This window comes from Electrona antarctica (assembly GCF_951216825.1).
Source record: "Electrona antarctica genome assembly, chromosome: 4".
NCBI classification, from domain to species: Eukaryota; Metazoa; Chordata; class Actinopteri; order Myctophiformes; family Myctophidae; genus Electrona; species Electrona antarctica.
The window spans coordinates 48,208,764-48,352,942 of record NC_136809.1 but is presented as its reverse complement, the minus strand read 5'-3'; the positions used below and the strand labels follow the sequence as shown (position 1 = coordinate 48,352,942).

General features: G+C 41.9%; 8 protein-coding genes and 1 long non-coding RNA gene across 11 annotated transcripts; 6 read left to right on the top strand and 3 right to left on the bottom strand.

Moving 5' to 3' along the window:
• Nucleotides 1-15,835: 15,835 nt before the first annotated feature.
• On the bottom strand, nt 15,836-38,448 carry LOC306921885 (ATP-sensitive inward rectifier potassium channel 12-like). Its single transcript, XM_079499191.1, has 3 exons — nt 38,334-38,448; nt 20,181-20,377; nt 15,836-18,349 (listed from the first exon to the last, which is right to left on the bottom strand). Exons 2-3 carry the CDS (start codon nt 20,273-20,275, stop codon nt 16,699-16,701), a joined length of 1,746 nt encoding a protein of 581 aa, XP_079355317.1. The 5' UTR covers nt 20,276-20,377; nt 38,334-38,448; the 3' UTR covers nt 15,836-16,698.
• A 13,492-nt stretch (nt 38,449-51,940) lies between these two features.
• LOC306921892 lies at nt 51,941-53,020 on the top strand. The gene is made up of 3 exons (XR_013789852.1): nt 51,941-52,080; nt 52,702-52,852; nt 52,955-53,020. It is a non-coding gene; the product is annotated as an uncharacterized lncRNA (long non-coding RNA).
• A 2,392-nt stretch (nt 53,021-55,412) lies between these two features.
• On the top strand, nt 55,413-63,563 carry LOC306921884 (TRIO and F-actin-binding protein-like). Its single transcript, XM_079499190.1, has 11 exons — nt 55,413-55,493; nt 55,596-55,661; nt 55,986-56,075; nt 57,711-57,805; nt 59,167-59,812; nt 60,292-60,526; nt 61,375-61,468; nt 61,665-61,827; nt 61,921-62,034; nt 63,086-63,172; nt 63,350-63,563. The coding sequence occupies exons 1-11, from the start codon at nt 55,467-55,469 to the stop codon at nt 63,494-63,496; spliced, it is 1,764 nt and encodes a 587-aa protein (XP_079355316.1). The 5' UTR covers nt 55,413-55,466; the 3' UTR covers nt 63,497-63,563.
• Nucleotides 63,564-63,694: 131 nt separating this feature from the next.
• On the bottom strand, nt 63,695-66,287 carry smdt1b (single-pass membrane protein with aspartate-rich tail 1b). Its single transcript, XM_079499196.1, has 3 exons — nt 66,070-66,287; nt 64,159-64,302; nt 63,695-63,942 (listed from the first exon to the last, which is right to left on the bottom strand). Exons 1-2 carry the CDS (start codon nt 66,226-66,228, stop codon nt 64,165-64,167), a joined length of 297 nt encoding a protein of 98 aa, XP_079355322.1. The 5' UTR covers nt 66,229-66,287; the 3' UTR covers nt 63,695-63,942; nt 64,159-64,164.
• Nucleotides 66,288-68,036: 1,749 nt separating this feature from the next.
• Nucleotides 68,037-78,872, top strand: LOC306921886 (putative RNA-binding protein Luc7-like 1). Its single transcript, XM_079499192.1, has 10 exons — nt 68,037-68,653; nt 69,215-69,309; nt 70,844-70,942; nt 71,136-71,246; nt 73,795-73,938; nt 74,333-74,509; nt 74,854-75,053; nt 75,150-75,179; nt 76,865-77,047; nt 77,505-78,872. Exons 1-10 carry the CDS (start codon nt 68,593-68,595, stop codon nt 77,749-77,751), a joined length of 1,347 nt encoding a protein of 448 aa, XP_079355318.1. The 5' UTR covers nt 68,037-68,592; the 3' UTR covers nt 77,752-78,872.
• An 827-nt stretch (nt 78,873-79,699) lies between these two features.
• pane1 (proliferation associated nuclear element) lies at nt 79,700-87,095 on the top strand. Of its 3 annotated transcripts, none has more exons than XR_013789849.1 (7): nt 79,700-79,913; nt 81,302-81,381; nt 83,207-83,308; nt 84,570-84,649; nt 84,826-84,911; nt 85,576-86,058; nt 86,233-87,095. XR_013789849.1 is itself a non-coding variant. In XM_079499194.1 (6 exons), the coding sequence occupies exons 1-6, from the start codon at nt 79,857-79,859 to the stop codon at nt 85,717-85,719; spliced, it is 549 nt and encodes a 182-aa protein (XP_079355320.1). In that variant the 5' UTR covers nt 79,700-79,856; the 3' UTR covers nt 85,720-87,095. The 3 variants fall into 3 exon arrangements, 1 of the variants encoding a protein (XP_079355320.1); XR_013789850.1 differs by having other exon boundaries at nt 85,576-86,112; nt 86,184-87,095; XM_079499194.1 differs by having other exon boundaries at nt 85,576-87,095.
• A 776-nt stretch (nt 87,096-87,871) lies between these two features.
• On the bottom strand, nt 87,872-89,374 carry mb (myoglobin). Its single transcript, XM_079499195.1, has 3 exons — nt 89,271-89,374; nt 88,907-89,126; nt 87,872-88,126 (listed from the first exon to the last, which is right to left on the bottom strand). The coding sequence occupies exons 1-3, from the start codon at nt 89,351-89,353 to the stop codon at nt 87,986-87,988; spliced, it is 444 nt and encodes a 147-aa protein (XP_079355321.1). The 5' UTR covers nt 89,354-89,374; the 3' UTR covers nt 87,872-87,985.
• Nucleotides 89,375-98,273: 8,899 nt separating this feature from the next.
• Nucleotides 98,274-113,526, top strand: serhl (serine hydrolase like). The gene is made up of 24 exons (XM_079498463.1): nt 98,274-98,509; nt 100,022-100,165; nt 100,926-101,039; nt 101,388-101,429; nt 102,073-102,092; nt 102,215-102,289; nt 102,587-102,693; nt 102,811-102,890; nt 103,054-103,088; nt 103,264-103,340; nt 103,463-103,550; nt 104,140-104,271; nt 105,735-105,852; nt 108,799-108,936; nt 109,098-109,211; nt 109,948-109,989; nt 110,190-110,209; nt 110,316-110,390; nt 110,980-111,089; nt 111,176-111,255; nt 111,604-111,638; nt 111,739-111,815; nt 112,251-112,338; nt 112,772-113,526. The coding sequence occupies exons 1-24, from the start codon at nt 98,449-98,451 to the stop codon at nt 112,883-112,885; spliced, it is 1,986 nt and encodes a 661-aa protein (XP_079354589.1). The 5' UTR covers nt 98,274-98,448; the 3' UTR covers nt 112,886-113,526.
• A 7,674-nt stretch (nt 113,527-121,200) lies between these two features.
• Nucleotides 121,201-133,281, top strand: septin3 (septin 3). Its single transcript, XM_079499193.1, has 10 exons — nt 121,201-121,231; nt 123,259-123,594; nt 123,915-124,043; nt 127,303-127,384; nt 128,227-128,364; nt 131,207-131,324; nt 131,444-131,539; nt 132,292-132,388; nt 132,546-132,597; nt 133,151-133,281. Exons 2-10 carry the CDS (start codon nt 123,261-123,263, stop codon nt 133,278-133,280), a joined length of 1,176 nt encoding a protein of 391 aa, XP_079355319.1. The 5' UTR covers nt 121,201-121,231; nt 123,259-123,260; the 3' UTR covers nt 133,281.
• The last annotated feature ends 10,898 nt before the right edge of the window (nt 133,282-144,179 follow it).

Sequence of the window (144,179 nt, the reverse complement as noted above, 5' to 3'; positions counted from 1 at the left end):
GTATTTGTATGTATATTGTTTGTTTGGTTGTATGTTTTGTCTTTTCTTTTTTATGTATGTTTGTTTAAAATTCAATAAAAAGTAGTAAGATTTAGAACCAGAATCAGAATCAAAATCACAATCAGCTGTTGTAGCAACTCATAATGTAATAACTGCTCATAATGTAACAAGGGCTCATATTGCAGAATAAAGAAGTGAGTGAAATTAGTTTTTGTGCATATTGAGCTTTATAGGTCTGCCTTTGTGCCAACGTACAATGAAAATGAAATAGGGCTTAAGCGGATAATCAGACTGATCGATTTAGTCTATTATAAAACAACGCTTAGATCTTTCTTGCATCAGTTCATTGAAAATATATTAAAAAACATGCTTCTTGATTAATACAAAAAAAAAGTAATCAATAGAATACTAATTGATAAGAAGATAATCGTTAGTTGCACCCTATTCAAAATGTATTTTATGAGTGGATGTGTCTTACAACCTGTGATTTATTGAGATGTCACCCACATCAGGCATGAAATGAGTGATTCTGCTATCTGACCTTTGTCTTCTCCTGTCGACTATTTTCGCCCAGTGAATTAGTGCAGCTGCGCAACACTTAAATGGGTCCCCCTTTTTTTTCTTTTTCTTGTACGAGTGTCTGTGACCAGCCATGAATCCTCTCTTTGTGTTCCGTCTACAGAATTCCCCCCCACCGCTTCGTCGTTTCTTGCCTTCTTCGTCTTTTTATTTTTTATGTATATTTTGGACAGGGGAGGGGGCTGAGCTGAGGTTGGGTTGGCTGAGGTTGCGATGGTGGTGGTGGTACTGGTGAAGTAGTGGTGGTGGAGGAGGAGGGGGTAACTAGTTGGACCACATTCCTGTGCAGCTGTGGAGGCTGGTGGAGGGTGGGAGGCAGGAGCAAGAGGGTGATGGAGGGTATAGCAGGATCATCATTGCATTGCAGGGCATCATGAATGGCCTATTGTCTGGGCTCCGCTGCTGTCCACGTCTCCCTGCGTGCGTGCGCTGGCCACGGCCACTAGCCCTCAGTCATAGCATGGGAGACAGGGTTAAGGAGGACGAGAGGGCGAGGGAAAGAAAGACGAGGAGACATAGGGAGAAACATACGAGTGACTCTATATAGCATTTCAGGAAGAATATATAGGAGAAGGCTCATTTGGAGGGGAATGAGGAAACAGGAGATTTGATTGATTGATTGAAGAATTTATTAACAGTTTGCAGAATTACAGTACATTTCAAGCACAAACTCAATACAAAGGCTGTTAACTGTGAGTGGACGACCCAATTAAGCATTACACTTGTTTCCAACAGGGTCCACCATGTTCAAATCATCAAAACATTTAGAGACGTACAAATAGACACTTCTATAGACAGAACAGGAATTCATCAAAAAAGAATTCATCAAAAAGGAGGTAAAAAGGGAAAAGAAATATATACAGTGAGGGGAAAAAAGGGGGGGGCGGGGGGGGGGATTCAGATTTTACGGGGGCCAGTTTCGAATTGCAGCCATCCGTAGGTGCCCTTTGAGAGCGGTTTTGAAGGAGTCAAGGGATTCGCATGTCTTAATGACAGTTGGTAGGGCGTTCCACATTTTGGTGGCATAGGAGCGAAAAGAATTTAGTCCCTTGTTTGTGCCGAATCTGGGTTGTACATGGTTCGTTGCACTCCCTCTGGTGTTGTGGGTGTGGACTTCGTTAACATTAAGGAAGTATCTAGACAAGTACATGGGTATCTTGGTGGTGTATCGAATCTTGTGGACCAGACCCATTGCAAGATGCTGTACTCTGTCGTCGACCCTAAGCCATTCCAGCCTGTCGAAGTGGGCAGGGGTGAGGTGGGTTCGGGGGGCTAGATCAAGTAGGAGCCTGACCAGTTTGTTTTGGGAAGTCTGGAGCCTGGTTTTAAGGGCCTTTGAGGTGCTGTGGTACCAGGAGGTGCATGCATAGTCAAAGAAACCCTGTACAAGGGCTCCTGTTAAGGTCTTCAAGGTGTTTTTGTTGACCAGTGAGGAGATCCTGTAGAGGAATCTTGTTCTATGGTTGACTTTTTTGATTACGTTGGTGGCCATTTTATCACCGGAAAGATTAGCCTCCAGGATGGAACCTAGGTAGGTAATTTCATCTTTACGTGTGATAACATTGTCACCCACTCTAACCAAGAAGCCATTTGCCTTGCTGAGATTACTAATAGAGCCAAAGAGAATGGATTCAGTTTTTCCCAGGTGTAAAGATAGTTTGTTATCAGCGAGCCAGGTGCAGATTCTACCGAGTTCAGAGCTGAGGGCATTTTCAACCTGCAGTTTGTCCCTGTCCGAGACCAGCAGTGCTGAGTCATCTGCGAACAGGAACAAGTTGCAGTCACAGGCTGAAGTCATGTCGTTTACATATATTAGGAACAGTAGAGGCCCTAGTATGCTTCCTTGTGGAACGCCACAGCTCACTGGGAGGGGGGGGGACAGTGTTCCGTTCACTTCCACCATCTGTTCTCTCCCCTCCAGGTAGGATTGCATCCAGCTCACTGATGTGCTATCGAAACCAATTGCTTTTAGCTTGTTAACCAGTATGGAGTGGTTCACGGTGTCAAAAGCCTTTTGGAGGTCCAGCATGACCATGCCGCAGTATTTGCCAGCGTCCACCTCTTGTTTGATGTGGTCGCTCAAATAGAGGAGGCATGTGTCAGTGGAGTGGGATGTTCTGAAGCCAGATTGGAACTCGTACAATAATTTATTAGTGGCAAGATACTTTTCAACCTGTTCATAGACTATTTTTTCCATCACTTTCGAGATGGAACTAAGAATAGAAATAGGGCGGTAGTTGCCGGGGTCTAATTTACTCCCTTTCTTGTGCAAGGGGGTTACTTTGGCCAGTTTGAAATCTTGGGGGACCTGTCCCTGTTTGATGGAGAGGTTTACTATGTGGGTGATGATTGGAGCTATAGAGATGGCTGAGTCTCTGAGAAATTTGGAGGGAATGTTGTCATGGCCTGTGGCCTTGTGGGGTTGGAGGGCACTCAGTTTCTTAGTTACCTCATCAGTTGTTACCATAACTAGTTTAAAATCGTCTTTACAAACACCTAGGTTTTTGTAGAAGGTTGTAATGTGCTCTACACCAAAGAGCCCAGAGTGGGAGGGCAGTTTGTTAACCAGAGTTGTTGATATGTTTGTAAAGAAGATATTCAAGTAGTTGGCCACATCAAGGTTGTCAGTGATGAGAGTGTTGTCAGATTTGATGTTTATGTTCGAAAATCTGGTTTTTAGTTTCTGACCATAGCTTAGTTGATTGTTTAGTAGCTTCCAGAGCTCATGAGGATTGTTTTTGTTTTCCTCAGCTTTATCATTAATGAAGTTACTTTTAGCTGATTTGGTCATGGCAGTTACATTGTTTCGTAGTTTGATTCGTTGTGTATTTAGGTTGTTCAAACGAGCTTGGCGAACACTGTCGAAGCGCTTGGCTAGCTTTGACTTGCATTTTAGAACTTCAGAGCATTTTTTGTCTCTGGCTTTCATTGCAGCCAGTATGTCCGGATTCATCCATGGTTCCGAGCGGGTTTTGCCCCTGGTGGTTCTCAAAGGAGCCATGTTGTTCAGTACTGATGTAAATTTGGTTTTGAAGCCAAGCCAAGCTTCTTCGACATGTGTGCTATTAAGCTCATCGGACCAATCCAGACTCTCCAATACTTGGTTAAAGACCTCACTAGAGTAGGTTTTGAGGTCCCTTGATATGACTGTTTTGTGGCAGCCGGTCTTAAGTTTTTGTATTTTGCGGGTACAGAATATCATAAAATGATCACTAAGCCCACATACAATAACCCCTTTCTTGGAGATTCTGGATTTGTCCGAGGACAGAATGAGATCAATGACAGTTTGAGTAGAATCACACACTCTAGTGGGTTGGGTAATTAGCTGACTGACACTATGTAGATCACAGAACTTACTGAATGACTTAAACACAGGTGCTTCCTTTCGTTGCATGTCTGTATTGTAGTCGCCAATCAGGATTTTCTCTACACATTCCTCCTCAGCTAAGCACCCCTCAAGTATATCATAGAACCCATGTTGGTCAGGCGGTCTGTAGACGGTGCCCACTAATACTGATTTAGCTTTTTTGAAAATTAATTCAACCCACACAGAGAGAGAGAGGGAGGGATAGGGAGAGAGACACGGAGAGAGGGAGACAAAGGGAGAAAGAGAAAGAGGGAGAGAGGAAACTAATGGAGTTGTGCATCTGACTCAAATACCAATCAATGTTAAATATCAGGGTATGATGCTGACGATGATGATGATGATGATGATGATGATGGTGGTATGACGAAGAAGATGACGATGGCAAAGAAGGACAATAGTGGCATTTAAATTATGACTCTGTGACTGACTGTTTCACCCCTTTGTCATATGTGCCAGCTCACGGGGTCAGTCATGGCAATGTCATGTTGTCACAAGTCTTGGACGTTAATGGTTGATTCTACTGGCCAGACTCACAAGACCCGTTTCGTGCAATGCACTAAATGATGGCATGCAGCAAAAGAACAATGCAAATCAACTGTTGGAAAGGCCCTAAGGCGATGTTGTATATATCGCTTCAAGATCAGTCTATAACTCTCTATTGGTCACGGATCGTAGTAGCTACTACTGAGACACCAGTTTCACAACATTACTTGCCAGCAGAGCTGTTTCAGTTAGAAGCAGCCATGGCTTTGTTTTGGACTTGCCGATTAGGCCGATATATATAAAGATATATATAGAAGATTTGACTCTGTTTCATAGTTTTATTAATATGAAACTGACAGAGTATCTCCCTTCGTTTCTATGTTTTGATTTACACTGCTGTTGTTTTGAGCAAGTATTTTCTGTTATATATACACACGTATCCAGTCATGTAATGTTGTAAAACTAATTGAATGTGTCACTGTTTATTGTGGATAAGAGAAACTGCTTGAATATGTATTTTTATTGCATTTTACGACTGCATATTTTGCCTTTTTCTAAATGGCTAAACCATGTAATAGGCTAGAATAATTTACTAAAATACACCAAACATGAGAGAACAATATTAACCAAACACAGATCTGGTTTCTGCAGTTTCACAACTGAATCGTTCTGAATCAAAGGCACGCACGCACGCACGCACACGCACACACACACACACACACACACACACACACACACACACACACACACACACACACACACACACACACACACACACACACACACACACACACACACACACACACACACACACACACACACACACACAGGTGCCTTCATTAAGATGTGTGATGAGTGGTTTAGAAATGGGGGATAATAATGCTGTCAGATCTGCTCTCCACCTGCATGACCTTTGACCCCCATAGCACTGAAATCGCAATCTTGGTTGAACAGTATAGTTATAATCTGTGTTTTACTTCTTTGGAGTAACACGTGTGTTATGAATTGAGTATATTTCAGGTGAATTCTCAATCAGTGAAAAGTAGTAGTCAAAACATGACTACAAGACAATAAATACCTCATTAAATACATTTCCTGTTGTAGAGGGACGCTGGCCCCTCCTATGCCCAGCTTTGTGTGAAAAGTGTGAAAAACACAAACATTTTTTTGTCTTCAATGTTTGTGTTTTCACAATGTTGGTGTTTACACAAACACTCAATTGTGATTGGCCGACGTGATTGGGTGGGAGATGTCCCATTGGTTGAGAATGAGATGATGTATGATGACGTATGATGATAAGAGTGCCCCTCACTTCACATGGGTGTGATTTTAACAGACAATTTGACCCAAAACATTATTATAATTTATTTTTGTGCATAGGCCTCAGTAAAAACCCTTCATCTCTACAAAGTAGAGTGGTAGCCAACACATATAGGCTAATTGACACATAATTCACTCCAGTTCATAATTTCTTGTTTGGAATAATGTGAATAGAAACTGTACCAGCAATTACCGATTGACTGTACCACTAATTAATCTAGCTATACCACAAAACTGGACTCCTGTAATATTATAATGTTATATAAATGTTCAAAATGAAAATAAAGCTGTGGCTCATTTAAAAAGAAGTAGTATACTTAAATAGCTATAGGTGAGTCTTTGTAAAGAGATAAAATAACACTTTGACAAAGTATAGATCCTCTATCTGGAACAAGACTCTTCTATTACAGTTCACCCGCTCACTCTGGCCGCTGTTAACTTTTCCCAGGAGGGAAGATTTTCACTTTTGATGTGGATGTGTTATTTGTCTCGTGTTACTCAATTACCTGAATCTTATGTGATCTCTGATCTTACAAATAAAGCAATGCTGGTGTGGTGTTAAGGAAAACGTCTTGATTTCAAATTTGTATCAAATGATGAGTATCTGTCCAGAGAGAGAGAGAGAGAGAGAGAGAGAGAGAGAGAGAGAGAGAGACAGAGAGAGAGAGAGAGAGAGAGAGGCAGCAGCAACTGACTTGCAATCATGAGTTTTCCTCAGAACATTCAATTAGTCTGTGTGAGCGGGAGAGAAGGCCTGAGGGCTCCGTGGGCAAGATGCCCGCATGAAAGAGTCTGTTGTTGGCTGAGCAGAGATAAAAGGGAATGAAACAGAAAGATAGTTGGGGGATTTTCAGCCAGAGAGAGAGAGAGGAAAGACAGAGAGAGAGAGAGAGAGAGAGAGAGAGAGAGAGAGAGAGAGAGAGAGAGAGAGAGAGAGAGAGAGAGAGAGAGAGACATACAGACATATAGACAGACAGAGACAGAGAGAAAGAGAGAGAGAGAGAGAGAATATGGAGATTTATTGGATTCTTCATCTCCATTTTTCTTCCTCTTCTCTCGAACACAAGCATGCATGCAGATATGAGCAGCCTCTTGATACATTTGTGTGGAAAGAATTATGCATTACGTAGGTTCTTCACTCGCCATAACAAGCCACATACTAAAACACAATACAAGTGAAGTAAACTTTATTTATAAAGCACATTTAAAAATGAACCAAGGTTGACCAAAGTGCTGCACAGCATTATAGAAAGAGCGACGTCAGACATGCTTCGAAGAGAGGTGGACAGGTGACAGATCCTAACCAGTGTTGATTTTGACAGCAAATGTTGATATAGTTTAGTCGTAGTCTTTTGATTAAATGTAATTCAGTTAGTCATATTTTAGTAATCTGAAAATGTTTTAGTATTAGTCTAGTTTTAGTCGACTAAATATCAAAAGATTGAAGTCGACTAAATCTACAGTTGATTTTGTTGACAAAAATGCATTTTGGTGGGCCTTGATGGCGTCGTAATGCCTGATTTTACACTAAGTTGTATGCTGAAAATAGCAGATCTACAAGCTCACAATATGCAGCGCTGCGTTATGAGCTTGTGGATATGCTATTTTCAGAGCACAACCAAACTTAAAATGACTTGTCTTTTAGTTCTACTGGATCTCTTCGCCATTATAGTCCTTCCCTATCATTTTAGTCTAGTTTGTATTTGTTGATGAAATTGTCAATATATTTAGTCTTAGTTTTACTCTAGTCACCATAACTTAGTTTTTATTAAGTTCTCGTCAGACAAAAAAGGTAGTCGACGAACACTTTTCGTCGACGAAACACAAATCCTAACAGGTTGACAGACAGACACTCTTGTCTGTAGGCAGGCCTAACGGAGACCTAACAAAGTAAAATCCTCAACGTTAACTCCATTTATAACTCAGAGAGTGTACAAATGTGACCAAATCCGGTCACATTATTTTGTACACCCTCTCTGACTTATATGGACTTCACTGTGAGCAGACAAACAGAGGGACCAACGGTCAGACTGTTGACCAGAAGATGCTTGTTGTTATGTTGTCCTCATGTGTGGTGGTTCCCATCCCAGTTAGAGCCGGTCCTACACTGCAGCGCTGCTGTGAACAATGCTCCTCTGTCCTGCCAAGGGAGCTGCTGCTGCTTCTTCACAGTTCACACACAGCCTCGCAAGACGACGCAGCAACAGAATCAAAAGATTCCCCCAAACCACAGCACTTAGTGCCTAAATACTGTCCCCTGCCGTGAGGGCACAGTTTCCACCGCTGGCTTCTGCGTACGTATATAGCCCCGGGGAACGAACCGCCACCAAGGCCGGAGAGGTCAAGGACCTACACGCACTCACACACGCACGCATGTGCGCAAGCATACACGCACGCACGCACGCACGCACGCACGCACGCACGCACGCACGCAGAAATAGGTGCATATACACACTCACCGTCTGCCTACAAGGCAAGATCATACCATTGCCTTTATAGTCCTTACAAGGGTCACAAAGGTCACACAGCTGCTCCTTTTTATGGACACCGACGACAGAGAGTGTGACGATCTGCCTAATTAACCCACATAAAGGGTAATTAACTGGCACAAGGGGGACAGGAGGAGAAGAAAGGGGTGATGGTGATGGAAACATGGGGAGAGTGGATGAAGGGGAAATGGCTCATTAGACACAAGATGAGAGGACATTTAACAATATTAAACCAAGAGGTGATTAGATTATATTATATGAGAGGGAGATGATAGGGAAATCTGAGATGGGAGTTTCCCTTAATTTATTCACCTACTTGGTATAAGTGCAACATTTCTAAGCAGAGCAGACGTTGCTACCTGTTATAGTTGCTACCTGGTTTGGCTGCAAATCAGAAAGTTAAGCTCAGAATTAATGCAAAGCTCAGTGCAGGTAAATAGGTGCATGGTGGCACTTCTTGACATCATTGATTGCATTCACCCATGTGGTGGAAAAAGTACTCACATGTTTTACTTAAGTAAAAGTATCAATACTACAATGTAGAAATACTCTGTTACAAGTAAAAGTCAGGAATTCAAAACTTTGTTCAGTAAAAGTATACAGGCTACAAAAGTTGGTATCAAAATGTACTTAAAGTACCAAAAGTAGAAAGTACAATATTGTGCAGTATGTTCCATTTCACAAGTTTTCAAATATATACACATCTTTTGAAAATAGCAAATAAGCTCACAATGTGCTATATTTGGCCAAAATGTATTATAGGGCTGAAGTGGTTAATGTATGGTTTTTTTAGTAGTAAATAACTACTAGTAATAACTAAATAAATAATAATAATCGTAGTGGAAGTACAATCTTTTATTTGCCTCTGAGATGTAATGGAGTAGAACATTTTAAGTATTGAAATTTTGAAATACTCCAGTAAAGTAAAAATTCTGCAAAATTGTAGCCTATACTTGCGTAAAAGTACTTACCGGTATGGTCCTTCCCACACTAATTGACTTGTGGAATTGTGCATGAAAATGTCAAATTCTCTGCCTATATACAGTCCTTACTGTTAAATATTGTGAAACAATATGAGCCAATGAGCCATAGATTAAGTAGGCCTACATTGAGACTTTTACACTATACCTTAAAGTTGTAACAGAGAGTTGAGAAATTATTCTGCATATATCTACCTGAATACACACTTCCTTATAAGATTCAATAAATTGTTCACTGGGAAAGTTTACATTATGTCATTGTACTCATCATTATTGCCAGCTGAATCAAAAGAATTCAAAATGCACATCAAGACATTGTGTGTCTAATCACATGAGTGGGGGAGAGTAGAGCACTCAATAATGGTGTAAATATAGTTTTTTTTCCCACTCACAATGTGATAATTTGGCTTCAGAAGACTTGGACTGACTTGGATGAGTTGGAGAGTTTTTAAGGTGATGTTTTTAGGGAACTTTAAGGAACTGGTTAGTGATTTTGAGAATCAACCTCCCTGTGTTTGTAGAAGCTTCACCTGTGTTTAATCAACCTCCCTGTGTTTGTAGAAGCTTCACCTGTGTTTAATCAACCTCCCTGTGTTTGTAGAAGCTTCACCTGTGTTTAATCAACCTCCCTGTGTTTGTAGAAGCTTCACCTGTGTTTAATCAACCTCCCTGTGTTTGTAGAAGCTTCACCTGTGTTTAATCAACCTCCCTGTGTTTGTAGAAGCTTCACCTGTGTTTAATCAACCTCCCTGTGTTTGTAGAAGCTTCACCTGTGTTTAATCAACCTCCCTGTGTTTGTAGAAGCTTCACCTGTGTTTAATCAACCTCCCTGTGTTTGTAGAAGCTTCACCTGTGTTTAATCAACCTCCCTGTGTTTGTAGAAGCTTCACCTGTGTTTAATCAACCTCCCTGTGTTTGTAGAAGCTTCACCTGTGTTCCAGTGGCATGATGAGGAGTATAGATACTGACAGAACATTCATTTTTACTATTAACTGCATGGAACATAATAGTAGGCTACTGATAAACATTGTATTTAACTTAAGTGTCAAATTATTATTATTATTATTATTGTCCATCATCATTATCAGTTGCTATACTGTGATCTGTGTGTTGTCACATGCTTACAAATAGACACACATGGCACACAAAGCATGGTGCTATTTCTCTCTCTCTCTCTCTCTGTGTGTCTCATTCTCTCTCTCTCTGTGTCTCATTCTCTCTGTCTCTCTCTGAATCGACAGAGTGCTCTGTTAATTTAGTTCAATTCAATTAAAAGGGGCTTTATTGGCATGAGAAAACATATGTTTACATTGCCAAAGGGAGTAAAGAAACGTGTAAACAGAGCTGTGTTACATTACATCCAAACCACAAGAATTATGCATTTGCTGTCAGAAATGCTATGACAAATAGCATTTAAAGGTATAGTTGCTCTGTTTGTATGCACAGTATTTCTACCAAGATCACTGGTGCAAACAGTGCAGGAATACTACAGTCTACAGACTCTACAACACTGTGTACAGTATAAACCTAAAACCTGTATATGTTTATATTTACAAACAGTAGGCTATTTACATGGTCGGTTAGCTTCATGTCTATAGAAAAGTTATATAAAGTAAAAATCCCTGGGATAAAAATGATTTTATCCCAGCATAGCCTGCCCTACATTATGCAGATACAGAGCTCCATATTCTTTGCATTCAACAATGTGGTACTATGGCCAGCCACTTGAGGGAGCCCACACAACAACAACGACAATGTTGGTCATCTTGCCTTGCAATGGACTCCAGCGCCCCCTAACGCTTTTCCTGGTAAGTACCGGAGCGCGGTCCCTCTCTGTCTCTCTACAGCAGGGGTGGGCAACACTATAGTTCCACACTCACTCCAGAGGGCCACTATAGTTCCACACTCTCTCCAGAGGGCCACCGGCCACTATAGTTCCACACTCACTCCAGAGGGCCACTATAGTTCCACACTCACTCCAGAGGGCCACTATAGTTCCACACTCTCTCCAGAGGGCCACTATAGTTCCACGCTCTCTCCAGAGGGCCACTATAGTTCCACACTCACTCCAGAGGGCCACATTGCATACTGTTGTATCAAAAATAGCAGATCCTTACAAGCTCAAAACGCCATGAGACGTGTTTTGAGCTAGTAGATCTGCTATTTTTGCTATATTTGAATTGAAATCCTGATTATTATTTTTTTGCAATTTTGAATTGTAATCATGAAAATGTTTATTAAATGCATTTAGTTATAGGTTACTTTACTTATGTTAACTTGATGAACTTAAATGCAAATACATTGGACATGGGTCGCCCATGTATTGCCAAGCCCATGTATGCTCTCTCTACACTACAGTACAGTCCAGAGTCCATTTATGTTACGCCCCCAGGGTTAGGAGAAGCAACATAAAATGCAAAAGGACAAAAGGAATAGGCTATATATTTATATATTTATTACGGCCAAAGGAATATATACAAAAATATACAATATAAACAAACCTAATTTAACTAACAAAACCCAAACTACAAACCTAAGCTGAACACAAATCAAATAACACAAATAAATAAGCAAGACTAAAGTTGGTCATGCATGGCACAAAGCAGTCTTTCTCACGGCTTCCAGAGGCAGGTTACAAAATATATCTCTTCAAGGCTTTCAAAGACAGACGTATTGGTTTCACAGATGACAGTGAAGTAGGAGTTGACCTTTTTATTAAAAATAAAAATTAAAAAAATAAAAAGTCCATTACTGCATCAAAAGTAATCAGCAAACTACTGTATAAAATGGATAAATTGGTCATATTGTCAAATAATATAAGAAAGTGTTACGGCCCCTATAGGGGAACTGAGGTGCAACATGAAGACGAGTGAACCTCCCAATGAAACACCCGCAAAAAGCTGCTTCAGTCATAGGATGGGTTTTTGAGGGGCACCAGCCCCTCCTATATGCCCATATAGCCCCTCCTATGCCCAGTTTTTCGTGTTTGTGTACTGTAAACACAAACATTAAAGACAAAAGTGAGGACATAAAAGTGAAAACGCAAATTGTGATTGGACGGAGTGACATTTGTGATGATTTGATTGGTTGAGCACGGAATGTGATGTATGACGATAAGAGCGCCCCTCACTTCACACGGGTGTGATTTTTATAATTATTTTCATCATTGGGTTATGTATTAATGAAATAATAAACTAAAGAACAGAACCCTAACCAAATGAATATTCCAAAATACAATCCTTAACCTAACCTTAGCCAATCATCAGCACATTTACATTATGCAAATAAACCCCCACCCTGACCAAAACCATGGCTTTTAAATCATCCCAGAACTTAAGTTTTTACAATGCAGAGAAGAACATACATGGGTGTGGTGCATGTCTGCTGGGCTGGCAGTCCACAATGGGAGTGACGAGAGGATCGAGCCCATTCGTCGACACTGAGGAGAACTGGCCTTTTATCCTCCTCCACGCCAGCCTGGGACCAATCACCTCTTGGTCACCACCTACTCTGTCAATCATTCACTCAATCACTCACTCAATCATACCTGTGCCACTCCCTTAGCTCACACACCTGTCAGCTGTCACGTATCACTCTCAGCAGATCACCTCACACTAGCTCACACCAGGGAAAAGAAGAGAATGGTACGCAGAATCCTGCTCTCAGTCTCAATATGCCATATACACAGACCCCAGGGACTGAATTGTGAAAATAGCAAGCTAAATGTAATGCCTGTGGAAAAAGTTTTTTTTTTAGTAAAGTAAAAGTATCAATAATGCAATGGAGAAATACTCTGTTACAAGTAAAAGTTCGGAATTCAATGTTTACTTGAGTGAAAGTACAAGAGGGTATGCGCATGCTTAACGTGAATGGCACATCGAGTGGCAAAGAAACATGCAAAGTGAGTTTAACATTGTTTAACGTTGTTTAATGCAATCAGATAGGACCTTTCTGTTTGGATGAATGGGTTGTCAAGGCCAGAAAGTCGTTTTTTTGCCACTCAGTAGGCATTCCTGCATAACTTTTGATGATGATGGGTCACGCGCATACCCTCTATTGGTATCAAAATAACAAAAGTACTAAAAGTAGAAAGTACTCATTACACTGCAGCAGACTGTCCCATTTCACAAGTTTTCAAATGTATAAAATGTATAAATATCTTTTTCAAATGGCCTGAATGTACACTATATAGGGCTGAAGTAGGCCTAACTAATGACCAGTTTACCACACAAGGTCGCATGTCTTGAGTCTACAGGGTTTGATGAGGTCAGATCAACATATGGAATGTCAGAACAGGTCAGCTCCACATATGGAGATCTAAGGGTGGCAGCGGGCAGTAATCTATCTATCTATAAATGTACCAAGTCTCTGTCTGTCTGTCTGTCTGTCTGTCTGTCTGTCTGTACGTCTGTCTGTACGTCTGTCTGTGTGTAATCCACGTAACTCGAGAACCGTTAGCCCCACCGACTTCAAATTCGACACACGCGTTCCACACCACCGCAGGGGGTGCAGTGCCCGGTGTCGAGTCGGTCTGACCCACGGTTGTCCAGAACCGCCCCCAAAAGGCCTCTGCTCGGGCTCTGGACCGGGTCCCCGTGCAAAAGCCTGGCAGGGGCCCAGGGTCCATATATGGAGCTGGCCTGTTCTGACATCAACAACGCTCCATATTTGGGCATGGCTGACAGAGAACTCCATATATAGGAATACAGGGACACAGAGAGACACATACAGAAATCTGACATCATTCTGACGCCGGGCATAAAAGGACACAGACATAATATCTGGGTGGGGCATTCATTTCCAACTTGCATCATTCCAAGTAGGTCAGTGCCCAACGGGCACCACCGTAGAGGCCCCATGAGGCACCTCTCTAGTAACTAATAATAATAATAACTAGAACTGCACTCTGTCGAGTGCCTACTTGCTTGTTGCACAAAAGTAGGCCATAAATGGCCTACTATTGCGCAAGCAGAGCGTACAAGTGCTGTAGACCGCTATAAACTTTCAAATCTTAGTCTCACATATTGAATTATTAGATTTACCTATTTGCTACGTACCTTGCTTCTGAAGGAAAAAAAGTAGTATTTTTAAGTATGGTAAAATCATCGTTACGTCACCGTCAACTATACCCTGGCATTGGTACATATATTCATCACGTCATACTGTATGCTCATATGTCCATATATGTGTACATGTCTATATATGTAGTTTTCTGAGTGGTTGGTGGTATAATGTGATCGGCTGGGTGGTTTGATGCGTATGTACTTGACACTGAAACGTATCATCATTACGTCACCATCGTCAACCAATTATACCCTGGCATTGGTACATAATCTTCATCACGATTCACGGAAAACATACCTGCACGGTCAGCTTCCGTATGTCCGTATGACATCATATCACGTGCATTCTAAGGGACATTGGTACATATCTTCATCACGTCATGGGACATATGCTTCGTAGCATGACAAAAACACACCTGCGCGGTCAGCTTGGGGCCAGCATATGACGTCATAACATGTGCTGGCCCCAAACACGCGCATCGTAGCACCTGACTGAAAACATGACTTGCACGCTCTGCTTGCGCAAGTAATAATAATAATAATAATAATAATAATAATTATTATTATTATTATAATAATAATAATAATTATTATTATTATTATTATAATAATAATCAAAATCTACAAAGTAACTATAGTAAAGTTTTCAAATAATTCTGGTGGAGTAAAATATTTGCCTCTGAGATGAGATATAGTGGAGTAGATGTAAAACAAAGTGCTGAAAATTGCAAATACTCCAGTCAAGTAAAAAAAACAACAACTCAAAATTGTATAGCCAAGTACAGTATTTGAGTAAATGTGGTCTACTTAGTTACTTTACACCACTGCTCACAGTCCTGTCTGTCCTTCCTCCGCGTCAGCTGTCCTTGTCCACATGCTATACATGTCCAACAGGCCTACATCTTGTCTATTTCTATCTGTCCTTCAGTCTCTGGCACACACACACACGCACGCACGCACGTACGCACACACACACACACACACACACACACACACACACACACACACACACACACACATACACACGCACGCACGCACGCGCTCACGCAGAGCCAAAACCAGAAATAATCTTGGCTGTGACATTAAAAGTGTTGTGCTGTGACACTGTTTTTTTAATTCTGGCTAATACTACCCCAGTTTGGGCTCCCTCGATCTCTCTGGCTGGCTGCTGAGGACTGACTCATGATGAACGAGACAGGTGGGTTAAGGATTATAGATTTTTGTCCTTGTTACAAGGATATTTAGAGGAACTTCCCTGCTGCTTCGAAACGGAGATCGAGCCAGCCAATACGACAGCATTTTTCACCGGAGTCGAGTGATCAAAACAGGTGGCCGTCAACACAGGTACTGGGTTGACCTCTGACTGACACAGAGCCAGTGCTCTAAAGGGAAGTGAACGTGACTCGACGTCGTGAGTCAAGCAGAACAGCAGACGCTGTTATTTGTTTCATTGGGTGCTTTTTATTGATACAAAATTGATTCAAAACCTTGTTTCTCCATAATTACAACATTTTGTGGCTTTCTTTTTCGGCGTAAATTAATGCCCTACTGTGTCACACTACAGTGTCACAGAAAAGTAGCAAGAATAGCCGATTATTTCCATCTGACAGTGACTTTAAGATAAAATTCGGAATAAAGTGCTTGTCCTTCATTTACATATATACAGTACATGGTAGTTAGATTCACTGTTTAAGTGCTATATAGGATTCAGAGAGACGTTGTTGCTGTTTTCAACCCTTCATCCAGTATTTATTATGAATATTTTGGAAAGATCTAATTTATCAAACAAAGCAGTGACCACACTCAAACAGTAAGACATGAGCGGCCATGCATAGGTTTTTAAGTACAGAAGAAATCACATATTTATTTTTACACTGAGAAAAGAAATGATGTACATATTGGCAGAGAGAGCACACATTCACATTCACTTTATGGACATTGTCATTCATCATTATTTGCCTTTTATATGATTTACTTACAATTTGGTCTAATAATCATAAAAGAAAACAAAAGCTTATCATATTTACAAGATGAGAATGGGAATCAGAAACTGACCCCTTTCCCAACAACCGTATAATTCCATAGACCTATATACACACAAAGCCATGCTGAGTACAAGTATAATCAGTGTGACTTCAAAGAAGTCCCAATGCAGTCACACCCTGGAGTGTTGTATGTACTATACTGATTCATGTTGTAATTAAACATAGACAATACTTAGTAACAAATTATTATTATTATTTAAAAAATAAAACATTTTTGTTTCTCTTTCTGTGAACGTGCAATCTACATTCCTCAGTTTTATTTAGTAGACTATACATCAAAGAGCTTTGGTGGATACCCACAGACAGGCTGAAAACACAAATCAAAAGGGCACATATTTTATTCCAGTCTTTAAAACTATTAATTGACGAGCTTCAAACTCCCGATTCCTTGCTAACATACGAAGGCGGAGCCAGTCTGTCATAGGTGATTTGGCTCTCTATGTCCAGCACGCACAGCACTTCCACTGTCTGCTCCGCCACAAAGAGGTGCGTCTCGCCTCTCTCCTCTCTCTCTCGATCGCCCTTTGCGCCCAGGTTCCCCGCCACATCGTCCTTTGCCACCTTGGTCTCCCCCGCCTCCTCCTCCTCCTCGTCCTCCTCCCCGCAGCACAAGGCCACCTCGTTCTCGTAGCAGAATGCGCTGGGAGAGTGCGGGGCCAGGAGGTTGCGCGTCCTCCGCGGGCCGAACGGTGACGGCGACCGCGAGAAGGTGGCGGTGGAGGACGAGCACTGGCTCCCCCGGCCGGCCATGTGACTCAGCTCCCTGGCGCTGCAGTGCGGCGTGGACTGCACCTCGTACGTCTTGTGGAAGCGGGAGTAGTCCACGTGGTAGCGGTCGCCCTTCTCGAAGATCAGGGGCTCAAAGCGGTGGCCCCACAGGACCTCCCTGGCCAGGTAGGAGGTGCGTGCCTGCGTGGTCATGGCCGTGGCCTCCACCATGCCCTCCAGGATCACGATGATCTCGAAGTCCTCCTTCTGCAGGTCGGCGCGGCTCAGTCCGTACAGAGGGCTGCTCTCGTTGATCTCGTGGACGACCACCAGCGGCATCACCAGGAACAGCCGGTCCAGCCCGTCGTCGTAGCCCACGTCGATGTCCCTCTGCTCCAGCGGGAGGAACTCGCCCTCTCGGGTCACGTGCGGCCGGAGGAACTGCGCGCGCACGTGGGCCTCCACGATGTGGCTCTTGCGCATGTTCCCCAGCCGCCACATGAGGCACAGCTTGCCGTCGCGCAGCGCGATCACGGCGTGGTGCGAGAACAGCAGCGTCTGCGCCCGCTTCTTGGGCCGCACCATCTTGGCCATGATGGTGCCGATCATGAAGGAGTCAATGATGCAGCCCACGATGGACTGCACCACCACGGTCACCACGGCGACCGGGCATTCCTCCGTCACACAGCGGAAGCCGTATCCGATGGTGGTCTGGGTCTCTATGGAGAAGAGGAACGCTCCCAGCAAGCCCTGGACGTGAAGGATGCACGGGCGCCAGTCTGCTCCTCTTCCCTCCGGGGCGCCCACGGGCTCCTCGCCGCGAGAGGGGCCAAGGAGGTCAAAGTCCCCGTGGGCCAGGGCCACGCCCCAGAACACCAGCCCGAACAGCAGCCACGACAGGAGGAACGCGGCGGTGAAGAGCATCAGCATGTAGCGCCAGCGGATGTCCACGCAGGTGGTGAATATGTCGGCCAGGTAGCGCCGCGGCTTGTCCTCCATGTTGTTGAACTCCACGTTGCACTGGCCGTTCTTCCTCACGAAGCGGCTGCGAAGGCGACTCGGCCCCAGGTCCAGGCCCGAGTGGCACGACGGGGACGAGCGGCGGGTGTGAATGACAGGTTCATTGTTCACTCTCAGGGATAATACGCCTGCTCCTTCCTCGGTGCCGTGACGCTCTCCTTCTCCACGTCCCCCTCCTCCGTCTCCACCTGCCCGGAGCCCCGTCAGCGAGTGCTGCATCAGAGGACCGTGGCCGTTGTGAAGGCCCAGGGTGGAGATCTTTATGGCATCTTCATCTGTAGATACAATGCTGTATCTGGTAAAAAAAAAAGGAAAAAAAAGAATGAATGAATAAATTAAACAGGTGAGAAAAGGTGTAAGCCTTACACCTTTTCTGTTTAATTTATTCAGGTGAGAAAAGGATCTCCTTACACTGTAAGGAGATCCTTCACATCCAGTAAGTAATGTTAACCTTTTTTTTTAAACTTAGTAACAGTACATATTCCTTACAACTGCAACAAAATAATTTTTACTTCATCACACGGCAGTGATGTGTGGCAAAGATAGCCGATCTACAAGCTCTGCTATTTAAAAAAGAAAAGAAAAAAGAAAAGAAAACATAATACAATGACATGCCGAAATAGGGACACCTGTGGGGACTCCTCACTAGGTGCGTTTCCATAAAGCCGTTTTTATGCGCATTAAGGCTCTTGCGCAAAATCTCCTGGATGGAAACACATCAATATGCGAATAAGTCTCCATTTTTCGCAAAAACTCTTTTTCGCTTGGAGGTTGCGGATTTAGGCTTTTTCGAAAAAAGGGAAATGCGCAAATAGTGTATGGAAACACTTGCGGAAAAGGTTTTTAATTAGAAAGCATTGAACTCGCATTATATCGCTTTTGAACAGTTGGAAAATAAAATAAAAAACGATGGGGAGGCCGTGGAGTGAACGGTGCATGGGATGGTGGATAGAGAGAGGGAGAGGATAAGGTCCCAATTTACTACAACCCGACCCGTCCGATTAATAATTGTGTAGTGTGTTCAAAGATCCCTTATGAAGTCTGAATCCTCCCGAGTTGATCGGGGCGATCCGATCATTTTGATATCTGGATCGCTACTGTATGGATGCAAGACACACACACACACACACACACACACACACACACACACACGTGGACTACGAGTAGCGTAGTAGACTAAACTTTTATATATAGCTGCCGGGTCCCTGCAGGCTATTCGATTTCGATCCATGCATACGCTTCATCTATTCTTATATATTTATATTCATTGCATAAGATAAGCAACCTAAACGTGTAGGCTATAGTCTATATAGCCGATGAAACAAGTTATCCACAACTGTTGTGCAGCTGCAGCTGCAATCCATTTACAGTATAAACGACCAGTATGCTCCAATCGAGTCCCGCGACATATAGGCTACATGTGCCCCGAATATATTAAGACAAGTATTACACAACAAATCGTTCTTTGACTGTAAAGAAAGCCCATCAAATCCCTAAATCAATGGTGTGAACATGGATTAGGACTATACTTTACATGAGCCTCACTTTACTGGCAAAACAGTGCCAACTACTGCATATTTAATGAACTTATGTCATATGCGCATTTTATCAGTTTAATGGAAAGTTGGAAACACCGACAATTCGCTTTTCTTTATGAACATACGCTTCCTTTTTTCGCAAAGGCTTAATGGAACCGCACCTACTGACAGGTGAGTCAGTAGGACACAACAGTGACAACACAGACATGTATGTGACTGGGGAGGACATAATGGGATATATGCACACACACTGTTATCCATTCTGGTCAAAGTCAGAGTCAGAGTGATGTTATTGTGCATGTTGGCTCACTGGAAACACTCTGCTGCACCAGTGGGTCTCAAAGTGTCCTTGAGTGGGTTACAAATAGCCCCGTACGGGTGTGTAACTCTGAGAGTGTACAAATGGAACCAAATGTACTTGTGGTGCATTTGGTTCCAATTGTACACTCCCAGGCCAGAGTTATTAAGTTTGAGAACCACTGCACACTACATGGAAAGTAGGAAGAGTTATTCTGTGTGCATATAGAGCCAATTGGCATAACTACTAAATTGGGGGTAAAAAGTAACGCTTTTGACTCTCATCTGTACCTGCTGAGTTGCACTGATTCCATGGTGCTGCTGCTGATTATCAGGCTGTGTCTGCAAGGGCAGTAATGCAGGTTGGGGCGGGCAGTTCCAACCATTAAAATAGAGGAGGCAAGCGATGAGGCAGTATGTGCTCAGGTCTGTCTTACAGGAGGTACCAGCGCTGGGCCCTGATGATGATGATGATGATGATGCATCTTCTGAGAATAAAACAACAAAGTTATACTGGGTTGCATACTTAGTTTAGACTAGTCATTGTCATTGGTTAGACATGGGTTAAGGTTAGGTTTAGGTGTGCTGCCCTGTGGGAGGTTAAAAATTTCCCTGTTCAAAAGTTATTCCTTATGAAGATCATATAAGATTGAAACGTTGACCAGCGGCAATAAAAAACAAGTGGAGCTGAGAACCAGTGTGCAGACTATATTCATTTTGACTGTTGATATATTTTTTTCTCCAGCACCTAGGATTAAAGATTGGATGTGTGCATGTGCACTTTCTGCTTTTTGTTCAAATGTATTCTCAACGAGGCAAATACAGGGTTAGTACTGTGTTCCGTTCTCCGGCGACTGGGGAGGGGGAATTACTTTTACTATTTCATCCAGCTGATGGCTACTCAGATGGCTCTGATGATGAGTGCATGGTGGAAACCATTAGAGGTCAAGTGTCTTGCTCGGGGAAAACGGGGAACACGTGTACTGGGCAAACCGAGGGTTGAACTGGCGAACCTCCCCATTCCTAGACTGCCTCTTACTCAACCCGCTCTATGCTACAGGTCACCACCCCGTAAACGAGGCTAATTGCTGGACGTGACGTGTGCCACAAAACCATTACCACGTATTGGAAATCCCGATGATGTCCATATCCTGTGCATGAGGCCGCCACGACATTTATTGCGTAATGAAAGCCTATTGATTGGGTCCCCGCACCGCACTAGCAGTTAGCCCGCAGGGACCCTGCATGCCGTGGGACTGGAAAAACCACCAGACGGGGCATTGGAGGGGGAAAAGGTCAAAATGAAGAGATAAATGACGTGGTAATGTACAATCAATCTGCTGTTTGGCCGTCGGACCACAGTAAGCTGGGGGAGACAGGAGGACGGAAAAGCAATGTAAAGCATCAGGTTGCATAACAGGCGTCTGCAGGGGCTCACGCAAGACAGCAGTGCATTGCAGTTTAGGTTTCACGGTTGTGGGCGGAAATGGATTATACCTTCACTGACGTAGGGGAGTCAACATGTCAGACACTTTGGGAAACACTGGTCTAGACTATAGACACTATAGAGAGAAATACCAGTGGATCTAGTATAGAACCCTGGGGGACCCCGAGTAAATAGGGTTTAAGTGGTTTAACCCATTTTGACCTGAGATCAGATTCTAAAAATGTCTTCTACATCCTGACAGTTTTCTGAAAAAGCTATGTTTCTATGTCCGTCGTTCTTCGATTTTTCAAAAATAGCTAAAGCATGACATAATGCTAACACCAAAAGGGGTTCCCGCCCAAAATGGGTTAAAGATAGTTTTAATGTCCAGTGTTGGAAAGTAACTAAGTACATTAACTTATGTGCTGTAATTAAGTACAATTTTAATGTATTTGTACTTTAGTTGAGTATTTCCATTTTCCAATATTTTTACTTCTATACTCCACTACATCTTAAATCCAAATAATGTAGCCTATACCTTTACTCCACTACATTTATTTGAAAACCTATACTAGTTATTTTGTATATTTTGGATTATTATTACAAAACATGAACCACTTCAGCCCTAGGCCTCACTCACACCTTTCGATCTAGCATACAACATTGATGCATGCTTGTTGTATGAATGTTGTGAGTGTCATGGCCGCCCCAAGTCACATGGTTTGTAGTCCACATTTTGGACTACAAGCTGTTGTATGGCTTTCGGCTGTGTTTCGACTGCCCCCCTCCCCCTCATACAACACAAATGTTGTGTCAGACCATGTGACTCCCATTGGAAATGCATTGGGGCAAGATGTGTCACACCCTTTGTATACAACAAGCATACATCAATCTGTTGCGACCGTGTGAGTGAGGCCTTATTTGGCCATTTTGAAAATGGTAAATAGTACTTTGTATTTTTGGTACTTAAATTGGTACATTTTGATACCAATACTTTTGTACTTTTAGTACATTTTGAATTCCAGACTAAGGCCTGACTCACACCTTCGCAACAGACTGATGTATGGCTGATGCATGAGATGTATAGCTGATGCAAGCTCGCAATGCATTTCCAATGGGAGTCACATGGTTTGACACAACATTTGTGACTCCCATTGGAAATGCATTGCGAGCTTACATCAGCTATACATCTCATACAACAAGCATACATCAATCTGTTGCGAAGGTGTGAGTCAGGCCTTACTTGTAACAGAATGTTTCTACATTGCAGTATTGATACTTTTACTTAAGTAAAACATGCAAGTACTTTTCCCACCACATTCATTTGGGATCACGTGGCACACACTGCTGATATCCTTTGTGTGGCGCTTCCATACTCCTTCCATACACATCCAGGACAGATGTTGTAACTTGGCATATAAATAAATGACGAGATTACAATGCATAACCAATCAAATAGTCGCAAGATGACAGGATTATGTAAGCTTGGTAACATTCGCAGCTTGGCAAATGACATCTACTCTATGTGACATCATCAACCTATATCTTATAGGGCGCTTAAAGGACCATGTCGGTGTGACTGTGACTCATGGTATTACTTTAGCATTACTGCAGACTTTGTCAGACAAGTCTTTGTAGACAGAGGATCAAAGCGCTTCGACTACTGATGACTGGTGACATCTAAATGTATGTGAATGGGCTAAAACTGTGTGGAAAAGATTAGAATAATTTAAAAATAATAATCACATAACAGCATCACAGAACTGATGCACTAAATGCAGACTTTATCTTCCTGAATCTTTGGGTGTCCCACGATTCGATTCGATTCCGATTCTTGGGGTCACAATTCGATTCAAAAAATTTTTCTTTTCGATTCAACGATTCTCAATCCAAATCTTTGGAAATTATGAATCGATTTTGCATCGTTCATAACGGAATCGCGATTTTAATTCGAATCGATTTTTTTGACACCCTGGCTATTTTCAGCGAAGACAGGTGTAGAGGGGGAAATAGGAGCGGATCAAATTATTATAGAGCCCTGTCAACCAAGAACAGTAGGGTTTAAATGACTGACGTCAGTAGAAAAAAATAAGCTGCACATTTAGATTAATAAACAAAATACTTTTAACTCGGACTGAATTAGCTCTAAGGCCTCACTTAGACCTTTGCAGCATTGCTGCATGCTTGTTGTATGAATGCTGTGAGTGTCATGGCCGCCCCAATGCATTTCCAATGGAAGTCACATGGTTTGAGGACTACATTTTGGACTACAAGCTGTTGTATGGCTTTCGGCTGTGTTTCGGCTGTGTTTCGACTGCGCCCCTCCCCCTCATACAACACAAGTGTTGTGTCAGACCATGTGACTCCCATTGGAAATGCATTGGGGCAAGCTGTGTCACACCCTTTGTATACAGCAAGCATACAGCAATCTGTTGTAAAGGTCTGAGTGAGGCCTAAGAATGTATTTTCAGTGTGTGGCATGAATCTCTCTGTATACTGGTAGGTCGTCAAGGCCCAATACATGATTGCAGTGACTGTAGAATCACTGCTATTCTCATTGTTATGTCGCTGCCGATTTTCTCTTCGCAGATGAAGGCATGAGACCGAGGCTCGATGTCACCACATTTGGAGTGACGCCGCTCTGCACTCTGTACTGTATTTAGCTGAAATACAAGGCTCACTCCCACTCGTATGCCAGCCTCGCCCCGGGCGTTTCTTTCTCCTTTGAAAACAAAACGCCTGCAGTCTCCGAGGCTAAGGTTACTGTCTGTTAGCTCAGAAGACGTGTTTTTGGCCATAACTGAAGAATTCATGTGCTAATTATATGATAAATATAAAAATGATTAAATTAATGTTATGTTATGTATGTCAAAGGTCAAGGTCCGCGGGCTAATTAGTGTCGATTTGGGGGTCCTTGACAGTGGTTTGGGAACCACTGTTGTTGTGAGTATTATTTTAAAACAAATGGCAGAAACTCCATTCCCTGCAGACATGATACTCCCTGTGGGAGAGCTGTGGTAATTAATGGTTAAAGGTAGTCATTTGTGTCTCCATAGGAACCTCTCTCCCCTTTCTTCAGATCTCTGTGTTGTTGACTGACTGAGTGGTCAGAGGTTTGTTATGTGATATACTAGGGCTGCATGGGCACTTAAGCTAAAATATATATCAAAGCCCATATTTAGAACCAATAAACCACTTCATCTCACTCTTGTAGGTTTGATTAATCCAGAAGCAGGGGTCTTTCTTTCTTTCTTTCTTTCTTTCTTTCTTTTACCTGTTTTAAAAATTAAGTGTATTAGTCTGATTAACCACTACACCTTTATTATACTCACTACCGGTATATATATACCGGTAGACATAAAGACAGTACACACATGTGTGTGTGCGCGCACGTGTGTGCATGACAGTACAGACTGTACTGTACAGCACACACAGACAGACTGTACAGCACACACATGCAAATGCATGCAGCTACAAGGATGCACCTGCACACGTACACTGCACACACGCACGTACACTGCACACACGCACGCACACACGCACACACACACACACACACACACGCACACACACACACACACACACACACACACACACACACACACACACACACACACACACACACACACACACACACACACACACACACACACACACACACACACACACACACACACACACACACACACACAGTCACACACACACACACACACACACACACACACACACACACACACACACACACACACACACACTCCAGTTCGAATACGGCACATTTATGGTTTATTTAGCCACTCTTGCTTTGCTATTCTTTATTTGGCACAACCTATTTGTTTGTTACTCCACACTCTGTCCAAAGTAAGAGGAAGTGCAGATAACTAATCGGGTTAGAGAACGTCACTGTCAGTTTGACGTATACGTTTTATTCAACAGCATCAGAGGAGCCAAATCAATGTACTGTACAGTGTACACCACGGTATAATAATCCCATTGAATGGGAATTGTTATGAATCTGTGTTTGTGTCTGCCGAGGATTGTAGAGGCCTATGTCAAAACATGAGATTACAATTTCCTTAATCTCACAATACAAACAACAACATGAAAGCTACACAGTAAAATCATCAGTGTAGTTCAACTCTGAGTGCAACCGAATAGACCCGAAAGGGTTCATTTGTACACCCTCGGTTACAGTTGGATTGGATGAATTAACACTGAGGATTTTACTGTGGATGGCCGTCAATGTGCGATCCCACGGTTTAAGACCTTATATTATAAGACCTTATTTAATCTGTGATCTGATCTGATGATCGTGAAGATGAGAGACATGGAGCAAAAGAAAGGAGGGGGTAGATATACAGTACGTAGGCAGGATTGAAAGAAGGATGGAGTTACAAGTGGAATGAATTATGGCAGAAAGAAAGAAATCAGGAAAGAAATGACAGAGGAGGAGAGTTAGAAGAAAGCGCATGTGGATGAAACGATTATGGCACCACGCGATGACACTGCAATATATGCATATGTCATTAAGAAGTATATGGAGATGTCTTGGACACTAAAATCCTAAAGAATCTGGATTCCGGACGCAGATAAATAACCTGATTTATTCACACTGTTTTATTACTGTTCCATAAGTGCCTGGAGTTTGTATTGTAAACAGAATTCCTTTTTTGTTACTTAAACCCTACGTAAACCCCACACTCTATTAGACTGCACCTCACCCCCTAGCACTCTCTCCTTGTATCCCTGCTTATACATAGATACTAGATGCTTGCTTACATTGCAGATGCTGTATATCGTGGTCACATGTTTTTGTTACATAATACTTGTTTTTATTGACCACAAATGTTAAAATTGTTATGTAGATGTTTACCTGGTGTCCTAGTTTATTTGAGGCACTATTCATTGTTCTCTCTGTACTCTACTTATGTGACTACCTTATTGCTTATTGACTAGTGTTGTTCATTCTTATTCTGCTTATTCCTAATATTTTTAGTAACATTTGTTCAAATAAAAGACTAAAAATGCTTGTAAAAAATATTCATTATACCAGTAATAGACACAGATATAATAGCAGACATGTGGTGATGGGTCGATTTACAGTACCCAAGCCAAGAAGTGATGCAATGAAGGACAGTCATGTACAGTGCAATGACTTTCTGGAACTCTCCACCAGTATGCATCACAGACATTTAAGGTAATATAAAGGGCATTTTAAGAAAAGACTGAAGCACTTTCTTATAAATATAGAGAAATAATTCTAATTCTGTTTATTTAACTATACCATGTAATATCACTATAAGGTGAATGCACTAACCATGCTTTTATATACAAGTATATTGTCTTATTTTCTTTTGTGATATCTGTAAACTTGTTTTTGATTTTTGTATGTAAATTATTCCGTGAGGACTCCAGGAAGAATAGCGGTTGCCAGGTGTAACAACTAAACTAAACTAAACTAAACTAAACTAAACTAAACTAAACTAAACTAAACTAAACTAAACTAAACTAAACTAAACTAAACTAAAACTAAAACTGAACTGAACTCAATTCTGATCTCGCACTTTGGATACAATTGTGTCTGCTATACTGTCAAACGTCTACATTGTAAATTGTACTACAGTACTTGGTCACCAGGACCAGAGTAAGGGTTCGTGTGGCATTGCGTTCTTTTGGTGGTTCCTGTGCAGATCGAATGGGACAATAGGCCATCATCTGTGGATGAATCAGCCCACGTATAGGCTATAAGGTTCATGCTGTTGGGCATTATCTCTGCTTCCTTCATGATATACGCATCCACAAGAAGAGACTAAATTAAAGTTAACATTTTGTGCAGGAACAGGCAACCTGTACACTTGCCAAAAATAACTGGTTTGCGAATCAGGCTTAAGGTGATGAAATAGGTGATTAGTCTATTATGGGCAGTCATGGTACACAGCTGGAAGATGATTGAGTACTGCGAAACATCTGCACATTTTACTAAACCTCCCTGCAGACATGCGATACCTGTAAGAAGTATTTAGCCTACTGCGTTGCCAGTATAAGAAAATATATTTTCAAAACATTTCATCGTGGAATTTGGAGTACAATTTTCTGAAATGGTAAAACACAAGGTTGGCCTCAAAATAGAGCTCAAAATGTATTTGACCAATGCATGAAAATGAATGAACATTCTGCTTTATTCTAATTATATATCTACTACCGAGGCACCTCGCTCACATGGGCTGGAGTTAACTGGAGTCTCTGACATATCAGCCTGAAGGATATATCCTATTTGCTTTCCATTATTTCGGTCTCTTAATTATTTCCCACCCTCACAGTGTTTACAGCTGAGTTGCTTGGGGTTGTTATTCTGGTAGAGCAGACCACCCACAGACATGGAGCATGGTGACATAATGGTGTCAACATCTAAAGGTGGTGCGTTTGCCGAGAGGAGATACTGTATAGCTGCATCACTGGCATGGATGGAAACAAACCAATCATGTTGAGAAAATACATAAATTAAGATCTTCATCATAGAGGTGTTGGGTAAAAATTAACACTGAAATAACTTTCAAAAGAAACTGTGATATGGAATAAGTACTTATAGATTGCTTACTTAAATACCACTAAATAGAAAGTAGTATAATAAGTAAAAGTCCTTTATTCATAATTGCACACAAGTGAAATGCAAATTTCACAATCATATTGTTGGATTTTAATTAGCCTAAGCCTAGTAATGCCTTAATGTGTTCATCACTTTATTGTTGCAGCTGGTAAAAGTGGGGCTGATTGAACTGCATGTGCTGCTGGGTATAGATTCACCTATAATCAGTTAAAGGACCACTTCACCACTTTTCAACCTACCTTCATATAATTGGTCCCCACTAAAGTTCATTATAAAATGCCATAATTTGTTCTACTCGGTCTGCCTCATGGGAGGGCTGTGGGCAGTTCAGAAACCCGTCCACCTGCAGTGACATCATCGATGGGGAATCCAAGCAAATAGAAACGGCAGGCTTTCTATTCCTGAAAAGTTGCAATGTGATAATGGAAGCCATCCTTCTCATGATAATAAAAATCTAAATATATATTTTTTTAAAAAGCCTAACGATGATGTCACTGGTGGACGGATTTATGAACTGCCCACAGTCCTCCTATGAGACACAGAGTCAGTAGAATAAAATTGTGATATTTTATCATGAACATTAGTGAGCACCAATTATATAAAGATAAGTTGACAAGTGGTGAAGTGGCCCTTTAAAGTAGGAACATTTGCCTCTGAGATGTTGACTATAGAAGTAAAAAGTAACCTATCAAAAATGGAACTATACTCAAGTAAAGTGAAAGTATAGCTGCCCCATACCTTGAGTACAGCACTTGAGTATACTGTAGCCTAAATGCGTATGCTTATTAGTTTCAGCACATGCATAAGGAATAACACAAAATAACCAAAGTATATTGGCTAAAGATTTAACTCACTTACCTTTTGTTTAGAGGCTATACTTGAAAAATAAAGCTGACATCATCCTAAAAACATATATATCTGAATCCTTGTTTGTGAGCTTTCCTGGTAATCTGTTTACAAGGCAAAAATGTTTTTACAAATAGCACTTTCACAAATAGTGATAGCTGTCCGTTCTTCATGTCTTTTTGCACCATAATATAGTCCTTAATCGTGGATCACACTTCTCCATTCAGCTACATGCAGGAACTTCACTCGCCCTCAGACACCATCGCACCGTGTGCGCATCTCTCCGTGTCCCTGACAGTGTGTGGGTGAGAGAGAGCGAGAGCGAGAGAGAGAGAGAGAGAGAGGGCGGGAGGGAGGGAGGAAGGGAACGGATGAGGCCGCTTGTCACTCTGGTTATGATTCTATTTATATGCTATTGTGTCCCCAAGGGAGTGTAGGTGTGCAGCATGTAATTTGGAATATGTATTCCATTGCCATTCCTGATGTGAGGCCAGTTATGTTGTCGTGTCACGCCTGCATAATGGTCCATCAGTCCATCACGCCTCGTGACATCACACCTCGTGACATCACGTCTCCATATATGGCCGATCTCCATAAGATCACGACACTGACCTCATCGCCTCGTGACATCACGCCTCGTGACATCACGTCTCCATATAAGGCCTTCTCCATATATGAAGATCACGACACTGACCTCATCAACCGTGGAGGAGAATGGATCATCACCTAGATCTGCATATATGGAGCCGGCCAGCAACTCTATACATCTGCATGACCTCAAACCTCAGATCCATATGGAGCTGACCTGTTCTGACATTCCATATGTTGATCCTTCCCCATCCGTCCTTCCTCGTCGATGTCTCCCTTTTGACTCACACCTGTCCATTCAACAGGCCTGAAAAGTATGGCCCGGCCATACCTGGGCGCTCATCCAACCCTGTACACTCAAGACACTGCCCACGCTGCCACCCGTATATCTCCATATATGGAGTTGACCTGTTCTGACATTCCATATGTCGATCTGACCTCATCAAACCCTGTACACTCAAGACACGCTCCATATATGGCCAGACCTCATCAAACCATGTAGACTCAAGACACTGCCTCCGCTGCCACCCTCAGATCTCCATATACAGTATGGAGCTGACCTGTCCTGACATTCCATATGTTGATCTGACCTCATCAGACACGCTCCAGTACAGAATTCATTCCATATGTTGATCTGACCCCCCATGCCAAAGCACCAGCCCAACAGTCTGACGTCATCAAGGCGGATGCATGCACACAACCTCGCTTCTCGCCCTTAGGGCGTCTTACTGGTTATTATTATTATTACGGTATTATTATTATAATTGTTTATGTTTGTGGAGCAATATATATCTTACATCAGTGGATCTCAAAGTGGGGTCCGGGGACTGCCAGGGGTCCTTGAGGGGTCCCCAACAAATTAAAGATGCACATTGACCACATTAACCCTATTTTATACTTTGGCAAAAACAAAATAGCAGATCTAAGAGCTCACAATGTATCGCGATGTGCCTCGTTGTGAGATTGTAGATCTGCTATTTTGGAAAACATCTAATTTTGTATTTTATGTTTTTTCTTAACAAGACAAATCAGGGGTCCCTGGTGCATCATCCTTTCAGCCAAACATTTGAGATGAAAATGTTTGACAACCAATGTCTTACATAACTGGATTAAGAATGAGGAAAGTGTACTAAAAGTGTACTAGCAGTAGCTAGCACACAGGAGGGAACGAAAAGCTTGTTATAACCACGATGAACCGCTCTGACATATTCAGATAGGTGGAAGAGAGCGGGACAATTACCATGACCTCTGTAGCTTCCAATAACTCTCTGCTTGTTCCTTCTCCCTGCTAGACTGTCACTGGGGCTTAGACTCCAGCACAGCCACCCTGCGCACAACAACCACACTGTCAAATGTTGGAACAAAGAAATTAGGTCAAGCAGTTTGCATCATCAAATAAAAACATTGTTTGGTTTTGTTATTTTGTGGACATGTTGCTTTTATCGAAAGCGCTTTACATAGATTGTGAATTACATTCAACCATTCACACACACATGGCAGAGGAAACCATGCAAGGCACCAACCTGCACATCGGGAGCAATTAGGGGTTCGGCATCTTGCTCAAGGACACTTCGAGACTAACTCTGGGGGAGCCCGGGATCGAACTGGGAACCTCGTGGAACCCATCCGGCCACTCTACCGGATACTCTACCCCTGAGCCACTGCCGCCCGTAGCCTAATGTATAGCCTATAATTATGTCAGATGTGTTATTGGATTTGATGAAAGGCTCAAGTAAAGTGGCTTATAGCATCATTCATTTCTATTATACATCTCTTGTCTTTATAGTATTATATAGATAGACATTGTCCTCAATCGTCCCCTAGCCTTCCCATACTGTGGTGGCGACAGATTTATTTTATGTGAGACTTGTATTTCGTCTATAACAGAACACAGATTATGTAACACAGTGATCTGTCATCACTTCCTCCACTCAGTCACCATGGGCTTTGATACACACCGTTTCTGTCGGGCAGAAACCTCTGATCTCCATAATCTAACCTTTTGTGTTTTTGTGTCACAACAACAACTTCTATTTTTGCTATTTTGTTTTTATTTGAATCCTGAAAAGTAACAGTTTTTGACATACAGTATGAGGTTTCTACCCGAAAAAAAAGACCTTATCAGAACCTTTAAACTGGTATTTCACTTTAAAAATACTTCTGGGTTCATTTCCACATCTACTTTTCTGTGCTCCTGAGACAGTGTTTCAGCTGCTTGATTGCTATCTAGATGTTTGATATTAATTTGATCAATATGTATTCCCATTCAACTTCACTCCATGTTATAGACTCATTTAAAACACACACATCCCTGGTTCTGATGACTGATACTGACCTTCTAGTGCATGAAGGGACCATAATATTTCGATTTCTTTATTACTATTTAAATGTAAAAAGAAAAGTGTAATACAATAACAAGAAAAAAGTATTAGATTAGAACAATAATGGTTCCCTGCATGCATGCAGTACACTAGACTAGAAGGACAGTAATCTCTCTGCAGCTGAATCTTTTGTTGTTTTTGTCGTTTGTTGGCAACTCCCGTTACAACGTGAATATAGCTTGTTGTTAGTAGGAATGAAAACACCGGAAGGGGGCGGTTGAGGGAGAGTGAAGGGTCCGATATCCGGTCTCTACTACACAGGAAATAGGGCGGCCCCAAATTCAAAGGAGAGTTTTTATCTTGTATTTAAAAATCCCACCCGTGTGAAGTGAGGGGCGCTCTTATCGTCATACATCATCATACATCATCACATTACGGCCAATCACAATTGGCATCCTCAATTTTCTGTCCTCACTATTTATCCTCAATTTCGTGCTCAGCCAATCAAATCATCGCTGTGGGGTACACACGCACACACAAAGCTGGACACATACAGTAGGAGGGGGTAGCGCTTCTAAAAAAAAAGTTAGAATGTCCCCCAAAGTGTTTTAAAGTGAGTATCGCCGTAAGCACTGTAAAATGAGGTATGAGAACATTAATGCCTCATTTATCCTCTGCTGTACGATGATGTCATGCACAAATGTAGATCAGCTATTTTCGGTCTACAGCAAAGTATAGATGTCTTAACAGTGGCAGTGGTATCAGTCTGAGATGATCTGAGCGGACGTACAAGTACAGCTCTCATGGTCTAGTTCAGGGATAGGCCTAACGAGCATGTCACATTCATATGAAAATGTATGGAAAATAAATTAGGGATGTCGCCATACACTTTTCTTTCGTTCCCGTTCCGATCCCGATACCAGTTGTGTTTATAGCTATCTAGCTATATCTCGTGTTGTGTTTATAGCTATCTAGCTATATCTCGTGTTGTGTTTATAGCTATCTAGCTATATCTCGTGTTGTGTTTATAGCTATCTAGCTATATCTCATGTTGTGTTTATAGCTATCTAGCTATATCTCGTGTTGTGTTTATAGCTATCTAGCTATATCTCGTGTTGTGTTTATAGCTATCTAGCTATATCTCGTGTTGTGTTTATAGCTATCTAGCTATATCTCGTGTTGTGTTTATAGCTATCTAGCTATATCTCGTGTTGTGTTTATAGCAATCTAGCTATATATCTCGTGTTGTGTTTAGCAGACTCCTCACTCAAATGTGCTCTTGCAGTTTGGGCAACTCCAAAGCAAACTCCACATGCCCCAACATTTTATTTACCTGCCATAGTGTCAAGCCCTTACCCCTGTGTCGGATCGGTGGTTTGACTGGCATATTCGCCGATACCGATATGACCCGATATGACCAAATAAGGGCCGATACCGATACAGTATCGGGACATCTCTAAAAGAAATATCACACTCGTGTGAAGTGGGCGCCTGGTAATGTTTGTTTAACCATAGAACACTTAACCTGGGTGATTTTCACCCAGACAATTATGTTGATGTGATTTTCATAATTGTGCTGATGTCTGAGGTGCATGGGTGCATTTTAACCTTTATTTAACCAGTAAAAACCACATTGAGACTGAAGTCTCATAGAAGGTAGGCCTAGGTTATATTTCCCTGTATTTTTATACAGGCAGGTGTGTAGGTGAATTTCACCTGGGATTAGTAATAGAGGGTAAACATGACATCACAGACATTCCGTGCTCAAACAGACAGACAGACAGACACACAAATCTGGCTGCACCACTCAAAACTTATCCCATACTACCACAATGGGCAGTTGATGCAATTATCACTTGACCATTCTCACATATCCCAGGAATGGGTGGACCAAAGGAGAAGTTCCCACCTCTATTATTGTTTCTGAGGGGCGCTAACCCTTCCTGTATTCAGCTATAGTGTAGATTTTTGTCCTAACACAAACACATTCAATGTCATTGACAAGGAATGGAGAATTTACGTCATATGTAGACAAGCAAATTGGCTATGTCGGTCCTACACAAAGATAGACAATTAGAGCAAATAGACATGTTACTTCATGATGAGAAATTCTCTGACACAAACATTGATATCTTGTACCTCTAATTGTACGATGATAAGAGCGCCCCTCACTTCACACGGGTGTGATTTTTAGGAATATTTTTGAGGTGCGCTAGCCCCTCCTATGCACAGCTTTGTGTGTTTGTAGCACGGAATGTGATGATTTGATTGACTGATGTCATCATTATGATACATCATCATCATGATGATTAAAACCAATCGATTGATAGATCATTTAAATAAGCATGCTCTAAAAATGGACCCTCAGCAATTCAAAAGCAGGGTTATTAGCTCCTGTCTGCATGTGTGTCTGTGACAGTGAGCAAAGAATCACACGAGAAACGGACGGGCATGATCTTGGGTGAAATCAGTAGAATGCCCCGGAGAGGTGAGTAACGTTTTGGATCAAAAAGGTCAAAGGTCGAGGTCAAGCTGACATAATCGGTCATATACCGAAACCACTCACGAGTCACGCTTGGCATGATGGATCCATCAAAGTCTGTCACTCATGTGTCACGCAATGTCTGAACGGCAGTGGCGGAGTGTGACTAAGTGCATTAACATGAGCACTGTACTAGTCTGTACTTAAGTGCATTTTTATGCATCAGTACGTTTTTAGATAGCCTACTTATATGACATTTCACTCCACTATTTCAAATATAGGGAATATCGCCGTCGTGATGCGAGGCGTTCTGAGCTCCTATAGCACTTGCCGTAACACTTCACTTGCCTCGACGACCTTGCAGGCTTATGCAAAGGCTAAAATATGTAATTATTAAATATGTAAAAATCATTGTAGTACATACATACACACCGGGCTGCCATTTTGGATGCCATCTTGAAAATGAAACCTTTCCGGAAGGTGTATTTTCCTAAATCTCTTGTATGTTCATAAGCATGTCTACAAGCACAAGAATCAAGTGAAAAATCTTTTGTATATATATTTTTTTCAATTGAGATATACAGTATAAACCGTTTATAAGCTTGTCCAGCTTCCATTTTTAACGCTATCATGGAAATGACGCCTTTCCCGTACATATATTTTCCTACATTTGTAGTATGTTCTTAAGCATGTCCAGAGGTACTAGAATAAGTTGAAAAATACTTTTTTTAAACTCGGCTTTCTGGGGAGTAGATTTTGGTAGACTTTTAGTATGTTATTAAGCATGCCCAATACTACCAGAATCCATCGAAAAACCTTTTGTATCAAATCTGATGTTGGTACCATTAGGAGAGACAACAGGCAAACATTGAATTGTATAGTCTTCTTGTAAACAATGCAATGCAGATATAATTTAACTCTTGAGAGCGTAAAATGAAACCAAATGAACCGGTAAGGGTCCATTTGGTTTCCTTTTATGCAACTCTCCATCATTTAGCTGGAGACCACCTGGAACCCCCTCAAGGCCCACTGGTGGTCCCCGGACCACTGGTAGAAAACCACTGTTCTGTAGCATTCTTAGTTTCAATGTACGGATGTTAGACGGATGATAGGTTCTTCTTAGTTTACTTGTGATTCTAGAGATGACTATTTCTATCATGCGTTTGATGTATTAACTTGTGTTGTACTTGCTTACTGTAAATCGCTCTGGATTAAGAGTGTCTGCTAAATGCAAATTGTAAATCGTGTGCTATTTTCACTATTATTGAAATTAGAATTTGAATGTCTGAAAAATCTCCATTTCAATACAGCAATGCATCGTTAATAAAAAAATAAAATATACTTTTGAATACTTATTTCGGAAATTTAACTCTTTAACTCGAGTACAAATTTGACCAATGAGGTTGAGTTTGACTCAAGTACTTCCAGTACTTCCACCACCACTGGCCATGTGTGAACCATAGACTGTAACTAGAAAAAGTGCCCTTCTGGGCACAGGTCTCCACCAGGAGGATATGACTGTGAGATGTTTGGCAAAATGTTTAGGATTAATATAAACATGTTTTTGAGGCATTTTGTTCCAAAAATGTGTTTTGCAAAAATCAACCTGTTGGTGGCGCTATAACAGGCCAATGTGAAAAGGGTGGGATATATTCCTCAGCCTAGTAAGAAAATGTGTGAAAGATTTCACGTAAATTGCATGCTGCGTTCATGATTTGAGGCTTTTGTTCAAAACGGGGCAATCTTGCAAACTGTGAAAGCCAATTATAGCCAATTAGGATGGAATATGAAATATCGGACAGATCCGACTTGAGCACATGACCATAGAGATACTGTGTAACGATTTGTGAGATTTTTGGACAGAATCTGGAGGAGTAATATAAAAAAATGTGTTTTACAAAAGTCGGCCTCCTGGTGACGCTATAAAAGGCAGATGCGGAAAATGCAGGTCAACGGTTTGTCCTGGGCCTCTAGGGAGTGTGCATGCAACGTTTCACGCAGATCGGTGCAGTTTTAGGTACAAAATGTGAAAAGCTGCCTCATGGTGGCGCTATAACAGGCCGTTCTGGAAAATGTGGGGCAGAGGTTCATCGTTGGCATCCAGGGAGTGTGTGTGCAAAGTTTGGCATCGACCGGGTTAACGGTGCCGGAGATTAGCTGGTAACGGACGGACGGAAGGACGGACGGACGGACACACACACACACACACACGGACGGAGTGCAAAACATACTCTCTCCCCATGCCTTCGGCCTGGTGGAGACAAAAATGTGTGAACCAATAATGTCAGCTCAGTGTTAGCAAGCATCACTCCATGGTTTCTCATTTCTTTGAGAGGTTATTGGCAATTAGACAACTAGTTTCTATGGAAACCATTACTATTATGTTTTCTATTTCTGCTCCTCTATCTCTCTCTCTCTCTCTCTCTCTCACACACAGACGCGCACACACACACACACACACACACACACACACACACACACACACACACACACACACACACACACACACACACACACACACACACACACACACACACACACACACACACACACACACACACACCTTGTACCCATGTGAGTTGGTCACACTGTACAACCTAACGAGTCAACGACTGGGTTTGTCATGTCTTATTACAGCACAGACTGTACCAGTGCCAGAGGGGAATGCTTAGTTCCAGGACTCTGAAAATGAAAATAAATGTTCACCCCATCCCCCCCCCCCCTCTCTCTCTCTCTGTCTCGCTCTCTCTTTCACTCTCTCCAGTGTGGCTCTCGCCAGACAGATAGACAGACAGACAGACAGACAGACAGACAGACAGACAGACAGACAGACAGACAGACAGACAGATAGATTCACTTTATTGTCACTTAGTTGCACGGTCAGGTACATAAATCTTACGCTCGGAAGCTCCAATATAATAAAACATGACATAAAACATGGTAAAAACCTATAAAACACTAAACAATACAAAACACAGGGCAATCTGTCAAAAGGTGCATAGTGCAGTGTACTCAGAGTGCATAGTGCGGAAGGTTACTGCACCTTCATATAGTCACTTTGCATTTAGCATCCTGACAGCCTGTGGGAAGAAACTGTTCCTCAGCCTGCTTGTGCGTGCTGGGAGGATCTTGTACCCCTTCACCCTTTTTGACTTGTTGGGTGAAAATAGTCTTTTGTGGGGGTGGTTTGGCTCAGCTGACTGATTGATAGGATAACTGCAGGGAAGCATGAAACTAGCCTTGGATTTCAGCAGGTTTCATTTAGGATTACATACAGCTGAGATTATAGCCGGACCCTCTAATCATCAAACACTAGGTAAAGTGAAGGGAAGACCGCCCTCACTGGCAAAATGCATGGCCGTCACTGTGACAAAGCATGAGTCAGACACAGTGTGAATGCCTGTTTAGAAACAGCATAGTCTTTCTGAAAGCACTATTTTATTTCTGTCCGAGTAGTAACCATCAGGCATTATTACCACTCCCTACACAAATACACTCCCTACACAAACGCACGCACGCACGCACGCACGCACGCACGCACACACGCACACACACACACACACACACACACACACATTTTCTAACATTGTTTTATTGATTTCTTCCCCGCCTCGATCCACACAGAAGACAAAAACACATTCCTGACACAAGCATAGCTGCCGGTCAAGTTAGGAATGTCAGGCAACTGATGTGAGTTAATTGAGGACTGACTCGGTTATTTACATGGAGCGCCACAGCTGTGCGAAGTACAAATGAGCCCTGGTGTCCTTGGTTGGTTGATGACTCCCCCCTTTATGCCTTTAGAGCCAATTTGGTTAGAAGCAGAAGGCAGCCGGCTCATTTCTCACTTTCAAAGCAGATCCAGGCCAACATGTTTTTAGAAATGCAGGCTGGGGGGGAGGCAGTGACAGGCCAATCACTCCCCGTGGATGAATTTACTCTAAATAAGTAATGAATTTAGTGTATTTTTAACACCAAAAGTGCCAAAGTGTAATTCTTGCCTGCTATGTTTTTGCCACTTTTCATTTTCATTTCAACCTTTATTTAGTTCTCGGAGAACACACTGAGGGCTGGACTCTGGACCCTCTTTTTCAGCAGGGCCGAGATGAGATTACAACAACAAAAACACAACAATGCAAAAAAGGGTAGGGGGGGGGGTGGGGGGGTTAAAACTCACTCCGTGCCACGTGACGCCTCCTGATGCTTTTCTTTAATGTACAGTTGTTGCCTTACTGAGTTTGTCAGATTTCAATGAAATCGGCATGCAATCATTTCATGCAGCTTGTTTTCATCTCACTCACTTCACACACTCCCTCATCACTTCATGCACTTAGGTCATGCAGTGTAGTTCCAAATGCAGCCACGGGGTGGCACTTCTTTGAGTGCGCAAACTGGGGCATAGACAGACTGATTGCACATGTGGGCTATTCATGTTGGTTACCCGTGGTTTTCAACCCTTTTCATATCAAGGCCCATTATTTATTTGACATTTGAGCCATGGGCAGGTGAGGATGAACTACGCACGCACGCACGCACGCACGCAGGCAGGCAGGCAGGCAGGCAGGCAGGCAGGCAGGCAGGCAGGCAGGCAGGCAGGCAGGCAGGCAGGCAGGCAGGCAGGCAGGCAGGCAAGCACGCACGCACGCGCGCGGTCTGGGAACAGGTCATTTAGTCTGGGAACAGGTCATTTGGTCTGGGAACAGGTCTGGGAACAGGTCTGGGAACAGGTCATTTGGTCTGGGAACAGGTCATTTGGTCTGGGAACAGGTCTGGGAACAGGTCATTTGGTCTGGGAACAGGTCATTTGGTCTGGGAACAGGTCTGGGAACAGGTCTGGGAACAGGTCATTTGGTCTGGGAACATGTCTGGGAACAGGTCATTTGGTCTGGGAACAGGTCATTTGGTCTGGGAACAGGTCTGGGAACAGGTCATTTGGTCTGGGAACAGGTCAGAAATCACTATGAACATTATTCCCCTCAGTTGATAGGCAACCGACCCTAACCCCCCCTGGCTCACGAACTATTAGGCAAATGATTTTGGTCTAATAAGTCACAAGACCAATTTGACTTAAGCCAAAAGAAATGGCTTAAGTCACATAAATAGGCCATTTTACTAAAAGGGGTGGGAACAGCATGATCCTTTTCAATTGGGACTTTTTTACCAGACATTTTACCAGTGGTGCAGGCCAGTGTCATGAAGTGCTGACTTAGGCAAAAATAACACTTTCCTCAAAAAATTACTTACAGTAGACCACTATATTAAGAAGGTGACGAAATGTTAAATACTTAATTACTCAGCATAGTCACCACCATCATTGAGATGATGTTGCAGTTGCACATTCTTAGAAATCATGACTGATGACTGAGGTTATGGATACAGCAACAATTATTATTGATTTTGTGTTCTAGGTATGACATGATAAACTGCTATCTGCATGAAACAGAATAAATATTATGAATATAGAATATATTAGGGGGTGGTTTACCTGAGAAAAAAGAGTGTTTCGGGTTATACTGTAGAGGCATCCATTACGTATCCCAGAGTGGGAGTGCTGGTAAGGATCAATAGTTGCCTTGGGTTATGGGTTATGATTAGGTTAGGAGTGTCAGATGGGATTGATCTCATATTTATATGGGATGTTTTTCATAAAGATTATTTTTAAAACCATGTTCTCCACTTGATAGTGTAGAGTGTAGAAAGAATAGGGGACCAGAGATATGGGAGTGACCGAGAGAGAGGATGTCATGTAGGCCACAGGTTTTCAACGTGTGTGTGTGTGTGTGTGTGTGTGTGTGTGTGTGTGTGTGTGTGTGTGTGTGTGTGTGTGTGTGTGTGTGTGTGTGTGTGTGTGTGTGTGTGTGTGTGTGTGTGTGTGTGTGTGTGTGTGTGTGTGTGTGCGTGCGTGCGTGCGTGCGTGCGTGCGTGCGTGCGTGCATGCGTGCGTGCGGAGGGGGCTGCTTTTTAATTAAATGTAAAAAAACAAAAACATTTCTAATCTCTCTTTTGGGTCTCAACCTGAAAAGTGACCGGAAAAGGCCAACACTGACAATTGGCTTATCTTCAGTACTCAAGAGAAAACTGGCCAGGCCTAGAATCGTACCTGCATGGGACAACCGGTGTTGATTTCGTCGACTAAAACTAAGACAAAAAATGACTACCTTTTTCCACTGACGAAAACTAAATGGAAACTAAATAAAAACTAAGCTATGATGACTAAAACTAAGACTAAATATACTGACAATTTCGTCAACAAAGACAAACTAGACTAAAATGTTAGGAAGGGACTATAGTGGACAAGAGATCCAGTATGAATCAGTTGCATGCTGAAAATAGCAGATCTACAAGCTCACAACCTGTCGCAGCGCGTCATTACGACGGCATCAAGAGCCGCCAAAATACATTTTAGTCGACTAAATCAACTGTAGATTTAGTCGACTAAAATCTTATGATATTTAGTCGACTAAAACTAGACAAACACCAAGACATTCCAGGTGACTAAAATGTGACTGAAACCAAATGAAAACTATTCAAGAGACTATGACTAAAACTAAAATCAAACTTTGCTGCCAAAAACAACACTGGGGACAACTGAGGACTGCGTTTCCATATTAGGCTGGCTTGATATTATTTACATTATTCTTTATAGTTATTAAGTCACATAGTGTAGAACAGGCCGTATTTTAATATCAAATTTCCGCAGTGATCCTTTGAATAGTTTTGGCATTCTTACACGAGTATGAAGTTGTGTGTCAAACTTTTCCAATCCCATTTCCATGGATACTGATCTCCTCTCTCATTAGTGCCACTGACTGTTGCCGGAGCAACTGAGACAGACTGTGACAGTGTATAAGTATTAGGCAAAAATAAATCTACCAAATTATCATCAGTGTCTTTCTTGTTGAGTGTGTTATGTAATGAGTTCTGTAAAGGCATCTATGCCATTGAGGAATATACACTTTCTTTCCCAGCTGCAATTACTCACACTGCAATTAATCATCACAGTCTTTCAACATGCCTGAATTTAACACTCAAGAAATTTCACCTGTTTTCATCACCTAGCCTATTTTTTGATGGACAACAGTCAGATATTTTTTATTTCTCTGTCTGTGTATAGTCTTGTAGGCCTACCTGTGTGAATGTGTGTGTGTGCGTGTGCGTGTGTGCGTGTGTGCGTGTGCGTGTGTTATTGGCACCCTCTGGTGGCTTCTTTGAACACTAATATTCCCACTGGTGACTGGACCTACAGTAGGCTATCTATGGTGGACTAAGCATTTTGTCATCAGATGCGAAATGGAGAAAAATAAAATGCAGCCCTCACAAAGCCTAAAGCATAAGGTTGTTGTGCACAAATAGGCCTACCTGACAATAAACAACTTGAATGTAATTAATAACCATTCCTTCCAACAATGCACGGGTACCGATGCTACTTCCTGACAAACTCAATGTCTTCTGGGGGCAGACCAACTATATGGGGCAGACCAACTCTATGGGCAGACCAACTCTATGGGGCAGACCAACTCTATGGGCAGACCAACTCTATGGGCAGACCAACTCTATGGGGCAGACCAACTCTATGGGGCAGACCAACTCTATGGGCAGACCAACTCTATGGGGCAGACCAACTCTATGGGCAGACCAACTCTATGGGGCAGACCAACTCTATGGGCAGACCAACTCTATGGGCAGACCAACTCTATGGGCAGACCAACTCTATGGGGCAGACCAACTCTATGGGGCAGACCAACTCTATGGGCAGACCAACTCTATGGGGCAGACCAACTCTACGGGGCAGACCAACTCTATGGGCAGACGAACTCTATGGGGCAGACCAACTCTATGGGGCAGACCAACTCTATGGGGCAGACCAACTCTATGGGCAGACCAACTCTACGGGGCAGACCAACTCTATGGGGCAGACCAACTCTATGGGGCAGACCAACTCTATGGGCAGACCAACTCTATGGGGCAGACCAACTCTATGGGCAGACCAACTCTATGGGCAGACCAACTCTATGGGCAGACCAACTCTATGGGCAGACCCACTCTATGGGGCAGATCAACTCTATGGGCAGACCAACTCTATGGGGCAGACCAACTCTATGGGGCAGACCAACTCTATGGGCAGACCAACTCTATGGGCAGACCAACTCTATAGGCAGACCAACTCTATGGGGCAGACCAACTCTATGGGGCAGACCAACTCTATAGGCAGACCAACTCTACGGGGCAGACCAACTCTATGGGGCAGACCAACTCTATGGGGCAGATCAACTCTATGGGCAGACCAACTCTATGGGGCAGACCAACTCTATGGGGCAGACCAACTCTATGGGGCAGATCAACTCTATGGGCAGACCAACTCTATGGGCAGACCAACTCTATGGGGCAGACCAACTCTATGGGGCAGACCAACTCTATGGGCAGACCAACTCTATGGGCAGACCAACTCTATAGGCAGACCAACTCTATGGGGCAGACCAACTCTACGGGGCAGACCAACTCTATGGGGCAGACCAACTCTATGGGGCAGACCAACTCTATGGGCAGACCAACTCTATGGGCAGACCAACTCTATGGGGCAGACCAACTCTATGGGGCAGACCAACTCTATGGGGCAGACCCAGAACACCCTCTGCCTTGGTCCACAATTTTCCCACTATACCTATATACCAACAACGGTGGAGCCTGCGGAACAATAATTGCGGCTCAATAATCCGCCACTCCTGAATGAAGTGTGGGAAGTGCTGGGAGTCTGGTGCAACGCACAGGTCATGCGCTGCACCTGGTGAGAGCAGGAGTTAACCTGGTGAGACGTAGGAGGGGCCCAGACAGGAATCAACCCACAGCCTAGTGACTAGTCCTTCCACGCGCCAGACCTCCCAGTCCCGGCAGAGTAGTTCGGGAGCGGCGGACTGTGTGACCCTGTCTTTCCCTACCTAATGTGACTGATCATGGGTAGCAACTGGGAAGTAAGTGGGGACTTGATCACCCCGGCTGGGTCACCTGAGTGAGGGGTATGGTGACGGTGTTGCGAGACCCGAAACCCCAATGACCTTGGGATACATCACTGAGGATACGTCCCAGGTGCATCATGCTTTTTTAGTTCTTATGCTACTTCAGACACAATATGAATTTATTATTCTGATGACACAGTTATATCATTTCTGTTTTGAGAGTAGCACCATATAGTTTTAGGTTTGTTCATGGAATACAAGCAAATACAATGGCCATTGTAAAATGAATGTTGTAGAGTAGCCATCTATCTAATTTTGGTGGCCATGATTTTAGCTTTTTTAATGTTGGGATAGTGGTAAATCTCAATGATTGGGGTTCCAAGAAAGTCAAATAAAGATGTCTGATTATTTTTTCTGTTGGGTTTGGTTCCAGTATTCGCATAAGGGGCGAGATTCAATTGCCAGTCCCGCTGTATCAGTGAACTGTCAGTGTCAGTCAGTAGAACTGGAAAATGTTGCTTCTAATTAATGTAGAAATATGATTTATGAATCTAGGACTAGGTACATGTTTGTGAGGTACAAATATCTATCTAATCCATGGTGCAGTCATGCAACATTTCCTCATTAGCATAATTTACATTTGCCACTTGATTTTCCACTCACTTTATGCATGCGATGCAATTTGAGCATACCCTGTATATTATAGGATTGACCTTATAGGCCTATAAGGTCAAAATCAATTATTTGCTGTATTTAAAAAAAAAAAAAACAATACTCAACTTAGAGAGATCATCTTACATGTCTGTAGATGTCCTAAAATTATTATCTTTCCATAACTAAACCATGATGCAACCTTTTGTAGTTAGGCCCTACTAAGGCACTACTACCCGTATCAGCCATACGCTGCATTGTGTTCATGGTGATCTCTCCGGGGTAGCATTGGGCAGCCATCTGTGTAACTAGCCCACCATAGGACATCTGTCCATGGAAGAAAGTCATACGGTTCACTCTGTAACGATGATGATATTTGATAGGCCACAGTCCCCACATTGAGTTCAAGTGAGAACCAATGAATGTTTTCTTCATGAAAAAAGACCCCAGTCTGAATGTTCCTCTTGATCATTCATAGCCAGGTCTGCAGCAGCAGCAGCTGAGCTTTTATTTAAAAAAAAGGGTCTTTCTTTCTTTCTTTCCCCGGGAACAATATCTGTACCTTTGTGCTCTAATGAAGAATTTGGAAAAAGGTTGTAAGGTAGATGATCTTCTTTCTCCCTATAGTCCCTTTGGACTCTTATATTTTGCAGGTTCTTTTTGACATAGATGCTTTGGACTGCCTGAGTATTCAGTGTCACAATTTTCTTGACAGAGCTGTAAAGGTATCCCATGAATAGTGGTGTGTGTTTCACTTAAAAAAGCTATCTAAGTAAGTATGCTTAGCCTCAAAGAATGCTTAAAAACTACTCCGATGATGTTGCTGTGTCACTGCATGCATTTCGCTGAGTTATATTCCTAAAAACTGAGTGATACGTTTTGATGTTACTCTGCGATTTATTGTTCACCTAAAATAAATAATGACCATGAATACCTGTACTACGCTTGTCCTACTGTTATCCTTTTGTTTACCCTATGATAGTCCTGACCGTATACATACAAAAAAATGCATTTTACGTGGTTACTGAAATGAAAATGCACGGCTACCAAGGGGCTTGGTGGCAAAGATCATATTAGTTCCAGTGAAAATCAATCAATAAGACACAAGTGCTAAGGTTTTCTGTGTACTTTTTGGCATGACAAAAACAGGAGACATCCAAGGAGGAACAGCATGGACGTACCATGTGGGGATCATTACTGTAACCAATTCCAGCCCAACACCTTTGACCCATCTCGTTGTGGCGCCTGCCTGCGGCCAGGCCTCATGCACCTGAACGCTAGCACTGCTGCAGCAGGTGCACAACAGGTGAGCTAACGAGTTATAGTGAAAGATGAATATATGATGGCGGCAAAGGTTTCAGTCCATATGCTCGAAGATACAGACAGTAACCTTATCCACATGAACCCTATAACAACAGCTCCCTATTCTGGGCATGTCATACTAGGCGAAAATAGATGAACATTCGGCTAAAATACAGTATAAGATCTACAAGCTGTAGATTGGCCTTTTCTGCTATTGACATACATGAACTATATAAAGCTAAATGCCAAATGAGACCAGATTGCAATTTGAGTAATGGTGAAGACAGATTATAGGTTATAGGTACTACTGTGTAATAGTTTAAACATATATGAATTTAAAAAGAAAAGAGCAAATGGAAACCAAGTGTGTAGAGACCTACTTCTAGAATTAAAATAAGTAAATAAATAAAATAAACCAGAGTGCCTCAAGACTCTTGGCCAGGTAAATCATTGCATAGCAGCAGATATCAAATAGTGTGTGGGAATGGAGTATATTCACAGTCTGTACATAGCGTCATAGTGCTAGTGTAATAGGAGCATACAGTTTATGTCAGTGGTTTTCAACCAGTGGCCCAGGGACCACCAGTGGTCCGGGAAGGGATTCCAGGTGGTCCCCAGCTACATGTTGGAGAGTTGTTAACCACATGGACCCTTATACTGTAGATCTTTAACTCTTGAGAGCGTGAAATGAAACCAAATGGACCCGTACGGGTCCATTTGGTTTCATTTCACGCTCTCAAGAGTAAAATCTGCATTAGTTAATTTCCAAGAAATACACAATGAGTGAATGTAGAAGAACTGTTATTTTGAGCAACGTTTGCCAATCTTATCCAATCTACGTTTTGGGTCTGAGAGGCTGTATGTCATCAAATGGTGGTCCGTGACTCAAAATGCTGAATAAATAATGGGCCTTGATATGAAAATGGTTGAAAACCACTGGTTTATGTGACTGACATGGTGAGAGGGCTCAGCATCTGTTGTGTTCAGCAGCCCATATGAACCCTATACATATGGGGTGAACATTCTGTGAAAAGGTTTGTCAAAGTGATTGAGGGAGGAAAAGGGAGTTTGAGTAAAGAACCAATGCATTACAGAGCCGTGGGGGGGTGGGAGACCCAGCTGGTCAACTAATATAGGGTTTAAGTTGACTATAAGGTATTGACGTAAACCTCCAGTATACAGCACATTAACCAGGCCGTATACTCCCCACAGGGAGAGGAAGAAGCACTAGGATCATGGATGGCATTTGATTCTGTATTATTAATTAATGAACGCGCATTACAACCCTAGGGGAATAGGTTGTAATCTAATATACCCAAACAACATATGCACGTGTAGGCCTGGTGCAACCCCAGCTCACTGTAGGAGCACTGTAAGTTAATTTTACTCTAAGGAACATCACGAGCAAATTACTAATATAACAACAACAATTACAGTACTGTAAAATAATGTGACAAATTACAGTTTCATATTAAGCGAAAAGGGGTAGCACCATCTATTCTAGTACAGTATTCTTCATGAATAAACCGAACACACAATTAATCCACAATTAAACTGTGTCTTTTTTTCTGTTAAGTAGGGTAAAGGTGAATGAGGAATCAAGATAAGGGCAAGAAGAGGGTGGGCGGTTCTGGTAATGCAAAAGCACTAGAGCAATGAAATAATGATGAGCTTGGCCCGAGACTAGGTTGAGTTACGGCCAGTGCCGTTCTAATGGATTGGCTAAGCTAGACAAGTGTAGAGAAGGAACCAGGACAGCTCCCGGAAGAGTTGGCAGCATATTAGACTGATGAGAGTTATAGGACAATCAAGTAAGTCCCACACTTTGTAATTCTTTGATTTCTCATAATCTAGGACTATATATGTCCGCAAATGCAATGTGTATGTTTCTGCATTGTTTTCTAATGTTTCCCCTTCATAAATGGAAGGGTGATCAAGTCAAGTCAAGTAACTGATGAGCTATATGTTTGTCATTGTAATTTTTGTGTTATAGTTCTTGCATTACTCTTCTAGGTCTTCATGTTTTCACTAATCTGCACCCAAATCTCTTTGCTGAAAATAGCTGATCCGCTATTTTTGCAGAATGTTCAGCACGGAATAGAGATGCTATAGGGTTTTGATTGATTCATTGATTGCATACTTTATTATTCAGAAATATAAACAGCACGTGGTACAGTAAGACATTAAAGCTAAAAGGATAAGACAAAAACGTCCATGGGATTTGTTTCCGTTGTGGTCCTATGTATTCAGTTCATCAACTTCATAGGTTAAAAATAACATGGTAAACCATCCTGGTCGCGGAATTCACATGAAAATGTGAAGACACATGAAAATGTGAATTCACGCGACCGGTATGTTAATTGGCACATCACATGCAGAGGTGTGTTGTGGAATGCAGAGGGATAGATCGTCCAGAAATTGCTTACAGAAATAATGCAAATATTGTTCCACAGATATACCGACGACGTGCAGATACACTGATTTTAGACATTATTAATTTACGAACACTTAAAGGACCACTTCACCACTTTTCAACATCTCTTCATATAATTGGTCCTCACTAATGTTCATGATAAACACCACAATTTTTTCCTACTCAGTCTGTGTCTCATAGGAGGGCTTTGGGCAGTTTCGGACACCCGTCCACCAGTGACATCATCATTAGGCAAGATTTGTTTTAAAATATATTTAGATTTGTATTATTGTGAGAACGATGGCTTCAACTTTTGCATTGCAACTTTTCAGGAAAAGAAAGCCTGCCATTTCTATTAGCTTGGATTCACCATCGATGATGTCACTGGTGGGACGGGTTTCTGAACTGCCCACAGCCTTCCTATGAGACACAGACTGAGTAGGAACAAATGGTGGTATTTTATCATGAACATTAGTTAGGACCAATTATAGGAAGAGAAGTTGAAAAGTGGTGAAGTGGTCCTTTAATTATTTGAATTATTCAGTGTCATCTGTGTTCTTGTGCACCATCAGGATGACGACGATGCCTCCTCTGATGCCACCAGTGCCACCAGTGATGCCACCAGCGGTGGCTGGACCTTTGAGTGGAGTCTGGTCCACACTTTGAGTCCAGACTGGGAACTAAATATCTGCGACAGTGACACACAATCTAGGTAAATGTACCCTGTCACCCTGTGACCTGATTTTTGCTAAGCACATTGTGCCAAGAATAGGCTGAGAGATCACTCTTTGCAAAGGTGTACTGTGCTAGTAGGTATAATCACACATTCACAGGCTTCCACACAGCATATACTGTAGGGCCTACAGTATAGGCTATATTGATGATTTGTGCACATGTTTTGTACAACATGTTACCAGTGGTGGAAGATTTAGGCCTGATTCTTTTTAACTTAGGCTTAATGCATATCAAACTCCTTAAAATGAAAAAGGTTGAAAACAGCAACAGAGTACAGTCAAACATTTGGTCTAAAGGGATAGCAGTACCAAAAGAAAGTCCTTGCGGTCTTGTTTCCATTCGAGGCCTATGTATTCAATTCATAAACATGACATGAAAAATAACAATGAACAAAATTCCATTGTATTTCATTATTGACAGTTTTGTGATTATGATTATGCTACATAAATCTCTATGCAGAGTACACGTCCACTTTACCCGTGTCAATATTGTGGAGGACCTTCTGTTACCCTCCTGGAATACGAGACTGCTCGCCCTTTTACCAACTCGCCCCAGGCGTACAGCCGGCGGAACAGCGCGGCCTGGTATTCCTAAAGTAATCTAAGTAAATTATGCTTAAACGGTTAAACCTAACCTTATTCCTAACCTCAACCTCAGTAAAACTAAGCCTAAACCTAACCCTATTCCTAAACTTAACCCCAGTAAAACTATGCCTAACCCTAAACTTATTTCTAACCTTATTCTCAGTAAAACAAAATAAAGAATACAAGAACCGCCGCACCGAGCTGTCGGTGTGAGGTCGGCGGAAAAAAGCTGGGGCGAGATGGAATTGGGGCGACCTGACCTGTTACCCCCTCCTGTAGGTCTCCAGACCGGTGGCACAGCGCAGGGACAAGTGGCTCCCTCAGCCCAGCAAGGCACGGCCTGGCCTGGCCAGATATGACCCGACTGGACCCGTCTCCCCACAGAGCCAGCAACAGCTCCTTGATGGACGAGAGAAGTGGAAGAGACCGGTCACGGCAGCCATCAGGTTAGAAATAACACATTATTCACAATCACAGAAGGTGTAGAGGAGACCACTGGTTCCCGAACAGTGGGTCCGGACCCATTTGTGGGTCGCGGACACATTTTTGTGGATCCCTTTATTTTTCTGTTTCCTAGATTTTGTTTTAAATTATTATTATTATTATTCATATTATTTCAGCATTTTCAAAAAACATTCCCAGAAAGTGAACATTTTCATGAATTTAAAACAAAATTAAATAAATAGTGAAAATATGTGACGCTTGTAGAGTGGGTATAGACACTATAGTGGCAAGAGTTTTCTAGAAATGAATCATTTATGTCACAGCCCTGGCCACAGTCTGTGCCACACCCACTCATCCACTGCCCTGATGACTACCTGGGCCCACCTGTGTGTCTCACCTCACCTGCTCCCTAATGAACCTAGTCTATATATGATGCTCTCATGTGGTTGTTGGTTTATCATTTTGCTCTGCCTTGTGTATTCATTAATTCTTGCCTTGTAAGGTGTACCTGTTTTCTACTTTTGCCAAGTAAAGACTTTAAGTTTATTCCTTGTGTCCGTGAGTTCTGCATTTTTGATCCTTACCAAGCCTGACAAATTATTTATTAACTAAAGTTTCTTTAAAACATAAAAGCTTATTTACAGGCTCTACAGCCGTACAGCCACGGGCTTCTTTTGGTGCGAGTAGCAGCCGCTGTGTACATTATGTGATCACTAGTGATATGATGAATTTGTACAAATTTCAGAATCCAGAGGAGACAGGCAACAAGAGAGTGGCTACTTCTCACCAGACAGAAAAAGTGTTGGTGAACGGCAGCCGGAGGACGTCCAAAAACGTGCATATCGTCACTATGAGAGAGGACATGCCCTGCCTTACAACCACGTCCCTGATCCCAAAGCCTGTGTCCCTTACAGGACTGTTAATCTTGGTGTCCCATCCCAGAGGAGGACTGCGGATACATTCTCGCAGGAGTCGTGGAGAAGTGAGTCTCCACAGAGATACTCTTACCACTCCAACTTCAGACGGTCGCAAGAAAATTCTCCAACTCGCCACTACTCCAAGAGCCCAGACCGCAAAGTGACAGCATCTCCGCCGGCATCCCAACGAAGGAGTTCACACTCTAGGAGTCGTCCCATGTCTCAAGCCCCGTCGCACGCTCCATCGCACGTTGCATCTCGGCAGACATCGGGCAGGTCCAGTCCATCACGCCGGAGGGGTTCCGTTCTGTCTCGGCCTGCCTCACCCTCTCGCGCCAGCCCGTATCACAAGCGTACAGACTCCTCGCACTTAGAGAACGGCACTTTGAACGGACGCAGCCGAGAGTCGAGGCGTCCGTCCCAAGCTTCAAACGGTCACAGCTTAGACTCTGAGAAGCTGTACAAGAATCTGGAATCAATTTCTCGCCGTGGATCCTCCGCAGCCATTCAACTCAACTCATATCAGGGATCACAAGCGTCTCCTCGAACACGCAATAGCCATCATGTTTCCCCGTCCAGGAGTGGACACGGCACACACGACCACATTCCACAGAGGGAACCGCGTTCCAGGGACAGCAGACCTGACACAACACAAACCTACTCAGATAGGAACAGTGAGAGGGAACCGCGTTCCAGGGACAGCAGACCTGACACAACACAAACCTACTCAGATAGAAACAGTGAGAGGGAACCGCGTTCCAGGGACAGCAGGCCTGACACAACACAAACCTACTCAGATAGAAACAGTGAGAGGGAACCGCGTTCCAGGGACAGCAGACCTGACACAACCCCACAAACCTACTCAGATAGGAACAGTGAGAGGGAACCGCGTTCCAGGGACAGCAGACCTGACACAACACAAACCTACTCAGATAGGAACAGTGAGAGAGAGCCCCGCTCTAGGGACAGCATACCTGACGCAACACAAACCTACTCAGAAAGAAACAGTGAGAGGGAACCGCGTTCCAGGGACAGCAGGCCTGACACAACACAACAAACCTACTCAGATAGAAACAGTGAGAGGGAACCGCATTCCAGGGACAGCAGACCTGACACAACACAACAAACCTACTCAGATAGAAACAGTGAGAGGGAACCGCATTCCAGGGACAGCAGACCTGACACAACACAACAAACCTACTCAGATAGAAACAGTGAGAGGGAACCGCGTTCCAGGGACAGCAGACCTGACACAACACAACAAACCTACTCAGATAGAAACAGTGAGAGGGAACCGCGTTCCAGGGACAGCAGACCTGACACAACACAACAAACCTACTCTCGGGAGGAGAGAATCAGCCCTGCTCAAGGTTCTTGGCACGGCTCCTCACATTCCTTACTCAGCCCCACCCACTCTCATCATGGCTCCTCTCCATCGAGGCGGGCCGTGGATTCTGAACGTCTCGCCGACTCGCTGCACTCCCATGCAGCACCGGGAGCAACGGATCAGGTTAATAACAGCAATAATAAAGCTAGCAGTGACAGGAGTAGGAGCAACATGGCGCGCGGCTTGGGCGCCTTGCTGACCTCAGAACCTAAGAAATCTGAGGTAGCAGCTGAAGAGGTATACCTGCTGCTGTTATTTGTATCGCTTTGCATTTTGTTTTGTTCAAAGGCATACAGTATTCTGTATGTTATACGACAAACATTATTATTAACATGATATTATAATGGCCATGATAACAACAACACAAATCTGAATGTAAATCTGACCTAAATCTGAGGTGGGAATGACCATTGATGACTACATCGAGATTGCTGACATTCCAAAACTCAACATGGACTCAGAGGAGGAGTTACAAGGGCTGAGGAGGAGGACCCAGAGTCCTAGCCCACGAAGGGCCCAGGGGCCAAGAACACCTAGGTGGGCAGTATGGAGTTATTTAATATTAGCTTATAAGCTTTTATTTTTGAGTGCACTCCAAGGAACAGCAATGTCCGTGTTAACCTATGTGACTGTGAATCGCGGACCCCCTTGAAAACGAGATGGTTCATCTCAAGGGATTGTTCCTAATAAAGAAATTTCAGACAGACTGTGTGTTAACCTATGTGTGTGACTATGAGTACCAGTAGGGGCAAAAGTGGCGCTGTTGTGCCAGAAACAGAGAGAGAGATAGTGCTGCACTGTTGCCTGCTAATGAGAGAGGGGGGGGGGGGGGGGTAGAGGGGAGTTGCACCACTCAGTTCACACAGGTGTGATTTTTCATTTCGTTTTGACTTTTTGTTTTCAATGTCAGTTTGCTTTCAAATTAGCTTCAAAGCAGGTTTGCTATAGTTGAGCTAAAAACTAAATAAATTGCACTCTGGTCATATAAAAAGAGTATAAAAAGTATAATGTAGTATGTCCTTGAGTTATAGAGTTTCTACAGAGGAATGTGAAGGTTCATTTTAGCAGGAAAGATTTGCATAGAACGATGCTGCTGCGGTTTTTGTCTGCATTTTAAGCTAATATGCTCCTACATTCATTCTTTCTCTTTTTTTTAAGATGTCAAGATGAAACATATATGTCCAGTTCAAGAGTTGAGTCAGACGAGCGAGGGAGAGGCAGAGAGAGAGGGAGAGACAGGCGGGAGAAATATCGTGACTCAGATGATGGAATGTCTCGAAGGCAGTCAACAACATCTCTTCACTCACAGGTACTGTAGAAAGAAAGACATATATATATATATATATATATATATATATATATATATATATATATAGTATTAAACACAATCTGCCCTCATATTCCATACTAGGGTTCAGATAAAAGTGGAAAGCACAGATCATCAAGAGGAAAGGATCGGGGTCTACCAGAAGATAGCCAAACGGTGAGAGTTCAACCCCTTCATAAAACAATGAAGAAAGAAATGACTTATTCATACATGAATACTTTATAAGCTCCCTGACATTTAGTTCAGTTCTCACCTCAGGCGGGGGCGGGGCCCACCTGTATGGAAGCACCTTGCAGAAAAAGCTATTAGTTAGCACTATAGTTTTCAGGGCAGAATGTTCACGTTGATGCATCATGCTTATTAATAGCTTCTAGGATGTATCACACACTATAATGTACGCCGCAAGCTCAGCGTTTTAATGTCAAGAAGAGAACTTGTGGGATGGTCTAAAAAGTTCACCGGATGATGATGTAATGTAATGATCACATAACAAACATAAACCCACTTAAATGAAAACTTCACATGATGGAACACAGCCACCAGATGCATGAGACATATTAGGTTATAGGGTAGGTCACTGTTTCAAATGTAGACCTACTTCTTCTGTGTGAGATAAATAGTCATATTTTGTATGCGCTTGCTGCAGCATCAGCAAGCGCACGCACTCAAGATATGCTACACTATTTCTATACTATATTCTCCTCAAAGGTTTGGCGCCTTAACTACTCCTACATACGTTCAATTAGAAAATCCATTCAAATTGTAAAACAAAATCCAGCTTACTGTGGACACGTATGTTTGTACTTTTCACTTTGAAATGTTTTATAGTTTTTTAAATATTATTATTATTATTTTTTTTTTATAATTCAAATTTTTATTTGTTTTTCAAAATCGTACAAAATCTAGGTTCAGTACAAAGCAGCATTACAAACATTACAACATACCTTAAAATATTTTAACTTTTAAAATACAACTTTGGAACCTCCCTATTTTCTTCTGTTATTTACATACAATGTCATACTGGGCACCACATGTATGCACAGTAAGTATTTTCCGTTATCTTTTGTTCATATATTCCGACTTGTCTTGCATGCTTTGAGATGCATAAGTCCAACCATATTTACTACAAAATGAGGGGGTGGTGTAGGACAAAAATATGCCTATTTCTATTTCACTTCTCTTCTTCTTTTGAGTGATGTCTCAGTTCCTCTTTATTGTGCTTCCTGTTGTGGGGTCAGTGCTAGTTTTCAGAATGTGTTTTCATGTTCAATTATGCATAACATTTGTATGCCGCCCGTTGCTTATGGTCAGAAACCTGGTATCTACATAATTCAATTATTTATGTTTTATATGCCCCATACACTTCTACCATCTACAAGCTCACAATGCATCGCAGTGTGACATTGTGAGCTTGTAGATGACATAAACAGTTAACAAATGAAAAGTATAAAAAAAGAGCTTGTAATAAATAATAACTACATTGGATCGATTGGAACACAGACTCTATTTCACTCATTGCGACTGTAGGTCGCAGATTACTATGAAAACCTGCAAAACCTGTCAGTCTCCATCACGCCATCATATATTGCCGTCAGACTGTCACGCCTCGCCACGTTCCATATATGACCGTCTCCATATATGAAGATCACGACACTGACCTCATCAAACCCTGGATAGCAATACATGGAGAAGACTGGATCATCACTTAGATCTGCATTAATCTGCATCTGCCCGAAAATTAAGGCCCGGCCCTACCTGGGCCCTCATAAAACCCTGTACACTCAAGACACTTCCCCTGCTGCCACCCTTAGATCTCCATATATGGAGCTGACCTGTTCTGACATTCCATATGTTGATCTGACCTCATCAAACCCTGTACACTCAAGACACGCTCCGTATATGGCCAGACCTCATCAAACCCTGTATACTCAAGACACTGCCCCCGCATGTTTTACTTAAAAGTATCAATACTGCAATATATAAATACTCTGTTATAAGTGAAAGGCGGAATTCAAAATCTACGTATTGGCATAAAAATGTACTTAAAGTTACAAAAGTAAAAGTACTCATGTGTCATATGCAGAATTTTTCAAATGTATGAAAATGTCTTGAAAATAGCAGATCTACAAGCTCACAGTGAGTCACGATGCAACAGTGTGAGTTTTTAGATCTGCTATTTTCAAATGGCCGAAATAGTGCTGAAGTGGGTATAATGTATGTATTGTAATAATAATCAAAATCTACAAAGTAACTAGTAACTAAAGTTTTCAAATAATTGTAATGGAGTAAAAGTACCATATTTGCCTCTGAGATGTAGTGGAGTAAAAGTAAAAGTAATGAAAATTGGAAATACTACAGTAAAGTCAAAGTACCTGAAAATTGTTCTTATGTACAGTACTTGAGTACATGTACTTTCCACCACTGGTGGTTATTGAGTGCAGCATGCCTCTGTCTCAGAAGAAGGAAATTCAACAGTTAGGACACTTAACACTTGTAACAGAAACAGTTCAGTTCAGTTTCCTGTACAGTTCATAGCTGTGACTACTGTTTTGTTCTGTCTCGCTTGAAGCTGGATCTTTTTCATCTTAAGGGATGGATGTCCAGACTCGATGGAAATGGCAAGGTAAGAAGATGTTTGCGTTTACACTAAGTGAATATAACTCTTAATGAACTGTTGAGCTTTAAATGAAAGTGGTGAAAATTGGCTCCTCTGTGTGTTCAACAGTGGAGGAAACACTGGTTTGTCTTGGGTGATACTTCATTGAGGTTTTACAGAGACTCTGAGGCAGAGGTAAGATTCAAATATGTTCCTTGCTATATAGGCCTGCCCTACAGGAACCTCACAGGAATGTTGAAGGCTTTGTGGATAGCACAGCCAGTAATGTTTGTATTTGTACAGTGTATGTATAACATTTCAACAGTTTTAGGACCCATTTTAATGTTCTCATGCCCACTTGGGTCATGACCTAAACCCCTTGAAATACACCACCCAATAAACGATTGCAGCATTATACACTATGGGAGATTCATGCCAAGTGTTCAATTTATGTGTGCCCCTTTTCAAAACATGTTCATCTTAGTTGTGTAATCTTTTATTCCTTTCATTGTGTTGCAGTCAGGTGACCTGGATGGAGAGATTGATCTAACATCCTGTGTTAATGTGTCCGAATGTGATATCGAGAAGAACTATGGCTTGCAAATAAATGTATTTATGCAAATTTACACACACACACACACACACACACACACACACACACACACACACACACACACACACACACACACACACACACACACACACACACACACACACACACACACACAGGGCAGATCGTGATCTGTAGAGTAGATCACACAGGCTGTGCATGTATACCACAGTGACATGACATGCCCCTAAACATATATCATTTAAATGAATCAAAAACTATTTTTGGCATCTGCCACTTGAATTAAGGTGACTTCACTTGATTGACATAAAAAAGGCCTGCCAGCTCAAAACCAAAATGCAATACTTTGTTTTCAAGTGTTTTGCACCAAGCCCCCAGTGAGGCTCTCCAGCATTGAAGCACTCGGCCCTAGTGGTTGGAGCTTGAACTGCAGGCGGACCCGTGGATTCATGACGAGGAAACCCTGTGCAGCTGTAGCCTGGTTAATAAACCAGACCGAATCAGCCGTTGGCAAAAAAAAGTTGCCTACCAGCGGATTACGGTCTGGCGAGGCTCAGTAGCACGCCTCTTTCCTACAGCAGAGAACAGGTCGGACCAATCGGGACACGGTATGCAATATAGGCGGGCTTTGGTACAGTGACGTTCAATGCTTGAGACTTTTGACTGACAGTAGCTCTGACCAATTGCGTCAAAGAGAAAATGTTCCCCGGGAAATGAAATCCAAGTGGAGCCAGCCCAGACTGATATACCGCGACAGTGTTGTGTGATATTAGTCTGGCTTATTAGCCAGGCTAGTGCAGCTGTAGCCTGGCTAATAAGCCAGACTAATATCACACAACACTGTCGCGGTATATCAGTCTGGGCTGGCTCCACTTGGATTTCATTTCCCGGGGAACATTTTCTCTTTGACGCAATTGGTCAGAGCTACTGTCAGTCAAAAGTCTCAAGCATTGAACGTCACTGTACCAAAGCCCGCCTATATTGCATACCGTGTCCCGATTGGTCCGACCTGTTCTCGATTGTAGGAAAGAGGCGTGCTACTGAGCCTCGCCAGACCGAAATCCGCTGGTAGGCAACTTTTTTTTGCCAACGGCTGATTCGGTCTGGTTTATTAACCAGGCTAGTGCAGCTGGGCTTTAACATTGAGCACTCCGGTTGCACTTCCGCATTTGCCAACCAAACTTTGGTTGGCAAATGCGGAAGTATTGCTTCAAAACGCCACTGAGCAACTTCCACTGAAATGAATAGCATTCTATGCAATGTATTTTCAGCAATGGGATAATATATATATATATATATTGTTTTTTTTGGTGGGTAGATCTGGTTGAGCTGGTCCTTTTGAAAGTAGCTCTAAAGTCTAAAAAGTGCTCTACACACACTACACAGACTGTAACAGACAGTAGGCAGCCAAACACAGCAGTCACATGCTTTGCCTATATTCACTTCCTTCCTTAATTAAGGCCTAATTTCTGCTTTGGCAAATAAGTGTTGCGTCTCGACAAAAATAACCCACATTTGTTCAGTTGAACGCTCCGATCACGACACCGATCACAGTAAAGCAAAAACAAAACAAAAAATATATATATCACAATTGACATTTTTCACCGAAGCCCATAAATTCGACTTAATTGTGCACGTTCTTTTCTTTCCCCTTATCGTTTCATCTCCTCCAGACAAAGAGAACAGTGTTCAGTCTCTCTGCCACTACCTCTAAACTGCGACGGAACTGGGTGAAGCTACTGAAGCAGGTCATTCAGACGAACACACAGTGAGTCTGAACACAGTGTGCTGTGCTTGCCGCGTGTACTTTGTTTGCACTGCTGTTACATGCTGTGTTTAAACCAGTGATTCTCACATTTTTGAGTGGTGTAAACCACTCCTACAACTGGCTTTGTTAGTTTACGTGTCTGTCTGTCTGTTCGTACCAAAAAATGAGCATGGTTGCTATGGTCACCCAGTTCACACGGGTGTGATTTCATTACGTCAGACATTACGTCAGACCACAGCTGATCAGTCTATATAAGACCTTACACCACTCAGTTCACACGGGTGTGATTTTTTAATTTCAAGGACCCCCGGATTGATATATTGTCTTTTTCTGAGAGGCGCTATAGCCCCTCCACCGTATGCCGTTTGAAATGACGTCATATGGCAGCCAAAGTCTATGGACTTTTAATGTTTGTTTACGGCAGTGAATGTAACGTGACTCCATGTGCGGCGATATAAATATTGTGACTGGTTTTGTTTTACACACACTGCAGCATTCATGTCTTGTAATGTATATTGTTGTGGCAGTAAATCTGCAATGAATGAAAGTGACCCGGCCTGCCATATAATATAAGTGCAGGCTTCTATAAGTCAGGCGCCCCTCACTTCACACAAGTGTGATTTTTTTGGGGATTTTTTTTTTATCTCTGGTTCCCCAATCTACACTGTAAAATCATCAGCGTTAATTTAACTCTCTGATTGAACCAAATGGACCCGTAGCGGTCCACTTGGACCCCTGGTGGTCCTCCTCTGAACCGATGTTGAGAACAGTGGTTTAAATGACAGCAATTCAATACAGCAACAAAACTGTGAGTCTGCCTTTACTTCCAAGGAGCACATCCTGCTGGAAAAGGGTGCCGAGTTTCACTCACTTCCAAGAAGCACTTTGGAGAAAATTAGATTCTTGAAGTAGAGGTCTTACTAATATAGCCTACAGAGTAAAAGTCCTCAGTGTTGTTTTAACTTTGAAAGTGAAAAGAAAAAAATGGCTTTGTAAATGAGCCTATTACAAAGCAAGTTATATCAAATGCTGTCAGTATTGCCAACACTTACAGAATATATCATGTGTGATGTATATATAATATCATATGCTTGCTATCATTTCATAGACATGTGAGGGAATGATAGATGTAGCATCAGTAATTGACGCTTTTGTATGTCTTTTTGGATAACGGAATGTACTCAAAATCCACTGGCAAATATGGAGAACAGATGTTGCAAAGATCATTTTCTGAATTCCAGAACATAGTGAAGAAATGCAGACAATATGATCTGTGGACCACTGTGTACTGGACACAGTCTATTATTACGGCTAAGATGGGTAACATTATCCTCTTGTCTCTCCCCTGATTCCAACCCCAGCCAATCAGATACCGGCCGTGAGAAAGAGAACCCCGCGTCGCCATGCCAACCTCCCTCTCGGCTCACCCACAAAGACTCCAGCTATAAACCTTCTCGTTCTGCTAACTCTCGTGATCATGCTGACCACTACCAAGATGGCTCTGTAGACCCGGACCTGGACAGAACACCATCTGGCTTATATCCAGCCAGTCAGAGAGAAGCCGGGGAGGGCTGGGACAGAGAGCAAGCAAAGCGATTGGAACATAGGAATAAGTGGTTTGAAGAGGGCGTCCCGTACAGTGAGATGGGCAGCAGGAGCAGGTGGGACTCGGTTGAGCTGAAGAAGGGAAGTGTCCCTGTGCCTGTAATTGACACCGTAGACTCAGAGGTCAACGAGAAGTGGGCAGAACTGGAGAGGATATCTCATGATAGGGACATCCCTGTGTCGTCTCTCATTGGAGCTCAGACTCATCAATCAAGCGCTCAAGACGCATTCCAGCCTCCCATTGGCTGCCAATCGGCTATTCAATCAAGAGCAAGCCCAGAGCTGGACATCTCTTGTGTGATTGGTTCCCAAGCTAATGAATCTAGCTCCAAAGAGGCTCTTCCATTTGTGAATGGTGCCCAAACCAATAAATCAAGCACAGCCGAAGCCCTTCAAAGGGAGGTAGGAAACACCGAAATGGAGAACATTTACATCATGAATGTACTCTATCTATAAGATAAGACCACAAAAGCCGATACTGATATTTGTTTATTTAGTTTTTGGTGTTATTGTTTCAGGCTTTTGTGCCAAGGAAACAAATAAATCTTCATTATAAGAAATAACTGTTCTGAATCTACAGCTTGGTATGCTGCACATAACCAACACACCAACATAGCCAGTGCAAAATGTATGCTTATCAACAACATATAAATATCGGCTACTGCCGATTGGAACAGAGTGTGTTAATGTCCAAAAAAATGCCGATACCAATATGTGGTGATACATCAGTGCATATACATACACATCTGGAGCAATAACAAATCTCTAGACCGCTTCCTTTCCCTTTCTTCTTACTCCTCTTCCTCACTCTCCATCTACTCTCTCTCTTCTTCCACCATCCCACGCTTTCCCTCCTTATTGTTTTCTGTGTGTCCCTGCAGGCCCTGTCCCTGAGACTGCAGGTGGAGAGCATCAAAAAGGACCGGGTGGCCATGGGGATCGAGATAGACAGTCCATGCGGCCCTGGGGCTCCTTGTAGGGCCAAACTGGAAGCCATGGTGTCGGCTCATCACAAAACACTGGAGGAGCTGCAGGAGAAACACGGCAGGGAGCTCAGGGAGCTGGAGAGAGAGAAGGACCGGCTGCTACAGGAGGAGAGTGAGGCTGCCACCAAAGGTAATATGCCTGGCGCGTGATTTGGAATCCCACCCTCGCTCCAGGAAACCCTGCTGTGATTGGCCAGTTTTCGCTGTGATGACAGTTCTCGTTTTTGCAACTATGCTTAAACCTAACCCTAACCTCAGTAAAACTATGCCTAAACCTAACCCTAAACCTAACCTCAGTAAAACTATGCCTAAACCTAACCTCAGTAAAACTATGCCTGCCCGGGAGCCAATCAGACACACGGTAAGGCGGGTCCTGGATCCTGGAACGGCGGTGGGATCCTGGAGCGTTGGTGGGATTCCAAATCACGCATGCCCGACAGCAATAACAGAGTGCAGTGAGGTTCTAAAAATGCAGCTCCATGGGTTGAGAACATGCAGTACCTAGACTAGAAGGCTGTCATGGCATACATGCTCTCATTAATGCACTTCTCAGTAAACCAAACCATACATATTTTTTAGGATGCCTTTAGTGTGTATGTGTGTTTGTGTCTAAAGCTGACCTTTAGACCTGAATTAATCTTAGTGATGTGGTACTACTAATTTAAATATATATAGTACAGCTATATTAATGTAGCCACAAAGAATTTATTCTATAGAAAAACTGACCTTATACATCTAACTTTGACAAAAGTGGCAATGGGACCAACGGGGCTCTGGTTTAGGTGGTGTAAATGTACTGCACACGTACACCTACAGAACCAGAAGATTTTCTACAACAACCCTATTAGCTGGCAATGGCTTGCATGAAGGTCCCTTTACCACAAACATGCTGTACAGCTTCACTTTCTATCTATACAGTACCCATATGCCACCTTGTTTTTGTTTTTCTTCATACCATTTTAATTCACTGCACTATAGCTATGGAGGCACTAAAACAGCTTCACAGAGAAGAGATGACCAGTAGGACGCCAGTAGGGGGTTCACACATGGACAAAACATACAGAGGACAAAGGTAAGATTATTCATGTTTTGTGTTAACATATCCATGTGTAACTCTGAATGTAGAAATGTAACAATGAGGGTCCCATGAGGGTCCATTTAGGATTGTACTGTGTATTCTCCATCTTGCCGAAGGCTTTAGATGTTCCATGACCTCTTGACTTGTGTGACATCACATGATAAGACAGCCCATAATGTCTGTGTGTCAGGCCCCTGCAGGCTGACTCCTTACACAGTGAGCTGGATGTTCTGTCTGAACACTACTCTCAGAAGTGCCTGGAGCTGAATGTGACAGAGCAGAGTGGCAGACGCAAAGAGATGGAACTGGGTTCCAAGCAGAGGGAGATGGACCAGCTCCGCAAAGAGAACCAGGTTGGAGAGAGAGAGAGAGAGAGAGAGAGAGCATCAGCATCAGTAAACTCCAATTTTTCTATATAATATTATAAAATTGACATCTTCTTTTAGGATCTCAGGGCCAAACTTTCTGAGGAAATCAGTCGAATGCGTCTCCTGGTCACAGGACAGAAGTCAGATTTACCTACCCTCGGAAGCGCCGAGCGTAGTGCGCCAGACACAGAGGTATTTTAAAAACAAATGAGTGACCTGAAATAGTTGTGTGGTACATTAGTTGTGTGAGTTTAGTTAGGACTTTCAATTTCATGTCAGGATCTGTGATTCTCATAAATACCGAATTGATGCAGAAGAGCTTTGAAACAATTTGGGAGGCAATTTACAAGATCCGGAATATTCCACTAATATTCAGAATGACGGCTCAATCAGAATAAAAATGCCTCGTGTAAACGTGTCAATTAAGAGAACATTATGATCCGCTCTAATATTCTCTTACAATTCACTCCAACTCATCGAGGAATACTTTTATTTAGCGTCCAAGTAAACAGTTCTCTGATGATTGCATGGTCGGAGCCTCGTGCACCCCAACACAAATAAATTAACCAGGTCATTCATATTGCAGGTCATGCCCACATTACACTCCCTGTGGCAATAACGGTTCTTTTTGATTTTTATCTTTTGGCAATATCCCCAGGGACCACATTTGCGTCATCAACCAACCTCTGATTGGACACATTCTGGGGCAGAACATACTGCCATCTACTGCCGGAAATACATTAATGAATTTAAGCTTTTGTGACAGGATATGAACCCTGTGCAATGTGACTTACTTTGACTTAATCCTCTTTACCCCGTTGAGTGGCAGGCAGTCACCAGAGCTCTCCATCTCACCCTCTTCTGTTCTGGGCCTGGGCTTTTGCTTCCTGCCAGCTCACTCCAATGTTCTTTAGGTCTTGGTTGTGCAATGGTAGCAGAGGCAATCAATTTAACTACATGAATGATGAAACATATTCAGGGACGAACAGTCAGCAAAAATAGCATATCTAAAAGCTCACGCGTCACCTTGCTCCGACACGTTGCGAGTGTGTTTATCGGCTATTTGCAGCAAAGAGGTTTGGCATAGAGAGGGGGAAAAAGGAGGGCACAGAGCCCTGGGGGACCCCGGTCAACTAAATAAATAGCATTTTATGTACCCTGTTGTACTCCCCATAGACAAAAACCCTCCATCTCTGCAAGTGCATGTGTGAAATAATAGTAAGATGGTATATTTCTGTTTCAGGTTCAGTTAAGAGCAAAAGAAAAGGAGGTGGAATATCTTCAAAAGGAAATTAGCTGTCTACGGTCTGAGGTTCAATCCCTCATTAAGGTACTTACTGTCTGATGCTTCGGTCTTTTTCTATTTGGGCCATTTGTAAGGACAATAATGTAAAACATACAAACAATGATCACAAATGTGTATAACTACTGTATTATACAACAGTCTAGTTAGCATGTCTCCTGTACTTTTGACATGTTTGCCATGTGCTATTAACCGTTACTCCAGGAGAAGGAAGCAGCGTATGAGCGCTATAAGACAGCATATGTGGAACTAAACGAGATGAAGGGCCGCAGCCAATTGGAAACAAGCTCCCTCAAAGAACATCTGAGACTGGCCAATGCTGCACTGCAGGAAGGGACAAGAGACACCTGATTGGTGGGGACACCTGCTATGACTGTTAGCCTGTTACAATAACAATAACTTACATGACTTGTCATGGCTCTGGCAGAATATGACTGGGACTATTACATTTACTCTTGGACATTTGCTTCAGCACACCACTGCAATTGCTGCCTCAATGAAGATTCAACACGAGGAGAACAGGAGAACAAAGAATGAAAATACTTACGATTTTCTTTAATATTTATAGACTTTATTAACCTTGACAGGCACATGCAAACAAGAGTGAAGGCCTGACTGATAGCCATGATAGCCTCACATAAATATGATATGGAATCTATTTAAAAAAGGTGTGAATGAGGGACGGAAGAGCTGGATGGACACAGTGGTCACAGTGATGTTGCATTCAATCATCATTCGATCTCCTTCACTCCTTCCTGGCACTACCATCCATGCCCCAAGTCATGATTGAACAGACCCTACATAGGCAAATAGATTTCAGTTAACATCTGTCGAATTGTCATCATTGCAATTTTCATTTTTATCCATTTCTATAATGAAGTTCACAGTCACACATGCTTTACAAATAGGTTAAGATTACAAATAAAAAAATGTTGTATAAGAGCTTATGTTTGAATGTTAGAATTGTGCATCTGTAATGACATTCACGCTGTCCTTTCTCCTCATTTACTAACGTTAATTTAGTCGTCGTCATCATCATCCTCTGGAACAAAGATGTCGTGCTCTTCCAGCAGTGCAGCAAAGTTCTTGCTGATAAGTGTTCCAACATAAAGGAAAGGCACGACCACTGCTGTCATTCGGATGAGGCCAAAGGATGTCTGAAAAACAAGGGGGGAAATGGCTATATTAAACTGGAATGGGATATAAACTGGGGGAGACAAGGAGCTGTTTAGTTACAATCTAAATAATACATTTTCATAGGAAAATCCACTGATCGATCATTCAGCAAACTACAATCATTTGTACTTGTACAAAGATTTACATGTGTGTGAACATCGACTTTGCCTCTGTACCAGACAGTGGCCTTAGTGTCCGCCTTGAAACTGGGAGGTCGGGGTTCGATCCCTGGCCGGGTCATACCAAACCAAAGACTGTAAAAATCCCTGCCTGCTTGACACTCAGCATCAAGGGTTGGATTGGGAGGGTCAGACTCAGATCAACTACAAATTATTTCTGAACGCTGAAGTTCGGACACGCTTACCCCAGGGTCCCCCGTTTCTCCCACGTTTCCGTTGTCTCCTATAGCCGCTTTATGCATCTTTGAAACATCTCACCAACTCATGCGGAGCGCCGCTCGGCGTGAACGGAGGGTATGTACATCTGTCTCCCATGGAGAGTGGTATAAGCACTCAGGGACCCCGGGGTAAACGTGCCCGAACTTCAGAAAAAGCTTAACCGAGGGTTTCGAAAGGGGCTAGGTAAATGCGGAGAACAAATTTCACTGTGGTAACATGTGTGACAAATAGTAGGACTTTTGGCTTCTTGCGTTTCCCAAATAAAACTTTGAATAGCTCTGTTCATATAGAGCGTCGCAGTCCCGCCTCCTACCCTGGACCAGGAAATGAAACCCAATGCATTTTCCTCATAGACATTTCTTAGTCGTGAAACCCAAACAAATAATTACAAAGAAGAAAAACAACAAAAAAAGCGTTTTTTTCTTCTTTCTAATTATTTGTTTGGTCCAAAATATTGCTTGTGTTGTCATGAGTTGTCACGACTCGAGTTGGCTTTGTCCACGGCGTAATCGTCTTTAAATAAATACTTTAAGAAATGTCTATGGGAAAAATGCATTGGGTTTCATTTCCTGGTCCAGGGTAGGAGGCGGGACTGCGACGCTCTATAGAGGGGACAACTCCATATAAAACTGTAAATAATTAGCATTATCGGGGGAGTTTTAACTTAACCTTGATATAATTCATTGGAAATCCATGAGCTATTCATACATTTTATGTAATGTAACTCAAGTTTTAATAGTCGGTGTTCCTCTTAAGAATTAGGGTATCGACTGGTGGTATGGATGGTATGATATTACCACCAGCAGCAACCCCCCCCCCCCCGCACACGGGCTAACAGAAACGCAGTCAAATCTCGATAGATACAACCTCCTCTTCTCTTGTCATTATAAATGAATTACTTGGCTTTGAGGGGGACATGCTCGTGTTGGCTTTAATGAATTGTCTAAGATGTAGATTCTAATTTAAGGACAGGGTTTCACATTACATCAGAGCGATTTGAAGTCTCAGTACAGTTTGTTGCCAATCGTTATCTTTGCTAATAGTAAATAGTTTATGGCTATAGTATCTAGATTAGATTGTTTACTAAATTATTTGCATCACGGGCAGACAATTAATGCAGCGTACATTTGATTTAGTACATGAAATTTCAACATTTTTCCATGGAATTTTTCTCGAACACAGTGCTACTTCCTTGAGGTTGCCTTTACGTAAACAAACACACGTTAATTGGCTACCGAATAATTTTCTAGAACGTATCGTCCACCCGATTGGTTACTGCTCGTGTCAATCATCAACCGAAATGAACAGCTTTAAACTGGGTCCGATCACAACAGAACGAAAAACACTTACTTTATCCGGTTTCGGTAGGATTGCGCCCGAGGTCGTTGACACCGCAGTCCGACATGGAACTCCGCTGCTTAAATTCGGCGTTTTGGAGCCACCGTTACGGCTCAATCCCACGTTTTTCGTGGCAAATCGGCGTGAGAGCCGCAATATCGCTGTCGCCATTTTTCCAGTAGGGGCGGGAGCAGGGTGTGAGTGAGTGGGTTTGGGTTGGGTTGTGTTGGCTGAGGCTCTACTTTGTGGATGACTGTCTGGCTGTATGGGCGTGCCCTAACAACAAAACAAATAACAAAATAATAAAATATATGGCTGGATGATCGTATTAGCATGACTCATCTATACTACCGATGAAATGTATAATTCATCAAAACAGCAGTTCAGTCAATACCACCGGCGAAATAAATAACCGGGTTATTACTTAACAAAACAAAATAATAATAATTGGGATTGATGATGGCTACACTTCCTCGCCTGCCAATCATGCGAAGAACATGCGGTAATTTTTTTGCCCTGAAACATAGTCATGACGCTACTTCGTCCTGTTTTGCGCACTTGCTACATTACACGGTTAATGTCAACATAAACGTTCATATTTCTGATATAAAGTACTCACCCCCGGAGCCACGGATGTTAGAATATTGCTCGGGCGGATAATAGCACCCGTTCATTCCGTATTGTTCAATAAAAAGCATTTGTATCCGACCGCCGGGCAATTTCTCAGTTTTTTTCGCCATGCTTCAACTGCGCACCCCTCGCGGTTGGGACGTGTATTGCACTCTGATACCTATGTCTGATTCATTACAACGGTTTTAGAAAATGGCCACCGATAGGATTACATTTGTTTTATTGAAGAATACGGAATGCACGGGTGCTAATACCAGCCCGTGCAAAATTATAAATATACGTGGCTCCGGGGTGAGCATATATTTTAGATTTTTAACGTTTATGGAGACGTTAACGTTGCAAATGTATCAAGTTGCCCAAAACAGGGGGACGTTCCGCCATGACGAGGTACATGTGAACCATGGCTGGCTAGTAATATGATATGATTAATATGATAATACCTTTTATATATTATATAATCTCCAACATGAATTATGTTTGTTATTTACAGCTAGGTAGAGTAGTGGGGCGAGATGGAAAAGGGGCGACCGTACGTACCTGTTACCATTTATTTTCCTTAATGGAGGCTTTGTTGTTTATGGACTGGTGACATCACAATTTACAGCACAACATATATTTTTTTAAATGTAAAATGTATTATAGATAGCGGCAGGGGCGGCAGGTTCCTATAACGGCAGTGGGTGCCCCCCGGCCCCGCCTCCCTGCCCCCCCCCCCCCCCCCCCCCCCCCGCCGCAGCGGGGGAAAAAAACATTTTTTTGGTACTTTATAATTTACAGTTTGCTAATAAATACAGTGGTGCGCGCTTTCAGTTAATCACAACAATTAACGAACACATTAAATTGTTTCAGCATCTTGTTTCAACATTTCAGCATGATCAACAGTAAATAATTAAATTGTATCATAGCGGGTCAGGGTAGGGCCTTCGAGTTAAGTATATCACGATGAGCAAAGATGTAAAATGTGTTTTCAACCAGTGGTCCTTGAGAGGATTCCAGGGGGTCCCCAGCTAAATGATGGAGAGTTGGTAACCAAATGGACCCTTATAGATCTTTAGTGTTAAACATCTGAATTACTTAATTTACAAGAAGTCTACACAATTAGAAAATGTAGAATTGTTATTTTTGCTCATGGTTAGCTCTCCTAATGTAACAATATCAAAGCATGGAATTGTGGACAAAAACAAAGAATTCTTTCGTTTTGGGTCTGCAGAGACTAAACCTCATCAAATGGTCCGTGGCTCAAATGCATAATAAAAATAATGGGCCCTCAGTGGTATCAAAATGGTTGAAAACCATTGCCTTAAACAAATACAAGCAGGCAAAAAAAGGTACCCCGTGCGCGAGAAAAACTGCCGCACTTCCTCCAGGCGCAGAAGCGCGGCTAGCTTTACGACGCTTACCAAAAAGATAGGAAGTCGAGAGAGAGAAGAAAGAAAGGGAATATTAAAACTTGCCAACTTCTAGGTCAAACCGCCAGAAGTATAGAATATGCTGTGCTCAACATTTTCACCCACAGTACAACTGACTGATTTATTTTAATACAAAAACTATTTTCCAACCAATGTCTGTCTCTGTGTGTCTCAACTCGCAGTCTCGCCACACGAGCAGTTTGTAACTGAGACCGAAGACGAGGTGGATCCACATCATCCAGCCACACTTTTGGAAAACAACGTTAGACCCGTTTAGATACTAAACGTGCCTCTATTCATCACATACATCTACACATAAAACACGTAGAGGGATAATAAACCAAGCAGAACATTTTCTCGAGTGGATACTGGCTGGTGTTTTCGAGGGAACTTAATTGGGGGCTCCTCTCGGTTAAAAGTTGTCCGCGGTGGAGGAGGAGGACCAGAGAGGCCTGCGTGTGGCCGAGGAGCATCGTGGATAAACACCGGGGAGAACATGTCGGCCCAGGCCCAGATGAGAGCGATGCTGGACCAGCTCATGGGGACGGGGAGAGACGGTAAGCCCCGGGGCTGGCTGGCGCTGTTGATGACAACCGCGATTATGATCCTTCTCCAACCGCCGCGTTGGTATTTGAAGGCTAGCCTTATTAGCAGCTAGCGTTAGCCTGCCAGACCGACTAATGATGAGGCATGCTTTGCTAACCTAGCCTCTGTGTGAACCTAGCCCCATGGCTAACTTAGCCACTCGGCTAGCTACCTGTTGTCTGTTATGATGAGCGACGTAAACTAACTAAACCCATTTACTTTACCAGACAGTAAACATTGACTGTCTGTCTGTCTGCATGGCTGAAATGCCCGAGAAGAACATTAAGATGTTTTGCATATTTTACTCTCATGACTTACCTGCGGCCCCTTGTTTGTTTCCAGCTGCTGTCGTTTTGTGTTGATATGTCAGGACAGGAACATCACTTTGCACTTATCTGTTACAGAATGTGTTATTTGTTGGTGGTAACTTTAAGTCTGCATCGCAATCGCGTGCACCTCCTTTTACAACGAGCATTTGTTATGCTGTTTGTCATGGATAGTACATGTTTTTTCCTGTGCTATTTCTTTTATAGGAGACACCATGCGACAGAGAATCAAATTCTCAGATGAGCGGGTCTGCAAGAGTCACCTTTTGGATTCATGTCCTCATGACATTCTGTCAGGCACTGTGAGTATCACTTCGAGACCCACAGCTTGTACCCACTTCTCCCAGCACTTGCTTATATGACAGCAACTCTGTTTTGAGTTTGACTCACAACTTTTTGAGTAATGGACCACAAACGGTTAAAGTAGGTTCATTGATTGATTGAAATATTTATTAACAGTTTGCAGAATTACAGTACACAGTACAAACTCAATACAAAGACTGTTAACTGTGAGTGGACGACCCAATTAAGCATTACACTTGTTTACAAGAGGGTCCACCATGTTCAATTCATCAAAAAAACGCTAGCTGCTAAAAATTCATCATTCTCATCAACCGTTATCACCAACACAGGGGTGTTGTTCAAGGTTGTGTCTCAGTCCTTTTCTCTACACACTATACTAGGGATGCACCGAAAGGGAAATTCTTGGCCAATACCGAATATAGGAAACAGTTGGCCAAAAACCGAATATCCGAATATGATTAATATTATATATCTTTTTTCCTACCATTGCTGTCATGGCCGTACCTTAAAGCTACCTGATTTATGGCAAAATAAATGGTTATGGCAAAACTTATAATAATCACTATTATGGGTCCATAAAACATTTATTCAGCTCTTTTGAATGCATTAATTGCATACACTATTCGGTGATAAAAATGCATTTTCTGCCGAATATTTTCTGCGGCCGAATATTCGGTGCATCACTACACTATACACAAATGACAGTATTAGCCCCTTACCCACTAACATCACATACTTAAAATACTAAAATAACTATTACGGACTATCCGAACACCATTTCTCATTTTACACACTGACAACTATCTAGAGTTGAATGTGGACAAAACAAAATAACTGGTCATTGAAACAACCTGCACTGGACACTCCTCAGTAAAACAGTAGAAAAGGTTGTCAGTTTCACACATCTTGGACTCACTCTTAACATAATTATTACATCTATCCATTCACGTTTTCAGCAAAGACTCCATGTAATCCGTAAGTTAAAATGATCTCTTGCTGGGGCCCTCATCTTCTGTTGTTATTATTGTACAAAAGCATTATTCAACCTGTAGCTGTTGTGCTGTTCCACATGTTTCTACACCATACTGTCCATGCCCAAGTTCCCAACAGAAACAAACTTTTCAGTATTACCCGCATTGCTTCCAAGATCATCGGACTTCCTACACCCACACTTTCTGATATGAATAATCACACGGCCATCACACGGTTAGCACTTTATATATTAAATTACACTGATCATCCCCTCTATCGCTTTTTTAATGCATTACATTTTGACAGTTTTGTCCCCTCAGCCATCGCGGCATTAAACAAACTGCCCCACCCAATACATTTTTGTATTGTCTTGGTGTTATGTGCTATGTGTTTTGATGTGGGTGTTTGAACAGACATGTGAAGACGAATATCCTTTGGGACAATAAAGATTATTATTATAATTATTACGAACACATAGAAACGGCAATCACTTATATTTAATGGATATTACAGTTTCGCCCCATATTGATGTATTGATCTTTGTCGTTTTGTTTCCTACAGAGAATGGACTTGGGGGAATGTGTGAAAGTACATGACCTGGCCCTTAGAGCTGACTTTGAGATTGCCTCCAAGCAACAAGAGTACTTCTTTGAGCTGGATGTGAGTTATGTTGCTGTCATTCTCACACAGAATCTGTGTATCGGTACACTTGTTTTTCTTTCTTGTTTGACAGGTATGACACTAGGTATGACATAATGTTGACTCTTTCGCATTGGAAACATGAGTGTATACAATTTCACGTGTGAGTAGAAGTACAGTTTGAACATTTCCTGACTTTGATGTTTTTGCACAGGCTGCAGAGCATCTTCAGTCTTTCATTGCTGACTGTGACCGTAGGACTGAGTTGGCCAAGAAGAGACTTGCTGAAACACAGGATGAGATCAGTGCTGAAGTCGCAGCAAAGGTGAGCTATGGGGTGTTAAAAGGTCTTTATGTATCTTATGTTTCCTTTGGCCATAGATGGAGCATAGGCATTGGATTTCTTTCTTTTTTTTCTCCAGTAGTAATAAAGTACATTTTCAAATCAAGTCTACTTAAGTTGTCAGCCTCAGAATCAACTTATTGTCACATCACAGGTGTGCATGTGTAAAGAATTGGGTGAAACACATTTTTGGGCAAGCTCCTTTATTGTTTTCAGGAAGAGAAATGAAGGGAGCATGGGCGGGGGAGCATGGAGAAAAAGAAATCAAGCGCCAAAGAGAAACGTGTCGAGGATAGGCAACAATCACAATCAAAGCCTTTTAGATTTCTAGAAAAGTAAATGACCAAGCCAGTGATACTAAAAAATAACATTAGCAACACGGAACATTTCCAAACTAAATGTATTTTTGGCCACCTCCATTTCACCAAATCACACAGACCTGAGACCAGATTCTACAAAGGTCTTCTAAATCATAACAGTTTTCTGAAAAACTTGTCAGTATGTCAGTGATGCTCAAGGACCCCAAATATTATATGTAATTGGCCGCCGACCCCCATCTGAAAATATGTTGTTCAAAGGGGTACAGGCTTTAGTGCCGACACTATTATTGGTCCGACAGTCATTAGACCGACAACCTACCTCAAACTCTAACCTAACCATCACCACAAGCACGGGAGAAGCGCATGTTCGAGCGCTAGTCTGACCGTTGTTCCCGCATGTCAGACTTTTTAATATAATAAAAAATATATGTTTGCTGTGAAAGAATATATATATTCAAAGATTTGCACACGTTTTCATGATTTTTCATAGCAGCAGATCTACAAGCTTGTAGACAACTCGGTGTAGATGTGTTCCAGGTCTTAATGGCTAATAACTTAATCTAAAAAACAGGCATGAATGGTCTAAGTCAGTGTTTCCCAACCTTTTTTGTCCCAGGGCACACTTTTCATATCCTAAAAATCTCAGGGCACACCTAGATATACGGTGTATAGGCCTATCTATATACATATACATACATATGTGTATGTATGTATATATATATATATATATATTCATCATTCAATATTTTGAGCTAAAGTTCATGGTTCGTTCTTTCTTTTTTTTAATTATTATTATTATTACCACAGTAAAAAAAACTGGGGGATTTAATAATAAAAAATGAATTCCTTTAAAAAAAATACATTTTGGAGAAAAAATAGCTCATGTGAAATGCCACCTAATTATTAATCATTTTCCTTGTCTTTATTATGGGCCAACTTGTGAAAGCTGCATGCTTTTATTGTGAAGGGTCTCAGTTCTCACAGCCTGCATATTTCCACGTGCTGAAAATAGCTGATCGACAAGCTCACAGCGCGTTGCGGACGCAACGCGTTGTGAGCTTGTCGATCAGCTATTTTCAGCATGGAACACGTGTACGACGAAGAATAAATCAGGCATCACTGCGCTTCTGTGGAGGGAGGGTCCGGAGGGAGATATATTGTGTTGGCCGAACGAGGCGATCATGTATGGACACTTGGACAGTTGGACAGCTATTTTTCGTGGCACATTATGTTTAATCACAACGTCACGTTTACTTTACCTCCTCAGTGTTTGGGTCGGGACATGTAGGACTGTATGTGTCTGCTGTCTACGTGCATATGCACGAAATGTAGCGTCTTCTGGATGCATCTCTTTTGCATTAACATTTCAATGGCCGAGGGTCGTTAGAGTCTATTGTTCCGTCGTTATCGCACGTCTAATGGTTAGACGTGTGACAACAACAACGACGCAACAATAGGAAACCTGCAGCCCAGTAGCTATAATATTGCTTTCGGGGGAGGGTTAGTGTTATTTTCGGTCAAATCAGGCGGCACACCTGGACACATCAAACGGCCCAGTAAAGTGCCGCGGCACACAGGTTGGGAAACACTGGTCTAAGTAAGACAAATGAGAAAATATCAATCAGACTGATATTTTCTCATTTGTTTTAGACTGGTCATATACGCTTACGGTATATAGGACTGTCCTAAAATACAATGGTGACCATGTTCAGGTGACAGGCCTATTTGTTGAACACCTGCCCCATAGTGGAAAACTCGCCTGGAACCGAGGCATTTGCAGCTGTGGCCAGTTACTGCTTGGCAAGAACACTGAGCCTCTTGTATGTGTTTTACTTTTCATCAGGTGAAATTAATTGCTTTTAAGAAAAGGTTATTTCTCTTTGCTTTCTCTTGTTGCGCTGTAATCCTCCCAAGGGTGGAATGCTGATTGCCAAAGGGCTAACAGACTCATGATCATAATTTCTAACACCAATAAGACCATTTGTTGTAAACTGGTAGTCGACACCTGTTCCACACCGGCTGTTCAGCTAGTCGAACCTTTCATGCCCATCCCTAGACAGTAACCAATACAGGAGGATACAGCTAAATCAAATTGGCATAATAACACAAATAACACACAGAAAAGCGAACATTTAAAATTTCTACCTCTGTTGCTTTATTTTTTTTAACCTTTTGTCTTTCTTGTCTTTTTTGCTCCGTATCACAATCAGGCTGAGCGTGTCCACGAGTTGAACGAGGAGATTGGGAAGCTGTTGGCGCGGGCAGAACAGCTTGGTGGTGAGGGTAATGTGGATGAGGCCCAGCTAGTTCTGGAGCAGGTCGAGAAGACCCGTGCCATGAAGAAAGAGGCAGAGGTGAGAGACCCATGTTCTAAAAAAGAAAAGTCTTAATAAAAAGCTGTCAACCAAGGCAAACACGATTCAGTCCTTAAGCAGTTTGCTGAAATAGTTATAGTCACAAAAATAAGAAGTTCATATCTCTGGAAATGTTTATGTATGTACTGTGGTTTGGTTTGATTTCAGCTAGAGATGTCTCTCTGTCGCTGTCTCCTCGGAGAATAAAGCAAAAAAGTTTTACAAAACAGAAACAAGGAAATTATGTTAAGTTTAGTAATGATGTTGAATTCACAATAATACATTATTTTCACGTGCCATTGGTAAAAGGTTCGTTACGATGCTTCAGCAGGAAACCAAGGACAGTTCAAAATGCAAATGTGTAAAAGAAAACAAATGTTTTCCATTACTATAGGATGTGTACAGGAATTCCATGCCAGCCTCCAGCTTCCAGCAACAGAAGCTGAGGGTGTGTGAGGTATGCTCAGCCTACCTGGGTCTCCACGACAACGACCGCCGTCTGGCCGACCACTTTGGAGGCAAACTGCACCTGGGCTTCATCGAAATCCGTGAAAAGCTTGACAGGCTACGGGTAAACCATATGTTTATACCTATACGTCCGTATGCAAAATAACGTGTCTGAGAGGCTAAATGTGTTTCTAAATATTGTCTACTTAACCCATTCTGGACGGGAACCCCTCTTGGGGTTCTGTATAGTATTCAAAAATTACAAAAAAATGATTCTGCTATATAAATATTTGAAGTATTTCAGAAAACTTAGGTCAGTGTTTAGAAGGCATTTTTAGAATCGGCCTCAGTCCAAAATGGGTTAATTGTACAAAATCACAGGGTTAGGCATAATTGTATTCAGCTCAACTAAAGAAACATGGTTACATGTCACAATGTTTAACTAGGTTTGTTATTTTCTTTTAACAGAAAGCAGTTGTTGAGAAACAAGAAAGAATGCGAATGAGAAGAAGGGAGGAACGTGACAAGGAGGAAGAGAAAGAAAAGGAATGGGAGTTGGAGCGTGAACAAGAGAGGGAGACTGAGAGAGAACGAGAGCGTGAAAGAGAGCGAGTGTGGGAGAGCGAGAGAGCAACAAGGGAGAGTCAGAGAGGAGAGTCACGAAGGAGGTGAGTAACGACAACCATATTCACACCAAAAAGTATCTTGTGTCATCAGAATGCTGCAAATGAAACTTACTCTATCTCTGTCTGTTTGCTTCTCAGGTCAAGATCAAGAAGTGGAGAACGATATAGGTATGCCTACTTCCTTTGAATGTTTTGATCTTTACGTTTTTTTTATGAGCATAAATTGACTGGTGATTCAGTGTGGTTTCATTCGAGAGAGAGAATGAAATGCGAGTTACAAAGCACACCATGAGTTTCTCTCCTGAATTTTCAGTGCTCAGTAAGGATCTTATCGGATATGCTATGCGTATTATAAACAGACCGGGACCCCGAGGCAATTGGGTCTGACCCGGACACAATTGACTAATTTAACAAACTTGAAAGGGCCTCTTATTGTCGTGGATAATTCACAAGCAATGGAGAGAGTGGTAGAGCAAAGTGGTGGAATAACTTGGTGACGCATTGCAGGCAAGTTGACTTCCTTGGCCTCATGAACATAACAGTAATAAAACAAACAAAGAATCTCATGGCTATAGCCTACATATTAAGACTGAACAAGATGCAAAGACCCAACATGAATCCTAAAAAAAGTCACTCGTCTGTCCTGACTACTTTGTTATTTTTGGCAAGTGATAGCCTTTCATGATGTTGTAGATATGCTTTAGGAAACTAAACTAAACGTAGTGCATCTTTGGTAAGTGGAAAGAAACACTGTTGCACAGTAACGAGGTGTAACGAGTCTGCTGGATGATTGACTGCACAGGCACTTGACGTTTATTACATTATGGCAGTATAATGTATCATTTGGCCGGAGAAATACAATCTTACTGGTCACGTTGGCTGGCCCAGAAAATGCCTAGCAGAAACCCTGATTACAATTACCTGTTAAAAACATCGATTTGATTCTACGATTTATCAATTATTTATATATCACTGCCCATGGCTATACTTCATCAGTTAAGACAAGCAGTCAGATACATATTATGAACTCCTTTTTGATTTATGAAGTGCTTTAATGTTAAATATTCATAGTCAAATATTATATAAATTGTATTTTATAAATAATCACTCAAATATTAAAGTCTTAACATTAAAATGAATTGTAAACTAACATGAATTAATTATATTGGCCTTTCATTAATATTATCCAGTTCATTCCAATGTTATAAGTGTTATAAGCCTTTACATAGCAGCTCTAAGACAAACTGTGACTGGCCAGGAACAACTTATTCAAATCAATGTAACCAAATGTACCCATGAAGACTTGTACAACAGTGTCACTCACTGAAAATAGCTGACCTCACTCACATCGTGATGCGTTTTGAGGGCAGTGCATCTGTTGTGCAGATCCGCTATTTTCCGGTGTGAGTGACAAGCTTGTAGATCGGCATTGTACAATGTCGTTAAAATTTTACCATCTAGTGAAACTGAGAAAAGGGGCCTTCAAAAACACTGGGTGCTTTAAAAAAAAAAAAAAAACTCTCAACCACTTCTCTCGTAGTGATAGCAGCCTAGTAGTGTTTGCACACAGTGCAATGCGCATGTCAATGAATCATTGATCCTGGAAGTAATTGTCCCATGCGTATCATTTAAGGTCATAATAGGCAACCGGAAACATCCAACGTTCAAATGTCATCACTTGTCAAAATGAAGTTATGGACACAGCTAGATTTCATCCATACTGTGTCCTTATCAGATAGTAAGAAAAAAAAATGAATCTGAATGTACATGGAAAGGTGGCGCATATGTGCATGAATGGGGACCATTTTCCTTGTCATCTAATGCGTTCCTGTCATTCCATGTAACTATCCCAGGGATGGAGGCAGCTCGTCTTCCCATCATTCAAGGCGGCACCACTCCTCTCGCTCCAGAGAAGAGGGGGGTGCGGGTGCGGGTGGGGGTGAGCGTGACCGGGACAGGGAGAGGAAGCACCGACACAAAGACAGGCATCGCTCACGCTCTCACTCTCACAGGAATAGTACTAAGAGGACTAAGAGGTGAGGCTGTCTCACTGGTGGCTGTTGTGTCTGAAAATCCCCTGGCTGCTATGCAGAATACATCTTGACTTAGATTATGAATTGATCTGAGATCAATTCTTCCCCTTTATGTCGCTGAAGTTCATGCTTTACCAGTCGCCTTTACAGAGATCAGTGCCACATTCTAATTATAGTGCCACATTCTAGTTATATTCGGTATATAAGGCTTGGGTATCTAATGTGTTTTGGAAGGGTGTATTTTCCATTATGCATAATCAGGCAATCAAACCCTAACATTTCTCAATTGATTATCTGTGGTGTTGGCTAATTTTCTGCGTAATGACTACTGTTAAAATAATAGTATTGTGAGTGCTTGGGGCTGTCTTTACTAGGAACGCATCATTGTCAATATGCTGGAGTGATTGTCTCCCATCATGTATATGTGATCTTTTTTGTGTGTGTGCATGTTTTTGCTCAGGTCCTCTAGAGACAGATCATCTAACACCCGTGACGGAGAACGTTCCCTTTCCCAGGAGAGATGGAGAGAGAGTGGAGGGAGGGAGAGCGGAGAAGGACGGCGAGAGGAGACAGGGAGAGTGGAGTTTGGAGACAGGGAGAGGTCCACCTCCCCGGACATGGCCAAGGGCAGGGAACGAGAGAGATCCCTCTCACTCGAGAGAGATAGACACTCCAGCTCTGAAGAGAGAGAGTCTGGGGAGATATGAGCGAGAGAAACAATCGAAAGATTGGATTTGGATATATTGTTTAGTTGAAGGAGCAGGATGAGTCCAGGAGTGTGTGTGTGTGTGTGTGTGTGTGTGTGGGCGTGCATGCGTGCGTGTCAGTACTGTATGTGGTCACGTTCAAAATGGGGCATATACGTATGTATACATATACATTATGGGGATAGGGTAGGATCTGGAACGGGGGACTGATGAGCTCATTGTCGGAAAAAGGTCACATGCAAAGAAAAGATTTATGTAAGGCAATGAATATGAACCGAGGTGACTTAAGATCTTGTAATGCTGTTATGACCAGGAAGCAGTTCTTTTATTCTCTAAACCATCTTGTGTACACTTCATTGAATTATGTCAGTGGTTCTCAGACTTTTTCCCCCCCCTTTATTTCTCGAGTATAACTCGGTGTACAAATGGAGCCAAATGGGTCCATTTGGTTCGATTAGTACGCGAGTTGCGGCCCTGTAAGGGTCCATTTGGAACCCCCTCAATGAATCCTGAGGTCCCTGGACCCCACTTTGAGAACCACTGGGTTATTGGTAAGGATGGGGTGTGAAGAAACACAAGACCTACTTTTAAGTTTGTGTTTTATTTTACTTATGAATTTTCTTTTTTTATTATTAGTGAGACCTTCATTGTTAATACTGTTTTTCCTCTGTGTTCCATTTGGGAATATGATGTCAGTTTCTAATAAAGGGTTGACTAGCTGTGGATAATAATTTACATACATTATTAGACTCATTGATGTGAAAACACCCTGAACAAGGCATTTGTACTTAGAAATCTGCCTTCAGGCCTTACCATTCTCATCTTCTAGGGGAAGTCTGCCCTCCTTATTGCAAATATGGCACCCAGCATTGATTATGTCTATAAATTATGATTAAGAGTGATGCGACATACTTGACCTGGGCTGAAATCCAAGTTTCTCCAATACTGGACTTGTTTAAGTATTTGACGTGCACATGCATTTTCTGTACTGGTATTTTTTAGTTAAAGCCCAATAAACTGACTTGTTTTCCTCTTTTGCTGTGATACATGTTGGATGTTTTGGGGGGATCTGTATTTTGCTGTGCCATCTAATATGAAGTGAATAAAAGCTTCTGCTTCCATTTATATGAATGGGTGTCTTTATTGGGATGCGTCTCTGGACCCGGATCCATAATGCTTTGCTTTTAGTTATGACTTTCTACACAAACCGTTGAAACCATTTAAAAAAATGCAATGTTCTAGTGCAGGGGTCCTCAACTAGAAATGCTGAAGGTCCACTAATAATTTTTGAAAAAGACTTAAGGTCCAGTCCCATGCCACGCAGCGCGGGCCATGCAGCGGCCAGCGGAGAGCGGGGCTCTATATTTTTTTAGTACAGTAACACCAAGGCAAGCTTATACAAATCGGATCCCCTCCCAACCAACCAATACTGGGGTGCAGAGTATGGAAATAAAATGTTTCACAAATATTCCCCTCCAAAAATTGTATTAGTTAAATTATTGTTAAACATCTGCATTACTTGATTTAGAAGAATTGTTATTTTGATCAACACATTTGCCCGTTATCTCTCCTATGGTACCTACCAACATCAATACAGCATGGAATTGAGGACAAAATCCTATCCAACGATAACAAAATATTCAAAATTTGTGTCTGGGAGGCTAAATGTGGGTTGGTGGTGCCGTGGTGGCTTAAATGCCGAATACTAATGGACCTTGATATGAAAGAGGTTGAAAACCACTGTCCTAGTGTTCTGCAGTACATCGCTCAGGCCAGCCACTAGATGGCAGTAGCTTACCACTTGTAGATGCTTGCAAAGTGGCAAATGTAGAGAAAAAACCAAACAGTCAAGTCTTGACCAGTGTTGCCATGTCTGCTTATTATAAGCTACATTGGGCTCGTTTTTCTGCTTGTTCATGGACTTGCTGGTTGCTTATTGCTCTCACACAATCTGGCAACACTGGTACTGGTCTTGACGTCAGAGTTACGTTTGAAAATGAGCGCAGCAACAGTGTAGCTTCTCATGCTAACGTTTAACTTTTCTTTGGCTGTTTTTAATAAGACAAAAATCATTTAAATTCATCTTATTATCTACGTCTGACACCATGTCAGTTCTGACACCATTCAGGACATTACCCGGACTAAATGAGGCCACCGCTATGGTTTGTATTTTTCTGGTTTGGTTTTGCATTTTGCATTGGCACCTAGCCCAATAGACTCTCGTAGACGTATTTATCGATTCTGACGTAGAGATGATGTCAGAATCGATACATACGTCTACGAGAGTCTAAATCTTGGGATAATATGTGGTTTTTCAACCCTTTTCGTATCAGGGTCCATTATTTATTCAGCATTTGAGCCACGGACCACCATTTGATGAGATTTAGCCTCAGACCTAAAACTAAAAGATAAGATTTTGTCCACAATGCCATGCTGCATCTATTCATTTACTGAGCCCACCTGGCTATTAGGAGAGATAACAGCCAAACCCAAACGTGTAGACTGTAATTCTGTAGACTTCTTGCAAATTAAGTAATGCACTTGTTTTAACAATAATTTAACTTATTTTTTTTTACACTCAAGACTTAAAGATCTTTAAGGGTCCATTTGGTTGCCAACTCTCCATTTAGCTGGGGACCACCTGAAACCCCCTCAAGGACCACTGGTGGTCCCCAGACTACTGGTTGAAAACCACTGCCAGCCACTGCTGAATGAATGCATGCTAATATTTATTTTATTGATGTTTTTGTTGTGTTTTTAAAGGACCACTTCACCACTTTTAATTTCAATATATCTTCATATTAATAATTGGTCCTCACTAATGTTCAAGATAAAATACCACAATTGTTTTACTCTGTCTGTGTCTCAGGAGGGCTGTGGGCAGTTCAGAAACCCGTCCACCAGTGACATCATCGCTAGATTTTTTCCAAAAAATATTTAGACTTTTATTGTATTGTGAGAAGGATGGCTTCCATTTTCGCATTGCATCTTTTCAGGAATAGAAAACCTTCAGTTTCTATAGCTTGGATTCCCCATCGATGATGTCACTGGTGGTGGACGGGTTTCTGAACTGCCCACAGCCCTCCTGAGACACAGACCGAGTAGAAAAACATTGTGCCATTTTATCATGATCATTAATGACTGAGGACCAATTATATGAAGATAGGTTGAAAAGTGGTGAAGTACGGTCCTTTAGATCTACAAGCTCATCTACATTTTTTTTTTTTTTTTGACATATTATTGCTTATAATTTTGATGTATTTTTATTTTACTGGAGCATTTCCATTTTTCTGTATTTTTACTCCACTACAACTATAACTTTAGTTACTTTGTAGATTTTGATTATTATTGCAAAACATGAACTACTTCAAGTTCAGCCTTATATACCGTACATTTAGGCCATTTGGAAAATAGCTGATCTACAAGCTCACAATGAATGTGTCACATGATTGACGCATTGTGAGCTTGTTGTAGATATGCTATTTTCAAAAGATGTTTAGTTTACAGGTATACTTTTTATGTAAGTAAATTGTGAATTGTGGCCTTTTAGCTGGTAGAGTGTGAAGAGGAGTTCCAACAGGACCTGGCTGTCACCATGGTGGATAGGTCGCCGCATCTCTGCGTCAACGTGTGGGTATTAGTAATATGTAAAGTAACTAAGTACAATTAATTAAGTACTGTACTTAACCCATTTTGACCCTTAGATCAAATTCTAAAAATGTCTTCTACATCCTGACAGTTTTCTGAAAAAGCTATGTTTCTGTCAGTGGTTCTTCGATTTAAAAAAAATAGCAGACCTACAAGCTCGTAGCGCGCCACTCGGTGGCGCGCTATGAGCTTGTAGATCTGCTATTTTTCAATAGCTAAAGCATAACATAATGCTAACACCAAAAGGGGTTCCCGCCCAAAATGGGTTAAGTACAGTTATTTTAGGTATTTGTACTTTACTTGAGTATTTTCCAATACTTTTACTTCTACTGTCTTCTGTCTACATCTCAGATCCAAATATTGTACTTTTACTCCATTATAATTATTTGAAAACATTTCTACTTTGTAGATTTTGATTATTATTACAAAACATATATTAAGCACTTCAGCACTATATTTCATCCGTTTGAAAAGAGAAGATCTACACACTCACAATGCGTCGCAATTCAAAAGATTTTTTTATACATTTGAAAATTGGAAAGGGGCATTCTGCATACTGAGTACTTTGTACTTTTGGTACTTTAAGTACATTTTGTTGCCGATACTTTTGAATTTTTTAATTCCAGACTTTTTCTTGTAACGGAGTACATTTTCCACCACTGAGTAATATAGAGCGATGATGCATCTGTTATTTTCAGGTCAGGATAACAATGTTAATATCCATTCAGGAGAGAGAATGCGCATCAGATAAAATTAAACAAGTGAAAGTGAAAGTGAAAGTTGTAGTGATGACAGAGAAATGAGCAGACAATTTGGAAGTGGAACATTACGAAATCGAAAGAGAAATTAAAGAGCTGGAGAGATGCAGAGATGACCCCTGATACTGAACAAACACTCTATATAGACTAGGCTGTATTTCAGAAAATGTGCTTATTTAAAGTGCTTAATAGCACAATATAGTGCTTTAACCTTTTGACAAATAACTTTGTTTTAATCCAAAAATATAATGTTAACCATGATGACGATATGTGAATTAACCAGGGTTGACACTACTAAGGTCTCAGAGGCACAAACCCGATATAATCTATGACCTGACGAAGATGTTCTAGAATCTAGATAAATTTGAAATGTCTCTTTTTTTTTTTCAATTGTTTGCATTGCCTTTGTTTCCATATCAACTCATCAAGCTCATAGCATGGCACCGAGTGCCGCGCTACGAGCTTGTAGATCTGCTATTTTTGAAAAATCGTGAAAATGTGGCGCAAACCTTTGAATATATATTCTTTCAGAGCGAACATTTTTGAGTGGTGTAAACCACTCCTACGACTGGCTTTGTTAGTTTACGTGTCTGTCTGTCTGTTCGTACCAAAAAATGAGCATGGTTGCTACGGTCACCCAGTTCACCCGGGTGTGATTTCATTACGTCAGACATGACGTCAGATCAGAGCTGATCAGGCTATATAAGACCTTACACCACTCAGTTCACACGGGTGTGATTTTTAACTCAAATCTTTGCTTCTGGGACTGGAAGGTCCCTAGAACAACATATTTTCAGATGGGGGTCGGCGGCCAATTACATATATATTTGAGGGTCCTTGACATGGAAAAGTTTGAAAACAACATGAGGTTTTTCAGAAAACTGTTGGGATTTAGAAAGCATTTGTAGAATCGACCTCGGGTCTAAATGGGTTAATTACCGGCTGCTGCTAATAATCCTCATGTCTGTTATGCCAACCAGGAGACTGGTAAAGAAGCTGCCATTTACACATTAATCCTCATGTCATGCTCCGTCTGTTATGCCAACCAGGAGACTGTTAAAGAAGCTGCCATTACACATTAAGCACGAGTGTGACCGCACACCAAGAATTGACCTGGTGGTCTTCATCATCAACCTGACATCGGAGCTCAGGTAAGAGCAGTTGTCAGGGTATTGTCCCCATCAAAATGTTTGATCTGTCCTCTACATGCTATTCATACCTGTGTTGTCTTGTTGCCAATCAGCATCTGTCATTTTAGATCTTTAGCGTTGGCTATTCAAAAATGGCAGATATTACAAGCTCACTATGAGCTTGTACATCTGATATATCCCATTTAGGCCTGACCTCGAAATGTAAAAAAAATCTTCTAAATCCTCCAGTTTTCTGAAATTATTTTCACGATTTTTCAAAAATAGCAGACCTACAAGCTCGTAGCGCGCCACTCGGTGGCGCGCTACGAGCTTGTATTTTTGAACATTTCTGAAAAATCTTTGAAAGTGTGAGAATAACTACCCATTTAGAAGGCATTTGTAGAATTGGCCTCAGGTCTTAATGGGTTCAGGCAGGGCTACTTGGGTCTAAATGTCTCAATAATATACATAATACATTGAAACAACGTTTTATCAATTACACTTTGATTGTATGGTAGCCTTTAAAGTTTATTTTGTAATAGTTGTTGATTGAACTTGAGAAGCTCTCCCTCAGTGTGATCCTGAGGTTTGAGTCCAGTGTGGGTGGACAAAAGTGGTGGTGTATGGGTGCCGGGTGTTTTCAGGCTATTCCACTATGACTCACGTCCGGTTTTGGCTTCCATCTTGAATGCTAAAGTACTAGCGTTAATGCTACCAAGCTAAAATAAGGCCAATCCTTGCTCTAGAAAACAATGTTCCCATCGCGCTCACTGGATAATCAGAAAAGACCTCCGAACATCGCCGTTTTGGTCAACACCACGGACAGCGCATTCGTTTCCGAGAAAAAAGCCTGCAAAGCCTAAAACAGAGGCTAATGGCTATTGAGGAAAAACACCTGTGCGGGCGGGGCCCTGGCAACCGTGCATAGCAACCGGAGTGGTTAAAAAAAAAGAAACGCAGCGAAGCAATGCTATAGCGATATCAAACCCCTTAAGACGAGCCTGCTCGTCATCTGTACCCAGCATCAGGTAGGTCTTGGACAGGTATACTCGTCATACGGATTCAATGTGTTAATGAATCTTCTTTCCACGTATCTTCTTTCACTCTGTTACGGAAAAGGGACAATTGAGGCCTGTTTGTCCATGTTCAAATATCTGTCGGAAGCTTTCCTACACATATTGTATATTCCTGATGTACTGTAAGTCAGTAATTTTACAGATCAGGGTACTCTATTGTTGGTGTTTGATGCTTCTGACCGTACAGTTTTTGTTTTTTTACATAGTTGCCTGTCAGCAGAAGATTCCCTTAAGTACTTGGACCCTGGATATTTCCTTGGGAAAGTCTGTTTCATGGTTACTAACGGTAAGTAATGTAAATCTCAAATTTACTTGCTGACTTTCTCTCCTAGTTTTGCTGGTGGGCAGCAAAAGTAGTTGGTGATTGATTGAGATAAAATGGCAAGCAATTGATTGAATCCTTGTCAACTCGGCTTTTGTGTTTATTGTCTGATAATGTGCCTTCCACTCACTTTCCACTAGCTCGAAATGGTTCCGTCCCCCCAGAGCGCCTGGAGAAGGTCAGAAACATGGCTGCTTCACACCATTGTCCCCTACTGTATGCAGAGGTACTAGATGTGATCAAAACACAAGCAATGTAGTCAACACTGTCCAAAAGCACGAGTGCAGTCCACACATTATTTTTATATGGACGGCCAACGGTCCAAAAGGGAACAAGGGCACTCCTTGACCACCCCATTCGACTGGTATCATGTATTGAATCGGCGAAATCATCCGTTAGCAGCACGTTTGAATGGTGCCAAAATGTCCATACTGGCATCCTCACTGTTCAGTATGTCATTATCTGCGATTGTAGCATTGTCATTATCACTGATGTCCTGACGGAGGCGTGCCGTGTCTGGTGGCCATGAGCTACGTGAGGCACCGCCGAGCGAGTCGCCGTGCCGAGCGTTGCGAAGGCCACCAGACCCGACTCAGTGCTGTCCGAGTTACGTCCTGATAGGCAGAGAATAGTATATATTAGTAGCTCCTAGTTCCATGCACAATAGTTGGAAATGACACGTCCACCAGGGGGAAACCTTGACCAGGCTATGTGGTGAGGATGCCAGTATGGACATTTTGGCACCATTCAAACGTGCTGATAACGGATGATTTCGCTGTTCCAATGCAGAGATAACGGTCGAATCCGCTGCCTTGACAGTGTTATTTTTGTGTTTTATCCACTGCATGACAGAGCAGAGCAGATAACTTCAAATTAGTTTTCCTTTCCAGACGACACCAGGCGGTATCAGCAATGCAGCGGATAGGCTGCTCACTATTCTGAAAGTGGCAGCCGGCCTGGTTCCAATGACGACTGCACTCTACCTCTCTCACTTGTCCTGCTGCAAAGTGCCCTCAGACATCGACCCAGACTAATTGGTTCCACATACATGTATATAGATGTGGTTTCTTGTCAAAAGTAGACCATACATTTTTAATATGTGCATCTCGGACCAGTCCACCATTGCCCTTTCCAGTCACCAGTCCAAATAACAACCAGTGGAAAATGCTGTTTGACGGGTCTGAAGGGTGCACTGTCGTTTAATTGGTTTTTGTGTCAACCTTTGACAGCATGGAGGTTTGGTTGCTGCCAGAGATCCCTAATCATGATGGTCATTGTCCACAGGATCATTGAGAAGGTTTTCTTCAAGCTTAGTTTTCAGCTGAGTGCACAAATCTGTTGTTAAATATTAAATACAATATGTTTGCCTATATGTCATACTCTGTTATCCCATTTTGGGCGGGAACCCCTTTTGGTGTTAGCATTATGTTATGCTTTAGCTATTGAAAAATAGCAGATCTACAAGCTCATAGCGCGCCACCGAGTGGCGCGCTACGAGCTTGTAGGTCTGCTATTTAAAAAAAACCTTTTTTAGAATCTGATCTCAGGTCAAAATGGGTTATACGTGACCGATGCCTACAGTAACATGACTGGTGAAACCAGACATCGGTTAGCATTCACTGTCAGTGCTTGGCTTGAGGGAGAAGGAAAATGAAGCTAGAGGGTTATAAATGCTGTCATGCTCTGCCAAGAGGGTGACTAATCCCAGAACGACTGGCATCATTTCAGGCACAGAGAGAGAGACACAGAGCAACACCCTAATAATAGTTCTGTTATCGTCGGAACAATCACTGCTATCCACCCTTTTCAAGTACCACTTTTTATTTGGATGTTCCAACTTTTGAAATGAGCTCAAGGAGCTCGTGTAACGTGTGGTAATGGGGTGGGCATTCTCCAGCAAGGACTGTTCTGGCTGAGGAATATGGAAAATGTATTATTCAAGGGGCCTTATTGACCAAATAGGCTCCCGTTATACTGTCGTCTTATAGTGATTCAATAAGCAAAATAAAGTAATAATCCAACTCTGAGAACACCATGGAGGCTATTTACTGTGCACAGTGATTTTTCAAGACTTAAATTAACATGGATTTAAGTGTGATTTGAATGTGGGAAGGAACAGTGACTGCCCTGCCAAAAGATGCTTAGTGCAGCTGCAGAGGGTCACGTCCACAGTCAAATTTAGAATGGAGGAAAGAAGGGGCAGCGCCAGAGAATTGTCCCATATGAAAATGTCATAGCTAGTTATGAGAAAGAATACGCCTGGCTTCAGATAACTGACATGGAAAGGAACATCGTTTTTAATGACGACAGGGTTGTAAAAGTGGGTGTATCATATGTACTGTATGTATTTGAGAGTTTGAGAATGCTTGGACTTGTAGCTGGAGATGTACTATATAATGATCCAAGCCTACACACATTTCACTGCAAGATTCCTTTGTCTGTTTTGTCTTTTATTCATTTCCAATGACCAGCAGTCAGCCCAGCAGCACTGATTTATAACCCTGTAATACTTAACACAGAGACAAATTAGAAAAATACCAAAACAGACTTTCTTTAGTGTAATTGTGTTTATGAATGTGCTTGTGTGCATAATATAAACAAAGAAACACGCGCACATGCACTGACTCAATGACGCAATCATATTGAGTCAAACAGTACTGTATATTCGTTAAATCATGTGGGCAAATATGGTAAATGGTGCATTTATATAGCGCCTTTATCCAAGGCGCTTTACATAGATTGTGCATTACATTCACCCATTCACACACCGATTGCGGCGGAAGCCATGCAAGGTACCAACCAGCACATAGGGAGCAATTTGGGGTTCAGTGTCTTGCCCAAGGACACTTCGACATGTAGACAGGAGGAGCCGGGATTCAAACCGCCGACCCATGGATCATTGGACGACCTGCTCTACCTCTTGAGCCACAGTCGCAGTTATGGATCATATAGTGCTTTTAAGTTATGCAAACTCAACTTGGATAGATCATGATTTAAAATTAAATGAATACTCAGCAGAGCACTGCGACAGATGGAAATGTTAATTGGTTCTATAACTTTGGTACACATTGATTACATCATATGCCCTTTTGATTAGACTTAAAAGAAAACTGAAGAACAAGGCAAGGTACTGGTGTTTATTGTTATAATTACTTTAAATTCACCACTACCAAGACAATGTATTAGATCTCCCCTTTATAACCCTTAGAAATCTCATAAATAGCAGCACTTGCAGTGGATGATATCTCTTCCAGCTTTTGTCTTTCCCCATCAACCTCTTTGGCTATCAAGGCCAGAGGTTTAGCCGGCAAAGCCCAGCTCTTTGTAGGTAACGTCCATGTCAGCAATGACTACAACCATCACATTTATGAGGGCAGTCTGCCCAGCTGCATCCAGTCCTGCCTTCTCACCCATCACCTTGGCAATGATCTCAGTGATCAACTGAAAAGAGAAAGCAGGGAATCAGGATAACTTAAACTGATGTTACACCATGTCGAATAATATACTATATATTTGTATTTACATACATACTATATGTATATACTATAATTATGTGTATATGCCTACTGTGTGTGTGTGTAGGCCAGGCGTGGGCAACTGGCGGCCCCCATCTTCACTTAATGTGGCCCTCAGGTTAATATCAGAATACTGATATAGTATTGGTTTCAGCTGTTACAACTCCAATTCCGCTTGAATTACTTCATGACTAGTATTAAAATGACTAGTACTTAATGACTAGTATTAAAATGTTAGTCTTTTTGTGTCCAATGTAGTTATGTTAACAGTTTATAAAGTTAACATAACTATAACTAAATGCATTTGAAATTCAATAAAAAGGTTACTTTCAGGATTCCAATTCAAAATAGCAAAAAAGTATTCAGGTTTTCAATTCAAATATAGCAAAAATAGCGACGCGTTTTGAGCTTGTAGATCAGCTATTTTTGCTACGACAGTAATATGCACTGTGGCCCCTCTGGAGTGAGTGGAAATATATTGGCCCTCACCATCGTCAAAGTTGCCCACCCCTGGTGTAGGCAATTATATATGGTCTGATTTGTCTCTGTCGGGTGGAAACCTCATATGTCCAAAACTGTTACTTTTCCGGATTCAAATTCAAAAGCGGCAAAAGAGCTCAAAACGCGTTGCTTCGTGACGCGTTGGTTAATTATTAATCACTGAGGCAACATCTACTCGGGTTCATTAAGCAAGAAGTAAACTCACCTTGAAGTTATCCAGTGGAATCTTGTGGGTATTAGCGTGGGTGGTGGCAAGGGGTTTGAGGATGTCGGCGTGGCTGCCTTTGGCCTTGAGCAGATCCCCAAGCTTCTTCAGCACAGTGGCACCATGGGCAGAAACAGCTGCACTGCCTGCTAGGTCAGCCTGGGCGATGCCTGCGAACTTGGGGAAATATTTCAGGGTGTCTGGGTGCTCTGCGAACAGACTAAAGGAACGGAGAAAACAATATTGAGAGACAAAGATTAGGTCTGTTTAGATTTGTCCAACATCTATCCATGGGTAGACCTCATTCAACAAATGTGTTTCATAGTAAGGTTTTAAGTAGTGTTATCATCTCATATTTACTAACCCTGTCAGCACTAGGCCTCCATATGTGTTGTAGTCTGCCTCCACAGCGCCCCAGCACTTCAGAACCGTGTCAAAGTCAGCCATATAGAGCTGAGGAGAGAGGATGAATAGTGATAAATATGGAAGATAGATACACACACACACACACACACACACACCGATTGTGAGACAAATAAACAACCAGGTCTATGAAAACAAGCCAAAAAGAAGCAACCAATATGTACAAGCAACTTTACAGAAAAAGAAGCCCAAAGCCGACATGGCATAAGCAGACATGGCAACACTGCACTTATAACCCCTAACTGCTCCCCGGGTGCTGTATTAGTGCCCCACTGCTCCTAATATTTTGGCTGGGTAAATGCAGGACAAAATGTCACATTATATGCAAATGTACAGTGACAAAAATAATGAGCAGGGACTAAACTAATTACCTATTTGAATAATAATAATAAAGAAAATCAGCAAAAAGTGTGCAGTTATATCAATTATTTCATTACAACATTTTTTACATATTGTATAAATGTTGTCCCATATGAGCATTGTAATTGACTGCATGTCACGTCAGGGTGGAGATAATGGCTTGGAGGGGGGTAGAGGGCAGGGCATTTGAGGACAGCAATATAACAGCAGTTTAGGACCAGGTGTCTGGCCAGAAATATTCATTGCTAGAAAGAGGATACGTTAGATTACATTAGCTGTCGTCGTCATTCTTACATCATTCATAATATGAAGACGGATTTCAAGGTATAGCATTGCATAATTAACTACTTTAATCTCACAAGCCATTCATAAACTCAGAGCTTATGAATGGCTTCTATCTTAGGCTATTGTCACAGAATATGTGTGCCATATTGGTAAATGCTATTAATAAATGAAAGATTGAAAAGCATATCATATCTGTCTAATGACCTCGACACTGAAAATCATTATATGATGTTTTGCATATTATTGTTTGTCTTTAAATGTCTCAATGAATTGAATACACAGGACCTCAATGGAAATAAGCACTTGGGCTTTTTTTTGTCTTATTCTTTAATAGCATCCTTTTGTATAAATCTGTACATTTTTTGCAAAAAGAGTAAATGAAGTAATCAATCAATCAAAAACCTTTACCATTGATTCTAACCTTTTCAACTATAGCAATTAATAGAGTTATGATTTCTACCAAAGTGATGATTTAGTTGTAATTTTTGTTTTATGAATAAAATCTAATTATGTCCAATCTGTATGGTAGAGTATGTTAATAAAATATAATACATTTGGGGTTGTTATTGTTATTATTGTTTAATATTATTATTATTATAGAATTCCTAAATAGCAAATTATACATGTCTTTCAGTACGCTATTTTCAAGTTCAGTCAGTGATGACAATAATGACCTGTTAATTGAAACTATGTGCTGCACAAGACAACATTTCTAAAACTATAAAAGGATCTGTTAATCGGTACGTACCAGCGAATGGGTAAAATATCCTGTGTGAAAAATATCAAAGTCCAAACTACTCGATTAATGACCTCAACCTCCCCAACCCTGCCCTTTTATACCCTTATCTCTCCACTTTCACTCCAACCCGTCAATCACGTTCACGTGACACATTAAAATTTCATTCACACGTACCACACATCTACATTTAACTCATCCATCCCCTTTGATAAGAGATTGGACTTACATTACGTCACAGTTATATCATTTTATCATGTCATTTTTTCCAAAGAAATACATCTAATAAGACACTGTTGTTTTGCTGTACGTTTAAAATGTTTATTGACCATTACTTACCAGGGTGTGTGTGTGTGTGTGTGTGTGTGTGTGTGTGTGTGTGTGTGTGTGTGTGTGTGTGTGTGAGAGAATGTGTGCGTGCGTGCGTGCGTGTGAGAGAGAGAATGAGAGAACGCACGTCCACAATGCCCAGTCCAGTTCTGACCTCAGCAGCTCTTGATTATTTGTGTTTCATTTGAAATTTTATACCAGACTAATTAACAATTAACTTTCTTCCGTTATCCTACTGACATTACCGTCTAATACAAAACTTCTAAATGGAAAGTTCAGAGACTTTCATTTGTGTGCGGGTCTGTGTGTGTGTGACTGTTCTAATCTCACAAACCATTGAACTGATCAGCGCCAAATTTCTTGTGCATGCCAGCACATACAATATATGTTTTTTTAAACTTTTTATAATGGAAGTCAATGCAGGTCAGACTGGGCTGAAACGTTTCCCCAATGTGGTCACGACTGATGACGTCCTCCAAGTGCACGGCTTTGGTTCTCACAGTGGGGTCTGGGGACCCCCAGGGGTCCTTCAGGGCGTCCCCAGCTAAATTGTTGATAGTTATATAGGAACCTTTACGTATCTGGAACTCTGAGTGAAATGGAAGGGTCCATTTGGTGCAATTATGAGTTCTAGAGTTATGGGGGTCCATGGTCTAAACTCTAAACCAATCTACTGTATATCAAATTGGAGGAGATCCTTGATATGTAAAGGTTAGTGAAGAAGAACCACTTGCACTGATAGGTGACTGACATCATATGAAGTCCAAAAATTGCCATAATCTCTCTCCACAGAGCAACCAACTCCCTATCAGTGTCAACAAGGTTGCTGAGTTTGCATTTCTCAGGACCATTTAGGTCTGGCCAGTATTGGCAGGTGAAGGGTTAACAGGCCTCTCCATGAGAAAGGGAGAAATAGAGAGACATGTGGCAGAGTTGTGCAAGCATGCAGCTACTTGGAAAAGAGGGAACTGTATGAGTAATGAAAGGTGAATAATTAATTATTAGGGTAGCAGTCATTGGAATAAGGTGTTAGCAGGCATTAATATAAGTCAAGGGGTTGTTCTTATATTGTGCTTATTAATGAGAACGGGTGTGGCCTTATTATAAAGATCGTCAGCGAGTTGGAGCTAAATATCCTCGACCTAAGCCATAGTCTTGAGTGCATTCCTATGTGCGAATTAGCTTAAATCGAGGCTCAATTCATTGAGAGTATGTCACACCCCTGTCTCAGGCGGGGTAATATGAACACCAGGAATGGCGAGGCAGAGTTTTAACAGTAGTTTTATTTTCCAAAGTGCATAAGAAGTGACAAAAATACAGAGGAGACCAAATGTCTGAAAATATAAATATTCAAAATCAAGTACTTTATATTATATACAATAATGCAAATCAAAATCATTTTAAATAAACCATTATTATATAATATAAGTATTTATAAATCAGGCCTTTCTAATGTAAAGCAAAACATAATATATATATATATATAGACATCATAATAAAGCAACAGATCTAGATCCTTTCAACCATGGTAACAAATAAACAAAACATCACCTCCTCAGAGATTTTTTGTTCAAAATGGATACGTTTCAGGCCCCAACCCTGCTGGAAGACTCAAATGCATCGCTGCCCCAAGCTGCAATTGGTATGTCCTTAAGGGGAGGTGGTGGTGTCCAAGCATATGCACATCAGGTGTTTAGCGTAATGCTTAAATACTGTAATTGAAGCTATATAAAAACCATCTTCCCCAAGATGTATAATCAATGTGCAAGCTAGTCCAGCTCAGAGTAATTTAGTAAGAGTGGCGATACTAGCATAGACTCTCATTGTAACAATGGAATGCGGAAGCGCTCATTCTATCTCAATGGGATAGTTCCAATGTTTGGAACTATAGCCCATAGCACCCCGCTTTGCCGCGAGATCAAAGCGTGTCGCCACTCTCTTACTAGATTACTAGTCCAGCTGGTTTTCTCATTGGCTGACGTATGTGCACACAGCAAATATGTCCGTGCGGAAACTGACACTGAGGCAATTATAGTAGACACCCGCAGATAATAATGCTGCTCGTAATGAATTCTCCCCCTCTTCCTGACCCTTGATGTTTTGAAGGTGTACCGTTGTCCTGTAAACCCCCCCCCACCAACCCAACGCCATTTACCGTCTTCACAGATGAGGATAATCAGGAGAACTGCAGGTAAAAATACAGGCCTTTACAATCTTTGTTTGGGTAATATAATATATATATATATATATATAATATAAATATAAAATCCAATCCTGGTGTATTACTACAAATAATGAAAATGTTAACCATTTTTAAACCTAAGTAATCTTATTTTCCACTTTCTCAGGGCCTCTGTAGCCGAGAAGCCCAGAGCTGTACCCTGTACAAAACCTTCAGAGAGCAGGAACAAGGTAGCCGTCCTCGGAATGTACTTCAGTTGGTTTATTTCAGAGGTTCACAAAGTTGGTTCCTTGAGGGGGTTCCAAATGGACCCTTACAGGTCTGTAACTCTAAGAGTGTGCACATGCGTATACTCTGAGTTGTGGGGGTCCTGTTTTTTTACATTGCTGTGCAACTATTCAGAGTACAGTCGAAACATTTGGTCCGAAAGGGATGGCAATTCCTTGCTGTCTTTTTTCCATTTAGGCCCTATACGTGTTTTTCATGTCTAACCATGCTTCTACCATTTTAAGTGGTTTTTAAGTTAAATAAAGCTTTGTCTAGAGGTCCAGATGACCGGTGGGGAAGGGGTTTGTGTGACTTGGAGGAGAAACGACAGGCCCCAATCCGCAAAATTCAGGTAATTTGCCATCTAGTTGCTCCAGTCCACCACCAACACTGTATGTGTGCTAATAAAACCTGGGCCAAATTGGAAAAACTTTGATTATAGCCTGTTTTGGTGTCATAGGATTCAGTCGGTTGCTACAATTGTAGAGAACGCGTCGGACGAGAAGCTGTCTGAAACGGCGCTGGGCCTTTCCAAGCTCCAGGGAACCATAGTGGGAGAAGGCCTCCCGTCGGGCCAGCACCACAATGTCACCTCATCTTTCTCCAACACTGTGACCCAGCCCCCTCCCACTGCCAAAGCGCACAGCAGGCCAGACTGACTGACACTGCCATCTCCCAGAGCTATATACCCCCCTGGCTCCTCCCACAACACAGGACCAAATTAAAAGGGGTTAACATGCTCCACAACATGTTACAGTATAGGTCAAAAGGCAGTTATATACATTCATATTTCAATGAGCTTGTAGCTCTTCTATTTCTTAAAGTCCTTAGTTCTCCTTCTCCCCTCCTGAATGCAACATGGCGGCCCTGGTGGAGCATGTTGTCGCTGACGCTGCTGCGTTTCTGAAGAAAGCACCTCTGCAGGACATCGGACAGAATATCTACACGCTGAAAGATGTGGTTGATGAGATTCGAGACAAAGCCACCAAGAGGAGTCTGGCAGTCCTCCCATACCAGCTCCACCTCAAGCTTCCAGTTCTGGAGGAACCCACTGCCCTCCATCGAGGCTGATCTGTTGGACTTGCTGAATGTGGACGGTATTTCCGTATTGGACAACAGTGGAACAGAGATCGAGACGTTGTCTGAGGAATTCTCAGATGAAGTGAGTGAGGAGGAGGAGGAGGACGGCGATGATGATAAAGGAGGTGGATGGATCACTCCCAGTAACATCAAGCAAGTGAAGAGTGAGTCGGGTGTTGGGACAGCTCCAGCTGATGTCAAAGTGGGCTGCCTGACTACTGACTTTGCCATGCAGAACGTTCTCATTCAGATTGGACTGAATGTCCTTTCAATCAACGGAATGCTCATAAAGCATGCAAGAAACCACATCCCACCAAATGTCACACCCCTGTCTCAGGCGGGGTAATATGAACACCAGGAATGGCGAGGCAACGCAGTGCATAAGAAGTGACAAAAATATAGAGACCAAATGTCTGAAAATAGAAAATAGGTATATTCAAAATCAAGTACTTTATATTATATACAATAATGCAAATCAAAATCATTTTAAATAAACCATTACATAATATAAGTATTTATAAATCAGGCCTTTCTAATGTAAAGCAAAACATAATTATATATATATATATATTATAATATATATAGACATCATAATAAATCAAAAGATCTAGATCCTTTCAACCATGGTAACAAATAATAACCAAAACATCACCTCCTCAGAGCGACAGTTCTCCTCAGCTCCAGGCAGCATCAGACAGCAGGCCAGACTGACTGACACTGCCATCTCCCAGAGCTATATACCCCCCTGGCTCCTCCCACAACACAGGACCAAATTAAAAGGGGTTAACATGCTCCACAACATGTTACAGTATAGGTCAAAAGGCAGTTATATACATATTTCAATGAGCTTGTAGCTCTTCTATTTCTTAAAGTCCTTAGTTCTCCCAAGTCCTCTTCCAACGTCATTTTAGACGCCAATGTCCCTCGGCGACAAGCAATCCTCCCTACCTCTAGACAGGAGTTGGTTTGGCCCAACTTGGCCCATTAGTGCTGTGCTGTCCCCTATTTAAAGTGACAGGACCCCTTAGTAACTGTTTGAGAAATTGTGGTGAAACTGTGGTGAGAGCTGTTTGTGATCTGTTTGCTTGTAGTTTTGTTTGTCCATACCCTACCTAAACAGTGCGCGCTACTGAAAGGCATGTAAAAGCAAACAGACAGTGACAGGGTGGGGTCACACTGTCACAGAGTAGGAATAAGACAATCTACTGTATATCAAATTGGAGGAGGTCCTTGATATGTAAAGGTTAGTGAAGAACCACTTGCACTGATAGGTGACTGACATCCTATGAAGTCCAAAAAATGCCATAATCTCTCTCCACAGAGCAACCAACTCCCTATCAGTCACAAAGAATAAACAAGATATAAACAACAACCAGGAGCCCCCGCAGAGGGGCTGAAGAGCCATACGCACCTCCTCCTCCTCATGCTAGTCACCAGGCCAGACCACATGCAACGCCTGCATGGTCACACAATGATGTGGTGGGAATCGGGATGCATTCCATTCCACCACAAGGATTCACGCAGGTCAGCCAAGTGAGCCAACGCGGCTCACGGTAACCTTGGTAGACCTGCACGTACAGCACGACTGAGTTGTCAATCATTCAGGTGCCAATCAAGTCGATTGCCCCCCCCCCCCCCCACACACACACATTTACAAACTTTTTGACATTCTATATTTTTATAAAATATATAATAATATTATATTATATTGTATTATAATACAACTCTACTGCGACAATTTACAATTTACAATTTAGGCATTTAGCAGACGCTCTTAATCCAGAGCGACTTACATTAAGCAATAACAAAAGCATGGCATACATCACATATATAAAAAGTAGTTTGGGCGGTTTCAGAGTTAATTTTGCCAGTGTCCTCATGGCACAATTAACCGTGTTGAACTCTGTGAGGTCATGCATGTCTGTAATGCGAGGAGGACGTACGTACGTGCACTCGTGCGGTTACTGTATAATCACAAGTGTGTCGTTGCAGTGTTGCGTTGGAGTACTGTCCTTAAGTACATTTCTTGAGTATCTGTAGCCTACTTTACTTGTGTTGCATGCAGAGTTTTGTCCCCTTCACTGAGAAGACAGACCAAATGAGTTATTGCACATGGGAATTATACAATCACCATTGGTGGAAGCTTGTGTAGTTACTAGTTGCTCTAGACCAGGGGTTCTCAACCCGTGGGTCGCAACCCCTCGGGGGGTCGCCAAATTATTTTAGGGGGTCCCCAAATTATTAAAAAAATTATTTAAAAAAATAGCAGACCTACAAGCTCGTAGCGCGCCACTCGGTGGCGCGCTATGAGCTTGTAGATCTGCTATTTTTAAATAGCTAAATTATAACAATGCTTAAAACACCAAAAGGGGTTCCCGCCCAAAATGGTTTAAGGTTATTGTAGCAGTCAATTTATATTGGGGGTCGGGAGGGGGCGGGGCGGGGGTCCCGAGACGTTGCCAAAGCATTTTCGGGGGTCCCCGGCCAAAAACGTTGAGAACCCCTGCTCTAGACCAGTGGTTCCCAAAGTGGGGTCCGGGGACCCCCATGGGGTCCTTCAGGGAGTTCCAGGGGGTCCCCAGCTAAATGATAGTTTGGAACCAAATGGACGTACCTTATGGGTCTGTAACTCTGAGAGTGTACAAATGGAACCAAATGGACCCTAACAGGTCCATTTGGTTCCATTTGTACACTCTCAGAGTTACATTAACATTGATTTTACAATATAAATTGGGGGTCCGAGAGATAGACATGCCATTAAATGGGGGTCCGTAGACTAATGCATGTTGAGTCATTTGACCATGACTCCAGGAGTAGGCCTACTGCACTGGGGTTGAGCAGCCTACTTTGTCCACCACCACAACCACTAGCTCTGCTCCAGAGAACTCGCCACCAGTCCAGAGCAGTGCGTGTGTGTGTGTTGTCTTGGGAGATAGGCAGCAGTGGAATCTTCATCTTGCAATGTTGTCCTCGGTCGTCTGACCTCTGTCTGCTTGGACTGAGGAGTGGCTTGGCGACCCCCAGTGTCCAAACTAGTTCTTTGCTTCGAGGCTTCTAAGTTCGACATACCAGTGGTGGAAAGTACCGGTAAGTACATTTACTCAAGTATACTGTACTTAAGTACAATTTTGAGGTATTTGTACTTCACTTCAGTATTTCCAATTTCCAATACTTTCACTTTTACTCCAGTACATTTATTTGAAAACTTTTGTTACTAGACTTTACTTTGTACTTGTAGATTTTGATTATTATAAAAAAATATATATATACATTACATACACTAAACACTTCAGCCCTATATAGCCCTACATTTGGGCCATTTGAAAACACAATACAGAGTAGGCTACTTTCTACTTCTCGTACTTAGTTTAAAGTAGATTTTTGATACCAATACTTTTGTACTTTTACATTCCGGTTGTTACTTTTACTTGTAACAGAGTATTTCTATATCGCAGTATTGATACTTTTACTCAAGTACAAAATATAAGTACTCTTTCCACCACTGCCTTTAGTGCCTCGTTTTTGTTTGAATTGATCCGGTCTAGACTTAGAGCCCGCCTACTGTACCACATCCGTATCCGTTGTAAACCAATACCGGATCAGCAACCGGCAAATGACAGTCCAAAGGTTGAAGCACGTGGTTTTGTGACACCCGGAAAACGAAAAGTTGACAATCTTCATGGTCTCAAAACACAAAGGTTAGCCGAGTTTATATGTCAACATATATGTCAACATAGGTCGTCGCGGTTTTCATTGTCCTTTGTTCGGATTTGTTTTGATTTAGTTCACACATATGATTTCACAATATCGACATTATTGATTGTAGGCTATTTTATGAAATAGTGCAGCTTTTAAGGAGCTGAAATATCTTCCAGAAGAATGATGCACACGTTGAAAGGCGTACGAAACCTCGTAACATCAACTTGTATGAAGCAAGCAGGTATTTCTCCCCCATTTGTTCTGTCTCCCAGAGTCCCATCCTCTCTCTTCCTCTCACAGTGATTGTTATTACTGTGCATGTATTACTACTGTTGTCTGTTATGACCATCTGGAAGGCTGCAGGAAAGAAGTGGCCATGTGGGAATGAAAGGGGACTGCATTTGTTGTGACAGGTGGTGACAGCTATAGATACAACTTCAATATTTGTTTTATTTGTTCTAGTCTCATCTCATACCAGTATGATATAGTAACAATGCTTTTGGTTTCGGTTTCCTCTATAGAGATTGTTATTGTTGTTTTTTCTGCTATATAGCAGTGGTTCCCAAAGTGGGGTCCGGGGACCCCCAGGGGTCCTTGAGGCAGTTCCAGGGGGCCCCCAGCTAAATGATAGTTTGGAACCAAATGGATCCTTATGGGTCTGTAACTCTGAGAACCATTTGTACACTCTCAGAGTTAAATTAACATTGATTTTACAATATAATTTGGGGGTCCCAGAGATAGGAATGCCATTAAATGGGGGTCCGTAGCCTGTTGCATATCAAACTGGGGGTCCTTGAAATTAAACGGGTTGAGAATCACTGCTAGAGCTGTAAAAACCTTCTCTTATGGGGGTCCCTGGCATATCTTTTCAAGTGGGGGTCTGTGGGCTAATTAGTGTCAATTTGGGGGTCCTTGACATGAAAACGTTTGGGAACCACTGCGATATAGAGACTATATAGCAGCAATAACAACAATACATAATTATTAATTAACAACAGTTAGGTCTACTATGGTGGTAAGAAATAGATAAGTATGTACTTTAATCATAGCACACTGAGGTACCTATCGTATGTCAACATTTTTATTTTTGTAAGTTAACGCCCTACTTCATCGCAGTGTCACACAAAAGTAGTGAAAATAGCATAACATCTAGCCTAAAACCTGACAACTCAAAGCTGACAACTCACATCTACAAGCTCACAATGCCTCGCGATGCAAGGGGTTGTGAGCTTGTAGATCGGCTATTTTAAAATAAGATGAATCGTTTTATACCAGTGGTTCCCAAAGTGGGGTCCGGGGACCCCTAGGGGTCCTTGAGGGAGTTCCAGGGGGTCCCTAGCTAAATGATACGTTTGGAACCAAATGGACCCTTATGTGTCTGTAACTCTGAGAGAGTACAAATGGAATTAAATTGACCATTTTGGGTCTGTAACTCTGAGAGTGTACAAATGGAACCAAATGGACCCGTTAGAGTTCAATTAACTGTGATTTTACAATATACATTGGGGTCCCATGCGGGGTCTGTACGCTTTTCCATTGTCATTGGTCCGGCATGCAGAAAACGATCGGATTAAGGTTGGCGAACATGCGTTAACTTAACGCATGTTCGCCAACCTTAATCCTGCGCTGCTCTGTGTTTACGGTTATGGTTGGGGTCCCTGGCAATTGAGTGTCATTTTGGGGGTCCTTGACATGAAAAAGTTAGGGAAACACTGTTTTAACCTGTACTTTAAGGATGCGTGTATCTGTCCAGTTTCAGATTTCATTATGCCAGTGCCTTGGGGAGAGATGAAAGGCAAGGTTTGGGGTCCTGACCACGGTCGTCCTGTGCTGTGCCTGCATGGTTGGGCTGACAACTGTGGCACATTCAACAACCTTATTCCCCTTCTGCCAAAAGGTCATTTAAAACGGGATATTTTATCTATTTAATGAATGTACTAGTAATTAATTATTTCAATTAATAATAGTTGTGATTTATAAGGGATAAAACAAAGTATACTGCATTGTATTGTACGTGTCTGGCTGTCTGGCTGGCTTGTGAAAATTGTGAAAATTCAATTTGTTCCACAGACAAATAGCTAGCCCTGAATGACCATGATAACAGGTCTGTAACTCTGAGAGTGTACAAATGGAACCAAATGGACCCGTAAGGGGGTCATTGCAAATAAAACATTTGAGAAACAGTATTACTAGTTGGACTCCTAATGTGCCATATAGTGTAAGTGTCATACATATTCTGAAGAATATGTAATTGACCAAATAAGAACATTACAATGGTGTGTAAAAAAGAAAATGTGAAATTTGCCGATGACAAGGCCAAGTTTTGTGAGCCACGGACACATTTGATCTTTATTACCATTAGGAGAGATAACAGGCAAATGTTGATCAAAATAACAATTCTTCTACATTCTCCAATTGTGTGTAGACGTCTTGTAAATTAAGTAATGCAGATTTGTAGCGTAAAATGAAACCAAATTGGTCCAGTTAAAGATCTATAAGGGTTCATTTGTCTCCATGATTTAGCTGGGGACCACCTGGAAGTTGAACCCCGCCAAGGACCACTGGTGGTCCCCGGACCACTGGTTGAAAACCACTGGTGTACGGACATATTGATGACCCCTGACCCTGTGTCTCTCTTTATCTTTCTGTGCGTACAGAGTATAGATATGTAGCAGTGGACCTGCCAGGTCATGGGCAGTCGTCCCATCGCCCTCCAGGGGTCTTCTATTCCTTTCCTGCATATTTAGCTGATGTGCGACGAGTCATTGAAGGTGTGTGATGAATTCAAGAACTACATGTTTTTGGCCCTGACGTTCAGTTCAAAGTGGAGCAGTACACTGTACGGTTCCCCCAATACAAACACTGGGTCGGTGACTCGGTCGGGACAATACTAGCCGATCTACAAGCTACAAAACTGCTACCTTGTGAGCATGTAGATCTGCTATTTTCACTAGTTAGGGGCAAACATCAAATCTCTCTTTTGGATCACGGGCTAAAACGTTTTGGAACCACTGACGTAGAGCATCTCACTCAGAATGTAACGTAAAACAATATCATTTATTAATTTGTGGCCAGAACCTTTGCTTTCAACAATGTTTCCTTTCTTCTTCTTTTTTTAGCACTGCAGTGGACAAGATTTACCATTATAGGACACAGCATGGGTGAGTCTCAGATTTATGTATTTTAAAGATCCCCCCCCCTAAAACATGATCATCAGGTACTATGATTATGCTAGGAGGAAGATTTGTACCGGAAGTGTTAACATTTTGTTTTTATGTGGCCACACGCACCAGTTCATTATGTATACCTGGTTTTCACCTTAGCACCACCCACCTGAACTTAAGCTGTGTCTTGTATGATAATGGGGGAGGGGTTAGGCCGGGTCACAAAAATGGTGTATTTTCGATTGGGCCTTTTGACTCAAAGGCTTTCAGCTTTCAGGAAGAAACCAAAAATACACAGGGAAGACATATTTGAATAATCTAACCACACCTTGGGGTCTATTAGAGTTAATTAATTAGAGCTATTAGAGCTAATATCTATTAGAGTTAACTCCATAGACGCAAAACAGAAAAAATACAAAAATCACGGCACTCCATCTTTAACCACTTGTATGCAGGTCCCCCAGGGGTCTATTCATGGTCCCCTCCTTTGCTATCAGCTATTTTCTCTCAATGTTTGTCTATTATGACATGCCCGCAGAATTGGGGGATGCTATAGGGTTGATGTGGTTAACTACAACATCAGAAAGATCAATGACCGTATTAGCACTTTGTTAATTCATTATATCATTTATCTTTATAGGTGGTAACATCGCTGGAATGGTAATTAGCATTGTTACATCAGCCTTGCTTGTTTAATCTAATTATCACACTAAAACAATGTACAAGCGTATAATTACCTGTGTTTTCTATTACGTTATGGTCCATTTTGTGTTGTTACACAGATCAGTGCATTATATCCTGAGATGGTGGATGCAGTTGTACTTTTGGACTCATACGGATTCTTACCAACAGAGACAGTACTGCAGCATTTAATTTACTTTCACAGTGAGATTGTAATAAATTGTATATAAAGTCAAATATTAAATTCTGATATGATATATCTAGATTCTGACAAAGTTAATGTCATGGTAAATAATTGTCAATAAGTGGTTTTGAAAGAATGCTTGATATTCTGTATTTTACTACATGAAAAATAGACTTAGCTTCAGTGGCAGATATAGTATTATTGTATTTTTATGAGGTTATATCTCTCTCTGCCTCTTCAAGCCACAGCACTTTGACAAGTTCCTCTGATTATTTCTCTTTACTTCTAGAAAGAATTGACCAAAGTAATGAAACAAGGAATGGACCAAATGATCACATTTGAAAAACAGCAAGAGAAGAAAGAGAAGGTCTACACTTATGAGAAGGCGGTTGAGAGGTATAGTACCATTTTGTGCATTGACAACTTGGTCTGGCTGGCATTAATGAATCATCTTGCTGTTTCATAGCATTGGTTAAGTGCATTACATGCATTTGTGTATTGGATTAATTTCAGGTTATTAGCTGCAAATCCAGCTCTCTCTGAACAGTCGGTGAACATCCTTCTAGAACGAGGCATCTCTCAAGTTGAAGGAGGTGTGGTGTTTTTACGCCAGTTTCTTTGCCTTTTGTGTTTTTTTACTTTTTTATTTATACAGCCCTGAGAGCATACACTACTAACTAAGTACAGTGATCTCATTTTCGTAGTTTTCCCCCTGTTCTGTTGTGTTGTTGGATTTAACATGATTTTCATTTGTAGGAGTTGTATTCAATCGAGATTTTCGAATCAATCTAGTAAGTAACTATTAAACCAGTACTGGTCTTCCTCGTTATTTTATAATGATGTTGTTCATGCTATGTTTTCAGTTCATGCTATGCAAGTGAGTGTGTGTGCACGCACGCACACACACACACACACACACACAAATTACATGTATTCCGTATATTTCATGTTTCTTAATGTTTTCAGAAAAACGTTGTACGTGTTAGCCTGGAACAGAGTCTGGAGATGCAATCACAGCTACAAGCACCATTTTTAGTCATTCTGTAAGACACTCCTCCCCTTTTTCTATGACATACTACACGATTTATCATACAGTACGCATAATCATTTCATACCAATTTATACCATGTCTAGGTGTGTTCACAATCTCTTAATGTGTCTTTAGAGCTGATGAAGGCTTTGAGAAACTATTTGCTGAAGGGGAGCAAAAGAAATACCTCTCAACACTGCTCCAGGGTTATAGGGAACGGAATGTGAGTACGATCCTGGAGTCATTATGTCAGCATGAGAACTTGTGAGAATCTCTGTGTGTCTTTATTATGTGTAAAGACACACATTATTATGTGTACGCCAACACATTATGCCTCATTCCTCCTCTAAGATTTTTCAAATACTGTGTACAGTACACCTTTACTAGTTTTAGTTTAGTTGTGTACTGTAGGGTATTTTTGAATCACGGTAAGGTGTTTGGTTTTGCATTGTAGACAGACTATGACATACAGTAGATGCTAGCTAACTAAGCAACCTGGACATCACAATGGCAGTACTAAATATGTATTGCTTTGATCCTCCACATTGACCTACATATTGGCACTTAACCCCACGTGACCAGACTTTCCACATCGGAGGAAAGCTTGGTCTGTCTAAATCGCTTTTATTGGGACTAATTGGCACTTAATCCAAATATGTGGCTCGAAGGAATATACTTAATCGACGACTATTGAGAGGTTCTACATGTTTCTCTTCTATTAGTGAATGGAAAAACTTTTGTCTGATTTACTTTTAGTTTTCTCAAGGAAAATGCCACTCTATTTATCACCTCTCTCTCTCTCTCTCTCTCAGGATACTGTGATAACAGTGCAAGGCGATCATCACATCCACCTAAATAGACCTGAATGTGTCGCCCCCTTCATCTCTGAGTTCCTCCTGTCACAGTCACACAGCTCTGCAAGAGACACCACTTTATCCAAGTTATAACATGTGCACACACACACACACACACACACACACACACACACACACTTCAACATGCATTTTACCAACTACCTCTCTAACACATACATCCACTTGACTCCTTGCCTCCTTTTGTGGAATCTTTGCTTTCATTCAGATAACATGAAGAGCTACTAGGTGGAGAGACCATATACATCACAGGTCGAGCCAATAGTCGAACCCAGGATGTTGTGGTTGTGTGGTCAGCCAGCACAGCCACCAGGGTGCTGTGCCACTACAAATCTACTACTTAATAATAAAAAAAAAATTAATTACATTTTAAGCACTGATTTTAGCTCATGTGAGATGTTTTAATAACAAAATGTGAAAAATCTTGAACCTTTGTATTTATGCTAGACTTCATACATGCTCAAGTGAGCAACTGTAATAAACCAGCTGTTTTTTTTGCATTCGCAAGAAGTGTTGTGATTGTTTGTGCACCTGTTCATTATTGTAAGTATTTACTGTAACACAATGCCAGGTAAACCAGAGAGATACCTTCAGACTTGGGGAACAATCTCTGGGTGCATTATGTGGGTGCTCTCTGCTCTGTGAAGTGTGAACAGAGATGGATAAGGTCAAATAAGAGAGAGGGGCAATCACAGAAGGAGCTGGGCAGAAAAATGAAGCTGCAATGTGAAATGGAATGAAATTGTGAGACGCACGTTTTTATAAATGAGATGGACTCATTCCCCATAAGCCTTACTCGGCTGAGCGGATCAGTGTGAAATGTGTTTTGGTCGGTAGTGTAAAACCTACTCACATTTTTTATCAATACTGCAATTTAGAAATACTCTGTTACAAGTAAAAGTCTGGAATTCAGAATGTACTTGAGTAAAAGAAAGTACAAAAGTATTGGTAAAATGTACTTAAAGTACCAAAAGTAGAAAGTAGTCATTATGCAGAATGTCCCATTTCACAAGTTTTCAAATAATCATTTGAAAATAGCAGATCACAGTAGATCACAATGTGTTGCATCTATTCTGGACACATTGTGATCGAGCTTGTGTAGGGCCAAAATGTATAGGACTGAAGTAGTTAATGTATGTTATGTAATAATAATCAAAATCTACAAAGTAAAGTTTTCAAATGTAGTGGAGTAAAAGTAAAAGATGTAGTGGAGTAGAAGTAAAACTATTGGAAATTGGAAATACTAAAGTAAAGTACAAATACCTCAATGTATCCTATAGTTACTTTACACCACTTCCACTTGTTTTGCTAAAAATAGGCTTTATCTTTGACTTGTTCAAAATAGAGTAAAACATCTGATCTGAGTGAGCATACAGACGCTGCGCATAAATGTAGTAGATCTGCCAAATCGGGTCGCGGTGGTTTATGGCAAGGAGGAGCAAAGGAGGTCACAGTCCACAGGGACTTCCAGTGAGTGACGTATATGAACATTCCTTCTTTAATCTTTACATTATTTTTGTTTATGCTGGCAGTAGTTCCCTCGGGAATCGGGTCCATCGTGTTTCTTTCTTGCACTGACTCAGGGTAATATGCAAACAACTCTGAAAGCTGCCAGACACATGGCGGCGACATCAACAACTGTGAAACAAGCAGGTATTTATTTCTCCGCTGCTCCACGACCCGGAGCTTATCGGCACCCTGTTGAATGAATCCCGCCGTCGTTGAGTTCACTTCTGTCTGTCACTGAGAGTGAACAAATGTTATTGTGGTCGTCATCACTCATCATTACTAGTGTCAACTAAGAAGCGATGGCTACTGTATGTTCAATTGTTCATGGAATGTATGAGGTTTGCCCTGAATGTTTAGTCACTCTACTCTAGCCTATCCACAGGCTTGGTTCAGAGTTCACTTCAGAGTCTTCAGACTAGCCCCGTATGGAACCTCTCCCTCCGCTCCATAAATCCATATGGGGCTAACATCATGATCAGTACTATTAATTGTCATCAAATGTAAGCTTAACGTAATAACGTGAGATACAGCCTGCCCTGGCTGTGGTTTCGGGGTAGAGGGAGTGTCTAAATATGTTTGTCATTCCAGGGGTCCCCAGCTAAATGATAGTTTGGATACAAATGGACCCATTAGGGTCCATTTGGTTCCACTTGCACACTCTCAGAGTTAAATTAACATTGATTTTACAAATTGGGGTCCCAGAGATAGAAATGCCATTAAATGGGAGGCCGTAGCGTAGACTAGCATGTCAAAGTGGGGGTCCTTGGTTGAATCACTGCTAGAGCTGTACAAATCTTCTCTTATGGGGGTCCCTGGCAGGCTGGCATATCTCTTCAAATGGGGGTCCGCGGGCAGAATTTGTGGGTCCTTGACATGAAAAAGTTTGGGAACCGGCGATGTAGGCCTACTGTATATTCAGGAGCTAAACCATTAGAGCTTTGTAAACTAACACACACTTTGAAATTGATTGGATTGATTTGAGAGCCAATGAAAAAGTGCAGGCCTAGTCTTCCTCATTTCTCCAAGGAGCTTTTCACATTGCAGATATTATTGTCTCCACCAGGCCGAAGGCATGGGGAGAGAGTATGTTTTGCACTCCGTCCGTGTGTGTGTGTGTGTGTGTGTCCGTCCGTCCGTCCGTCCGTTACCAGCTAATCTCCGGCACCGTTAACCCGGTCGATGCCAAACTTTGCACACACACTCCCTGGATGCCAACGATGAACCTCTGCCCCACATTTTCCAGAACGGCCTGTTATAGCGCCACCATGAGGCAGCTTTTCACATTTTGTCCCTAAAACTGCACCGATCTGCATGAAACGTTGCATGCACACTCCCTAGAGGCCAAGGACAAACCGTTGACCTGCATTTTCCGCATCTGCCTTTTATAGCGCCACCAGGAGGCCGACTTTTGTAAAACACATTTTTTGAGATTACTCCTCCAGATTCTGTCCAAGAATCTCACAAATCGTTACACAGTATCTCTATGGTCATGTGCTCAAGTTGGATCTGTCCGATATTTCATATTCCATCCTAATTGGCTATAATTGGCTTTCACAGTTTGCAAGATTGCCCCGTTTTGAACAAAAGCCTCAAATCATGAACGCAGCATGCAATTTACGTGAAATCTTTCACACATTTTCTTACTAGGCTGAGGAATATATCCCACCCTTTTCACATTGGCCTGTTATAGCGCCACCAACAGGTTGATTTTTGCAAAACACATTTTTGGAACAAAATGCCTCAAAAACATGTTTATATTAATCCTAAACATTTTGCCAAACATCTCACAGTCCTATCCTCCTGGTGGAGACCTGTGCCCAGAAGGGCACTTTTTCTAGTTTACTTTAGTTCTTGGTGGGAGAAAGAATGTGGTTGTCAATGATTTCAGGACAGTGAAAGATGTCCACCATGGTATAGCACAGCAGGGGTTCTCAACGTTTTTGGCTGGGGACCCCCGCCCTGCCCCTCTTCCCCACTGGCCCACCCCCAATACAAACTGACTGCAAAAAATAACCTTAATAGAGAAAATATATCATAAATGAATACTGAAATCAGATCTAATCATTAAGGAAAGTTTATGCATGTACTAGGCTATGTGTACTATGTAAACTCTTAATTTCCATTTCCCAGCCATTCAGTTGCAAAAAAAAAATAATAATAATAATAATTTGGGGACCCCCCCAAAATAATTTGGCGACCCACAGGTTGATAACCCCTGGTATAACACAATGATGTCAGCGTAGGCAAAACTTTAGCCAGCCAGCCAGCCAGAATCATAAGTATGAATGTCGAGTGTCACCAGATGTTTTTCATCTGCCATTCATACTTATTTATTATGATTCTGACTGTATTGGCATGCTTAGGATGAGCTCATATATGTCATAATAAACTAATAAGACATTATGGTTATGTGCCAACCAGTTTCCATTTATACCCCCTGTCCATAATCCATAATATCCATAATGTAGTGAATGAAGACATGCAGGAATGTAATGAATGTAGTGTGACGTCATGCACAGTTGAGATCTCCATCTCTAGTCCAGCTGCTGGGCAAACGGCAGATCAACATTATAAATAATGGATAATAGATCGAAACGTTGAATAATTAAGTAGCAATTTAAAAAAAAAAAGTGGAGCTGAGAACCAGTGTGCAGATTTTACATTACATTACAGTCATTTTTTTTTATGTCACAATTACCCTGACCTTTGATATTTGACCACCACATACTACTAAGTTCATCCTTGAGTCCAAGTGGACTGGACATTTGTGCCAAATGTCATGGATTTCCCTCAGTGCGTTCTTGACATAATGGCATCCATGATGTTGGGGCAGATATGAGGTCATCACACAGTGACCATGACCGCCTACTTGTAATCAGTTCATCCTTGTGCCCAAGTGGACAAGGTGTCATAAAGTGTCATAAAATTCCCTCAAGGTGTTCCTGAGATAGCGCATTCACAAGGCACAGACAACCTGGGAAAATAATGCCTCTGGCCATCGAGGCAGTAACTTTATTATTATTGGCCTATTACTTTTTGTGTGTCAGTTGTTGATGACCTGTATAGATTGTATAATTTGGTCAGTTTCAGAGTTCACTACGCCAGTGCCATGGGGAGAGATAAGAGGCAAGGTCTGGGGTCCTGACAGTGGCCGTCCTGTGCTATGCCTGCATGGCTGGGCTGACAACTGTGGCTCATTCAACACTCTCATTCCCCTCCTGCCGGAAGGTAATTTAGCATTTTAGTAAGTCGTCTGAATATCTCTTCTCTGTCCCTTTTGCTGTTATATTACATTCAAGAAGTGGAATTAAATAAAGAGGTAAAAAAGTAAGCTATTGCCTAACTATAATGTTTTCTGCCCCGATGTTGTCTCCTGTGTGTGCATACAGAGCATAGATACGTAGCAGTGGACTTGTCAGGTCACGGTAAATCATCCCATCGTCCTCCTGGAGCTTTGTACTCCCTTCCTGCATATGTGGCTGATGTACGGCGAGTCGTTGATGGTGTGTCAATTATGCATGTTTTGAGTAAATGATCATATATCATCTCAGCTCTCTGTGAAGTCTTGCCAAGCTGAACCCATAGCCATAGCTGTGTGTGTGTGTGTGCGTGCGTGCGTGCGTGCGTGCGTGCGTGCGTGCGTGCGTGCGTGCGTGCGTGCGTGCGAGAATGAGAGAACGCACGTCCACAATGGCCAGTCCAGTTCTGACCTCAGCAGCTCTTGATTATTTGTGTTTCATTTGAAACTTTATACCAGACTAATTAACAATTTACTTTCTTCCGTTATCCTACTGACATTACCGTCTAATACAAAACTTCTAACTGGAAAGTTCAGAGATTTTCATTTGTGTGCGGGTCTGTGTGTGTGTGACTGTTCTAATCTCACAAACCATTGAACTGATCAGCGCCAAATTTCTTGTGCATGCCAGCACATTTTTTTAAACTTTTTATAATGGAAGTCAATGCAGGTCAGACTGGGCTGAAACGTTTCCCCAATGTGGTCACGACTGATGACGTCCTCCAAGTGCACTGCTTTGGTTCTCAAAGTGGGGTCTGGGGACCCCCAGGGGTCCTTCAGGGCGTCCCCAGCTAAATTGTTGATAGTTATATAGGAACCTTTACGTATCTGGAACTATACGTGAAATGGAAGGGTCCATCTGGTGCCATTATGAGTTCCAGAGTTATGGGGGTCCATGGTCTAAACTCTAAACTGTGTGTGTGTGTGCGCGACATTCACAGGTCTCAATTGGACCAGGTTTTCCATGATAGGACATAGTATGGGTGAGTGACTGATTTATCTTTTCAGTAACGTGTGTGTTATATGATAATAAAAACATGAAATCTAATGATATATTACACAAAGTTACACAACATTTGGTTTTTGAAGCTTCGATTAATCAAAAGTGTTTAATGTTTTTTTCCCCTTATTTTTGTGGGCACAAATATTAGCATTTTAATGTATTTATTATGTTTTGTTACAGGTGGTGACATAGCTGGAATGGTAATTTATGCTGTTAATCTACATCAATGCATTGAACAGAGAGAATTGTCTTTGTATTATGTTTTCATGTTGCATTATGATACGGTCCATTTTGTGTCTTCCTCAGTTCAGTGCTCTGTATCCTGACATGGTGGATGAGCTCATACTACTGGACTGCTATGGATTCTTGCCTACAGATCCGGTACAGAACAGTTTCCACACCAGTTTATATGACATGTATTGTACCTTTCACAATAAACCCTAACCCTAACCCAGATTGTGATATAGCACCTCAACTATCCCAAAGAACCAATGAAGAACCAGATTGTTTTGTGTGTATCTGACCCTTGGAAACAATTCATTTGACCATTCAGGGTTTGAATACAAATATGTAATTAAAGTTACGGCTCTGGACAAAATGATCAGAATACTTGTATTTTATGTATAATGTCAATTCATTATGTTTATGCTAATAAACATATAGATGTTTATTGTTTGTACTATGAAGGTCAAAGTTGTTTGACTGTTCAATTTTCTTCCAGAAGATTTCAAAGTGTGACAATAGGGATGGCCAGGGCTACATATGCCTCATTCTGTACTTTCACAAAATGAGGCATTTGTTGTACATTTTTGCATAGTTTTGCAAGCCACAGAATAAATAATCAAAATCTTAATAGAACATGTTAAGAGCTGCAACATCTTTGCCGTAACATGTATAGGAGATTGTCTGATAATTCCTTATTCCCTCCACTACTATGATATGATAAAATTGTTTGTCTTGTAACCTGTAGAAAGAATTTCCCCAAGTGATGAGAAAAGGAATAGAAGAGATGATGCAGCTTGAAAAAAAGAAAGAAGAGATGAAGGGGAGGGTTTACACTTATGAGAAGGCATTGGAGAGGTAAAGTATCATCGTGGTTGAACTATTTCAGTTTTAAATGACTGACTTATAGTAACTTGTTGAAGAAAGTATTTAATTTCTTTCAGGATAATGGCAGCAAACCCAGCTCTCTCAGACCGGTCTGCACGCATCCTGTTAGAGCGGGGCCTCTGTCAAGTTGAAGGAGGTTCATTTTTTTTCTATGTTTTTGATTCTTGTCTGTTGTTGCTGATCTCAGTGCTCCCTAAAGAACAAACGAACAATATAAAAAAGTACATACTTAATCCATTTAGGCCTGACCTCAAAATTTAAAAAAAATCTTCTAAATCCTCCAGTTTTCTGAAATAAATATTTTCACGATTTTTCAAAAATAGCAGACCTACAAGCTCGTAGCGCGCCACTCGGTGGCGCGCTATGAGCTTGTAGATCTGCTATTTTTCAATAGCTAAATTATAACATCATGTTTAAAACACCAAAAGGCGTTCCCACCCAAAATGGGTTAAAGTATACTCATTAAATGTGGTTTATTTCACAGGTGTCGTATTCTCCCGAGACTTACTTGTCAATTCTGTAAGTCACTGTTCAAAGAATCTCTTACTCCAAAAGTTCTTCATATTCTGTCAGCAGGTTATGTAACGGATGCATGTTTTACTTTCTTCTTTTCTTTCAGAAAAATATTGTACGCATCAGTATGGAACAAAGTCTGGAGATGCAGTCAAAGATAAAAGCCCGGATTCTAGTCATTCTGTAAGATATTCCATGCCTTGGATGATCATTTACACATCTGCACCATAGATAGATACTGTACATATTTACAGTAGCCTACTTACAGGGTAAAGCCATGTGGCTAGCATTACTACTAGTCTCTTGTCATAACTGTTTGCAATTTGCAATGCCTTTTATTACAATTTAAAATCTCAAACAATACAGACAAATACAACATGAATAATGTGGCTAATAAAAATACAAAGTACTCATCAACAATGTAAGAAACTCCACTATGGCTAAGAATCTAATGAGAAGAATTTCTTTCTGCCGTTTTGTTTTTCCTGTTATTAGCACCGCCTCTGCTAACCAATACTGTTTTGTAGCATAATATGCTTATATGCTTATTATGCTACAATATCATCATTGTACTGATCGTCATATTTAGAGTTGTTCCAAATCTCTTTGACTTTCCAGTGCAGACGAAGGCTTCAACAGAATATTTAGTGAGCCAGATCAAAGGAAATTTTCCTCAGAACTACTCCAGTGCTTTAGGAATCGGAATGTGAGTATGCAATTTGTCTAAACTACATGGCACTCGCAGTGCAAGTAAGATGAAATGGTCTGTGTGTGTGTGTGTGTGTGTGCGTGCGTGCGTGCGTGCGCGTATGTGCGTGCGTGCGTTCGTTTGCTTCCTTAAAAAAAAGAAAATTGCTTACTTATACATTGTAAACAGATTACTTCATAGATGCTAGCTAAGCAAAATTAGCCCCATAAGGCTCAACAGCATAGACAGCAAAAATATGTACAGCTCTAAACTGCGTCAGTGACCTACCTGCAGTATATGGCACTGGCTCAATGCAGCTGTACTGTAGTAAATGCTTCTATTTATACTGTTTCTCACACCAGCTATTAGCTGAAATACATTCAAACTGAAACTCCTATTACAGGTTCAGTCTACCGACCCCCTTCTCTCTTTCTTTCTCCCCCTCTCTCAGGACTCTGTAATGACGGTACATGGCGATCATCACATCCACCTGAACAGGCCTGAATGTGTTGCCCCCTTCATTTCTGAATTCCTGCAGAAAGTCCCTTCACAGGCACCCCTTTGAGAGGACACGCAGACAGACTATACCAACACACTTGTTCACATTACAAGCACACAAATTTCTATTTTGTTCACGTTCTAGATCTGATAATACATATAGTATCTGATCTGTGGCCATGTGACTGCTGAGAGAACTGCCAGGGACACACTTCGGGGGTGCGAGGGACAGCAGCAACAACAATGGAAGTCAATGAACAGTGACAGTAGAGACTGACTCATACAGTAAATACCGTATGAGGTTTTAAATCTCCACAAGGAGATTCATACATTCACGCCCTGTCCGTCTGTCCGTAGTTGATTTCCCCGCTGACTCGGAATCTTGTTTGTGTAAAACCAGAAATTGCTAACTCATGTCTTATGCAACATGTCTTGTGAAGTAGGTTTATTCTTATTTGCGTTCTACTGAGAAGAGATAAAATAATTTTCATTTCGAATTTTCGCTCAATTTCTTTTTTTTAAACGCCTTATGGGCCAGTTTGATAGGAGAAGAGATAAGTTTATGTCAACATCCTGTCAGATTAGAGGCTGACATGTGAGCTGTCAATGCTCGATAGACCACTTGTGTGCCAAACTGTCTGTTTTGTTAATTGACAGGTGCTATAAAGGGATGTGGCTGAAACCAGGAAGGAACTTGTGGTGTTCTCACTGACCTAAAATAAAGGGTTGTTTCAGGGGTCTAGTCATTCTGGTCACTGGTGTTGTGTATATGAGTCACTTTCAATCATTATTAGTATTACATACATTATATAGACTGGCTATTTTTCTTTTTTTTGTGGGGCGGCTGGGGCTCAGGAAGTAGAGCAGGTCGTCCAATGATCCCTGGGTCGGCGGTTCGAATCCCGGCTCCTCCTGTCCACATGTCGAAGTGTCCTTGGGCAAGACACTGAACCCCACATTGCCTCCAATGAGTTGGTCGGTGTGAGCTTGCCACCATTGGTGTGTGAATGTGGGAAGTGAGGACGCTGGCGTCGACTGTTCGCCGCTTCACCTCCCAATGTATGAATGAATGAACCATTGTAAAGCGCTTTGAGCACTTGGAAAAGCGCTATAAAAATGCAATTCATTATTATTATTATTATTACAGTTGAAAAAAATACCAATTCACTAAAGTTGATAATGTGTAAGTGGCCTCTCTTGGAAAATAACAAGGAGAACATCTTGGAATTGTAGTTTTTATGAGATTATCCACAGGGATACGATTGGCTCTTCACTCCTGTGAGCTTGTAGACCTGGCTATTTCTTTCTAGAATATAGTGATGCTAGGGTTGAACGAAGTGGTTTAGTCTTCAGTCTAGTCTGTGGAATGGCCAGTCAAGCCCTCACAGAGCATCTGTGTTCAACTTCAAAAGGTACTGCCCTGAATACACTTTAAAAGCTAAGTGACGAGAACATTGCAGTAATGTGTTCCACTTAGAAGTCTGCAAAGTAAATGCGAGCACACATCAAAAACCTTTACCGGCTGCCAGATTGCTGCCCAGAAATATATAATTTTGGAAAGTTGAAGACTGGAGAACAGACCTAGCCTGACACTCATTCTGAATTATTCAGGGCTGGAGCCATGCTAGAACAGAACATAATTTGTCCAAACTAAGCTTCTTATCAAAGATGACATCAAGATTGTGAAGGGACAGCTGAGAGGTAAATCCTAACAGCCAAAGAAGTTTTTTCTTTTGGTAGAAATTCTAGATTCAATTCAGGTGCTTTTTTTCCGTTTAATGATATACAAAAATTAATGATTTGTTTTTTTCTGGTTTTAACTCTGCATGCAGTCCTTGTCTTGGAAACTGTGAGATAAAATACATTATTTTACTGATGGGAGTTACCCCATAAAACGTTGCAGCTGTAAGGAAAGTTGATGTGAGAGAGGCACTTCTCACAAACAACATGTCCCCCCTCTCTCAATGTCATAAACCGTGTGATGGCCTCCGTGTTAAATGGGGTGGAATTGATTTTACGCAGCAAGGCAGCAAGCATCCAGAGACATCTGAAGGGCTTGCCCTCCCTAGTCCCCCCCCCCCCCCCCCAAAAAAAGATAATAGTTATATAAGTTTCCCTCCCTCTCTCTCTCCCATCAGCAGGGATGTTTCCATAGCAACCCCCACCCCCTCCTCTGAACGTCAGAAGCGAGCGCTGGATGATGAACCCGCATGCAGCTCGAGTCTCGTTACTGCCTTCTGAGATCGAGCACCTGTGATTTGACCATCTCTGAGCAACAGTCAGCGGCAGCAGGACAGCGCCACAGCCTGGAATTGGTCTCTAATTATTGATTGAAGCCCCTGCTACTCCTTTTATTAGGTAAGATTAACCACATCTAGGGACCAGCCGAACCACTACCGACACAGGTATACACATTACATATATACGCGCACACATTTGCTGTTTGTAGCATGACTAATCTGCTAATATGCATATTGTAAAATGGTATATTTCAAAGAGTATAGATTCTCCGCACATGGAATCAATTGGCACAATGTAAAAAAAAAAAGAAAGAAGAGAAGAATATATATAAAATCAAATCCTTCGCATTGTTTGAGTAAAGGTTCAATACAATCAATGCCATATGAATATATAGTTGAGATAATGTGACATTGTGATACAACAGTGCCAGTATAAGTCTCATCTGACTTGGTAGTGAGTGTGAAGAAGACTTAAATTGCCTTGAACATTAAGTTTACTCATTCTTTATCCCTTTCTTCTTTTTCTCACTTTCCCCTTAAACCCATTCTGGACGGGAACCCCTTTTGGTGTTTTAAGCATTATGTTATACTTTAGCTATTGAAAAATAGTAGATCTACAAGCTTGTAGAGCATTTTTGAAAAATCGTGAAAATGTACGTGGCGCAAATCTTCGAATATATATTCTTTCACAGCGAACGGGGGGGGGGGGGGGGGTCCCTGGAACAATATATTTTCAGATGGGGGGGGGGGGGGGTCCCTGGCTCCCTGGAACAATATATTTTCAGATGGGGGATGTCCCTGGAATAATATATTTTCAGATGGAGGTCCGCAGCCAAATACACATAATTCTGGGGGTGCTTGACATGAACCTATGACATAGAAACATATGTTTTTCAGAAAACTGTTATTTTTTTAGCCATTATTTTTTTAGAATCGACCTCCTTTTCCAACCTTCTAACTACACTGCTTTCCTCTGTTCTTTTTTTGTGCTTTTTTTACGACAGCATGTCGTGGTTGTTCTTGGACTGGTTCGTCCCCCTCTATTTGCTGGTGTCCGTTCTGGTGCTGACAGGATTTGGAGCTTGCCTCTACTTCCTCGAGCCTGGGCACCAGGACACCCCGAAATGGAGCAACAAGGCGTTTCGGCACCATCCACTGGTGGCCAGTGTGAACTGCACAGATGCTGATAGCAATGCCCTCATCATATGACCACTAGGATGAGGAGTGCATAACAGGCCATCTGGTTGGCTCTGTTGCCAAGACACCTGTGTGGGATAGATGGAAGAAAGAAGCCAGCACCTTGAGAGAGAGAGAGAGAGAAGAGAAAGACTGTTTTGATGTGACTGGTTTTGACCTACTGGAGTTATGTCCTTCTCCTTCCATCATAACTTTCATTTGACTTGCCTCACTGGTGTTTATGATAGAGATTAATGAAGTGACTGGAGGGGGGGGGGGGGGGGGGGGTGAGGCGTCTGTTCGGGCCCCACCAGTGGCACAAATGGACCCTTACGGGTCTGTAACTCTGGGACAGTATACAAATGGAACCTTTTTTGGGGGATGCCAATCTACACTGTACAATTCTAATTGTTAATTTAACTGTGAGAATGGACAAATGGACTCGTAAGGGTACAGTACATTCTCTGACAGAATTACAGACCTGTGAGTGTCCATTTGGACCCCTATCCATGAACCAGTATTTTAAAGAATTTGAATGAAACCAACGGCTATAGATGGAGGGAAATGTACAGTACGCATGTTCAAGAACACGTGAGGTGCACGGAGGAGATGTCATGCATTAGAAACGTGTCGTAATTTTGTTATATGCACACACACTTGATTTCATGCCGTCCTGCACATGTGCCAATTTTTACTGATGTTTTGTAACTCGACAATCACTTTACATTCGCCGTGCTGTTTACGTTTATAGTGTGTGTGTGTGAGTGAGCACAATGAAATGACAGCTGCAATGCTGGCTCGTTGGAGGGGGCCCTGGGGCAACCGTCATACTGGCAACAGCAACCGAGCATCTGCTGTCAAGTATGTGCATTGTTGCATTTTTAGATAGTGTGACTGCTGAGTAGACAAAGATTTGTGGCAAGTATTTCTTCAAGACAGGTTGTATTGGTGAACCTTAAAGTCTATTAAAATATACTGTATATTTATTTTATTTGATCAGTTTTTTGTTCTTGTTACTGTTTTTACTGGATAGTTGTGTGAGAAAGTTGCATATATATCATACTCTTAATGACCAATCTGTTTTCATATTATTCATATAAAAATACTGTATATAAAAATGAATAAAAGTTTGCCGTTTTCTTAATTGCTTTCTCTGCACCTTTTATTCCAGACCAAAACCAAATATTTCACATAGAAGCATTAGAATTTATCTGCATATTTAACAATACTTAAACCCTTCAATTCCTTAGCCGGGGGTTCCCCCAGCGGTCTGTCACGACACGCTTTGAGCCTGTATTTGCTATTTCTGCTATTTCTCACCCAATGTTTGCGTATTATGCCACGGCCATAACAGGGACACTAGGGTTCATGTGATGAATGTTTACAGACACAGATTCCCATGAAGATAAGATAACAAAAGCAGCGAGTGGGTGAGTGAAACAGTGCTGCCATAGTGCACAGGAATGGAGAGAATGTAGCTTCTGTACCCACTAGCTCCAACTGTTCCAGGGCCTGTGTGCCTTGCTCTTTGTCCTTCTCTCACTCAGTTTGCCAGTTTCCTCCGAGGTGGAAAGTCTGGTGACGTGAGGTTAGTTGGCCAGTGGTCCAGTCTAGGGAAAGAGCAGGGAATCGCAGGTCAGTACTCATTTTGCCACATTTTCATATTATTATTATTTTTTTTTTTACCACTTTTAACCTGCCGTTCCTATTTTTGGCATGTGATAAATTCAAAAATGTTTTCAAACATCTGTCTAAAATAGAGAAGATGGCAGATCTACAAGCTCACAACGCCTTGTAGATTGACTATTTTCATTATTTTAAAATGATCTAGAATTTAAGTTGTGAACATTTTAAAATCAAATCTATAATCCATTAGAATTAACTTCACTTTCACGTTTCATTGTTTTATTTTGGTCATCAGTTCACCATGTAACATTATAACATACACTCCAAGTATGTTAACTATGCCGTAATGTGCCAGGTTGTGGACATACGTGAAGAAAATAAAAGGTTATTGGCAACTAACCATTTGATTTCCCTTCATGTTTTCTCTCCCACAATTTAATCACCAGCCTTCCGGTGACTTTTCTTCCTTACTAAAACACAATGAGTGTTTCTGACCATCTTACACCTCTGACTCCTCAAGTATCTGTGTCCTCACCACAACCCAAGAAACATTTAACCGTCCCTTTGCCACTTCCCAACTCCCTCTCTTCTCCTGTCATCAAAAAGAAAGTCATTCAAATACCATCCTTTGATTGTCAAGGACTTGTTTTTGAGAAAAACAATTCAAAGCAGTTAGCTGCTGAGAGGTAAGTTCAACAATGTTGTGTGTGTGTGTGTGTGTGTGTGTGTGTGTGTGTGTGTGTGTGTGTGTGTGTGTGTGTGTGTGTGTGTGTGTGTGTGTGTGTGTGTGTGTGTGTGTGTGTGTGTGTGTGTGTGTGTGTGTGTGTGTGTGTGTGTTCCTTAAAAACAATAAATATTATATTATTATATATTGCTCAATTTACTTCATTTCCCTTTTTAGCTCCAGATCTTTTGCTCCAATTCGTCCTTCTGGACCTACTGTATGTGTTTCAATCAGGACACCAGGCCAGGCATCTGTAAGTGAGCGTTACCGGCAGCTGATCAACGATGGAGAGAGAGCAGCAACTCTCCCCCGGAGCAAGCCTAAATACCCCGTCTCTCCATCTCTCTCCACAAAGACCAACAACTCCTTTATTCCTATTGCCCCAAAGCCAAATTCCTCTCCCACTCTCCCCACTCAGAAACTAAAGCCAAGCAATTATCTAAATCTTCCTGCATCACAGTCAAATGTCTCATCTCCATTGTTACAGCATAAGACAAGTATATCGCCAACTCTGAGAGTCCCCACACCAAGATTAAGTCCATCTCCAACAGCCATGTCCCAGATGCTGCCTTTTGACAGCCAGGGAGCCAAACGGAGCTCTCCTCTAGCCCAAGAAAGAAGGGCTAAATCAATTCCTATCTCTGATTCCAAGACTCAGCCCGAGTCTGGCATACCGAGGTTCTCCAAGGAATCAAAGTGTGACGTTCTTGATCAAAGTGTTTTACTGGACTTTACTCGTCATGAAATGAGAAGATCGTCCAAGGATATACTGAATAGAGATATGTATCAGACTTCCAGTGTGTTACAAGACAAGCTTGGTTTAAGGAAAACTGGGAATTCTGCAATACCAATGCCTCCTCTTGGAAAAGGAGACACTGGCACAATGTCTAAAGCCAAGTTAAATGTCAAAGAGCGACAAAGTAGTGGAATTCTGTCCGATGGAGTGACAGGTAGACAAAGTAATTGTGTGTCTGGTGGGATTACAGTCACGCATGTTCATAGAGAAACCAAGTCAGTGAGTGACGAACTGGCAGTTCAGTCGAACCGTAGATTCTCAAAAACGACTGCAGACTATCTTCCTAAGTATTACACTCAGCTCCAACCCGCAAGTGTAACCGACCGCCAGTCTTGTACTGACATGCAGCCGAACAGAAGTACAAATCTATCCACAGACCCTAAGGTATACCCTTCCACAGGACATTCGAGCCTGCAGTCAAATCTTCCACCCTCTACAGAAGCCAGGAGAAGGAATTATGATTTATACGCTGAGAGAAGTAGGGCATCAACATTCTCAAAGAGCGATCACCATGAGACATGTCAGGTGGAAGGGTTCGCAAATACTATGCCAACAGAATCCTCTTCCCAACATTTTCAACAGACCGGCACCTCAAGAAACGCCAAGGCCATCGGTGTCCACCAGAAACCTACATTCTGGTCTAGAGCTCAGTGTCACAATTCGCAGATCGACCCCCAGATTGCAGTCAGTCATTCAGATTGCATTGCATTGGATTACGGCAGCCGGTCGAAAGACAGCGATCACAAACCAGAAGCTCCTCGGTACGGGTTACCTAGATTGAATATATGTAAACTTGTGGAGCATGGAATACAGGAGGCTTCACCGACACGGGCGTCTGCTCCTCCTGACGCATCAATAAATGGAAAGGTTTCAAAACTTTGCAGTGTACCAAAGAAACACCCGTTTGATTACGAGCAATCTGCGCAACACACAAACCTCAAAGGTGTGAATCCCAGTGACCTGGGGCTGAATCAAATGGCTCTGCCTGCAGCACCACCTGACCACAACAAGGGATCCACAAAGCCACAAAGGGAATATTCCTTAGAAAAATGCACCGTAAGCTGGCCGCCATCCACGGTGGGGCACAACAACTCGTTCAACACAACAGGAGCTGGCGCCGGTTCAAAGGGGGTCTTTGAATTGCCGTTCCAACCAAAGGGCATAGACTGCCAGAACGCCAACGAGGTGATGACAAGTACAGTTACCTTTCCGTCAAAGACACCACATCACCCTTTGCCAGGCAGGGTGTACATCGTAGAGGAGCCGGAGGATCCATATTATGTCACCATGTATCACCCTGGATCATCAGTGTATGTGTCGATGGGTGAGTACAAGAATAGTTGCACAAAAAACAAAAACAAAACAAAAAACACTTAAGCTCTATTTTACTTTGTTGTGTGATGGTGTCATGCAGCAAAAATAGACACTCCACATTGTAGAGTGTCTATTTAGCTTGTGGAGTCTACAAGCTCACAACGGGTTGTGATCACGGGCCACATTGTGACCTTGTAGATCTGCTGCCATGCACTATATCTCCCAATGATCACTAACACTTGAAAACATATAGGCTGCCTACATGTTGGGGGTCATTTCCTCTCTCTTTTTTTATTCTTTTATTATATTTTTGTTTTTACTCATTTATTCTGCAGGGAATGTCATATGTGTGAAAGAGAGGTACTCGGAGAGCTAGGGGGGGGCCTGGTCACAGACTGTACTGTAGCTCCTTATCAGAACAGTAACAGACATGCTGAAAAGAGATAAAACAACGTGCGTTGGTACAGTATGGGTATAAGAGTGCACCGAAGAAAGCGAGAGAAGAATACAGGAGAAACTACAATAAGGAGCTAACATGTGAGTGCTGTTGTTCGGTTGCTTCGCTTTTTGAACTAAGCCTATATAAATTATTAAGCGTTGCTTTTATTCACTGAACCTTATGTCTTGTTTCACATAGCCTACTGTAGCCTACAGTGATAGTTGTAGAATAAATTGTAGAATAAAGTAAAGACATAGACCTAAGAAATAGAGAAATGTGACCTATAGGCTACATTTTGGACTACTGACACTGGACAGATATTTGTATACAAATAATAATAATAATTCAATGAAATCCTTTATGAGCTAGCGAATTTTCTGGCAAACCATGATTTAAATCGCAAACGTTTCCTAAAATAATCCATAATATAGAAGCTATATATTGCCAAGATGCCACCATGTCCCTTTGAGCAAGTCACACTGACTGAGCATGCGCGCTGCATCCCCCCGCCGGCCGGCTGGACCCTCTCCTCTTGTCGCCTTGGTAACGGAAAAGGGAAAAGGGGGGTTCTCTCTGACTGGAGCAGAGGGAGAGAGAGAGTGAAGAAGAGGTACCAGAGACAGCATCATCATCACATGACCCCCGTGTGTGTCTAGTCTACACATCTTATTATTACCTCACCGTGCTGGTGGACGTCCGTCGCTATCATCCTACATTATTACGACATATCAGCGAGTCCTGAACGAAGCGTTTCTGCTCCGAGGCAATTGCTAGTTCAATTCATTGGTAAGTCGGGCGGCTCCGTGCGTTCAACATCCTCCTCACTCACTGCAGTGTGTACGGGCGGCCGCGTAGCGCGCTAGCCTGCTAGCTAACGATGGCTAGTTTATAACAGCATGGATGGATGGAGAGAGACAATGGGGTCGCCTTGATAGGTTCGGGGGGTTAATTAGCTGGTGTGTGACGCATATAGATGTTGAACATAGGTTTTCTTTCTGACTCACATGCTGACTGTAGTCATTATGGCGACCTATGCATGCAGGAGTAAAGGCTTATTTTAACTTGACACCCTTTGGGAAACAAGCTTCTCATCATCAGTGCCCCATGGCCACAGCACAGGATGGCCAGCTATTATCTAATCAGGGGCGCTGAGTGATCTGCCTGCTGGGATTCAGCCCTGCAGAGAAATCAGAGAATGGTTGAGAATTGAGAAATGGCTAATTTTATGTCTACAATAGAGGTTTAGTTTTGTAAATCTGGCGATTTATCATTTATGCTCCTTGGGTGAAATGTGTGTGTGTGTGTGTGTGTGTGTGTGTGTGTGTGTGTGTGTGTGTGTGTGTGTGCACATGCTGTTAGAACAGATAGGCTGTATGGCCACTTACTGTCATTGTGAATCAAGGCTAAGCTGATGCATGGACTGCCACAGTGCCCTGTGAGATCTGTGACCTGTAATGATTTTTTGACCTCAAGCACAATATCAGTATATTCCATGTGGTTCCCAAACCTTTCAGGTTGTTACCCTAATTAACCTTTTATTTATTGATGTATTTATTGTTCATTTATTCATTCATTCGTGGACTTTTTTAGATTTGTTTATTTGAGTTTTTTTTTTAAATAAGATGTTTTTATTTTAAAAAATCAACCTTTGAAATATATATATTTTTAAATGTATACAAGAAAATGGATAATAATAATAAATAAATAAAAAGAGCTCCATCCCTAGTCGTGACTGGCCTGTGACCCACAAATGGGTCCTGAGTCCGACCCACTGTTTGGACGATTCAGCCTTATGGCTGCTATGTTACCTTCTTCTAAACCTTCTGCTGTATACTACTTCTTTAATGTAGAACGATAGCAGAAAATAAAATGCCTCGAGACTGAAAAAGACCCACGCATCCCTATTCTGCTTCTAAGACAAAAGTTCAGCGAAAATAGTAGATCTTCTAATTTCAGCAAAGAGAGGGGAAAAGTAAAAAGCCCAGGGGGGACCACGGTCAACAAATTATTAAGTTAATCTTGTTAGATACGATGATATTGTCATAGTAAGTCTTAAGCATCCAAGCAACGCAATTTTGTTTGGGAGTTCGGTCAAGTAATTAACGTTTCCTTTCCTCCCCTGCAGACATGTCAGATATTGTACCCCCTGAGGTAAAACCCAAACCGGCCGTCCCTGCCAAGCCCCCCCATGTGGGGGCTCCGTCTCCATCAAGCCCCTTCCCGCCCCAGGGGCCAGGGATTGGGGGTGCGGCCCCTGTCCCCAGTGCCATTCCAGTTCTGATCGGGGGTCATGGTGGCCATGCTCCGACTCATGCCCCGGGCCAAAGCGGGGCTCACAATGCAGCTCTCAGCCAGGGTGGTGGATCCACACTGCTGGGATATATCGGTATAGACACCATCATCGAGCAGATGAGGAAGAAGACCATGAAGTCTGGATTTGACTTCAACATCATGGTAGTGGGTAAGGCCCAAGTCAGACGTTTTTATTTCCAGGGAGAAAAATGATGGTTCCCAAACCTTGTAGCCCGAAACCCAAAAGAGAATTTTTTTTTTTTAAATGTTTTGAAATAATTAATGATTAACAACACAATGTTGGAAACAAAATATAGGCCCAAAGGGACCCATAAAAATGTGTCCATGACGCACAAATGGGTCCCGATTTCTCTCTCTCTCTCTCTCTCTCTCTCTCTCTCTCTCTCTCTCTCTTTCTCTCTCTCTCTATTGCTCTTCTCTCCTCTATGTACCATATATAATTCCCTTCTCACACTCCCTCCCTCGCAGGTAACAGTGGACTGGGGAAGTCGACTCTGGTGAACACACTGTTCAAGTCCCAGATCAGCAGGAGGAGTGGTGGCTGGGCTCGTGACGAGAAGATCCCTAAGACTGTGGAGATCAAATCAGTGGCCCACTGTGAGTACACACTACACACCGTACCGCCCTGGTACTGTGTCCATTTAACACAAAAACTGATCATGACGGAACGTTCCGCCAATTCAAATCCAACTGTCAACTGCTCCTGGCAGGAAGACTCCCATCATATAAGCTTTATTATTGATATATAATCTACGGAGCTCTCCATGGTTTTGAAAACGTGCGATGTTCGGAGGTCTTTTGTTATTGTCCGGTGATCCCAATTGGAACATTGGCGTTTTCTAGAACAAGGATGGGCTCATTTTAGCTCGCTAGCATTGACATTAAATATTTAGCATCTAAAATGGACCGGCAAAGCGGACATGCGTTACACTAAAATCAAGTAGATCCAGGTCGGCAGTCAAGCGCTGGCACTTTCGTCCACCAGGTGGCAGTGATACGGTTAACATATGGATCCATTTGATTCCATTTGTACACTCTGAGTTACAAATGGATAAAGAGTTTGAAAGATTCTCTTTCAAGAAACGCACGCACGCACGCACGCACGCACGCACGCACGCACACACACACACACACACACACACACACACACACACACACACACACACACACACACACACACACGGGATGTTGTAACGACATTGGAAACTAAGAACAACTGTCTTAGCATATTAACCTTCCCCGGAGTGATAATTATGTTTTAAAGGCCACCGACTCTAAATCCCCCTATAGGATATCCAGTCCAGAGCACAATTAATGAACCAATACTGACATGACATCTCATTTGGATCTTTCGGCATGGGTTTAATTTAGACTGGATATATTTAATTTGATTCATGCTAGTGTATGTATTAATATGTAGGCTATATTTATAGCGTAAACCCCTGTATTGAGTGCAGTCTTAGTTTCCAGTGGCTCTGTGCATTTATAATGATGGAAGGAGGTAGGGCCCGCACACCATTCCTTTGGTAAAGAATTACTTTGACAGAAGTGGAGCGAGTGACAGATCTTCGTCAGTATGCATTCATGCATTCATTTACAATGATGACACAGCGAACTTCAGTTGAGAGCACTGATTGTTTGGGTCGGCCGTATAGCTGAGTGGGCAGAGGCCATCTGTCTGGGAATTGGAAGGTTGCAAGTTCCACCCTCCCTCCGTCCGCCCAGTCTGTGTTGAAGTCTTCTTGAGCGAGGCGGGTACTGTATGACTGTATTAATAGCAGCCACTGCTCCTATGGGTAAATGCAGAGGACACATTCCAGGTATGTTCAAAGGCAGGCACTTGGCAAATAGAGACTATGCGCGTGACATCATCTTAAACCGTACGTTATGTGGGAAGTTTCTGGGAACAAACAAGCGCTCACAAACGCTGAGGAAGGCCATACAGGCCGAAACGCGTACGTTTTCAGTCTCAGAGGTAAATAAAATCATGTAAAAGGACATACAATGAGCTGGCATTTTCTTCATCTCTTCTTATATCTTCGAGCCTTGCACCTATAAGGATTTTGTTTGAACCTGGAGTGCTGCGGGTTGTCTGCTACGGCAGTACTAGTCCCCCAAGTTTCTGGGAACGCCTACTGAGTGGCAAAAAACGACTTTGTGGCCTTAACAGCCCATACTGTTCATCTTGAATTATCCTATTTCTATCTGCAACGGGTTTTTTTTGCAGATAGAAGGCAGTTTCATTTCATGCACACAGTGTCAATGTTACTTTAATGTATGGTTTTTCAACCATATATTGTACACAACTATACTCCCCACTGGCACTGCCCAATGGCTGCCCACTGCTCCACATAATTAGGATGGTTAAAGGACAAATTGTACTGTATGTACTGTAATGACCCCTGGGTATTTATTGTGCCTTTTGGATGTGGAGATGTGGGTTGTACAATGTTCTGGTCATTAAACTATATGTGTAATGTCGATGAGAGGACAAGGTGGAGGTGTGCAACCACCTGCCCTAAAAAGACTTTGGAATGAATTGCCTAGTGTTACTTTCGATTGATAGTGAGTAATATTACACTCTTTTAGTTGCACTATAGAACCGGTGCCCGTTGGGTACCTGCCCACTCGGACAAACGATGCAATTAGGGAATTCCTGCCCCGCCCTGCTGTGGCCGTTGTCAGAGTACCCGTTGTAAACGTCTGTCTGTCTGTCTGTCTGTCTGTCTGTCTGTCTGTCTGTCTGTCTGTCTGTCTGTCTGTCTGTCTGTCTGTCTGTCATATGGAAAAGTCCTTGTAAACATCTGTGGAGATTTCAATGCAAACTGACTGTGAAAAGTGGACTGACCAGAGTGTAGAGTAGGAGAGTATAGCGACCAGACCACGCTTTGATCTCGACGCAAAGTGGGTGCCTATGGGCTACAGTTCCAAACATTGCTCCTATGGCTGGAACTATCCCATTGAGATAGAATGAGCACTTCCACATTCCGTTGTTACAATGGGAGTCAACGCTAGTGTCGCCACTCTCTTACTATATTACTCTGGGACTGACTAACTAATCAAAATGGCAGGTGTGGGTTTGTTTTTCTTTAGTTTTTCTTTAGTTTTTTGTAAAGACAATACAAACCTACAGGGAAATCAAACTTTTATTTATTTATTTTCAGGCTGTATCGTAATGATGGCATTATACCCGTAGCTTAGTGCCCAGTGGTTCAATCTCTGTTTGTTTATGCTCAACTTGCTATGAATTGATGTTAGATGTGAGAAAGCAAAGCAAACAAAATGGTAGGAGCGCACACCAAGAGTAGGGAGGTGCTGACCACGGGAGATAAACTTTAAAACAGAAAGGAGAGGTCGCACAACTGTGAGATGTGAGAAAGCACACAAGAGGACCCATGCAGGGGGAAAAACCCTTTACATGTACAATTTGTGGTAAAGCTGAAAGTTCGTAAATATCTCGGACCCACACAGGGGAAACCCTTTACTTGTACAATTTGTGGTGAAAGCCTTGATCTCCTTCCACAACATATGAATGTTGTGGCAGTGACCACTGGTTGCATGTACTGGATGTACTTCAGTGTATGCAACTTCAAATTATAACGCTTAGTTCTGTTTTGTAGCAAAGGCTTCAATGTCTGATGCGAGGGGAAGCCCTTTACTTGTACGTTTTGTGGTAAAAGTTTTCTGCCTTGATCTCCTTGACCCCCCCCCCCACCCCCTTCTTTCCTTTCTTCCTTTTTCTTGGAAAAACAACACTATGGGAACTACGCACAAAAACAAATTATGTCAATAAAGCTGATTCTGAAAAGCAACATTTTGGGTTGTGATTTGATCAATTCCTCTGGCTTTGTTTCAGTCATTGAAGAGGGTGGTGTGAAGATGAAGCTGACAGTAATTGATACTCCAGGCTTTGGCGACCTGATCAACAATGACAACTGGTGGGCTATGTGTGATACATTAAATGCAGTGTTGTTTTTGCCAGCAAATTTTTATTTTAGTTTTAGTCATAGTCTCTTCAATAGTTTTCATTTAGTTTCAGTCACATTTTAGTCACCTGGAATGTTTTAGTGTTCAATCAATCATGTTTTAGTCTAGTTTTAGTCGACTAAATATCATAAGATTTTAGTTGACTAAATCTACAGTTGATTTAGTCGACTAATCAGAATGCCTGTTGCCTGTGATTGGTTAGCTCTTACCTAATTTTCTCGTTTACATATGATGTCAATTTTCCCTTCAATGTCAATGGCATTTAATGTGTTGATGTTTAATTTACGTCATATTTAGTGGAATTCTGACGTCATTTCTCTGTTCATTGTCAATGGCAAATATTGAGACGTGATTTGTCAACTTATGTTATTATCTTTTAACCATTGTCAATGGCATTTAATGTTTGTGTTGGCACAAAAAGCCAAGTCGCTCAGACACATGACGTAAATTCTCCTTTCATTGTCAATGGCAAATGTGACACAAGTTAAGACAAATAGCTGTATATAGGAGGGGTCCTCAAAAATAGGGACACCAGGGTTAATGTATTTACACTTGTTGACTGTTAAATTGTGATATTATCAAACATGATTATGAAAGATTATCATTATGAAACTTCAGACCGTCTACCGTACATGTAAAATGGATAACCAGAAGGTGAATATCAAAAGCAGAGGCATTCCCTCCATCTCCCGTAGCAAATCAAACCCTGCTCTAGTCTAACCTAAATCTTTATTTTAACTTATTATTGATTTTGTAATTCTCAATCCTTTTTCTTTTTTAAATACTCTCACAGCTGGGAGCCCATCGCCAAATACATCAACGAGCAGTACGAGAAGTTTCTCAAGGAGGAGGTGAATATAACCAGAAAGAAGCGCATCCCTGACACCAGAGTGCACTGCTGTCTGTACTTCATCTCACCCACTGGACACTCGTGAGTTAAACCTTCTTATCGTATATAGAGCAGTGGTTCCCAAACCTTTTCATGTCAAGGACCCCCAAATTGACACTAATTAGCCCACGGACCCCCATTTGAAGAGATATGCCAGAGACCCCCACAAGAGAAGATATTTTTATGCCTGATTCTCAACCTGTTTAAAGCACCTTGATTGCTTTAAATTGATTGATCAAACGATAAGCCCTGCTTAATACGACATCCCCGCTATTTGTTTTATGTGTCTAAATCGCCGTATTTTAATAATTAAAAAGAAACTCCGTCTTTGCCGCGGAGCAGGGGGAGAGAGCTTCATGTTATGATGTCGAAACCTGAAATCGACACATTCGCTGGGCTGCTAGGGCTTCTGGGAAATTGAGTCCAATGCAAGTGAACGGGGGTTTTGTCTGACTACAACCGCCTCACACCACCCGCCATGTTGCGTAGCAAGATGGCAGGTGGTGCGATGGAAGTAAACACACGGCGCAAGCTATCTTCGGTGGATTTTCGCCGATCAAAAGCCCAGATACTTCAGCGTATGATCTAAAGGTAATAAAACAATCTCGGCAGCGTAGAATATTTGATTAAAATGCGGGTAAATCGTATTATGGAGTCAAACTGTTAATTTTAAGGACCCCCAGTTTTGACGTGCATATTAATCTACAGACCACCTTTTAATGTCATTTCTATCTCTGGGACCCCAGATTTATATCGTAAAATCAATGTTAATTTAACTCTTGAGAGTGTACAAATGGAACCAAATGGACCCATTAGGGTCCAAATACACTCTCAGAGTTACAGACCCATAAGGGTCCATTTGGTTCCAAGCTATCATTTAGCTGGGGACCCCCTGGAACTCCCTCAAGGACCCCTGGGGGCCCCCGGACCCCACTTTGGGAACCACTGGTATAGGAGATTAGTAAAGTAATCCCACAGAGGATTCTCAAGTGCCCGATCAGAGGACAGCTTGTTTTTAGCAATCCATTCAAACGAATCCTGCAGCATAATTTGCCATTTACAAAAACATGGATGCACACACGTATGCACAGCATCATTAATTTACATCCAGGACACTGGGAGGAAGGACACTGATTGGAATTTGGAACAGATTGTCATCATCGCTGAGCCGTGCGCCACTGTGTATTTCAACACAGAATAAAGACTGCTTTGAACAGCTCCATTCGGGTTCAAGACAAGTGTGAAATTGCATTTGAACAGATTAACGGATAAAAAGGACTTTACAGCTTAGGGTACCCAATATATCTTTGGAAGGACCACTCAGCACTGTATTCAGCAGAATATTTTTCCTGCTGGCATGTCACCATCCCCAAAGACTTAAAGGACCACTTCACCACTTTTCAACCCATCTTCATATATTTGGTCCTAATAATCATGATAAAATGGCAAAAAAATGTTCTACTCAGTCTGCTTCTCATATAGGAAGACTGTGGGCAGTTCAGAAACCCGTCCACCAGTGACATCATCGTTAGGCAGATTTTTATTAAACAATATTTTTTTACAATTTTTTTTAGATTTTTATTATCGTGAGAACGATGGCTTCCATTTTCGCATTGCAACTTTTCAGGACTAGAAAGCCTGCAGTTTCTAATAGCTTGGATTCCCCATCGATGATGTCACTGGTGGACGGGTTTCTGAACTGCCCACAGTCCTCCTATGAGACACAGACTGAGTAGAAAAAATGGTAGCCATTTTATCATGATTATTAGCAAAGATGGTTTATGTATGAAGATGGGCCATCTTCATTGGATCCACTAGAGGCGAAATGGTACACAAAGCCTACAAATGGTCTCCTAAATATAGTAGGCGTGGTTTGCTTCTCCCCGACCTCCACCCCCCCCCCCCCCCCTGACAACAACACTGTTTCCACACTCAGTCTAGTAGGTGGCGGTAATGCACCATTTAGGTTTGCCGACCGCCATGAAACCTGATAGAAGAAGAAGACAACAACACTGACAAGTCATTTAACAAAGTACATTGAAAACAACTGACAAGGTGTACTTTTGAAATAGTCGTTTTAGTTTCTCGAAGTCCTCCAACCATATCAATTCATGATTTGGATCTATCTCATTAAAAAGTCTCTCCCTAATAGAGTTGTAGAATGGACAATAAAAATTTCCTTTAGATCACACAGACTACATAATCTATCCTCCTCAACCGTGCCTACATATCTGCCTGTCTCAATATGCAGACCAAGTATGCCAGCTCTAATTTGGGCACATAAGGATCATTTCTAATCGTTTTAAATATGTCCATTCATTTCACATTATAATATTCACATATTATCATCTTAAATATGGGGTCAGAGCCCCCTATGTGTTGTCCGTGAAATTGCAGATGGACAGAGAGAGGCTTCCGGACTCATCTCAAATCTCGCGAGAGTTTGTTGCTGGGATAAAGAAATGTCATTAACAAAGTCGATTTTCTCCTGAAAGAAGCCATTTTACTATGAATATCTTGTAAATATTGTGTGCCTTGTGATGATTTGGTCCAGTATTTAGTTCAGTGACCATGGAGTTAAGGAATGGTTCAGAAGCTGTGTTCACGTTCACTCTCCCATTGGAAATGAATAGACTCCAACATTCTTCCTGTCTCCTAATAATGTTACCGCCCACCTCACGCAGATACAGGAAGTAAAGCAAAGTGGTCTCTCTTGCTAATTCTCCTCTTGGTTATTAGTGAGGACTAGTATATGAAGATAGGTTGAAAAGTGGTGAAGTGGTCCTTTAACAGAAATTAAACAGCATTATCTTGGTTGTACTTTCACTGTTTTATGCGCTTTCTTTTCTCTCTCTCTCTCTGTCTCACGCTCATGCTCTTCCAGTCTTCGGCAGCTAGACATTGAGTTCATGAAACGCTTGAGTCACTCGGTCAACATCATCCCTGTCATCGCCAAGGCTGACACAATGACCATTGATGAGAGGCAGGATTTCAAACAGAGGGTTAGAGAGTTTCCATTTAAATTCATCAAAGTTACTAGGGTTACTAGGGCTATAGCACTCAGGAGATAACATCAAGGACTCCAAGGTTTTAATATTCTCACTTTCTTTGTGTTGCCTAGGTAAGGAAGGAATTGGAAATGGGTGGTATTGAATATTATCCACAGAAAGAGTTTGACGACGACATGGAAGATAAGAGTGAAAATGACAAGATCAGGGTAAGGGATTATATTTCCTCCACATACAGTCTTAAATGATGCATTATGATATTTATAATGCTATTCACCTAGCATGAGCACAATTATTGCTCATATATTAACCCGTTTCAGTCAGGCGTCTATATTTTTGAGGGGCGCTAGCCCCTCCTATATACAGGTTCAATGTTTGTTTTTAGTTCAATGTTTGTTTTAAAAACGCCATTGACAATGAAGGGAACATTTACGTCATATTGTCCCTCATTACGTCATATTGTCCCTCATTACGTCATATTGTCTCTTTATTGTTAATGGCATTTAATGTTTGTGTTGGCACCATTTGTTTTACATCACCATTACATCACCTAATCAACACGAGTTAGACTTTGATATATTAGTGCCCCTCACTTCACACGGGTGTGATGTTTGGCATTTCATCAGGCAAACAATTCTATTACAAAATCACACGTGTGTGTGAAGTGAGGGGCGCTCTTATCATCATACATCATCATACATCACATTCCGTCCTCAGTCAGTTATGAGCACATTCTGTGCTCATAACACACAAAGCTGTGCAGTCATTTTAAATGTCCTCTAAATGTTTTCCCCTTTGCGAATAAAATACACTCTGTGTGCAAGGGGCATAATGGTTATTTACTGTAATGCAATATGTGTGTGCTTTGCAGTGCAATGTGATCCCCATGTAGTTGTTGCACCCCGTAGTAGACATTGTACTATTTTCCACGGTATATCAAACCTTGTCTAAATGTTGGTAGGAGGCGGTGCCCTTTGCTGTGGTGGGCAGTGACAAAGAGTATCAAGTGAACAACAAACGAGTTCTGGGCAGGAAGACACCATGGGGAGTTGTAGAAGGTAGGTTCCTGGCTTCCGTTAGCGGTGACAGTCACTCAATCGCCCTTTATCGCATTTTTTTTTTAAATTGTCTGTAAAAGGGTGTAATATATCTAGGCCTTCAGTGTCTTGGCCAGTTTCTCGCCCTGATTTCTTTGTTCATGTTTTATCTTTGCAGTTGAGAACCCCAACCATTGTGAATTTTCTCAACTGAGAGATTTCCTGATCAGGTAAAAAAGTTTAAAAGTGATATTTTTCCTCGACAGCATTTTCAGGTTGGGTTACACATTTCATCCAATCAGGAGAGATAACTCCAATTATCCGACTATTAGATAGTAGATACAGGATTGACAAGTGAAATGAATCCATGTCCTAGCACCTTGAATAAAGTCCTTAAGTATATGCACAAGTACACAGCAGATCGCTATGCTCACACACCATGTATCTTATCTCAGGTACTAATATGTGTAATTTTTGTTTTGTGGAAAAGCTATGAGACCCTTTGGTTGTACAATTTGTAGCAAAGCTAGTAGTTGTAAATAAGCTAAGAGACCTTTTGGTTGTACCGTTTGTGGTAAAAGCTTAAATAAAGCGTAAATATCTAAGAACCCACACAGAAGAAAACCCTTTACCTGTACGTTTTGTGGTAAAAGGGCTCAAAATGTCTGCTCCCCGAAATAAAATATCACTTACACCCCCTTTAATTTTATCCCACGATATATGGTAACAATGAAGCTGTATTATCACAATAACCGATTGATATTCTCTCCATCCCTCCCTCAGGTCTCACCTCCAGGACCTGAAGGAGGTCACCCACAACATTCATTATGAAACATATCGTGCCAAGAGACTCAACGCCAATGGAGGTCTGCACCCCATATCCTCCAATGATACCATAGAAAGCAACCTGTAGTTAGTCATTTTGGGGGAAAAGAAAGAGAGAGATCGAGAACCAAAACAGTGCAATGAGGCTAATAGATGATTCTGTATTTTGATGACATGGCACCACTGCATGCTTGGATGATATTTGTAGCTGTGTATATCATTACAATGTTTTTAACTAATTTAATTAAGTCCTACCCGGCCGTTGCCATCTCATTTCCCAACTGTCCTCCTCAAGTCCATCCCCACGTTTGCATCTCAAACCCTATACTCCGATTTTGCACTTGTAAGTCACTCTGGACAAGAGTGCCTGCTGAATGCCTAAATTGTCAATTGGCATTCCGGTATTTTTAAAGTTCTGCACAAGGGTATTGAGATGAGAGAGGGCAATCCCATCCAGAGCATGCTTGCGTCATGGTTAAAGTCCTCTACATACCAAGGCCACCGTGGAGCGACTGTGGCCAATAATCAGTTGTAGTTTACTGTTCATTTTAGTCAGGCATTAGCAGGGCCCGATCACCCAACCGAGTGTTGAATCTGTGGCAGGGATTGTCAGGAAGGGAGAGGGGAGGGAGAACTACTAAGTGCCATCAGCGGATTGCCAGCTGCAGTCTGCGTGGTGTGTTTGGAGCATCTTCAACCACACCAACCGTAGCGTCCCTATTCTGGAGCAAACAATTGGCAAAAATCGCAGATTGACTATATTTTTTCTGACGAAGACATTAATTTTGGTATAGAGGGAAAAAAAGAAGCGGACCAAGTATAGAACCCTGAGGGACTCGGTCAACGTAAGTTTAGGGTTCAAGTGGTTACTGTAAATACTCAACATCACCGGATATAGTAGAAGAGTTAGTCTGTACAAGACAGCTTGCTTTGTAGAGGCCTTAAGAAATTTGTGTGCCACCATTAGTGTTTTTTTTTTCTTCATGAAAAATATTTCATAAGGTACACAGTATTTGTAACACACCTGGTGTCTCAACTCAGAAAAATGGGGATTCATTCGAACAACTGAAAGCTTCAGTTGCTTGCCGTGTCCCTGGGACCCACTTTGAGAACCACTGGTGTAGGTTACTGCAGTTCTTGTGCCCGCAAAGACAATAAATCACACTTGTGTGAAGTGAGGGGCGCCTCACTCCTTTACACAAACATCGTACTCTAAACAAACATTAAAAGTCCATAGACTTGGCTGCCACATGACCCCTGGATTAGTGCTCTAAACAAACATTAGAAGGTCCATAGACTTGGCCGCCACATGACCCCTGGATTAGTGCTCTAAACAAACATTAGAAGGTCCATAGACTTGGCTGCCATATGATGTAATTCCCAAAAGCCAAGCGTTGGCATAATTTATGTTGTCTTTTATCTCGTATAAAACAAATTCCCTTGTTAATATTTCAATTGAATATGCATAATGTGAGTCAGAGATTGACAAAACATTGTGTTGATCAGAAACATGAAAAGTAGGTCTGTCAGTTGTGTTTACAGGATGCATCAGTACACGCACGGAAACATAAGATCCTCCGTGTTTCTTTATCCATAACTATGTGACACTGAGAGAGGCCAAATGTAAGTTAACTGAACACGGAGGATTGTACTGTGCACACATGCTACAGAGACTCCATGAAGATTCTTCTGTTTGTCCTAAATGGCACAAATAGATTTCTTCGTGAACGCAAGTGCTTGCAGCAGTACAATACATATCATCCAGACCATGAGGCACGGAAAAGGAATCTTAAGGAATCAAAGTATATTGTTATTATGCTAATCCCCTTTAGCTGACTACACATTAACTGACCTCAATAGAACGTCTTGGAATAGGAAACCGATCAGGCTGTAACAGTGTATTCTTCCAGCTGTGCATGACAGCATACTATAATGTTTGCTCATAATTATACAAAGTTAACTTGACAAATTAAAAGCATTAGCTGCTACTTGGGGAATAACAACGAGGTTAAGTGTGATCCCCCAGCCCACTTTTATTATTCTTCAGTTCAGTCTAAGATTATCTAATACAGTGGTTCCCAACCTTTGGAATCATGGCCCACTCAGATGCCACCCATTTGACCCCACAAAATACCATGTCATATCTTTCACATACATTTCATTTTTACATTTTTATATTATGATTTAAAATCTTAGCGTTCAATTATTTGAGAACCCACTTGCAATACACCCACAGCCCACCAGTGGGCCCCAGCCCACAGGTTGGGAATCACTGATCGAATAAAGATCTCTTGCCATTCAATGCACCTGCCAGTCATCGAAAGGATGTTTTCTGACCTAAAAACCCACATGAATCATGAGTGGTTGTGGTTTAGTCAGAATGCTCACCACTATTACTTAGAATGAAACATTTCTGAGTTTAACTGAAAACACATATCCGTTTTTTTCATGTCCTGTGCCATCCGTATTCATCTGTGAACACTTTGACAGGTGTGACTCAAATGTTTAGGGACCAGTATTTTGTGCCAATGTAAATTTGAGACCAACTATCGTCTCACCACCACTTGGGGGCAGCACTGTGCCATATACTAGCAGAGTGTATTAATATATAAGAAGGTTTACAATAAGTCTAAGGACTTCACGCAGATCAAAATAGCAGAGTAGTCATTCCAAATGAACCCATTTTCACTTGCTCATGTTTACCAAGGTTTCTTGAAGAAATCATGCACAATGATTTAAAATATTTTCCTCCCCTCAATATTCATCAGCTGTCTGTTATAAATCTTTCATGGGTGTCTGACTGTGACCCCCCCCCCCCCCCCCCCCCCCAAAAAAACATGTTTTAGCATTAACATTTTGGAGGGAAATCTAAGTGTAGTTGTAGTGTGGTTTTAGTGCAGTCATTTATTTTTTTCAATGAGCAATTTAAACAAGATTACAGAAACTCATTGTTTCTAACCGATGTTTCTTAGTGTGCATGCTACTAGCCACATGGTACCTGTTCCAGACATGCAATCAATTCAGGTATAAATACGCTGTTTAATCAACTCATCCAACCATCTGAATGTGTGAACAGCAGTTGAATAAATAGCTAAATATGAATTAACTCCTGCTACCAAACTCATAAACCCACCGTTCACATAGGTATATATTGCTCTACTATCAGTAGTACTTCACAATGTGAATTTTATTTTTTATTTAATACCCAGCTTTGTCAAAGTTGTTGTGGTATATTGGGATGTGAATTCAGTGTTATATTGTTTATACGTGTATTATTTATTGTAATTTATTCTTTATTTAATAAAGGAAGTTTTCCATGCTTTTCTTGAAGAGTAGGCTACTTTTGGTCTCATGTTGCATGTTGTCACCAAATCGCTTTAAACTCTGGGCCCTATCTTGCCATTACCCCTTATCCCTTTGCCATTTGCCATGTTTTACTATTTTGAAAAACCTTTTAAAATAGTTTAACTAGCAAATCTACATCGACAGGTTGTGAGCTTGTAGATCTGCTATTTGAACTATTTTAAAAGGTTTTACAAAATAGTAAAAAAATGGCAAATAAGTTTAGAGATAAGGGGTAAGGGGTGGCGCAAGATATAGCCCAGACCCTTATTGATTGATTGATTGATTGAAGTATACTTGCCTTGTTTTAAGGGCCTTTGAGGTGCTGTGGTACCAAGAGGTGCATGCATAGTCGAAGAAGCCTTGTACGAGGGCTCCTGTTATCCCCTCTTGTGACTAACGGTTTCCTATACTGCTCTATATTTTAAAGGCCGGCCTGAGCTTGACTGACAGTTCCCCCCCGGGGAGGTGATCAGAATCAACTTTATTGTCACATCACAGTTCTACAAGTAAAAAAGTGTGTGAAATTAGTTTTTGTGCATAGTTCCAATCGTGTCATTTTTTCCAAGAAATACAAGAAAGGGAAGAAGAAAGAGAGAGAAGGGGGGGGGGGGGGATTAGGAGATTAAGGCAGGAAAGTGCTTTTACCACAAAAAGTACAAGTAAAGGGTTTCAGATCATTTAGAAGCTTGTTTCACAAACAGTGCAGCTGTTGGGTTTCTCTTATCTTATTTACAGGCTTAGAGCCGTACAACCAAAGGGTTTTTTTTCTCCACAAAATAAATGAAGCTGAACCTTATATATAACCAATTCCAAACACCATGCGAGATCAGTTGATGGCAGACAGCAAGGAGGCAAGACCTCTCTCACTTCCAGGAAGGGGCTGGTAAGAAGGACCTTACAAGTGCGTTCGATGTTATTCTTAAACAGCGCTTGTAGATCTGCTATTTTTGGATGAACCTTGGACGACCATACTTTGTGGCTCATCTGGTTTCTCTCTCTCCCTCCCTTCAACTCCAACCCACTGGGCAAAGCTGGATTCCCCACCAAACTTAGGCTCACTGCCAGGGGTGCCGCCGACCATTTGGTTGCCCCACCCAGATATGTTCGTGCTGCCCTCCATTTTCAATCTCATCAAAACATTAAAGACATACAGATATACACTTATATGCAAACAAAAGAATGACTCTCGTTATAACTGCCAGGTGCAGCAAGCGCTGCTGCTTGGCCGTGCATCTTTTTATTAAGGGACCAAAGATTGTCTCCACCAGGCCGAAGGCCTGGGGAGAGAGTTCAGATTTTGAGCAGTTTGAAAAATGCTTAAACCTGATTTTCTGCCGGGATTTTTGAGCAATTTGCGCGAAATGTTCTACACACAATCTATGGACCAATATCTGAAATCCAAGTTGAAGAGAAGTTTGTACGTAGAAATTTGTACAAAACATATAGCTGCAAGCAGCGATAACAGGCACTTTGAACAGGCATAACTCATGCCTCATCTTGTCTATCTGTCTGTCTGTCTTTCTGTCTGTCTGTCTGTCTGTCTGTCTGTCTGTCTGTCTGTCTGTCTGTCTGTCTGTCTGTCTGTCTGTCTGTCTGTCTGTCTGTCTGTCTGTCTGTCTGTATGTTTGGGGTACGTTCAGCTGCAATACCGCTGGGTGACCTAAAGTGGCACTGTTGCGCAGCCTAAAAGGGCTTACTTGGTCCCATCTTATCACTGCTTGCAGCTATATTTATTATTTTCTTCCCTTTTTAGGGACCAAGAAGTCACGCAGTGACTTTGGTCACTATTTGTTTTTGTGTTTATTTTTCTTCTTCTTCTCCTTCTTCTTCTTCCGCCAAAAATAGCTGTTCTGACTGAATGGTGCAGTCGGTTTTCGCGAAACGCGGTAATCTGGTAGAGGGCCATGCCAAACGGTGAATATGCGACGCCCAAGACCATTGGCCAAATGGTGGCGCTATAGTGCTCAATTGAAAATGCTAACTTTGAACGTGCATAGCTCATGAACCGTTTGACCGTTGGCAATGACACTTTGATACCCATATGCGTCTCCTCGTGCTGAACAACTTTCGTGTTCTGACTTTTGACCTCTGACCTTTAGATCACCCGCCATTTTGAATTATATGATCAGTACTTTATTTTATTCTCCTTCTGCCAAAAATAGCTGTTCTGACTGAACCGTGCAGTCGGTTTGCGCAAAACTTGTCAACATGATAGAGGACCATGCCAAACGGTGACTATGTGAAGCCCATCATGATTGGCCAAATGGTGGCGCTATAGCACTCAATTGATGCAAAACTTGCAAAACTTGCAAACTTTGAACGTGCATATCTCATGAACCGTTTGACCGTTGGCAATGACACTTTGATACACATATGTGTCTCCTCATGCCGAACAACTTCCGAGTTCTGACTTTTGACCTCTGACCTTTAGATCACCCGCCATTTTGAATTATTTGAAAAACAGTTCAAATGTAACTCCTCCCAGAATCTTTGCTCAAAATGCACGAAAACTTCTACACGTGAACTTTGGACCGATACGGACAAATAATCGTAGCACATTTTTGTTAAGTGAAAAAATGAAGTTTTTATGAGCCAATGAAAATTGCTGTTTTGTGAAAATTATTCTTCTGCCTCTAATACACACACATGCTTATGTCACTTTACTATGCGAAGCCCATCACGATTGGCCAAATGGTGGCGCTATAGCACTCAATTGATGCAAAACTTGCAAACTTGCAAACTTTGAACGTGCATATCTCATGAACCGTTTGACCGTTGGCAATGACACTTTGATACACATATGTGTCTCCTCATGCCGAACAACTTTCGTGTTCTGACTTTTGACCTCTGACCTTTAGATCACCCGCCATTTTGAATTATATGAAAAACAGTTAAAATGTAACGTCTCCCAGAATCTTTGCTCAAAATGCACGAAAACTTCTACACGTGAACTTTGGACATATACGGACAAATAATCGTAGCACATTTTTTCTAAGTGAAAAAATGAAGTTTTTATGAGCCAATGAAAATTGCGCGCGCACGCACACACACACACACACACACACTAAAGTTTATACTGAATGATGTTACTGTTTAGAATGAGTCAACTGACTGTGTCTGCATAGCTCAGTTGGTAGAGCTCTCGCCGTTGGACCACAAGGTTGTGTGTTCAAATCCCGGTAAAGACAACTCAGTGTATCCATTGTGTGCTGCAAGATTTGTGATGACTCAACTATATAAATATTGAAGTAGATTACATTTGACCCATCAGGCACTAGGACATGGCATCACAATAATAGAGATACTAGTAACTGAAATAGTGTAATAAGTCTCATAGTGTAAAACGGGGAATAGTGTAATTGTGTAATATTGAAATAGTGTATTGAGTCAAATTTTTTAATAGTGTAATAAGTGTATTTAGTGTAATAGTGTAATAGTGTAATAGTAGTGTAATAGTGTAATAAGTGCAATGTGTAATACCGTACTGTACTGTACCATACTGTGCTGTACCGTATTGTACCATATGGTACTGTACTGTACCATACTGTACTGTACTGTACTGTACTGTACTGTACTGTACTGTACTGTACTGTACTGCACCGTACTGTACTGTACTGCACCATACTGTACTGTACTGTACTGTACTGTACCATACTGTACCATACTGTACCGTACTGTACCGTACCGTACCGTACCGGGACATGTTATGAGCATGTAGATCTGCTAATTTCTAAAAGTCTGAGTACTTATGCTGAACTAACACTGAATGATTTTCCTGTTAACAATGGAGTAACTGATTGTCTCCGTGTAGCTCAGTCAGTCGAGCTCTTGCCCTTGGACCGCAAGGTTGTGTGTTCAAATCCAGCTACTGACAACTCAGCTTGTCAGTCTTATTTGTACATATTTTTTAACGCCCTGTGGGCTATATCAGTGAGATCAATAACTTTAAAGACTGGTGTGATAATAGCCACCTTATGTTAAACACCACAAAAACTAAAGAGATGATCTTCAATCCAAATCCATGGTTATGAACGATTGTCTGCCTAACACACACACGCATGCAGCCACGCACGCACGCACGCACGCACGCACGCACGCACGCACGCACGCACGCACGCACGCAGGCAGGCAGGCAGGGGCAGGCAGGCAGGCAGGCAGGCAGGCAGGCAGGCAGGCAGGCAGGCAGGCAGGCACGCACGCACGCACGCACGCACGCACGCACGCACGCACACACACACACACAAGACATGCCTAAAATGAGGACACACCTTCATGTTACCAAATCACTGAATGGTTTTACTGTTTACAATATAGTCACTGATTGTCTCTGTGTAGGTCAGTCAGTAGAGCTCCCGCCTTCGGTCCACAAGGTTGCGAGTTCAAATCCCGGTACCGACAACTCGGCTCGTCGGTCTCATTTGTGCGTGTTGTTCTTATTGCGCATTGTTCTTCTTCTATCTTGGTCCCGCTTTATCGCTGCTTGCAGCTATATTTTTGTTTTGTTCTTGCTTGTCTGTCACAACCTCCCAGCCTTGTTTTAGTTCGTTTCCGACATTCTTTTATTTTATTTTTTATGGCTTTCCTCTAGCTCCAGTTAGCTCATAACACTTCTCCAACGCATAGTGTAAAGTTTGGGTTTGGTGTAAATAAGTTAACTGCCTACATACAATTCAAACTCTTATACCAGTATGTCGGTCAGAGCATCAGGACCAGGGTTTTCAGGTTGTCATAAAATTGCTGGGCTTTAGGTACAGATGTTGAACAATGGGGGTCATGGAAATGATGATTGATTGATTGATTGATTGAAATATTTATTAACAGTTTGCAGAATTACAGTACATTTCAAGCACAAACTCAATACAAAGACTGTTAACTGTGAGTGGACGACCCAATTAAGCATTACACTTGTTTACAAGAGGGTCCACCATGTTCAATTCATCAAAACATTTAGAGACATACAAATAGACACTTCTATATAGACAAAGAACAGAACAGGAATTCATCATAGAGGTAAAAAGGGAAAAGAAACATATACAGTGAGGGGAAAAGGGGGGGGGGGGGGGGATTCAGATTTTTACGGGGGCCAGTTTCGAATTGCAGCCGTCCGTAGGTGCCCTTTGAGAGCGGTTTTGAAGGAGTCAAGGGATTCACATGTCTTAATGACTGTTGGTAGGGCGTTCCACATTTTGGTGGAATAGGAGCGAAAATAATTTAGTTGAACTAAACAGTAAACAGGAAATGTCTCTGACATGGTGCATAACCTATGCTCTCAGGGTGCGTTCGGAAATGGGCACCGGGAGCGCACTCGCCTATTAGTTTGCATTGCACAGTGCGCTCGGTGCGATATTTCCGAACGCGTCGTCTATGTGCATAACATTGAAGCGAAGAGAGGAAGAAGTGCACGGAGGCATTAGCAACGTGCATCCCCAAGAGGGAGCCCTCCACAGCCTCTCCGATCCTGCTCCAACAGCAGCCGCTCCGAATGAGTTCAGAGTCTTCTCCACAGCCCTCAATTCCACGTGCGACCAGAAGCCCTACAGGGGGCCCTATAGGCTTATAGGCCCTGCTGCCTGCCCGAGAGGAGAAGAGACAGCCATTACCGTATGTTCACAATGATTGTGCTACTGTGGCTGCTGGCCCAAAGCTCCCCGTTTTGTTGGCGTGCAAACATTTTCATTGTTTGAAAATGTTCACACTAGTAAATAAAATAATAATAGTATAATAGTAAAAAAAATAATCACACTAGTGAGGGGCACCTCACTTCTTTTAAACTAAAGGCTGGGCCACTTCACCCCTTTTGCAACCAGATTGTTGTTTTTTTAATGCTGTTTAGGACACAAGAAACACTTTCCTGGGGATTTTATGTGATGTGTAATATGTGTTTTTAGATATTTTAGTTATGACGCCATGTTCATGACCAAACTGTCATGAAAATGTGGTCTCACTTCCTTCCTCTCTCCTCTCTCAAAGGGCACCTACGGATGGCTGCAATTCGAAACTGGCTTCCGTAAAATCTGAATCCCCCCCCACCGCCCACCCTCTTTTCCCCTCACTGTATATTTTTATTTTCCCTTTTTACCTCCCTTATGATGAATTCCTGTTCTGTTCTTTGACTATATAGAAGTGTCTATTTGTACGTCTCTAAATGTTTTGATGAATTGAACAAGGTGGACCCTCTTGTAAACAAGTGTAATGCTTAATTGGGTCGTCCACTCACAGTTAACAGTATTTGTATTGAGTTTGTGCTTGAAATGTACTGTAATTCTGCAAACTGTTAATAAATATTTCAATCAATCAATCCTGAACTACAAGTAACAGCAGCCCCCTCTCCACAAGGAGGGGCAGTGCACCAAAGCATTATGGTCATTGTAGTAATTCAGCTATCCAGCCAAACCGTAGTCAAACACACATACTTCTTTTCCCTGGTCATAGAGTGCAAATTTAAAATTGTGCTGTACTGTTATCTACTACAAATACTATTAACATTGAGTGACTGCAGTTTCTTCCAGTGGTGAAATGTCCCTTTAACAAACATCGTACTCTGTTTGTTTAAAGTGCTCTAAACACACATTAGAAAGTCCATATACTTTGCTGCCACATGACAGCACACGTGGTGCTGTTTCTTTTATGTCATTAAAGTCATTTTTGGAAGCCATTGCCCTGCATGGCATTCTTCAGCAGGGGCTTTGAAAATGCTGTCAAAAATGATGGACCCAGGCAGGCAGGGGCGTGCACAGATATACACCAAGTGGTGCTAAAGCACCTGCCCCTTTGCCCTTTGAAAGTTTTCTTTTCTTCTTTTTGGTTTGTTCATTTTACAGTGTACAACAGTGTAGAGCAACATTGATCAATTCTGGATTAAAAGTGTCTAATATATTATTTATGAATCTATAAATGTCACACACTATTAAGGCAGCTCGTGGTTCCATGCTCCGCGCAAGGTGCCCTTTTTTCACTTGAGCACCTGTCCCTCAAAATGTCTGCACGCCACTTGACCCTGCACAGTCATTTTAACTGAGTGTAAAATAGCCATATAGGTTTACATCAAATCCACACAAATGAGTTGGTGATGGAGTTAAGAGGTCACCATTAACAGGATTAATGTTATACACTGCATGCTGTGTCCATTTTAGTGTGAACCTAATCTCTCGAGACAGAGCTCCGCAAATGATACGTGTTAGTTCAGTCAGATATACTCAAGGGGTTAATATGCTCAGTGCAAGACCCACATGTAATTCGCTGATGTGGCAGTCAGCTGACCATTGGGCTCACTAGACAGCATGCTCTTCCTGCCTTCCATCTGCTTATGGTTCCTGGTTGTTGTTATGTGATGTTTGCTCCCACCACCACCCCAGCACCACCAGTGGGCTCTGTTATTTATGTTCCCCATGTTTTTTTTAAATTGTATATCTATCTCCCTGCTAATGTTTAATGATGGTGTTTGATTGTGCCGAGCAGGGAGAAAATGCAGCAGAGCCGAACGCCAAGATATGCACACTTGTATTCTCATTCTATAATAAATATTGGTTAAATCTATCCGTGAGTTATCTGACTGAACTTATTTTATTTCTTTTTTGCCTATAGGGTTCCCAGATTGTGTTTGCAGTGTTGAAACCCTCACTCTCCATGCATCTCGCCTTCC

What these genes read in the sequence shown, in the direction of transcription:
- smdt1b (XM_079499196.1), bottom strand. Translation starts at nt 66,228, where the DNA reads ATGGCGACAGCGATATTGCGGCTCTCACGCCGATTTGCCACGAAAAAC. An exon ending in TCCTACCGAAACCGGATAAA is followed by an intron (nt 64,303 to 66,069) that starts GTAAGTGTTTTT and finishes CTTGTTTTTCAG; the next exon opens with ACATCCTTTGGCCTCATCCG.
- serhl (XM_079498463.1), top strand. Translation starts at nt 98,449, where the DNA reads ATGATGCACACGTTGAAAGGCGTACGAAACCTCGTAACATCAACTTGT. An exon ending in CATTCCCCTCCTGCCGGAAG is followed by an intron (nt 108,937 to 109,097) that starts GTAATTTAGCAT and finishes GTGTGCATACAG; the next exon opens with AGCATAGATACGTAGCAGTG. An exon ending in GCCCGGATTCTAGTCATTCT is followed by an intron (nt 111,816 to 112,250) that starts GTAAGATATTCC and finishes TTGACTTTCCAG; the next exon opens with TGCAGACGAAGGCTTCAACA.
- pane1 (XM_079499194.1), top strand. Translation starts at nt 79,857, where the DNA reads ATGTCAGTTCTGACACCATTCAGGACATTACCCGGACTAAATGAGGCC. An exon ending in AACCTGACATCGGAGCTCAG is followed by an intron (nt 83,309 to 84,569) that starts GTAAGAGCAGTT and finishes TTTTTTACATAG; the next exon opens with TTGCCTGTCAGCAGAAGATT. An exon ending in GTCCCCTACTGTATGCAGAG is followed by an intron (nt 84,912 to 85,575) that starts GTACTAGATGTG and finishes TTTCCTTTCCAG; the next exon opens with ACGACACCAGGCGGTATCAG.
- LOC306921886 (XM_079499192.1), top strand. Translation starts at nt 68,593, where the DNA reads ATGTCGGCCCAGGCCCAGATGAGAGCGATGCTGGACCAGCTCATGGGG. An exon ending in CATGGGGACGGGGAGAGACG is followed by an intron (nt 68,654 to 69,214) that starts GTAAGCCCCGGG and finishes TTTCTTTTATAG; the next exon opens with GAGACACCATGCGACAGAGA. An exon ending in ATGACATTCTGTCAGGCACT is followed by an intron (nt 69,310 to 70,843) that starts GTGAGTATCACT and finishes TGTTTCCTACAG; the next exon opens with AGAATGGACTTGGGGGAATG.
- septin3 (XM_079499193.1), top strand. Translation starts at nt 123,261, where the DNA reads ATGTCAGATATTGTACCCCCTGAGGTAAAACCCAAACCGGCCGTCCCT. An exon ending in CTGATCAACAATGACAACTG is followed by an intron (nt 127,385 to 128,226) that starts GTGGGCTATGTG and finishes ATACTCTCACAG; the next exon opens with CTGGGAGCCCATCGCCAAAT. An exon ending in ACCATGGGGAGTTGTAGAAG is followed by an intron (nt 132,389 to 132,545) that starts GTAGGTTCCTGG and finishes TTATCTTTGCAG; the next exon opens with TTGAGAACCCCAACCATTGT.
- LOC306921885 (XM_079499191.1), bottom strand. Translation starts at nt 20,275, where the DNA reads ATGGTTGGAACTGCCCGCCCCAACCTGCATTACTGCCCTTGCAGACAC. An exon ending in GAATCAGTGCAACTCAGCAG is followed by an intron (nt 18,350 to 20,180) that starts GTACAGATGAGA and finishes TTTTTTTACCAG; the next exon opens with ATACAGCATTGTATCTACAG.
- LOC306921884 (XM_079499190.1), top strand. Translation starts at nt 55,467, where the DNA reads ATGTCCAGACTCGATGGAAATGGCAAG. An exon ending in CCGAAGCCCTTCAAAGGGAG is followed by an intron (nt 59,813 to 60,291) that starts GTAGGAAACACC and finishes GTGTCCCTGCAG; the next exon opens with GCCCTGTCCCTGAGACTGCA. An exon ending in AGGTTCAATCCCTCATTAAG is followed by an intron (nt 63,173 to 63,349) that starts GTACTTACTGTC and finishes CCGTTACTCCAG; the next exon opens with GAGAAGGAAGCAGCGTATGA.
- mb (XM_079499195.1), bottom strand. Translation starts at nt 89,353, where the DNA reads ATGGCTGACTTTGACACGGTTCTGAAGTGCTGGGGCGCTGTGGAGGCA. An exon ending in GGAGGCCTAGTGCTGACAGG is followed by an intron (nt 89,127 to 89,270) that starts GTTAGTAAATAT and finishes CCGTTCCTTTAG; the next exon opens with TCTGTTCGCAGAGCACCCAG. An exon ending in TTCCACTGGATAACTTCAAG is followed by an intron (nt 88,127 to 88,906) that starts GTGAGTTTACTT and finishes TTCTCTTTTCAG; the next exon opens with TTGATCACTGAGATCATTGC.